General features: G+C 55.6%; 43 protein-coding genes across 45 annotated transcripts; 20 read left to right on the forward strand and 23 right to left on the reverse strand.

Annotated features, from left to right (window-relative positions):
• Positions 1-2,806: 2,806 nt before the first annotated feature.
• On the reverse strand, positions 2,807-4,648 carry KRP23_3080 (uncharacterized protein; the record flags this gene model as incomplete). The annotated part of the gene is made up of 1 exon (XM_067887889.1): positions 2,807-4,648. One exon carries the CDS (start codon positions 4,646-4,648, stop codon positions 2,807-2,809), a length of 1,842 nt encoding a protein of 613 aa, XP_067750438.1.
• An 18,945-nt stretch (positions 4,649-23,593) lies between these two features.
• KRP23_3081 (Potassium/sodium hyperpolarization-activated cyclic nucleotide-gated channel 1) lies at positions 23,594-26,177 on the reverse strand (the record flags this gene model as incomplete). Its single annotated transcript, XM_067887890.1, has 2 exons — positions 23,594-23,623; positions 24,579-26,177. 2 exons carry the CDS (start codon positions 26,175-26,177, stop codon positions 23,594-23,596), a joined length of 1,629 nt encoding a protein of 542 aa, XP_067750439.1.
• A 335-nt stretch (positions 26,178-26,512) lies between these two features.
• On the forward strand, positions 26,513-27,274 carry KRP23_3082 (Endo-1,3;1,4-beta-D-glucanase; the record flags this gene model as incomplete). Its single annotated transcript, XM_067887891.1, has 1 exon — positions 26,513-27,274. The coding sequence occupies one exon, from the start codon at positions 26,513-26,515 to the stop codon at positions 27,272-27,274; it is 762 nt and encodes a 253-aa protein (XP_067750440.1).
• A 71-nt stretch (positions 27,275-27,345) lies between these two features.
• Positions 27,346-28,158, reverse strand: KRP23_3083 (uncharacterized protein; the record flags this gene model as incomplete). The annotated part of the gene is made up of 1 exon (XM_067887892.1): positions 27,346-28,158. One exon carries the CDS (start codon positions 28,156-28,158, stop codon positions 27,346-27,348), a length of 813 nt encoding a protein of 270 aa, XP_067750441.1.
• A 229-nt stretch (positions 28,159-28,387) lies between these two features.
• KRP23_3084 (Folylpolyglutamate synthase, mitochondrial) lies at positions 28,388-30,082 on the reverse strand (the record flags this gene model as incomplete). Its single annotated transcript, XM_067887893.1, has 1 exon — positions 28,388-30,082. The coding sequence occupies one exon, from the start codon at positions 30,080-30,082 to the stop codon at positions 28,388-28,390; it is 1,695 nt and encodes a 564-aa protein (XP_067750442.1).
• A 262-nt stretch (positions 30,083-30,344) lies between these two features.
• On the forward strand, positions 30,345-30,848 carry KRP23_3085 (Nucleolar protein 16; the record flags this gene model as incomplete). Its single annotated transcript, XM_067887894.1, has 1 exon — positions 30,345-30,848. One exon carries the CDS (start codon positions 30,345-30,347, stop codon positions 30,846-30,848), a length of 504 nt encoding a protein of 167 aa, XP_067750443.1.
• Positions 30,849-31,160: 312 nt separating this feature from the next.
• On the reverse strand, positions 31,161-33,716 carry KRP23_3086 (uncharacterized protein; the record flags this gene model as incomplete). The annotated part of the gene is made up of 1 exon (XM_067887895.1): positions 31,161-33,716. The coding sequence occupies one exon, from the start codon at positions 33,714-33,716 to the stop codon at positions 31,161-31,163; it is 2,556 nt and encodes an 851-aa protein (XP_067750444.1).
• On the forward strand, positions 33,109-34,065 carry KRP23_3087 (uncharacterized protein; the record flags this gene model as incomplete). Its single annotated transcript, XM_067895825.1, has 1 exon — positions 33,109-34,065. One exon carries the CDS (start codon positions 33,109-33,111, stop codon positions 34,063-34,065), a length of 957 nt encoding a protein of 318 aa, XP_067750445.1.
• A 900-nt stretch (positions 34,066-34,965) lies between these two features.
• On the reverse strand, positions 34,966-35,450 carry KRP23_3088 (uncharacterized protein; the record flags this gene model as incomplete). The annotated part of the gene is made up of 2 exons (XM_067887896.1): positions 34,966-35,119; positions 35,176-35,450. The coding sequence occupies 2 exons, from the start codon at positions 35,448-35,450 to the stop codon at positions 34,966-34,968; spliced, it is 429 nt and encodes a 142-aa protein (XP_067750446.1).
• Positions 35,451-35,577: 127 nt separating this feature from the next.
• KRP23_3089 (tRNA (guanine(10)-N2)-methyltransferase-like protein) lies at positions 35,578-37,038 on the reverse strand (the record flags this gene model as incomplete). The annotated part of the gene is made up of 1 exon (XM_067887897.1): positions 35,578-37,038. The coding sequence occupies one exon, from the start codon at positions 37,036-37,038 to the stop codon at positions 35,578-35,580; it is 1,461 nt and encodes a 486-aa protein (XP_067750447.1).
• A 557-nt stretch (positions 37,039-37,595) lies between these two features.
• KRP23_3090 (putative AIM2 family protein C30D10.14) lies at positions 37,596-38,357 on the reverse strand (the record flags this gene model as incomplete). The annotated part of the gene is made up of 1 exon (XM_067887899.1): positions 37,596-38,357. The coding sequence occupies one exon, from the start codon at positions 38,355-38,357 to the stop codon at positions 37,596-37,598; it is 762 nt and encodes a 253-aa protein (XP_067750448.1).
• A 1,337-nt stretch (positions 38,358-39,694) lies between these two features.
• Positions 39,695-40,051, forward strand: KRP23_3091 (Secreted RxLR effector protein 55; the record flags this gene model as incomplete). Its single annotated transcript, XM_067887900.1, has 1 exon — positions 39,695-40,051. The coding sequence occupies one exon, from the start codon at positions 39,695-39,697 to the stop codon at positions 40,049-40,051; it is 357 nt and encodes a 118-aa protein (XP_067750449.1).
• Positions 40,052-40,170: 119 nt separating this feature from the next.
• Positions 40,171-41,871, reverse strand: KRP23_3092 (putative isoprenylcysteine alpha-carbonyl methylesterase ICMEL2; the record flags this gene model as incomplete). The annotated part of the gene is made up of 1 exon (XM_067887901.1): positions 40,171-41,871. One exon carries the CDS (start codon positions 41,869-41,871, stop codon positions 40,171-40,173), a length of 1,701 nt encoding a protein of 566 aa, XP_067750450.1.
• A 758-nt stretch (positions 41,872-42,629) lies between these two features.
• Positions 42,630-45,449, reverse strand: KRP23_3093 (uncharacterized protein; the record flags this gene model as incomplete). The annotated part of the gene is made up of 1 exon (XM_067887902.1): positions 42,630-45,449. The coding sequence occupies one exon, from the start codon at positions 45,447-45,449 to the stop codon at positions 42,630-42,632; it is 2,820 nt and encodes a 939-aa protein (XP_067750451.1).
• Positions 45,450-45,950: 501 nt separating this feature from the next.
• On the forward strand, positions 45,951-46,779 carry KRP23_3094 (G patch domain-containing protein 8; the record flags this gene model as incomplete). The annotated part of the gene is made up of 2 exons (XM_067887903.1): positions 45,951-46,130; positions 46,201-46,779. The coding sequence occupies 2 exons, from the start codon at positions 45,951-45,953 to the stop codon at positions 46,777-46,779; spliced, it is 759 nt and encodes a 252-aa protein (XP_067750452.1).
• A 1,697-nt stretch (positions 46,780-48,476) lies between these two features.
• KRP23_3095 (uncharacterized protein) lies at positions 48,477-50,492 on the forward strand (the record flags this gene model as incomplete). The annotated part of the gene is made up of 1 exon (XM_067887904.1): positions 48,477-50,492. The coding sequence occupies one exon, from the start codon at positions 48,477-48,479 to the stop codon at positions 50,490-50,492; it is 2,016 nt and encodes a 671-aa protein (XP_067750453.1).
• Positions 50,493-50,777: 285 nt separating this feature from the next.
• KRP23_3096 (uncharacterized protein) lies at positions 50,778-51,959 on the reverse strand (the record flags this gene model as incomplete). 2 transcript variants are annotated; one of them, XM_067887906.1, is made up of 2 exons in its annotated part: positions 50,778-51,814; positions 51,917-51,959. In XM_067887906.1, the coding sequence occupies 2 exons, from the start codon at positions 51,957-51,959 to the stop codon at positions 50,778-50,780; spliced, it is 1,080 nt and encodes a 359-aa protein (XP_067750455.1). The 2 variants fall into 2 exon arrangements, with proteins under 2 accessions (XP_067750455.1, XP_067750454.1); XM_067887905.1 differs by having other exon boundaries at positions 50,778-51,817.
• Positions 51,960-53,429: 1,470 nt separating this feature from the next.
• Positions 53,430-54,230, forward strand: KRP23_3097 (Outer spore wall protein RRT8; the record flags this gene model as incomplete). Its single annotated transcript, XM_067887907.1, has 1 exon — positions 53,430-54,230. One exon carries the CDS (start codon positions 53,430-53,432, stop codon positions 54,228-54,230), a length of 801 nt encoding a protein of 266 aa, XP_067750456.1.
• A 158-nt stretch (positions 54,231-54,388) lies between these two features.
• KRP23_3098 (uncharacterized protein) lies at positions 54,389-55,135 on the forward strand (the record flags this gene model as incomplete). The annotated part of the gene is made up of 1 exon (XM_067887908.1): positions 54,389-55,135. One exon carries the CDS (start codon positions 54,389-54,391, stop codon positions 55,133-55,135), a length of 747 nt encoding a protein of 248 aa, XP_067750457.1.
• A 127-nt stretch (positions 55,136-55,262) lies between these two features.
• On the forward strand, positions 55,263-56,102 carry KRP23_3099 (uncharacterized protein; the record flags this gene model as incomplete). The annotated part of the gene is made up of 1 exon (XM_067887909.1): positions 55,263-56,102. One exon carries the CDS (start codon positions 55,263-55,265, stop codon positions 56,100-56,102), a length of 840 nt encoding a protein of 279 aa, XP_067750458.1.
• A 573-nt stretch (positions 56,103-56,675) lies between these two features.
• KRP23_3100 (uncharacterized protein) lies at positions 56,676-57,440 on the forward strand (the record flags this gene model as incomplete). Its single annotated transcript, XM_067887911.1, has 1 exon — positions 56,676-57,440. One exon carries the CDS (start codon positions 56,676-56,678, stop codon positions 57,438-57,440), a length of 765 nt encoding a protein of 254 aa, XP_067750459.1.
• Positions 57,441-59,044: 1,604 nt separating this feature from the next.
• Positions 59,045-59,342, forward strand: KRP23_3101 (Protein Ric1; the record flags this gene model as incomplete). The annotated part of the gene is made up of 2 exons (XM_067887912.1): positions 59,045-59,238; positions 59,294-59,342. 2 exons carry the CDS (start codon positions 59,045-59,047, stop codon positions 59,340-59,342), a joined length of 243 nt encoding a protein of 80 aa, XP_067750460.1.
• Positions 59,343-59,430: 88 nt separating this feature from the next.
• On the reverse strand, positions 59,431-60,984 carry KRP23_3102 (putative metal chaperone YciC; the record flags this gene model as incomplete). Its single annotated transcript, XM_067887913.1, has 1 exon — positions 59,431-60,984. The coding sequence occupies one exon, from the start codon at positions 60,982-60,984 to the stop codon at positions 59,431-59,433; it is 1,554 nt and encodes a 517-aa protein (XP_067750461.1).
• A 699-nt stretch (positions 60,985-61,683) lies between these two features.
• KRP23_3103 (uncharacterized protein) lies at positions 61,684-62,613 on the forward strand (the record flags this gene model as incomplete). The annotated part of the gene is made up of 1 exon (XM_067887914.1): positions 61,684-62,613. The coding sequence occupies one exon, from the start codon at positions 61,684-61,686 to the stop codon at positions 62,611-62,613; it is 930 nt and encodes a 309-aa protein (XP_067750462.1).
• A 92-nt stretch (positions 62,614-62,705) lies between these two features.
• KRP23_3104 (Zinc finger A20 and AN1 domain-containing stress-associated protein 9) lies at positions 62,706-63,134 on the reverse strand (the record flags this gene model as incomplete). The annotated part of the gene is made up of 1 exon (XM_067887915.1): positions 62,706-63,134. One exon carries the CDS (start codon positions 63,132-63,134, stop codon positions 62,706-62,708), a length of 429 nt encoding a protein of 142 aa, XP_067750463.1.
• An 833-nt stretch (positions 63,135-63,967) lies between these two features.
• KRP23_3105 (uncharacterized protein) lies at positions 63,968-65,602 on the forward strand (the record flags this gene model as incomplete). The annotated part of the gene is made up of 1 exon (XM_067887916.1): positions 63,968-65,602. The coding sequence occupies one exon, from the start codon at positions 63,968-63,970 to the stop codon at positions 65,600-65,602; it is 1,635 nt and encodes a 544-aa protein (XP_067750464.1).
• An 850-nt stretch (positions 65,603-66,452) lies between these two features.
• Positions 66,453-68,760, forward strand: KRP23_3106 (uncharacterized protein; the record flags this gene model as incomplete). Its single annotated transcript, XM_067887917.1, has 2 exons — positions 66,453-66,699; positions 66,758-68,760. The coding sequence occupies 2 exons, from the start codon at positions 66,453-66,455 to the stop codon at positions 68,758-68,760; spliced, it is 2,250 nt and encodes a 749-aa protein (XP_067750465.1).
• A 374-nt stretch (positions 68,761-69,134) lies between these two features.
• On the reverse strand, positions 69,135-70,739 carry KRP23_3107 (putative serine/threonine-protein kinase; the record flags this gene model as incomplete). The annotated part of the gene is made up of 1 exon (XM_067887918.1): positions 69,135-70,739. The coding sequence occupies one exon, from the start codon at positions 70,737-70,739 to the stop codon at positions 69,135-69,137; it is 1,605 nt and encodes a 534-aa protein (XP_067750466.1).
• Positions 70,740-71,876: 1,137 nt separating this feature from the next.
• On the forward strand, positions 71,877-73,406 carry KRP23_3108 (uncharacterized protein; the record flags this gene model as incomplete). 2 transcript variants are annotated; one of them, XM_067887919.1, is made up of 1 exon in its annotated part: positions 71,877-73,406. In XM_067887919.1, one exon carries the CDS (start codon positions 71,877-71,879, stop codon positions 73,404-73,406), a length of 1,530 nt encoding a protein of 509 aa, XP_067750467.1. The 2 variants fall into 2 exon arrangements, with proteins under 2 accessions (XP_067750467.1, XP_067750468.1); XM_067887920.1 differs by having other exon boundaries at positions 73,080-73,406.
• Positions 73,407-73,615: 209 nt separating this feature from the next.
• KRP23_3109 (Elongation factor Tu) lies at positions 73,616-74,857 on the reverse strand (the record flags this gene model as incomplete). The annotated part of the gene is made up of 1 exon (XM_067887921.1): positions 73,616-74,857. The coding sequence occupies one exon, from the start codon at positions 74,855-74,857 to the stop codon at positions 73,616-73,618; it is 1,242 nt and encodes a 413-aa protein (XP_067750469.1).
• Positions 74,858-75,575: 718 nt separating this feature from the next.
• On the reverse strand, positions 75,576-77,168 carry KRP23_3110 (ABC transporter G family member 1; the record flags this gene model as incomplete). The annotated part of the gene is made up of 1 exon (XM_067887923.1): positions 75,576-77,168. One exon carries the CDS (start codon positions 77,166-77,168, stop codon positions 75,576-75,578), a length of 1,593 nt encoding a protein of 530 aa, XP_067750470.1.
• A 1,383-nt stretch (positions 77,169-78,551) lies between these two features.
• Positions 78,552-80,366, forward strand: KRP23_3111 (ABC transporter G family member 1; the record flags this gene model as incomplete). The annotated part of the gene is made up of 1 exon (XM_067887924.1): positions 78,552-80,366. One exon carries the CDS (start codon positions 78,552-78,554, stop codon positions 80,364-80,366), a length of 1,815 nt encoding a protein of 604 aa, XP_067750471.1.
• Positions 80,367-86,361: 5,995 nt separating this feature from the next.
• On the reverse strand, positions 86,362-86,961 carry KRP23_3112 (uncharacterized protein; the record flags this gene model as incomplete). Its single annotated transcript, XM_067887925.1, has 1 exon — positions 86,362-86,961. The coding sequence occupies one exon, from the start codon at positions 86,959-86,961 to the stop codon at positions 86,362-86,364; it is 600 nt and encodes a 199-aa protein (XP_067750472.1).
• Positions 86,962-87,769: 808 nt separating this feature from the next.
• On the reverse strand, positions 87,770-88,375 carry KRP23_3113 (uncharacterized protein; the record flags this gene model as incomplete). Its single annotated transcript, XM_067887926.1, has 1 exon — positions 87,770-88,375. One exon carries the CDS (start codon positions 88,373-88,375, stop codon positions 87,770-87,772), a length of 606 nt encoding a protein of 201 aa, XP_067750473.1.
• Positions 88,376-90,493: 2,118 nt separating this feature from the next.
• On the reverse strand, positions 90,494-91,111 carry KRP23_3114 (uncharacterized protein; the record flags this gene model as incomplete). The annotated part of the gene is made up of 1 exon (XM_067887927.1): positions 90,494-91,111. One exon carries the CDS (start codon positions 91,109-91,111, stop codon positions 90,494-90,496), a length of 618 nt encoding a protein of 205 aa, XP_067750474.1.
• Positions 91,112-91,906: 795 nt separating this feature from the next.
• Positions 91,907-94,655, reverse strand: KRP23_3115 (Serine/threonine-protein kinase ATG1c; the record flags this gene model as incomplete). The annotated part of the gene is made up of 3 exons (XM_067887928.1): positions 91,907-93,692; positions 94,059-94,110; positions 94,181-94,655. The coding sequence occupies 3 exons, from the start codon at positions 94,653-94,655 to the stop codon at positions 91,907-91,909; spliced, it is 2,313 nt and encodes a 770-aa protein (XP_067750475.1).
• Positions 94,656-97,779: 3,124 nt separating this feature from the next.
• Positions 97,780-103,485, reverse strand: KRP23_3116 (uncharacterized protein; the record flags this gene model as incomplete). The annotated part of the gene is made up of 1 exon (XM_067887929.1): positions 97,780-103,485. One exon carries the CDS (start codon positions 103,483-103,485, stop codon positions 97,780-97,782), a length of 5,706 nt encoding a protein of 1,901 aa, XP_067750476.1.
• Positions 103,486-104,725: 1,240 nt separating this feature from the next.
• On the reverse strand, positions 104,726-106,722 carry KRP23_3117 (Cleft lip and palate transmembrane protein 1-like protein; the record flags this gene model as incomplete). Its single annotated transcript, XM_067887930.1, has 3 exons — positions 104,726-106,414; positions 106,476-106,505; positions 106,660-106,722. 3 exons carry the CDS (start codon positions 106,720-106,722, stop codon positions 104,726-104,728), a joined length of 1,782 nt encoding a protein of 593 aa, XP_067750477.1.
• A 460-nt stretch (positions 106,723-107,182) lies between these two features.
• On the forward strand, positions 107,183-108,554 carry KRP23_3118 (uncharacterized protein; the record flags this gene model as incomplete). The annotated part of the gene is made up of 3 exons (XM_067887931.1): positions 107,183-107,380; positions 107,520-108,377; positions 108,444-108,554. The coding sequence occupies 3 exons, from the start codon at positions 107,183-107,185 to the stop codon at positions 108,552-108,554; spliced, it is 1,167 nt and encodes a 388-aa protein (XP_067750478.1).
• A 134-nt stretch (positions 108,555-108,688) lies between these two features.
• KRP23_3119 (uncharacterized protein) lies at positions 108,689-108,961 on the reverse strand (the record flags this gene model as incomplete). Its single annotated transcript, XM_067887932.1, has 2 exons — positions 108,689-108,800; positions 108,858-108,961. 2 exons carry the CDS (start codon positions 108,959-108,961, stop codon positions 108,689-108,691), a joined length of 216 nt encoding a protein of 71 aa, XP_067750479.1.
• Positions 108,962-113,325: 4,364 nt separating this feature from the next.
• Positions 113,326-113,586, forward strand: KRP23_3120 (2-oxoglutarate dehydrogenase, mitochondrial; the record flags this gene model as incomplete). The annotated part of the gene is made up of 1 exon (XM_067887934.1): positions 113,326-113,586. One exon carries the CDS (start codon positions 113,326-113,328, stop codon positions 113,584-113,586), a length of 261 nt encoding a protein of 86 aa, XP_067750480.1.
• Positions 113,587-115,007: 1,421 nt separating this feature from the next.
• Positions 115,008-115,521, forward strand: KRP23_3121 (uncharacterized protein; the record flags this gene model as incomplete). The annotated part of the gene is made up of 2 exons (XM_067887935.1): positions 115,008-115,022; positions 115,273-115,521. 2 exons carry the CDS (start codon positions 115,008-115,010, stop codon positions 115,519-115,521), a joined length of 264 nt encoding a protein of 87 aa, XP_067750481.1.
• A 4,899-nt stretch (positions 115,522-120,420) lies between these two features.
• KRP23_3122 (Retinol dehydrogenase 12) lies at positions 120,421-121,434 on the forward strand (the record flags this gene model as incomplete). The annotated part of the gene is made up of 1 exon (XM_067887936.1): positions 120,421-121,434. One exon carries the CDS (start codon positions 120,421-120,423, stop codon positions 121,432-121,434), a length of 1,014 nt encoding a protein of 337 aa, XP_067750482.1.
• Between the last annotated feature and the right edge of the window lie 13,094 nt (positions 121,435-134,528).

The following is a 134,528-nucleotide window of genomic DNA, read 5'->3' on the forward strand; positions in this document are numbered from 1 at the left end:
CTCCACACAAGGCGCAACACTCCCCAATAAATCGACAATCCAACACTGAACAGTACTAAATTACCAACTCACAGGTCACATCACTTTAAAGCTAAACGACGGACGGCCTCAAACTGGCCCACATTGCTCTGCAACCGTCATGTCACTTCACATATATAGGGGAACAGGGGGCGCAAGGCTACCGTGGCCAGCCCCGAACGTGTATATCGAGTAGTCAGTCTGCATTCGTAAAATATTATTCGTACCAAATAATAGTCACAAATAAGAAATGGCGACGGACGGTAGGCCGCTGGCGCCTTGTAACCGTAAAATAAGGTAACTTTCATTCTTATTTGTGACGGACGATCTTATTTGGTCAAGAGCCAGTACCCAAATTGATGCGCACTTTACTAAGTGCGCCCTTTAAGTGCGCACTTAGGCCCATATTGACCAAATTCCCAAAAGTGGCCATTTTGGGTCACATATGGGGTCCGCTCCGAGCCGCTAGAATAGTCTCACCTACAACACTTTCTGACGTCCTGGGGCCTACTAAGCGCCAGGACGTGTACTAAAGCAGTTCGGTCAACTCTTTCTAGAAGCTGAGAAATCGACCCATAAGTGACCCAAAATGGGCCCCTTTTCGGGGTCTTTTTGTCGAAAATCCCGAAAATCTAGCAAACACGGAATCGGCCTTTTGCGAAGTCCCTATCGACTTTTTGTATGCTAAGATCTTTTAGGCGATTGTAGAGCTCGGTGAGTACTACCTAGGCTTGATAGAACACTTTGTACGTTGTCTAAGCCAATTTTACTGTAGAGAGCCTGCAAGACCGGTGTCCCGGTTCTGTTCCAATCTTCGGTGGCCTATAACTTGGGAACGGCTACGAAGCAACCGTGGGGCCTCCGCTCAGCGTGAAGAGCGTCTCACGGCGGATTGGCATGCACGGCGATATATTAAAAAAAAAGTTTTTTGTAGCCGAGCCCCGCCAAAAACCACCTTTTCTAAATTTTTAGAAAAAGTATAGGCATCTGGCAAATCTTATTTGCATCCTCGGTATGGGAAAGGGACGGGCCACATGCCCCTATACTCAGCTTAAGTCAAATCGAAAAAAAGTTTTGGTAATTTATATGTTTGGACACTTGGGGTGGCAACCAGAAGTTAGTTGAGAGTTACGCGGCCATCCCGGAAAGACACCTTTTTGAACCCATCGATTTCCAGGGTCACCTGCAGTCTCGGGACTTGGTCGGAGGTTGTTAAGCATCACTTGGAGCCCCTGTTCCCAACTCAACTCGGTGGGAAACGTCCTGGAGGTCGCTCGGGAGGGTCGTCAAAATGGGTACAAAACGCGGTTCGCGCGTTTTGGGGGTGTTTTTGGGCGTTTGCGGGGCTTTGCACACGCCGCATGGGACGGGGCACCCCCGGATTTTAGCTGAGCGTGTAGTACTCGTTACGGGAATGTGTTTAGAGCTAAAGCCCACCTTCATACGATCTCTAGAAGCTCCGCTAGAAGAAAACCAGCTCCCTGGCAGAGCACTTAAAGTTGCCTTTTTGGCGTCTGAACTTGGGGAAAATGCGATATCTCGACAACTACTGGGAGGTAGCTGCCCAAACTTCGTGGGCACTTGGCGGGGAGATAGTCCCAGGGGACCATGTCAGTGCGCCAGCTGGCGTACCGCACATGGCACATAAAAGTGGTTTTTCGTGGTCTGAAACACGCATATTTAAGAATAAGCAATTTTCAGTATGCTATTTGAAGGTGTTCCAGAGGTCGCACACACTTGTCCATACGATATTCGGAATCGGGAGGCAATTGTACGTCTAGATGGACCATTCCCACCGGACAATTCCATTGGTCAAAAATAAGTGTATTCAGTTTGAGAGGGTCACAGAGAAGGTGCATATTTGGCAATACGATATTCGGACGTTGCGTACAAAAGAACGCCTAGATGGACCTTTTCCGACCACGTCAAGTTAATATTCTAAAATATTAAGTTTGCGGGGTTTGCAGAGCCGGGACGACCAATCCGAGTGCGCCAATGGACTCAGCGCATGAAACTACCCCTAGCCACATGGTCGGGTTGCGTGTAACGACCGTCTATATCATACTTTAGTTCGCTCGCATGTATTTCCTTAATAAAACTTATATTCAAGATCGGTCAACTGAGGTGGCCCACCTGTCGGAAGGTGTTCACGCACGTCCCCCGACACGTGTCTGACCCTCCGCGTCTGCCAACATTGCGTTCCAATCGCAGCCGTAGCGCCACAGCACCAACAGTTATAATAGAGAATGTATCGGGCCATACAAAAGTCCATATACTCTGGGCCGTCACCCACCCGGGTACTGCCCGAGAAGGAGGCTGCTTAACTTCGCAGAGCGAACTTAAGTAGCCTCCATTCGGGCAGCTTGTCGGAGTAATTCGGGCCGGCCACCGCTACAATTTATAATGCATTTCTACTATATTTCCTGATTCTATGGGTGGTGGTACATGGCCTGCTGAGTTTGCGGGGCCCACAGATGGACACAAAGCGTCCTCCGAGGCCTAAAAAAGGCGCCGCGTCTACTTACCAACCGTCATGGACCTGCCAAAAAGTAGACAGCACCCGGACTTCCCCGGTGGTCACCCACCCGAGTACTACCCGAGCTTGAGGCTGCTTAACTTCGCAGATCAACAAATTACATTACACTTAGGAGTTTGAGTGTGCAATGAGCACTGCTAACCCACCTATCAATAAACTAATTACTCACTTTGTAGGATGGTCGAGTTGCCGAAGTACTTCCGATGATAAGTCGGGCTTGACGTGAAGGCACATGGTCGAAGTGCCTTGATCCTAGTCGTGTGCTGGTGTCATGTTGCTTGAGTTGTCTTGTCCGTCGCCGCGTGGATGTTTGCGGTGGCGGTTGGCTTCATCATGGTCGAGATGGCGCTTGTGATGGCGTCCAATGGGGGGTTCAACACCGGTTTCACCCGTGAAGACGAAGCGGTAGACCCCTGTGACTTGAATCAGGAAGCTCTTGGCCTCAGTGGCGGGAATCCAAGCGCCTTCATCGAAGACTTGGTAGAACCCTCCTGCCATGACTTCCATGGCCATGCAATGGCGAGCGTGTCCGCTGATGAAGCAGTCCACGAAGTACTTACCGACACCAAGATGGAGTCGGAAGAGTCCGCTGACGCCTTTACCATTACCCTTGTAAAGATTGTTCCGCTTGGACACGTATCCGGCGTGCACATGCGGCTCCGGCATCCGTGATCGGATGTTTCGAAGTAGTGCACCGACCTTGGCCATGCTGATACCTGCGTTCTTGTCAAAGTGGTTCATGCTGAGGAAGTCCGTCCAGACTTCTTTCGTGATGGGGGCCGAGCGACCTGACGCCTCAAACAAGGCGTTGATCGCGGCCACCGCACCGTCGTTGTTCGGCGAGGCGCACATGAGGTTCCAGCCGGTCTGGGTGCATCGGTAGTACCGTTCAAAGGGTTGCGTCTCGCGCTTGTTGATGTCGATCCAGTCGTCCACGATCTTGCAGTTTTCTTCGAGGTTGTCTCGGATCATAGCTTCTCGCGGATTCCACCATTCCGAGCCGTCCATGTAGCGGATCTGGTACCAGTAGCCGAGACCGTCCAGATGCACGCGATCGTGTACGATTTCGATGGGGTAGCTCTCGTCCGACATCGTCTTGAGCCCTTTCTCGAAGTCGTGTACTTCTTCTTCCGTGTGTTGTCCAGCGGCGCGGAACGCAGCAATCTGTGCCTGCAATTCAGCACTGAAGGGTACATCTGCGTCTTCGCTGGCATCCGCAGTTGGTGAAGTCATGACGGCGTCAACGTCGGTGGCAGGTTGAGTCGACTTAGTTGCAGAGCGATGCAAGCGACGGCGTTCGCGATGCGTCTTACGCGCTGTTTGGTGATGACGGTGCTCACCCATCATCTTCTTGTTCTGTTTGCGTACTTGCCGAAGATGTTCGCGGCGGTGTTGCTCCTTCTCCTTCTTGCGGCGGAGTTCGGCTTCCTCCGCGTTGAGCTCTGCGGCAGCTTGAATGGATGCTTCGTCCTTCTTGGCCTGAGCCGCCATATATTCGTCGAATGTCATGTCTTCGGCTGGCTTCTCGGCTGTCTTGTCTTCGTCATTTTGTTGCGAAGCGGATGTACTGCTTGGATGGGAGTCGTCCGTCGCTCCTTGAGAGGGGGCGTCGTCGACCGCCTCCATGGCAGCGAGAGCGTCGACATGTTCGGTTTCAGCGTACTGTACCAGTGTCTCGAAAGCGGCAACTGGATCGGTAACGCTTGATGTCGAGGTCGACGGGTTCAGAATGTTGGCGAGGCCGGTGGCGATGCTGTCGATGTCCTCGTCAGCCATCTCCGCACAGCTGAAGGCGGGGGCTGTAGTCGAGTCCGGTTCGGGCGAGCCTGGAGTAGCTGGTGTAGCCATGTCCAGCGTAGGCGAGTCCGGGGTGGCGAGTGTAGCCATTTCCCCCCCCGGAGTGTGTGGAGCACTTGGAACAACTCCACCTAGGCCGCTAGTGTCCACAGCCTCCTTCTCAACCAGTGGGCTAGCGAATGAATTAACAGACGCAACGGCACTCGGACTGGTCGAGGGTTGGAGGGATGCGGGCGGTGCAGCGCTGGGCGGAGCCATGTCCGTGGGTGGGGCTCGCAGGGTGCTGGGTGTAGCCATGTCTGGCGTGGGGTGAGGTCTTGGTCTGGGAAGAGATGTGAGCTCGAGCTGGCAAATTGCCGAATGAGGCTCTGCCGGCTCAGGGACCGAATCGGGACATAAAAACGTCACCTTTGGGACATGAAAATGGGTCATCCGGGTGACCCATTTTGGGTCGATTGGGTTCTGGAACGTACCCATTTGTACATAAAAGGTACATTTGGGTACCCCACTGGACCCAAATTCTGGAACATTCGAGAACTCCTGCCGGATTCCCAGGCCCTTCTATCGGGTCGTTTGTCCGGCCACATCACGAGGCTGGGTGAGTGCCCATTTCTGGCTGGGACTCGGGACCACTCGTGTCTTCGGCTTCGAAGGGCGCGGTCACGGGCAGGCTGCCCAAAAGTGATCGTAGCTGCACCTGCTTACGCGAGGAGTGCCGGAGCGCTTGCATGGCAGTCGCGCGCCATAGGGAGGCTACATGGAGGTCCACTAGAGCATGGACGTGGGCTTGTACGGTGATCAAATTCGGTTCATGATCGTGGAAACGGATGTCGTTCTGATGAGTCCAAAGACTGCGGAGCATTACCGTTCGCACGATGTGGAAGACAACAAAGAGGCAGTAGCCATATTCCTTCGTGGCACCCGGTGTAGGCACGATGCCTTCGAAGAAGATTATAGTGGCCCACTCAATTGGTGAATCCAGCCACTGTTGGAAGGCGTCCAACCACTCCTTCCATACCTCAGTGGCGAATCCACAGATGCGATGTCGTCTCCAGAACGTTGCAGCCATGCATACAGGTCGTGGTTGCATTAGCGACATGCTGAAGGCGATGCCCGACGTATAAAGCGTTGTGCTGCAGCCGGTACACCAGATCTGCGTAGACTGGCAGCACATGCTTGTTCATCTTGAGGTCCCGGGCCCAAATATCAGTCGGAGGTTGCTTCTCGAGCCCTAGCGACTGAATTGGGAGTGGCAGGGGTTTGAAGCGAACCAAGAGCTTGCGAATCAGAGCCACCGTGAGGTCGGCCACCTCGTAACTCTCAAAACTCCATGTGTGCTGGGCACAGTGGAGGGTGGGTGCGGAGAGCGGGCCAGCGGGTAGCCTTCGTAGGGGTCGAAGAAGAGAGTCAATTCGAGTAAGGAAGACGCCCCATGCACGGTTGTCGGGGGCCGTTGCCGGCACACACATCCGTTTGAAAGCTTGGGTCAATGATGCTGATTGCACTGGCAGATCACTGAGTTCCAGTAGATCAGCTGGTCGAAAGACGCCGTGTTGCGCGAGCGGCTTGACTGTAACGAGTCCAGCTGAACGTAGCGTTTTTGGCGTCTTGGTTGCCGTTGTGACAAGAGTGTTGTCCAGAAAAGGCATCGTCACCTTGTCAAAAGCTGAAGCATTGCGAGTCACCTTCTGCGTCATTTTCGTGCTCCACAGGAACATAACTTGATGCCAGTACTTGCCCATTTGACTCCACCGAGAGTCGCGGCGCGACACTGCGTGATCCGGACTGCTCCTGACTGGAGCGTACAGGATGTCAAAGTCGCGGCCCCAAGGCTGCATGGCGCGGTTAAACAGTTCAATCACTGGCGCTGTCCACAACGGCACTTCCAGTGGTGTCTTCCGAACAGCGATGATAAGCTGGCAAAGTGTGTGTAGCTGGAGTCCTTGGATCATCGTTTCCACTGGCGTGAGTCCAAGACCTCCCAATGACTGCGGAAGGCTCCACCAGGTGCGCGGGACAATGTTGGATGCCATCGACGTCTTCATATAACGGACGATCATCTCCTCCAACTTGTCTTGGAAGCCGGACTTGGGCACGTAGCAAACGCTGGCCGAGTACCAGAGCACCGTCAGTATGATCTGCTGAAGGATGACGATCTGTCCGCGCAGCGTCCGGGCACGGTACTTCCAGATGGAGCAACGTGTCTGCTTGTCCGCAAGCAAATGCTCGAGACGCGCCGCGTCGGTCAACTTGGGGCCGTAGTAGATGCCTAGCAGCTTGGTCGAGTCATCGTTGTCGACGACCGAGAGACGAAGATCCTGTAACGACTCGCGGATGCTGTCGGTATCGCTGTCCCAGGGTCGGAACGGCAGCACCACGGTCTTGTTCTTGTTCAGCTCCATGCCAGACGCTTGGCAGAACTGGTCGACCAAGTTCAGCAGGCGTTGCGTGTCGCGGAGATCTCGAAGTAGCCCCGTGCAGTCGTCCGAAAAGCTAATGACAGCATGGGTTGCCGGGGAGTTGCCACAACGAAGTCCAACGCCCTTCATCCGTGCTCGAACCATGTTAAGCAGTGGTTCCACAAAAAGCACAAACAAGCCCGGGGAGAGAGGGTCTCCTTGTCGAACGCCTCTCCCGATCTCGAAGGGTGCCAATGGGCTGCCGTTGAACATCAGCGCTACAAGAGTGCCTGCAAACATCACCCGAACCCAGCGGCGAAAGACGCTGCCGAATCCAAAGTACATGAGGGTCATATCCAAGGCGTCCCACACGACACTGTCAAACGCCTTGGCAAAGTCCAGCAGCACTGCCCCAGCCATAGAGTCCATTTCATCCTCGTAAAGCTTCATCAGCGCTTGAAACCGGACGTGAGCGTGGTGAATGTCACGTCCTGGTACAAACCCGTACTGGTCGGACCCGAGAAGGGAGTCCAGCAGCTTACCCAATCGGAATGCCAGAATCTTCGGTCCGAACTTGGCATCCACATTAAGTAGTGTGATGGGTCGATAGTTACCAGGTTCCTTCCGGTTCCCTTTCTTGTAAAGCAAACACACTTGACCACGACGCTGGAGTTTGGACATTCGTCCGCATCCAACTGTGCCGCGTAGACGACCTCAAGAATGCAACACCACAGCGTGAGGTCTGTGAGGTAGTAGGCGAGCGGGAGCCCGTCAGGACCCGGTGCCTTCCCTGCCGTCGTATGCTTGATGGCCCAATAGAAGTCGTTAGCCGTCAGTGGGCTGTCCATGTACGCAGCTTGCTGCGGCGTGAGATGTGCAGTGGTGTGTTGCAGGATCTCTGCCATCTGAAGCCGATTCCATTTCGGTTTCGGGTGTGAGAACTCCTTGGACGGTGAACGGTAAACCCCGGACCAAAAGTGATTGAACTCGTCGCACATCATGTCCAGTTCTTCCGGCGAATCGACTGGAATCGGTGTGTTGTGAAGAATCTGAGGCGGGCGGAAGAAGAACTTGGACCCTTTCTCGGCGTCCTTAAGGTCCGCGGCGAACTTCTTCTGCGAGGCGTAGTGCTTACGTTCTTGGAGTTTCACGTCGAGCTGTGCTTTCTTTTCGCTCAGCTGGTTGGCTTGATCCGCCGAGGGGTTGGTTGCTTCAAGGTGTTTCAGCCGGTTGATTTTGAGATGAAGTTCTTCGATCTCTCTCTGGCGAGCGTTCTTCCGGGACTGGAAAAGCTCGCGTAAGAATATAGCGTCACGCCGTTTATGCTCGTCGAGAAGACAACCGGGATTGTACCGTTCGTCTCTCGGGGCGTGTAGTCGATTAGCCAACGCTTCCAGAGACTCTTGGAGGTGCTTTTGCGCTTCCGGTAGCTGGATGACCCACTCGGGGCAGCGCCACGGTGGGCGGGTGGCTGGTCGAAAAGTTGTGGAACCAAGGCGAAAGTCGATTCCGCTATGGTCACCGAGCTCTGCTTTCCGACGGAAGTCGTGCAGAATGTTCTGCATGGCTGAGCGGAAGAGGCGAGGGCTCATGAGGACGTAGTCGATCCTTGCTCGAGCGTTGGGGCCGGAGTATTCTACTAGCGTCGGGTGTTGCAGGCGCCATGCGTCCGCTACATCGATCGCTTGCATCCAGTCTAGCAGTTCGGTTTGTCCTTGTGTTCGATTCCGGTCGGTCTGATTAGCTTGATCCATCCGACTGTCCAGAACCGTGTTGAAGTCGCCCATCACAATGTGAAAAGCGGTTTCGTCTTCGTCTTCGTCGAAGTTGCGAGGAAGAAGATTGAAAAATGAGGGACGCTTGTTGGGCTTGACCGGTGCGTACACCACATGGATGTACGTGGTCGTCGAGTCCAGCGTGCCTCGTAGCAGTAAATACCTGTCCGTCAACGCCGGCGAGCTGGCGTGACGGAGGGTAACGTCTTGAATGTCCTTGATGGGGCACGTAGGTGTCAGCAATAGGCCAACACCAGCGCGCCCCGTGTATCCTGTCATGTGGTCTTGCGACCAGAAGTGAGTGTTAAAGCGTGAAGTCTCCTCCCACAGGTGCTTCACTCACTTGAAGTTTTCGAACGACTCAAACCTCGTCTCTTGCAGACCGACCATATGATAAGTCTGGGAGAGGTAGTTCAAGGAGCTCTTGGAGACTCGGTTCATGCCGTTGGCATTGAGCGAGAGTCCCCGGAGGGCCCAACTCTCATTAGAGAGAAGGGGCGTTGGGGCCGGCTGTCGTCACAGCCACCTGCTGGAGGGATCCAATACAAGATCGGAGCTCCTCAGGCAGGGACGATTGAAGTAGTCGGGCCATTAACGGCGATGTGACCAGTGCAGCGAGCGTGGCATCGTCCCAGAGATGCCATCTGGGATGCGGCAGCGCCGACGGGTTGCGTTGAGTGACCGCGCCCACCTTGAGTGGGTCCATGTAGATGCTTGGCGCAATGATCTGCAAGGCGAGGTCAAACTCAGCCAAGTGGAGTTGCAGCCAAAAGTCATTCGTTGTTCCACACAAGCCTTCCAGAACCGTTTGCGAACTGAGGTCAGTCGCATTCGGGAAGAGCTTGATGATCTCGTCGTTGAGCGAGTAGTCCTTGCTGTTCGGGTTCAGCTTCCTGGCGGCAATCCGAAGGACCGCGTGGTTCATCGCCTTGCTGCGCAGGTGTTGGAAGTTGCTCGGGGTCGAGGTGTCGAGCAGGAAGCGGTGGACACTGGGTTGCGCCTGTATCGAGTACAGGGCCTCGTCAGCGTCCTCGATGTCTGCAAATTCCTTCAAGTACGCCTCGATAATTTCACTGACTTGTTCCAGCGAAGCTTTCTCCGCCGAGTACGTCACGACCGCACTGTTCATGGCGCGCTCCGATTGCTTTGGTAGCTTGATGTATGAAGCCACCGCTTGCGGGGGATTGGATCCATCCCACAAAATCAGATCTTGGTCTGCCGGGGCCTTACCACCTTCACCTTCACTCAGCCACTCGAAAGGGTTGGTTGACGCAAAGATGGAGTAGTTTGACTGGGACGGCGGTAGTTCACGGATATCCGCGTTGGTAGGAGGAGCCACCGGGCCAAGAGCGAGTTGCTTGGCGCGAAGGATGCGAGTTGGCGCACGATCCGTTCGCTTGGCGGCTTGAATGGAGAAGGTTGGGGCGTCGGTGCCCTGCCAGACGGAGCTGGGTTTGACTCTGACCGTCGTGACATCTTCCATGTCGCTTCCATCAGACGCGTCCTTGAGGGACTCATCCGAGTGGTTGGATTCGGACGGGGCATAGTCCGAGTCGTTGTCAACGTCCATGGTAGCATCACCGTTCGGGGCTGCCATGGGCGGAGAATCTTCCTTCTTCGAGCGTGGCTTGGCAGCTGGCTGTTTTGCCGAGCGGGCTTTACGCTCCGCTTGGAGCGCTTGGAGGAAAGGCGGCTTGGTTCGGTTGAAGGCTGGGATGCGGTGGTTGACCACCACATAACCATGTCCACCAAAATCGATCTGGCGCAGAGGCGTCGTTGGGTCAATCATTAGCGAAGCCGGGGCGGTCTTTTGGTTGAAGTACACCCGGCGGTTGCGTGAGCGGAGACCTTGGACCGTACGGCTCGGGGAGATGTACACCGGGGGCGTACCATGCTCCGCGAACCAGTCGTAGATCTCACCGTCGGTTGTCTCATCCGGTAGACGTTGGAGGTCCACGTAGTACCAGTTCGAGTACTTGGAGTACGGCTGGATGCGAAACTTTTTGCCGCAAATGGTAAGTTGTTGCCCTCCGAGCTTGGAACACACGTCACGGTTGGTACAGACGAAGCTGATACCAGCGTTACGAACCGTCTTGAAATCGCGGAGGTGCAGGGTATTAGCCGACCAAATGGCTGGCTGCGGACCGGACCCGAGCGAGGTCATGATCTCCGTGTCCGTGAACGTGGAGGTCAGATCCTTGGCGGGGATCCACATGGAGAAAGTCACTTCACTAGCGACCTGTTGGGGGACACCAGCGAGCGCGGCGAACTTCTTGTCTTGCGTGGTACGATCCGGATCGAGCATGGCCTTCTCGGCCTTCTCGAGGGTGTCGTCGGTGGGTTGCGAGAACTCGGCCCTAGGGGCCTTGTTGCGCCACTCGACGAGCCATGCCTGGTCGCGATGAACGGCCACCATGGTGATCGATGAGGTCTTGCCAGTACCGGCGGAGCTTGTCCTCAAGTAGCTCTCTTTTCAGTCGTCACTTACCCTCCTTTACGGTAGGGCTAGGTCGCACTCCTATGATCTCCTAGGACCACAGGCGCAAACTCAGTAACAAACGTCAAGGGAGCGGCTCAATTCAAAGTCGAGGGCGACTGGGGTCTTGTCGGCAGGTGGGGTGGGCTTCAAGCGACGGGGTCGGGTGAAGGCACGGCACGAGTCGAAGGTACGAGGGGCAGCGGCGACACAACGGCTTAGAGTCGAGGTGGAGTCGATGCACGGAGGCGAGGAAGCGTGAAGACCAGTTGGCCAAAGGCGGCGGCAGCACGACGGCTAGAGGCTGAGGTGGTGTCGGGGCAGATGGCGGGGATCTCGGGGTCGCGGAAGGGGAGCGGTGGCTGCACGACAGCGGGGCTGAGGTGTAGATGGCATACGGACTCGACTTGGGGGACCGAAGCTTGAAAGCGCTTAGCAGGTGTGGGCCTGTCTTGGGCACTTGTGGGGTAGCCGGCAAATTGCAAACTGCTTAACTTCGCAGAGATTTAAGCCACCGGACCCGACAGCCCAACCCGGAGGTTGAGTTGCAAGCACAAGTGACTTTGTGACTTACCCAGCAAGGGCCGGGATCCGTACCCCTCATTACACTATGGGTTATTTTTCCGCAGTGGGGTTTCGTTGCGGCAAACGACCGACCTATGGGCCGGCTACTCGTCCACTTAGTTGCCTATCTCCGGCCTCCGTAGATCGACCGCACTCGACGGGTATCGATCCCGGTACCTCCCGGTCTCAGCGTCAGGGTTCTTAACTTCGCAGAGCGAACGGGATACGGTGATTTCAGCCTAAGATGGCCGTCTACGACAGATACTGTAAACCAACCGTACTTGTACCTGTCCGCCATACTTTACTAAAGCAACACGCACACCACATGTAGCGGGGCTACACATTCGGTTCACCTCCTACCTTAGTGCAACATGCACTAAGGAATACATTCAGGTGACCACCACAGGGTGGTCCACATTCATAGCAAAAGGCATATGACTGGTAGAAAGTAACACCTTTCTACCAATGAGAGTCATTCAATAGATAGGGGTTCTGCCATCCATCCAATGGCAGAACCTCTCATTAGAAATATCAGTTTTAGGAGGAAACCCCATTTTACAATCAATACAGTTCTCATTTACCACCAAAGCTTTCGTTCGGTTCATTTATCTAGGTTTAAGTATACTTGTGGATACAAGTATACTGAACTTAAGTAAATTACTCCTACGCTTCCTCCTACACGTGCGCACACGTGTAAGCTTAAGTAGTGAGTCTAAGCAGACCCATTACACCTGGTAGCACTTTGTAGTCCGTCCAACGACCGACTAACACGTTCGTATGGAATACGAACGCGGGGCTGAGAACCTGCCCTCGGACAGTAACATGTCCGTGGGTAGCCCAAACACGTCTGCAACGCATGTTGCGCGTGCAGACTGCCCCCACCTGTCGGAACCAGAGTGGGAGGCCCTCCAACGACTGTCAACAGTCATTGGGGAAGCGGCGGTAGCAACGATGTTGCGAACGCTATCGCCGACGGAGCAACACGGTGTTGCTCTGGGTTTCATCGTGAAGGAACAGCGTGAAACCGCTGCTCGAACTTCGGTGTCGCCATCGGCCACACCGCGCGTGGAGTCATTGAAACTCCACGTAAGCAGCTACGTTGGAAGAGAGGGCGAGCCTCTCCTCCGTTGGCTTGTCGAGGTCGACACTGCCATTACGGCTCGACGTATCGTCGACCCGTTGTCGAAGGTTGCGTTCGCCATGTCATGTCTTGGCGGACGAGCGAGGAGTTGGGCGTACGGACGCCGACTCACAGATCCTACGTGCTTTAGCACGTACGAGGATTTCAAGGAGGAGCTCAAACAAGCGTTTGAGCCCCCGCAGAACGAGTTCCGATCGAGGGCGGAGTTCCTCGATCTGCAACAGGGCAAGCATGACGTGCATGCTTACGCCCAAAGAGCACGGTACTTGGTCTCGAACATCGTGACCAACCCGATTGACGAGGCGACAAAGGTCGTCACGTTCATGAAGGGCCTTAGAGATGGGCCTGTGAAGACCTATCTCTTCCGAGAGTATCCAAATACTCTCGAGGCTGCAATTGCGCTTGCAATGCAAGAAGAGTTTAGCCTGCGGCAGGCTAAACTGCATGTGAACGCCCCACGGCTAATGCCACGACCGGTGGCAAGGCCGTCGGGAGGTCCCGAACCAATGGACCTCTCGAGTGCGACCGCTGCTGATTCCCAGCAGCGTCGTGGATCAACGAGTGTGCGTTGTTTCCGCTGCGGAAACATCGGTCACTATGCCCGCGAGTGCACAGCACCTGTGCACGCGGCGAGGAGCCGTCGTGGCGATACTGGGTATCGCCACGGGCAATAAAAAAACTAAAGGGACCAGCAGGCGCGGGGCGCCCTGCTGGTGATGCGATCGAGCGTGTCGACATCGGACACGCTGCAATGAAGATCGCTGCCCCCAGTGAGAGTCAATCTCACTGCAAGAAGCAAGATGACAAGCCGAACCTTGTCATCTTGAAGGTAAGCTCGAAGAGAGAGAAGTCTCTTCGTGCTCTAGTGGACTGTGGTGCGTCGAACAACTTTGTTCGACTGCAGAGCCTTCCAAGGCTTGACTTCGAGGAGGTGAAAACACCTCGAAGTCTATTGGAAGTGAGGCTAGCAACGGGTGTCGTTGTTAGAACCGAGAAGCGTATCGTACGCGTACGCTTCTCGTATCAAGAGAAGGAGTTCGTCGACGAGCTTATCGTCCTGGAACTGGACGATAAGTTCGATATGGTGTTGGGCATGCCGTGGCTTGCACGGCATGATCCGGTGATCGACTGGACGAAGCGCACGATCGTGCGCTTCGGGAGCAGCAGCAGCGCGACAGAGAGCGATGGCCCTGTCGGCGCAGCACATGCACCACATGGTGCATGCGGCCCTCCACTAGAGACAGCGCGGAATGCGGCTGTCTCCGGTCACCCCAAGCGAACGCCAACGACTGCGAGAGTCGTTGGGAGAAGATGTGAACCGAATCAGCAGGGCCTGATTCAATCCGATTCGAGAGGGTCTCGAAGCGTCCGGAGCGACGCGGTAGTGTCGACAGGTAATGTCGACACACAATTGGTCGAAAGCCACTCCGCCGTTAGGCGTAGAGGTAAAGAAGACGCGTCGGCTCTGAGAGCCGACGCTGCAAGCAGTGCGGACAGTTGCAAACGTCCCGCACCGGAAATGCTTGCGACCTCGCGTGCAGCCGGGCTGCACGACGAAGCGATGCGCGATCAAGCCGGGCTTGAACGCGTGCGCCCGCGGGTAAAACCCGCCGGCGAATACAAGGAACAACTGTCCACGGCCGGGCCTGGACAAGAAGAAACTCGCGGAGCCGGGCTCCGCACGAGAAGTGAACGGCGCAAGCGAGAAAAGCTGCGCAAGTCTCGGTCAGGGACCGAGACGCTACAAGCAGTGTCTGCCGGGCAGACACAGGAGTTGGAGACGACCGTCGAGACATTGAATGTCTTGACGCGTACGAGTATTGGTCTCCAATACAAGAAGATGAGGCTGAATAATCCTCCGACGTTAGCGTCGGAGTTGATGTCGCTCCCAGTCACAAGCTGGAAGCGTTTCGCTCGCGAACTGCACGATGGACGCATCGAGCAGATCTGCATCCTCTCGGACGTCGAGATGATCACGTGTGAAGCAGAAGAGCTGAATCAGCTCATCTCTGAGGGCGCGGACGCCCTCAGCGCGAAGTCGAAGAAGGAACGCTTCGACGAGCAAGGCTGGGACTCGCTCAAGGCGAGCCCCTTTTTCAAGGTCTTGCGTGAGTACAAGGATGTACTCCCGGACGACATTCCTGCGGAGTTACCGCAGGACAAGGGTGTTCAGCACGAGATTGATCTCGTGCCGGGAACGAAGTACTGCGTCACGCGACAGTGGCCACTGCCGCGTGAGCAAGTCAAGGCAATCGACGACTTCTTTGAAAGTCGTCGCAATGCAGGACAAGTGCGGGAATCGAAGTCCCCGCACAGCGCGCCTACGTTCTGTGTGAAGAAACCACAGGGCGGGTGGCGCATCGTTCATGCGTACAACAAGCTGAACGATGCGACGGTACCGGCACAGACGCCGATACCTCGAAAAGATGTGATCATCGATTCGATGACCTCGAGTACTGTCTTCAGTACTCTGGATCTGAGAGACGGGTTCTATCAGATCCTCATGCGTGAGAGTGATATCTCTCTCACAGCGGTAAGCACTCCGAGCGGCATGCTCTGGGAGTGGCTCGTGATGCCGCAGGGGCTGAAGAACGCCCCAGCGACGTTCAACAGGTGCGTCACGCACTTGTTGCGCTCGGTGCGCGACTTCGCACCGAGCTATTTCGACGACGTGTTCATTCACAGCCGGGCTGTGAATGGGAAATCGGACGTGGAGATGCATGCAGAGCATCTCCGCAAGTTGCTTGAGCTCATGCGAAAGCACAAGCTCTATGCGAACCTGAAGAAGTGTATCTTCGGGGCGACCCAGATACCCGTACTTGGGTGTCTCGTTGGGAAGAACGGCGTACGCCCTGACCCAGGAAAGGTCAGAGTGATCAATGAATGGCCAACGCCTTCAAATGTAAAGGAACTGCGGCAGTTCCTTGGACTCGCCACGTACTTGTGCAAGTACGTGAGCAACTACGCGGGCAACATTCGCCCGCTGTCGCAGCTCTTAAAGAAAGAGGCTGCATGGGAATGGACTGCTGATTGTCAGCAGGCCTTTGAAGCAGTCAAGCAGGGCTTGACTGAAGCGCCGATCTTGGCGGTGGCCTACCAAGATCGCCCATTCCACGTTGTGTGCGATGCATCCGATTTCGCGATCGGATGCGCACTGATGCAACTCGATCACGAAGGTCGTGATCGTGTGGTTTACTACCAATCGCGTCAGCTGAAGCCAGCTGAGCGCAATTACCCGGTACATGACAAGGAACTCCTTGCCATGAAGTATGCACTCGCAAAGTTTCGAGTGTATCTACTTGGGAGTAGACCATTCGTGGTCTACACCGACCACGCATCGTTGCGTACGGCGACTAAGTCGCCGCACATATCCCAAAGAATGGCACGGTGGCTGTCATTCTTTGCTGAATACAACTTCCAGGTTGAGTACAAACCTGGAAGGTTGAATGTCGTGGCCGACGCGCTTTCGCGTCGACCAGATTATGCGGCGCAAGAGGCCGACGTCAACGCAGTTGGCGTCGTCAGGACGACTACACCCTCATCATCCTTATTGGATGACGCGAAGGCCGCATACGCGCATGATGCGGATGCGAAGCAGTTGTTGGAGTATTTCTCCACACCTTCTGACAAGTCTCGTCAGAAGCTGGCCAAACACCTTCGTGCCCGTGTACACCGTTATCGTGTACACAATGGTCTGCTGCTTTACAGCGCAGTCGACGACAACGCAGATCGCATTGTCGTGCCGGATGATCATGAGCTGAAGCTCAAGATCACGTACGAGTATCACGATGCCCCGACATCGGGACATCCTGGCCGTGAGAAGACATACTTGCTTCTCACGCGTGACTTCTACTGGTGTCACCAGTACAAATGGGTACGCAAGCACGTTCGTGCTTGCGAGGTATGCCAGCGTGTGAAACCTGCGCCCAACTCGCAGGCTCCGCTTCAATCACTACCGACTCCGTCGGAGTGCTGGCAGTCCATTTCAATGGACTTTGTTTTTGGTCTTCCGCAAGACAACAAGAGGAGGACTGGTATTGTGGTCTTTGTTGACCGCTTCAGCAAGATGGTGCATCTTGCTGCAGTACCAGCCGAGGTGACAGCCAAACAGACGGCATGTCTGTTTGTCGACATGGTGTTTAGACACCATGGTATGCCACTCGACATCGTGTCGGATCGGGATCCGCGCTTTACAGCGCGATTCTGGCAAGAAGTGTTTACACTTCTTGGGACGCAGTTGTCCATGTCGACTGCGGATCACCCGCAGACCGACGGACAAACAGAGCGTGTCAACCGCGTGCTGGTTGACACCATGAAGAGCTACGCGCATTCGTTCCATCAATGGAGCGACAGCTTGCCGATGGCGGAGTTCGCCATCAACAACTTGGTGCATGTCTCGACTAGACACACACCGTTCTACGTGAATGCCATGAGGCACCCACGCGTACCAAGCGTACTCGGTGCGGTAGCTCCTTCCTTAAGTGGGGGGGGGGGGGGGTATCCGGTTAATTCAAAACAACCGGATAAGCACGCAGATACGAGCAATGTATCAGCTGTGACGACTCGCGCACGTACTGCGCGCAGTCATGGCGACGACAACACAGTGTCTGCGACGGGCGTAGACACTTCAAACGACAACGAACAACACGCGCAGGCCGGGCCTGCTGCGAACAAGGAGCACGAACTGAACCAGGGGTTCAGCTCGGATGCAATGGACTTTGTCCAGCGCCGACAAGCCGTAATTCGGTTTGTCCAAGATGCAATAGCAGCTTCTGTCGATCGACAGAAGCTGAATGCCGATAACACCGGCAGAGGAAACACAAATGAATTCAAAGTTGGTTCATTAGTTCTGTTAGCTACGCAGAACCTAGCTAAACATGCAGTTTCCGATTTCGGAGCAAGCAAGCTTGCTCCGCGCTTCATTGGGCCATTCACCGTGTTGGCGAAGCATGGCAACGCGTACACACTGGACATACCGTCCAGCATGCGCCTGTACCCATCGTTTTACGTTGGGCGACTGAAGCCGTACGTGCAGCACGAATTACGTACGTCTGGTGACCCGCCAAAGCGCTCTCGAGCGCGGCGACGCGCTTCAAGGCGCCAGAGAGCCTCGTCCCGACCTCGACCTTTACGTTCGAGGTCGTCTGCGCAACCTCCGCGAGCTGAGCCTTCAACAAGCTCAGCTCCTGACGCAGAGCAGCGAACTGCGACGCTTGGAGACGCTCAACAGCCTCCAAGCGAGACTCAAGGTTTGGTTGACCAAACCCGGGGCGTCTTCCCCCCCCCCACCCCCCCCCCCCCCCCCCACCCCACCCCCGTTGCGAGACGCACGCGGGGCAACTCGCTGGATCGTCCAGCGAATTGTTGGTCATCGGAACCAGACCCGAGGTCCGGTTCATTTTCGTATTCGTTGGAGAGGATTTCCTCCCCAACACGATACGTGGGAATCACGGAATGTCCTGATGGAGGACATTCCGGAAATGGTGACGGCGTACGAAGGCCGCCACCGCCACCTCCGCCGAAGGGCGTAAAACTTGGGCGAGTGCTGTAGTCGCCTACAGCACTCGGATAAGTGCTGCGATTATCCGCAGCACTAGAAGACGCCTGCGCCTGAAAACTGGCGCGCAGGGTCTTGAGGTCGTCAGGTACACACATGGACGTGTACCCGTTGACGTCCCGCTCGGTGATGCGTACTGCTCCAGGGTAGCAGTACTCACAAGCAGTGTCATAAGGCACTGCGCAAGGAAGTCCAATACCGACTGCACCATGGTGCAGTCGTTCAAGTTTACCACGCTTCGAGAACTTCTCGTAGCGCTCCCGCGCCTGGCTAATCCGGTCGCGATAGCCAGCGGGGTTCTTGTTGAAGTTTTCAACAAAGGCACTCCAACTTTGACAAAGTGCCTGCCACTCGGGCACTTTGCTTCTGCGAGAAGTCTTCTTGGTCGCAAACCATCGGAGCTCATGGAAGAGCCCGATGTAGTAGTCGCGCCTTTGATTCGTTAACGGATCAAAGTGTAATCGATTCGCGACGTCATCGTCAACGATGGCGTTGCACGAATACAGCGCGTATAGATTCGGTGGCGCGGTCGCACCGAATCGGCTGCCGATCTCAGACTGAGACGGCATCCACGGCTCACGCACTGGCTCAGTGTGCGAGGCCGCAACAACAGCGGATGGAGTGGAGTCATCTCCATCCCGCGGAGTCGTCAAGGCTCCAGCGGCAGCGAGCGGTGTTCCACTGCCGCTGCGCGAACGCTTCGAGCCCGAAGCGTTCGAGTCGTCCTCGCGTGGACGACGCAGACCCACATTGGGGTCAGTGTGGCCCGGAGACAAGATGTCCTTGTCTCCTTCGAGTTCCCCCTCCTCGACTTCACTTCCGTAGTCGAGGGGAACTCCCTCTCCACCTGGAGAGTAGATGCCAACTCCGGTTTCGACAGCAATGATCTTGCCTGTCTTGTTTCGGATGGCATGTTTCTCATGCCATCTCGAGTGGTATCCAGCAACAGAGAGGCGACTCTCTGTTGCCGCGCTTGTCGGCATCGCCTCGACGGCGATGCCAGTAGCGGTCGTGGCTGAGGCAGCGGCCGTCGTCGCCTTGGAGGCGACGACAGCACTTGCTGTTGCCGAAGCGGCCGGCGTCTTGGACGAAGACGTCGTTGGCGTGCTCATTGGGAATGAGCACGTGTTCTCCCGAAGAAAATACGGATTGACGTGTCGAGACCGGCACGTCAAATCCTAACGGGGGGATGGTGTAGCGGGGCTACACATTCGGTTCACCTCCTACCTTAGTGCAACATGCACTAAGGAACACATTCAGGTGACCACCACAGGGTGGTCCACATTCATAGCAAAAGGCATATGACTGGTAGAAAGTAACACCTTTCTACCAATGAGAGTCATTCAATAGATAGGGGTTCTGCCATCCATCCAATGGCAGAACCTCTCATTAGAAATATCAGTTTTAGGAGGAAACCCCATTTTACAATCAATACAGTTCTCATTTACCACCAAAGCTTTCGTTCGGTTCATTTATCTAGGTTTAAGTATACTTGCGGATACAAGTATACTGAACTTAAGTAAATTACTCCTACGCTTCCTCCTACACGTGCGCACACGTGTAAGCTTAAGTAGTGGGTCTAAGCAGACCCACTACACCACACTCTCGTACGACACCTTCACAGCCACGCCATGCAGATAGCTCCACATACCATATTCGGCGCCGCGCTTCCAGGCCCTACTATAAAATCCGATACATTAGCCAAACTGTCCATACTTGACAGACACGTAACGGACGCATGTACAGACACACCAGACTAGCGTCCATGCTCATATTCGACAGATACGCACGTACAGACACGCCAGGAAGCGGCGTCACTAGCGCCCATATGCATACACAGCGCCATATCCGCTTAATTACGAATTTATACCGCCATATCTGACGTCACCTCCATATTCACCGCCGCACGCCACCACTTCCTCGCCGCCGCCCACACTGCCCGCGATTCCTCGTCGCCTTCCGCGGACGCGTCCATATTGGCCGCGCTTCCTGCCTGTTATTAGCTCGAACCAACATGATGAACCGGGCTCGACAATGTCGTGGAACGGGTCCAGACCATAATTGGAAATCGCTTATAGTTTGGAATATCGCTCACGTAGACAGTATACTGAAACGATCAACGATATCTGGCAGCAAAGATATAGTCAGCTAGGCCACGCTCCAGTTGAGGATATCTGTATTTTAGCCAATGAAATCGCGTCATAATCACTGTCGTCAAAAGCTCGACAGAAATGAAAGATTTCACCCCTCGATTGAGGCAGCATTTATCTTTCTGTAGTGATGAAGCCATACAAATCACTCAATTTCACCAGGCATTATTTTAATTAAAATATCAACTCACTCCTCTCGTCATCTTTAGCCAATCAAAAGAACAAATGAGTAGTACAGTGGTAACCACAATTAATCTGAATTGCAAAATATTATCATTCAAAACGTATTCTCAGTACAATTTAATGAGACTTTTTAATGTGCTGATATTTTTACCATTGAAATTATTGCGAATTCCGAACTGCCTGCTCACTTCTTCTACGGGAGCGAATCTACGATACTGCAAGGCCATGGTAAAACAGAGTGATATCAGTCCTAGACTGGTTCACTGTCAACAAAAATCATCCATCAAAGATGGATGTAACATTGTTTCATTAATAGCACATCAAAACTCAAAGCAAATTATGATACGAATGATGTATTAGCAGGAGGATTTTCTGGATTTTGTCAGATTTATTACTGTATTAATATCGGAAATGCTACCATGGTACTACAAGTAGCATTCGGTATCAATCCGTAGATCACTTGGGCGAATGCGAATGACGCGCTTTGGGGCTATTAGCAAAACAAACTAATCCTCCAGTGACGCGTTATACGACCCAGCCTCAATCAACATGAATTCTTCTTCATCCAGGCAGATGTCCATCATCCCCCCAACAGGATAGCGACTTGATTTCCACAGCAAGAATGAGGACAACTTGTTGGCGAACGCCACTTTCGAGAAATCGACGCTTCCCGTTGTTAGAAAACTGGCAATCAGCAGGAAATCTCCCGTGCATTCACTTCCTTCGTAGAAGACGAAGCGAGTGCCCTTCGGCGCATCAATCCACGCAGCACTGACTGCGATGTTATCGTAGCAGGAGTCTAGGGAGTAGCATCTGAGAAAGTGAACTTCTTGTAGCGGGGGTTGGCGGTTGCGGGCTGAGATGGAAAGAGGCGGATCTCTATGGAAAGACACAGCGGCAGGAACGACGCTGCCATTGTCATGATGAATAGATTGGTTATAGGCGCTATCATGCTTCGCGAGCAGATTCAAGAGTGAGAGCTCGCGCGGTCGGATCAAACGGCATGGGTTATGCGATTTTCACAGGCTGAACCTACGGGGCGTATCGAGTGCTCACACACGCAGCGGTATCGAGCACTCCAGAATGTTGCCAGTTGAGTCAAAGCTGGACCTCGGATTTCAAGAGGCAACTCGAAGGAGTATTTGATCGAAAGCGCTATTTCAGCGTTTTCTTCCTGATAAAGACCACGCCAACTTGCCAACAATGCCTTCCAACTCAGCTAGCAGAGCACGGAGGGCTGCCATCGCTGTAGTTGCCAGCATACTCGTGTCGGGTGCCACTCATGCTGCTCACATATATCTGTACGATGGGCCGAACGTCAATGGCTACTACCTCGACTGGGCCATTTCGGAGACACAGTGCTGCTACTCGGTCCCTTGCTTCAACGACCGCACGCACTCGCTCAAGTTCAGGAAACTGCCCAATGACAGCCATTTGGCTCTGTACGAGAAGGCCGGGTGCCAGGGTAAACACTACAAGGTTCCAGCGACGCCGCACGGGACGATAAAATACGCTGATGGAGGGTTCAGCTTTGGAATCTCGTCCTTCATGATCTGGTCATCCGGAATATATGCAACAAACGGACTGGTCAACATTTGCGAGGAAAGCGCAAAATTGCTGGATGGAAACATTACGGGCAATGTTGAGAGCAGCATCTGAGAATGAGAAGATCAAACAAGAGAATTATTTTAAATTATGGTTTACAATCATCAGGCGCTCGAGTCCAATAGGCAAGACTTGCTGCATCGTGTCCTCGGGCGTGTTTGTGATTTGTGTTGGGCTTCCGAGCGTCAGGACTTAAGCGATGATACTTCGGCAGCCACGTCGATATTCTCGTAAAAGAAGTTGATATTCCCATTGCGAGCGGTGGGACCTGCCGGTGCATGAGCAGTCATCATAATTCACTAGTTGCTCACCGTTTGCAAGCTGCGTCCAAATCGCCCACTGCGCGCGATCGTTGAAGCAATTCTTGGTCGAGACGCACGCTCCCAGCTTCGTCGAGTTGAATTTCACATCGGAGTGAGGCGACACCGCGCCTTCAAACAGCCACAGCTCAGAACACTGTAAAGTAGATCTCTACACTACAAGTGTGGCGGTGCAGGTGAGACGCATTCAGATTATGTGCGAATTAGCAACTAGCTGCCGAAAGATTTCATGGTGGTGGCTTAAGAAGACGACATACTGGGTGGTCCGCGATGATAGACCAGTTTGAAGCTTGTGTCGCGCCACAAGTTGTACCAGGTAAAGACTTTCCTCAGCTGAGCAAGGATGTCTCCGCAGTAGAACCACCACAGCCGTCCTCCCAAGCAACATCGGGGTGTCCTGGAGACCTCGGCGGACCTTTACCATTATGCGGCGACTCGGGAAAACTTTGAAGGCAAGAATCGCGGCGTTTGTAACTCCTTGTTGACCCAGCCGATACCCCTTGGTGAATGGAATACTCTCTTTCGCGCGTTGTCATCGCAGTATCTTCATGGTTCTGCGTAATAGCATCAATTATTTTGTTCTCGCTGCTTTGCCGACTCCACAACTGGTCTGCCAACGTCAACTCAGTTCCACGAAATCGACCCGACAAAGAACCCGCACGGAGTAAATCGGGGGGCTGGATTAATCCTATCGCTTGCTTTGAAAAAGTCGTGGTGAGGAGACGGCGGATCGACTGTCGCTGCTTCGAAAGCCTATGGTTTCGAGGGGCTCCGTCCACAATCGGCATTCTGGAGCGTGGACGCAGTAACACACGCTGACTGGGATCCTTTTCAAAAATTCTGCTTTGAATTTCCGAGAATTCGTTCGTGGCGCTAACGCCAATGTTGGCAGGAGATTTACCTGTTGCGCCGGCAGTTTCTGAGCTCCCCGAGTAGCTCGAAGTATTAGTGTCTATCGCTGTTGGCTGAGACGGAGGCACTTCAACTTGGTCACCTTTGATGTCCACACTTTCAATTGTCGAGCTTCTGGGTATTATACGCTTGATCGGCTCTAGCGGACTTGTGTCAAGCTTTAAGCTGGGATCGCCATTTCTAATAGAAGCTACATCAAGCAAGCTCTTGACACGGTCCAATCGTTTCAGAGTTGAAGGTGGTCTGCCAGCCAAGCTAGCAGCCCTACGAGCGACGGAAGGAGGGCGACTCGCAGTTTTTACGCTGGCATCGTCCCCGTCAATCACTGTTGCAGCTGAAAGGTGATCCAGCCTGCTTTTCATCGATTTTAGATCGTTTTCCATACGACTAATAGCCCCCGTCATAGCACGCATCATTTCAAGCAACTCGCCATGATTTTCCTCGTCCTTGGACACCACAGCAGAGTTAAACACAGGGGACGACAGAGTCAAATTACGTGCTCCAATTCCTCCATTTTCACACACTGGAGAAGGTTGATCGAGCATGCCTCCTTCAATAGTTGGTAACTGTAGTTCCAGTGGCTTATCCGAGCCTTGCAAACCATACCTGATTGTTTTATCTGGAAGTTCGACGTCCAGCCGTTCCACAAGCGCTTGAGCCGCTTGTGCTGGAGTGAGAGTCATGTGTGCATTTCCTATATTGGCTCCAAGATCACCTCTTCGTTGTCGGTGATGCAGTACAACATCACTGAGCTCATCCCATGCGAATGGAAACTGTCCTTTCTCGATGCTATCGCGCAGCATATGGGTAAGCACTGTGCGTCGATCTACGGGGTAACGCGATATAAGACGCTGAAACGTAACTCGGTCAAGGATGCACATTTCCACGTACGTGACAGCTCGGATACTCCCTTCTTGCATGTGATTCATAATTAATCCCATTTCACCTGTGGTTTCTCCGGGATACATGAGCTGAGTCTCGCAATTCTCAGAGTCGTCTGTTGATCTGTCCATCACAGTTGCTGGTAGCGACTTTAATATATCTCCCGGAATTCGGTACTGTTGGGGGCGCACGTGTGAGCTAGATTCGTCCATGGATGTTGTTTTCGAATCCGAGGGGAGCTTGAACTTTGCGCTACCTCGTACCTGATTGTCAAAAGCCAAGCGAGAGGCCTCAAGACTGGCGACTCGAGTTGAACCAGCCATACTTCCAAGACCAGTGTCTCTGCCACCGTCGCCGTCGCTATCACTATCACTATCAGATTCCCACGTGTAGGAGCGCGCGCAAATGCCCCGATTGATCATGAACATCTCGTCGCAAGTTTCACCCTTACGGACCACATAGTCATCGGGTAGATACACTCTCACAGCGAGGTTGAGAATAATTTGCGTGGCAAAATCTGGTGAACAGTCCTTCCAAAAGGGAATCTCGGTGACTAGGTTCATGTACTTGTAAAGGCCAACCTCCAAACCCAACGTGTGCGTAAGTTCGCGCTGAAATTTGACAATGTCACCGTCCAGGGATTCGTACTCGGTCCACACGTGCGTGTAGTACTGATGAATGCGGTCGCGTAATTTGTCCGGGAGCTTCATTTTGTCCATCGTGGCGAACACTGCCTCCATTTTGCGATGGTAATTTGTGGAGCTGGCGTTGAAATTAGACACGAGCATGGCCACGTTACCGAACACGATGGCTAGCACAACAGAGCCTATCAGAATGGCAACTGTGCAATAGATATTTTCATCCCTGGTTCCTACGATGTTGCCTTGACCTTGAATGAGACTAACAGCGTAGTAGTAGTCGGCAATATATTTCTCCAGGACGTGTTCCGCCTGGTGTGCTTGCTTTTCGGATACCACGTGCCAAAGGCACGCCATGTAATGAGCGATCAGTAGCACTAGCCACATGAGCTGTGCGATGCCAAGCAGGTGCGAATACCGAGAGTAGCGAAGCCACGCCACCATGTGCTTACTAATTCGCACCACACGACTCACCAAGATAGTCCGCTCGATAAATGTGACGCGTAGCACGCGTAGCACCATCAACGCAGTCTCGGAGTGAATAATAACAGAGGTATTACCAGTCAGCGAACCAGTGATAAAAAATTGAAAGCCAACGCGCGGGATTGCAGAGAGAAAATCGACGATGAACCACTTGTTCAAATAATTGCTCGCGATGAGTTTCCGCGAGGTCACCAGCGTGTTCTGGTCGTGGTAGGCCGTGTTGAAATTCAGCAGGAGGTTTAAAACAAATATCACCTCCAGCGCAATGTTGATGCCGGTGACACCTGCAGACCCCTCGGGGTAGTAACTCGGTCCGAAGGGCAGATAGAAGAGCTGGAAATGGTAGGTGCACAACATGGCAATTCTATGTATCGTTGCAACTCTGCTGCTTGGGATGATCGGCGATGTTAGAGAGCGCAGAAGCTTTCTCCACGTCTTCCTTTTCGTGAGTGAGCGCATGAAGCGCTGCAGTGAGAACCGAGCTCTTTGATGTCGACTCTTTTTCTTGACGCTGCCGCTCTCCTTGTCGATCACCAGGTTCTTGGCCTGGAGTCTGGTGGACATGATCCCTGTGTCCGAGACCTTACGCAGCTGGAACCGCTGCATCATGGCCTCGTAGTTGGCGGTCTTGATCTGCATCTCGTAGATGTGGCGCGTGGACAGCCCCGTGTTGCGGATGGTGGCGCCCAAGCTGCTCTTGCGCATCTGCGGCCGCTTGTTAATCGGTGGGCGCTCCGTCATGACAACAAAAGTCGGCGGATGAAAATGGGAAGTGAAGGTTTGGTTGACAAGGCCAACGAGACTAAGTTCCATACGAAGCGACCGGGAATAGCTTTGTCTACATTTACATTTGGCGAAGACCACAAGTCCTGTTTTGTATGATACCGTAGTAACCAAAGCTTGGTGGCTTTCCGACAAATGCTCTTGCAGTTCTCCTTGCAGTCCTAACGACTTCGACGAAGCGGTGATGCTGAGCTGCCCGTCTCATTCCCGAGCCGGGAAGCGCCCGACTCGTTTCTGCCTTTCATTTCGCCATCTGCAGACCGCACCGCACAAGTCTGTACTGACATCCAAGAATGAGCTGCTGCCCTGTCGCCATGGAGCCCGCGAGGGCCACTGCCCCCGCCTCGGGCACCATCAAGACGTTCGGCAAGACCAAGTTGTTCGTGACGGGCCCTGCCAAGGCCAAGGCTGGTGTACTGTCGCTCCCGGACATTTTTGGCATCGACAGCGGCCGCATCCAGCAGGACGCCGAGGCGCTGGGCAAGTTGGGCTACGCTGTAGTGGTTGTAGATGCCGCTGACGGAGACTACAAGACACCTGAGAATAAGGGCGACATGCCGCTTTGGCTGAGCAAGTACAGCTTCGACAACTTTGCAGGGGACCGCATCGCCGACGCCATCGCATATCTGCAGAAGGAAGCGGGAGTGGAGACCATCAGCAGCTACGGCTACTGCTGGGGCGGTTACCTGGGCGCTGCTCAAAGCGCGAGCGCCAACCCGGTGATAAGGGGTCACGTGTCGTTCCACCCGAGCTGGGCTGCTGAGAACACATTGCATGGTCCGGGGTCGGTGGAGACGATGGCGGAGCGCATTTCCGTGCCTCAGTTGTTGCTGTCCGCCGGGAACGACCCCGACTTCGTGCGTGAAGGCGGCAGCGTCGAGAAAATCCTCAAGGCCAAGGCGGATATCGGCGCCCAGTGCGAGGTCGTGGACTTCCCCGACGTCATTCACGGGTGGGTGAACCGCGGCGACTTGGAAGACCCGACCGTGAAGGCAGCCGTGGCCAAGGCTTGGCATGCTGCAGTCAAGTTCACGCAAACTGTCAACCCCCTCTGAAATAGTGCGTCAAAGTAGTCTGCGGGTGGTTAGTTTAGCGTCCCCACCAGACAATCAATTACAACGTGCTCTTATTCCGATTTTGCTAGCAGCAGCGTCCACACGATTCCAGAGGAACTGCCACTACTGCCAGCTCTGTGTTCCCTGCATGAAGTGACTTTACGTTTGGCAAAGCCAACAGCGGCCATATCGTCCGAGAAGAAGGGCTTTGTCCCCGTCTTGGGGTCGACGCCACTGGTCCACCACTCGATTGCGTGCTTCACAGAACTGTCCGATGGAGCAGCGACCGACACAGCGTGAACTTCACCCGTAAAGCCTCGCGACTTCACGGACGCCGGCAGTGCAGGGTAGAGCTCATATCCATCGCCAGTCCGCATGCTGGCAGTGAGCGGTACGTCTCGACACGTAGTCGATAACTCGTGAGCCAACAGAATCAGTTGCGCGTCTAACGTGAGTTTGGTCTTCCCCCGTTTGGACCGGAAGGAGTTGAGTAGCTTTAGCGCCGTCTCCGCTTCGTTGTCCGTCATTGCGCCATCCTCTTTTTGCTCTTCCGAGAGTTGCAGCCCCAAGTCAAAAGCCTGTGACTCATCTGGAGCGAATCGTGTCGGCAAGAAGCCACACGAGTGAGAAGCGTGCAGCACTACAGCGTTGGTAGCTCCTTGCTTGAGATGGCAGCCCTCAGACGTCCACGTCCAGTGCGAACAGCTCGCATGCGCGAGACACAAATCAGCGCAGCGGGAGCCGGGCTCGGACCCCAGCGACACCAAGTCGAGGCCCTCAAACTGGCACTCGTAGTCCCATTGCGCGCGTCCGTCGCTGCCGCGCAGCCACGCTTGGGCGGGGCCGAATGATGCGACGAACCAGAGCAGCAGCAGCGGAGACATCTTTGTGCCAGCAATGGGTACAGTGCACTTTAATCCACGGTGACAAACTATCGAAAGGCACTTGTGATCTTTCAAGCTTTTACTTTTTTTTCACCTCATAGCATGACTGTTTTACTTGCTTCGTTTTGTCCGCAGAGTCAACTGCATGGAACCTCTCGTCTAAAGTGTAGCCGAGAGTTGCATGGAGTTCCTCACGCCGCACAAAGCGCTTGTTTACTCGCTGCGTCCCTTACTCCTGCCAGCCCAGGAAGTCCAGCGCCTCGCCGCCCAGGTATAATGACCCCGTCACCAGTACGCTCCAGTTCTCATCCCACTGCTCGCTCTTTGCCGCTTCTCCCTCAATCAGCGGCGCTCCTGCGTCCTCCGCGAGAGCACGCAGCTCGTGGATGCAATCCACCACCGAGTCCTTGACCGCGACAACGGACTCGCTCTGATCTTCCTTGATCACATGAGCCTTCAGTCCACTCCAGATACGGGAAAGCGTCGTTTGCCACGGGTGAGCCTCGCTGTCCACATCGTCCAACGCCGCCAGCTCATCTGAAGAGTACGCAGCCACCACATCGTGGAAACCCGCGATCTCGAGCGCCTCCGAGAACGTGTGTACCTTGGCCAGACTGGGGCGGGATGAGCTCGTAGGGCAAAAGTAGACGCGGTCAAAGTGCTGCTTCAACAGCGGCTCGAAGAGGTGTGCCACATTGCGCTCGTGGTGGATCGTAAATATGAGCACACGCTTGTCAGCCGGAGTCGTTCGCGTCGCCGCTTGGCGGAACCAGTCGGTGCAGCACTCGAGGCTGCGCTGCGTATGCGCGCCGTCAATGTAGAAACGCATCTTGTGCGCTTCGTCCTCCCACAGCTGCGCTCTGCCAGGCCAGAACGCGTACTTGAGCCCTTCCTTCACCACCGGTTCCAGCGACGCAGCAAAGTCCAGCGGAATGGTGGTGTCCTCGCCACGCTTGTGACGCAGCCAGGTCGAGGCCAGCGCGACTGCAAGGCCTGCATTCGTCCGTTGATAGTCTCCGTGCATCCCCAGTTGGCAGTTCGCTCCGTCGGGGCCAAATCCGTCCAACGTCGGCACACGAGTCAGGGGAGTGCCAGTCTCCGCGGCGCACTTCTCGACCATCTGCATCGCGAGCGGCTCTTGAGTCGTGGTGAAGGCCGGCACGCCGGACTTGAAGATGCCCGCCTTGGCGTAGGCAATCAGGTCCAATGTCTCACCCAGCACGCGGGTGTGGTCCAGGTCGAGGGTCGAGATGCCGCACACCACAGGCTTGCGAAACACGTTCGTCGCATCGAGACGCCCGCCCAGTCCGACCTCCAGCACGACCACGTCCACCTGCTCGTCGGCAAACACGTGCAGCGCCATGAGCGTGAGGAAGCGGAAGAACCAGGCCATAGGCGGGTACGGTCCGCTCAGGTCCTGCGTGCGCTCGAGGCCGTCCCACACGGCGTTGAAGTGCTTCAAGAAGACGTCGTCCGCGATGGGTTTCCCGTTGATACGGAAGCGCTCGCAGGGCGACACGAGGTGGGGCGACGTGAACAGGCCCGTCTTGTAGCCGGCCTGACGCAGGATGCGCTCCACCATTGCGCACGTCGAGCCTTTTCCCTTGGTGCCGGCCACGTGCACTACCGAGAGCGCTCGGGGGCTGCTGCTGTCCACGACGTCCTGCAGACCGAGACGCTTGAGGTAGTGCTGCATCATGGCGATCGTCTCCTCGCGGGTGGACACCTGCGTGTCTTTGCCCGGCTGCAGGTCCTTGAACGCGGAGCTCACGCCCAGCAGACGAGAGAGCGCCGCCTGCACCTGCTGACTCAAGTCGGCGCCGCTGCTGGCGCTGCTCGTGGGGCTGCTGGGAGCGGACGTGGCGCTGCTGGCGGTGGACGCCGCCTTCATGGGCGTGACGGCAGGGGCGGTCGTCAGCGTCATGTCCAACTCAAGTCGCGCAATGGCGGCTTCGCTTCGCCGTGTTCTTGGCGTTCTGTTCCATCCAATTATGGTCATTTCAGGAACGTGTCCTTTCTCGTGATTGGCTGTTCTGACCGTTAAACATGGCATTCTACCGAGGGATGACATTAAAGCGGACACGACCAATTGGCTGGTGCGGACGTCTCCACCACGTCACACATTGCCATTGTCCATTGCTTCGAGTGTCAACTAGCTGCCGTAGACAAACTATCTTCTGTAGACAATGGTGCGCCTGGGCGTGAAGATCAAGCAGCGCGGGAAGGTGCCGCAGACCCGCAAGCAGAAGCCGCTGCGCAAGTTCAAGACCAAGTTCGTGCGCGACCCCAAGGTGCAGGAGGTCTGGGACCACACGCTCACCACCCGCCAGAACTACGCCAACCTCGGCCTGCAGGCCAACCCGAACGACCACAAGGAGCTGCGCGAGAGCGTGGAGGCTGCCGACGGAACGCTCGCGGCGGCGGACGAGGCGCGGCTCTTCGAGGTGCCCGACAGCGACTTCCTGGGCGAGCGCAACCCCAAGCGCGTTGCCAACTACGTGTCCGAGGAGGAAGCCAAGTACCTGCGCAAGCTCATCGCCAAGCACGGCGAGGGCTACAAGAAGATGGAGCGCGATATCAAGACCAACAACATGCAGTGGACGGAGCAGAAGCTGCGGCGCCGTTGCGCGCGTCTGGCGCTGCTGGACGCCAACGTCATTAGCAAGCCGCAGCACGACGTACAGGACTGAGCGACTGTGATGGTACCAATAGATTTTCAACGTAATTTGCAACAAGCGGCGGGCGTCGGTGGAGGCTCTGGAAGCTGCGTGGGTTCTCTATTTTTGTGATCTTTATGCGCTGCTACGCTCCTTCGCACTCTACAGGAGACACGCAGCGGGGGGCCCGCGCCAGTCCCTCTCCAATTCCGTGCTATACAACTATCTGACGGCTTCCGGGCAACACAGGTCGCGCGTGGCGTATGATGGGAGCTCGGATACACTAATAAATACGCCGTGGTTCCGTCAGCCGAATGCTTGATCCTCGCCATGCTTCATGCCAATTTAGCCGGACGACACGGTCACATGCTGCAGCTGTGGCGACGCGGTCTCCGGTGACGATGGGTTGGACGTCGAAGCTGGAGACACCGACGCCGACGATGGCGACGAAAACGGCATGGCAGACGACGACGCATGTCCGCAGGGACCCCGAATTCGTGCCTGAATAGACGCTGCAGACGACGGCGGGGGCGGCGAAACACCTCCACATGAGGATGACGAAGACGAACCGCTCGTGGACCCCACCGTTGCAGTGGTTGCCACCGAGGAAGTCGAGCACAGCGAACCAGAAGGTGACGAAACCGAAGACGCCGCAGGACGCTGCACCTGCTTGAGCACTCCAGTAGCGAGGCTGGTCACTCCGGTCAGTACTGTCCTCGCCTTAGCACTCGAAGAGCCGTTGCTCGAAGCAGGAGCGGACGGGTTTGCCTTTCTCGACACTGCACCGGCGGCAGCCTTCATGGCCTGTGTGACACTACCAGCGAGCTCCAGCGTAGCAGCTGCTGCCGCCTGTGCATTGGCAGCCTCTTGCGCTTCATCGTTGACAGCGTTGACCACCACGTGCGGCAGCTTCTTGTGCGCCACGGCACGCTTGTGGTACGCACGCTTAGCAGCACGAAGCTGGTTCTGCACCTGGCAGCGCGGGCACGGGCCGCCCTTGCGGTGGCGATGCTTCGTACCCTCCACCTTGTGCTCAGTGGCCTCGATCTTGCGCTTGAGTTCACGCAGGTCTTGCGGGAGATTGGTCAAGTCCGGCAGCGGCAGGTTCTCCAGCTTCGACAGAGCCATCTTAGACAGCGAAGCGCCTGGGCCCACAATTCCCTTGACATCCAGATCTTGCTCCGTGAAAGTTCCTTCCAAGTCCGCGAATGTCTCCTGCATCTTGAGTGTCATGAGCCGCTTGCGCTCCTCGCGTTTCTTAGGCGTCTTTTTGTCGCCCTTGCCAGGAGACTTGCTGTTTTCATGTCCGGCCGCAAGAAGAGGCACAAACCCGCTAATTGCCGAGCCATCTGAGCCATCAAGTCCACCATGCTGCTGGCCACCAAAGGCAAGACTAGTCGCCAAGGACCCACCAAGCTGGTGGGCGTGCGGTCCGGCGCCACGAGCCGAAGTAGACTCACCACTGCCCGGAACACTGAAGTTCACAAGCTGTATCTGGTTCTTGTAGGGATGGTGCAGCTTCCTCTTGTGCAGGCACGAACTCAGAATGTGGCTCACGGTCCGATTCTGGAAAGTACCAAAGTCCAAACTGTTCCAGTCCTCGACAATGTCCACGTTCGACGGACTCTTGCTGCTGATGGGGCTTGATGCCATGACCTTGTCATGCTGGGCGGAACGGTGGGTTTGGATCGCAGGGAGGCCATTCAGTGCAGGGCTAGTAGAGACGTCCAGGCCGTTTGTTGGTCGACCAGCCCCGCCTGGAGGCGTAGACGCGTTCCTTGCCAGCCCGTTCGCCTGCAGCCGCCGCTGCTGCTCTTGCTGTTGAGCGGCCTCCAGATCCCACTGCAAAAATCGGTTCTCGCGATCGCACAGCACAGCATGATCAATTGAGGAGAGCAAATCGTGCTCGTAGCCGTCGTTCTCCATGCCCCATACATTGCCTTCCTCGTCTTCGTCCGCTTTGCTCATTTCATCATCCGTCTCAGCCTTGCTTTCCGAGTCCGGCAGCACTGACACGCGCAATGCCTGCGTGTTGGCAGGACGTGAGAGCTTCGCGCGCTTCAGCGGCGGGTCCGACGCCAGCGCGGCGCTGCCCAAGACCAGTTCAAGGTCCTCATCCTCGTCTTCAAATAGTGCAGCCGTGACAGACTTCTTGCTAAGCGGCGAGCACGAGTTCTTGGCAGTCTTTTGCGGCGCGTTCTGCCCTCGAAGATAGCCCGTTGTAGTCGTTGTAGCTTGTGCAGTAATAGCTTGGCTGGTCTTTTGCTGGAGGAATCCGTTGGTGCCGCGCTTCATGAACGGCGAAGCAGTGGGCGGCACCACTTGCGTCGCAGCAGCCGTAGAGGTTGTGCAAGTGGATGCATCCGACGCGGTGGTGATCTCATTGAGCGCGAGCGGCTGCGGCTGCGAGTGCTGGAAGTCGAACACGTCCATGTGGTGGTCGAGGTCGCCGAGGTCGAGATCCATCCAGCGCTGCAGCTCGTCCTGCGTGTCCATCTCCTTCTCGTTCTCTCTGGCTGCTATCCTGGCGATGGTCTCGTCATCCTCCTCCTCGAGCGCTCGCCGCAGTCTCCGCGCGGCCTCGTCCTCCTCCTGCGAGCGCGACAGCGGGAACAGTCGCAGCAGCTGTTCGTCTTGGCTCACCAGCGAGTCCACGCGCTGCACAGTCTCGCTGGCGTCGCACGAGCTCTCAGAGAACTCCTTCATGATGTGCAGGAACTCGACGCAACTCTGGCTGCGCATGTCGTCGTCGTCGGCGGCGGCTGTCGGCCCAGCGACGGCGGCGCCCGTGGACGCGGCCACTGCGCGGGACTCGGCGCCACCCGCCGCGAGGTGCAGGCGCAGCGGCGTGTCTGCGCGCGAGGACGCCGCGGCGGGCGCTTCTCGGGGCGACGTCATCATGTCGGCGTGGGTCGATCTGCTCTGCTCGCAAGCTCAGGCAATAATTATCTTTGCCTGCTGCGCCCAGCCATTACACGACGCAACAGTGCGACAACGAAACCAAGTGGTGTGGTCTGACCACACCAAAATCGGGTCTGGGAGGTTCAAACGTGTTTATACAGGTACCGAGCATAATTTTTCGCCCTTAAGGATTAGATTGAGGATGTTATTTTGCAGGTGTATGTGTTCTCAGAGCGACGGGCAACATCCAGTTCACTGCTTGCGTACATGGCTGCACCGACTGAGGTGGCACCGATACACCGGCAGTCAATCAAATCGCTCCAGCTCACGCGTCGGAGCTGGGGGCTGATTTTACTTGGCGTTTGTATGATCAACGCGTGGCGTGAAAGTCCAGCTGGTCCGAGTGGGTTCAGCCTGGACCTCCGAGTGTAGCCATCTACCGAGCCCTGCGCTGCAAGATGCGACTCGGCGCAAGACGCGCGGCGGCCTGCTGCTCGATCCAGGCAGTTGGTCTTCAGCGCTCCACGCCAGCGGCTTCCACGCGTGACGCAGACGCGCCCATTCGCGCTCTGTGCTGTCATTTTGCGCGTCTGGGACAGACAAGTCTCCTCAATCGACTCGGCAGCGGTCAATGGAGGACACTTGAAGTTGAAGGGGAGGAGCGAATTGCACCATTCTCTCCAGTCGCGCGTTGAGCGAATGGCGCTGCAACCCGCGCGAGCCGCTGCGTGCTGGCCGTTGCTTTCGTTGCTACTGTCTACTTCCGAGTATTTGTTTCTCCGCCACAGATTCGGTTGAGTTTTTGTTCGAGGTCATTCCTGACTGCATATAAGGAGCTGCCCAGTGCTCAGGTCTCGTCTAGTACCTAGCATTGCTACTGCTAAGCAATTGAAAGTCCGAGATTAACAGAACTCGCTGCGGTTAGAACTCTATGCCGTACTAAGTAGAGTCTATGGCGCCATTTGTTTTGCTCCCACTGGGGTTGTGCTTCGCTGCTCACGGTGGTGATTCACGCTGCAGATTCTACATGGACTTGGCAGCAAAGGATATCCTACCAGTAAGTATCGTATAATAGCTCGGTGTTGAGCGCTGATGCAGCCCTGCTTGAAGTTTTGTCCCTCTCCTCAAATCCTGTCCACGTCATCGGCTACTTGTGGAAACAAAGTGCATTTTGAGCTTCGTTCAAACTGCTTTTCTAGCTGGGTGGTATTCGTGTTGTTTGCATCGACGTAGGTGAGTATAACTACAGCTACGACTTGAAGTGCTGCAGGATGTCAGTTTCCAATGCTGCATTTTCCTGGTACAGTTCCTCGGCGGTGGTCTGCAGTGCCGATGCAGTTGACTTCTTGCGCTCTCGGTAGCGGCGCTGGCGCACATTTTGGAGCCGGCGCACGTGCTGCTGCCTAGATCGGACAAAAAAACACCGTGTCAATGCGAGGGAGTTTGAAAATGAGGTTACCAATCTACGTGCCTGTCGGGTTCCAGTGGCTTGTCACGACTGTCAGCTTTATCAGCTACGGCATTCTGGTCACTCGGTTCCGCTGACAAAGTACTCTCGCGATTGGTCGCATCCTTCTTCGTCTTCTTTCTGCGCTGTGTGCGAGTGCGAGGAGTTGAGGTCTCCAAAGACTCGCACAAGATGAAGTCCAGCGACATTGAGGCCATTTTGTCTGCCTTCTTGCCTGTTTCTCGTTCTTCTCGAAAGAAACGCCAATGAACTGTCGCCTGAAGCATTCGTAGCTCTTCGTCTCTGGGCACTACCTTTCTCGCAAGAGCCTGTCTTGTCAACTGTTTGTCTATTACAACCCAACTTGTAGTCACATCAAAGCAAGTGCAGATTCAAAACTCTATGTTGGTTTGTTTATTGGTCTTCCAGGCCTTCGACGGCGTCAGACTTGCGCTTGCGGATCTTCTCTCGCAGGTTCGCGAAACTTACATCACCAGGGTTGCTCTTAGCCACCGTCGCTGCACTCTCAACCGCAGCCATCTCGTCTGCAGACGGCGTACGCTTCACCATTGTGATGAGGCGTCTTGCGTACTTTTTGGTCAATTTCTGCTCCGAGTTAGCAAGCACCTGCAAGCTCGGGTGGCGCGGCAGGTCCGCGTCGGTGTACTCGTACGTCGTCGGCAGCAAGTACACTAGCCGCCCACCTTCGCGCAGTGTCTGCGCAGCAAACTCTAGCAGGTCCTTCATCACGTCCTCCGCCGCGTATGGTTGTGTCGGTGCGATGTAATTTGCCTGCTTCACCGCAGCACTCACGTCGCTCTTGATCTGGCGCTTACGTCCACTTTTGCGAGCACCCGCGCGAATTCCATACGGCGGATCGCATACCACCGCGTCGAAGAACCCCTTGCACTGCTGTACAAGAGGCGACATGGAGTTGTCTGCACGTACGAGCTCCGGCAGCGGGAGACCGTACTGCTTGAAGTTCGTGGTAACGTTAACGCGCTCCTTGCCATCAGACTTCTCCTCGCTGGGGACAACTCCCGCGCCTGTGACACCAACGCCAGTTCCTAGAAGGACGCGGATATCAATGTCCGTGCCGTAGCACATGGCGCCGTGCGTTCCACACGGGATCAGCACACTGCCGGTGCCCACGAAAGGGTCGATGACCAGGTCCCCAGGCTGTACCAGCGCCATGTTGCTCATCAGCAGTGCCATCTCCGACTCCATGGAGGTAGGACCAATGTACGCCCTACGCTTCAGTGTCTGCTGGTCCACGAGGTCCCGCGCGCCGCCGCGTCCTCGATTCTTCTCACTTCCAGCGAGTTCACGTAAGAAGAAAATCTGCTTGGGCTTCATGTCCGGGTGCAGATCCTGATCGAGTCCCAGCTCCTCCAGGACCAGAAACGTATCGTCCGGTTCTTTCATATGCACAGGTCCAGCGAACGGCATCACGTCACGGAACCGCTCGCGACGCTCCCGCTGTTCGTCCATGCTGAGCTTCTTGCCGAACACTGAGACGTTGATACGCCACGAGCGCTTGTCGTCCTGCAAAATCTGCTGCTTCTGTGGCCCCTGAAAGGCACCCACCGAGGCCACGAGCGCGTCGTAGCCGCCGTCATTGCCCGAGTGGCCCCACACCTCATACACGCCCTTGACTAGAATGCCACGCTCCGAGAGGAACTTGGCGTGCTCCAGGGATGGCAACTGCACGCGCACCAGCGGCGAGCTTTCGGGGTCGGGCAGATTTCCAGTCTCTGGGTCCTTCAGTACTGTCTCCGCCACACTGGGGAGCTGCTGCATGGTCAGTAGCGCCTCCAGTTCAGGGTAGCGGAAGTCGAAGTGCTGGTGCACGAAAAACACGAGGTACTCGGGCATTTTGGCGCGGATTTTGAGGCAATTTGGGCGATTCTGAGCGATGAGCGAAGGTGGAAGAGCAGCCAGGCGACTGGGCTGCTAGATCCGAGCCTGCGGGGCGAGTAGGACGAGCAAGAAGCGAGATGCACGGCGAGCACAGTTGGCCGGGACGCGTCTGATGACCAAGTGATGGCGCTGTTTTTGGGTGGGCGAGAGCACTGGTACAATGTACCACTTAAACCCTCCCAGACTCGATCAACTTCAACAACGGCAAGCAAATCTGCTGCCCTTGCCGGTTCCTAAAGTTTACGTCTGCACGTCGCCGTTGATGAGCTCCTCTACCACCCATCTCGGGGGCAAGGACGCATGACCACTGATCTCGGGTTTCGGGAGGGAAAACTGCTTAGGCTCTTCGCCGTGGTGGTTGGAACACGAGAGCTTCGCTCGTACATACCAACAGGAGCTACCTCAAAATCACAGCGGGCAGAATTCGCGTTTTACTTTTGTTTTTGGTGAAGAGTACGCTACCAGCGAGATCTATGAGATCTACCTGTGGTTTTGCCGTGGTCTCAGCTTCTTTACAGCGGGTTCACCTTCTGGATAAACTCCGAGGCCAAAAGCCAGGCCTTCTTCACAGCCTCCTTCGTTGCGGGGTCCTCGATGTCACCACGGCACACAAAACCGTGGATCATCTCCGGGAAGTCCACGACGTTGGACTGGTCAGCGATAGCCGGCTTGGCCTTCAGGATCCTCTCCACGGCACCGCCTTCACTCACGAGGGGCGGGTCGTTGCCTGCCGCACACAGCAACTGGGGTACCGAAATGCTCTCAGTCATTTTCTCCACGGCTCCTTCCCCGTTGACGCGTTGCTCGGCCATCCAACTCGGGTGGAAGGACACATGGCCTTTGACCTCAGGCGACGGAAGAGCCGACTGCTTCGCCCCGACGTACGCCCCCCAGCAGTAGCCGTAGCTGCAGATGGACTGCGCGCCGACCTCTTCCTGAAGGTAAGCGATGGCATTGGCAACGTGGGCACCCGAGACCTTTTCGAAGCTATTCTTCTGCAGCCACGCAGGGACATCCACACCGTCCACAGTCTTCGGGTAGTCGCCGTCAGCAGCGTCCACCAGCACAACAGCGTAGCCCAGCTTGGCCAAGGCTTCCGCGTCCTGCTTGATACGGCCGCTTTCCGGACCAAAAATGTCGGGGATAGCGATGAGACCAGCCTTCGCCTGGGCAGGTCCGGCGACGAAGAGCTTGGTGTTCTTGAAGGTCTTGGCGACAAGCGTGTTGCCAGCAGTTTCCTTCGCGGGCTCCATAATGACAGGGCAGCAGCTCATAGTGATTGAATTGGCGGGGTGGGGACAACTTGAGAGTACAAGACTGTCGAAGGAAGCAAAACGCGAAATGAGCCGATACCAAATGGAGTCGAATGCACAGCTACAAAAACTGATGTAATCGCTGGTGATTGCGATAGATCGCCCCGAATATCAGCTTTCTCTTGCACTTCTCCGAGTCCTCAGGATCTCATACAGGTGGCGGTAGAATGGTCGTTATCTGCCGACAGCAACGGCAGCGATCTCCGTACTGGAATGAGCCACGCTGAGGGCAGGAAAACTCACAAACTTGAATGTCTGTGATCCTTATTACACGAAGCGGACAAGTTGACAGGCAATGGCTGTGAGTGATCAATTTGGTTGCGAGTGACCAATTTGCCAAAGTTAAGTCTGCATAAGGCACGCGATGCTGTGAAAACACTTTAGTACGGGCTCGGATGATTCACGATTGCTTTTAAGATGATCTCATTTGCGCGAGTTAGTCTGTCAGCACCTACAATCACGCCCACCATAGATGGAAGGCCGAGGAGTTCGTACACGGAGATGGCGCTCTGAATATTTAGTGCGAGTCCCCAGTGGCACGTGAGGGTGGTGCAGTGGGGAGATCCTAAAGGCCAACAAGACCGCCGTGGTTGAGCGCAGCGACATCATGGACGTGATTCAAGACCGAGGGTGAACAAGGCGTAGTAATTGGCCATTTAAGGCCAAGTGTGGCTATATTAGCTATAGCTGTTGATCGTCTGCACTCCCACCGGTTCGCGACGGCATTGGCGATATGGCTTGCCAGCGACTCCACTTCGAAGTTCACGCTGGTAGGCGGCATGCTGCTTTTGAAGTCACTTTGTCTTCAGCTACAGGATAATATTGATTGGAGATTCTCTGCATCGGTCGGAAGTGATGCAATCGTGGTGATTGCGATAGATGAAGGCAAGCAACGCCTGATAAGCTTACAAATACAATTGTTTAGCTGCACGACGATTGCCATCGCTTCGTTCAAGCAGACTTGTTCAACGGAAATGCCGCCAGGCCGCTGTCGCGACAGCTCACGACGACTTCGGCGTGCATCGCAGCGAGTGTCCACATTGGACAGGCGCTTGCCACGCGCCGTCAAACGCTATGTCCATAATCGTTCAGGATGCAGGCTCTGCCTGCCAGGCTGACACTGTCAGTCAACGCCACAAACCACGACGGCTGCGGGCTGGTCCGCGCTTTATGGATATTCGCCCCATCTCGTTCCCATCTGGAATTAATCCACCGCGATTCCGCCTCTCTGCGGCGGGACCAGCCGTCTGGCCTTGTTCTCCGAGCTTCAGCACTCCCGAAAACACACGCGTTCTGACATGGTTGCCCGCATCGCGACGTTGCTCCTGCTCCTCGTGGCCATCGCCTGCAGCGCCAGCGTCAGCTCCGTGGCGGCCGAGGCGCCGCTCGCGCCCGCCGACGCGCGCCTGCTGCGCCAGCAGGTCGCCGAGTCTGTCACCACCGACTCCAGTTCCAGCCACTCCAGCAGCAGCAGCAGCTCCGGCTCGGGGTCTCTGAACGCCACCGCCACCATCAACACGGAGGCTTCGGCCGCTGAGACCACCCAGCACGAGGGTCCCACCACCATGTCCTTCGTGGGGCCCGCGCTCGCCGGCGTGCTGGCCATCGTGCTCATCGGTGCCGTCGTCACCTTCAAGAACCGCATGGGCAAGTGAGTCTGAGTCCACAACTACTCGTAGGCGAGCCGCCACCACCTCTCCTGCTTAATAAGAACAATATATAGTGCTTTCATATTCAAGCGCCAGTCCCTAGCTCTGTGCTCTACTGCACGCAGCTAGAACGGATTAATCTTGCGCGCGAGACGCACCAGCACCTTGGGGTAGTAGCGCTTCTCCTGCGCCCGCGCGCCCAGCTCGTAGCGCGGTTTGCCCGTGCTCGGGTCAACAGGAGCCTGTGCCTTGAGCGCTGCCATTACGTCGTCCAGCAAGAAGTCGTCGCCGATGATCGGGTCCTCGATGATCGGGTCTGTGTGTGTCTTGCCCTCGAAAAAGCGCGTGGAGACCGACACGTCGCAGGATTTGAGCGCCGCCGTGAGCTGCTCCGACGACCGATAGCTCACGGTCTTGTCTGCGGTGCCATGGAACAGGAAGCACGGCGGGAAGTCCTCCAGCAGCGCGTGCCGGGTGCGCGACGGCAGCTCACTCAGCGCTAGGAGCCGCAAGGCCGGCGAGTAGTACGCCAACCGGTGCGCCATGATGCGCTCCACCACCGCGCGGTCGAAGCCGTGGCGGTGGAAAGTGGCGATGCTGGCCTCCATGTTGTACGGCCCGGAGATGCCGATGTAGCTGCGGATCTGGCTCAGCTTCCACGTGATCGGCTGCGCCAGCGGTGACAGGCTCTCGGCGCTCTCGCAGTCCGACGTGTTGCCCATGCCGCCGACGCTGTTGCTCGGCGAAGATGCAGAAGCTGCTGCGGCTGCACGCTTCTTCTCGACCTGCTCCAGCAGTGTGCACATGGCGAGGTGAGCACCGGCAGACTGGCCGATGAGGTGCACGTTCTCGCGATCGCCGCCGAAGAGGTGAATGTTGTCAAAGACCCACTGCATTGCGCGCGTCACATCCTCGACCATGTCGGGCACCACTCCCTGCGGAAAGTTGCGGTAGTCAGGCATGACCACCACCACGCCCAGCGACGCCAGCACGCGGCCCATCAGCGCGCCCCACGCCTTGTAGCCGATGATCCACGCTCCCCCGGAGACAAACACCACAACTGGATACCTCGCCTCTGTGAAGCTCGCACTCGCTGCACTGGCAACGCTCGCGCTGCGTGGCTTGGACGACGCCTCCGCCTCCTTGGCCGTATCCGGCACCGTGTACACATCCAGCAGGTTGCGTCGGTTGAGTCCGTAGATGACGTTCTTGTGCACGTTCTCGTTCACGAACCAGTAGACGGCGACTTTCACGATCGGGAGCAGCAGCAGCATGACGAACGAGATGAGGCGCAGCGCGCACAGGATCCAGCGCTTGGACATGCGCAGCGCCCAGATGAGCTGCACCGCGAGCTTGGTCACGAGCCAGCTCTGCTCGGCCACGACCTCGACGGCCTCCGTGGCGGACGAGACACCCGCTTGCAGCACCGAGCCATTGGACTCCGGGTCCAGCACGAGGTTCTTGCTGTGCGGCGGTCGAGGTACCATTCCGCTGGAGCTCAGCAGCGACGCGTGCAGGGAGCTGCCGCTGCCGCTGGACTCGAGCGGCGGGTGGCGACCTTCCTCTTCCTCCAAGTACTTGCCCAGCTGCGACGTGGAGGCCGCGTCCAGCATGGAGAAGGTGCGGACCTTGGGGATCAGCAGCTTCTCCCCCGGAGCTTGGACGTCGTCTGCTGCTTGGTCGCCATTGGGCAATTGCTGCTGCATGCTAAGAAGTGGCTGCTGCGGCTCTGCGGCGTCCGCGAAGCTCACGACGCCGTCCGGTTGCTGCTTGTGCTGCACCTGTGGGGCCTCGCTCGGGACTGCCGGGCGCTTGCCAGTCGCCATGTCGGACTGGCCAATTCTGGAATGCGGAGAAGCTGCAGCTCGCGGCTGCGAATAGCGAGCAAAGTGCACAAATAGCACGTTGGTGAGCCGAAATCAACGGCGGCGAGACGCACGTACAGTACCTTGTGACTCTCCGCTGCAGTTTTGTGACTGAAAATGGCCAAAGTCAGATGGCAGACGCGTCGTACTTAGCGTTGGATACCAGGGATCCTTGCGACATATCCCGCTGCCGGACTCAGTTCAGCCGTGCGGACATTGCAGTGCAATTTGTCCAACTGATGGCTCCGCTGCTGTCGGCACCACATTATTGCTGTCTGCAATGCTCGACTCGCAAGTGACCAGCCAAAATGGCCGCTTTGCGCTGAGCAACGACCGCCGTACCACGCTCTACTATCGAAATGGCATCCGTCTACAATCGACTACCCAACGTGACCGGTTCGATCTGTTTCCGCGTTTGAGATTATGGAGTTGGAGGTGGGGCGCGCACGTGGCCTTCGGTGCCGGCAATGCTGTAGCATAGTGTTGGCAAAATGCCTTAAAAGCTTTTTCCACGAAAGTTTTCGTGAAAACTTCAACGTCAACCAGATGCATTGGCCCAGATGCGCAGTGCTGGCTGCCAATGTGCTGCTGCTAGCCAGCACCACCAGCACGATACAGCAGGTAGTTGATACCTGTACCAAAAAATAAATTCAAATACTTTACGCCGTAGCGACGAGGAATTTGTCTGCTGATCCGGAGGCCTCGTTGAAGTGCTTTTCCTACAGCCCCGTGGACTGGCCGCGGTGCAGCGTGACGTAACCGGTGCCCCCACCGACACTGCTGCCAGTCGAACCGAGACGGGATCGTCGTCGAGACAGCCGACCGGAGCGCCCACCAGCGCTGGAGCTCGGTGACGGCACCACGAACTGCTCCTCGAAGATCGACCGGTCGTCGGCGGCATCGTCAAATCCGTCGTCTTCCACCACGTAGTGCTCGTGCGCACCAAGGTTCCGCGAGCGCTTGGCAAACGGATCGTGCTCCACGGCCGACGTACCGAACATGGATACGCGCGACGGAGGAGGCGGCAGCGGCAGGTTCTCGGCTGCCAGCGCCTCGGCCAGACGGTCGTAGTCCACGGAGTGGTGGTTGATGACGCTGCGGCCGAGTGCCAGGCGACGAGCAGGTAGACGCAGCTCAGAGAGCGAAGTGATCGAGTCACGGTCGCCATCAACGAAGAACGCGGCGGTGGAGAAGTTGCTGGTTGAGCTCAGCTCCTTTGACAGGTTGGCGGCTAGTGGAGCGTCCAGTAGCGCAAGACGAGTGACGATGTTGCCGAGCGCGATGGACGGCTGCACGGTGAGAACGCCAAGCTCGCGCAGCTTCGCACCAGCAACACAGTCGTCCACCACGGCGATCAAACGCGGCCGCGCGTGCTCGCCCAGCATGGTCTGCATGACTCTCGCGTGCTCCAGTGACCGTTCTGGTGCGCCCGTGAAAATCAGCACGTCCGCATTCTGCATGCCCGAGTCTATAGGAGCCTCCCCGTGGCGATCTTGGATCGAGTTCTGGAATGAAATGAGCTCGCCCTTGGCAGTACGCTGCAGAATAGTCTCGTTCATTCGGCGCCACTTGTCGGCGCGGGCTTCGTCGAGTAGCGGCACATTCACGCGCGCACCATAGAGAGAAAGCTCGAGCGCGATCTCAAACGCCACCTCATCGTCTCCCAGCACCACGGCACTCTGCACGCGATAGAACGGTAGCAGAGGCCTTGGGTCCTTACCGCCACGCGCAGATAGCAGCGCCTTAGCACTGTTGTGGCGGGTGAGGCTGTGGGCGCTATGGTGACGACTGAAACTGCGGCTCGGAGGGGCCTCTCCTTTGCCAACTTCGATGTCTGAGTCTCTTCCGTCTTTTGCTGGATCAGCCTGCGTCTCCGCCGCCGCCACGGCTGCCTGGCGATCAACCATGCACTCGCCAGCTCCACGGAGACCGATAGAGCACAGCACAGGCCCGACGACCTGGTTGATAACCACAGCCGCAACGATCGTGGCCGAGAACTCGGCTCCCCAGTCGTCGGTGATCAGCTCCTTCACCTCCGCAGCCAGACCAAGCGAGACGCCAGCTTGCGGAGCCATGGTGAGCCACAAGTGCTTGTAGTGGCGCGGTGGGAGCTTGAGCAGGAATCGACCGCCTCCATACACCGCGAGGAAGATGGCTGTGTAGCGCAGCGCCAAGTACAAACTCATCATTGGGAGCACACTCACCACCTTGTCTAGCTGCAGCGACGCCCCCGTCATGACGAAGAAGGGCAAGAAGATGTACGGCGCCACGGTGTCGAGGATCACGTGCATCTGCGGGCGGATGGCAGCGTAGTGGCCAGCGGCACAGGACGCCAGCATCAGCACCAGCAACGCCTCGAACTTGACTTGCCACACGAGTCCGAAGTGCGCGGTGGTGAGGTCGCTCAGCGTGTTGGTGAAGAGGTAGAAAAGGTAGCCCATTAGCAGCCAGATGAAGCCCTTGAGGTACAGCGCCTTGCGTTCCGTCCACCATTGGGGCTTGCTCAGCAGTTTGTCCGTCTCCTCCACGTAGGCATTGTGCGGGTGCGGTGCCTGGTCGGGGTCTTCTATGGCCTGCTCCAGGTCGCTCATGTCCTGCCTGCTGTCTGTGCGTTGGCTCGCCTTCATGCGACGCTGGGAGCTGGAGACCCTCGAGTTTCTGCTTGACGAGACGGAGGCAGCATGGGCTGGAAGACCGGACGATGCGTGGCCCATATCTGCCTGGCCACTCGGCAGCTGGAAGATGAGGATCGTTACGAGTCCCAGCAGCGCGCCCAGCACAATGTTCATGAGCACGACGCCCATAGTGAACGCGATGCTGTCCGCCGACACGTCGAGTTTGGCGCAGTAGATGGACGCCACGACGCGCGACACGGAGAAGGACACGAGCACGATGAACTCGGCCGTCATGCACGTGCCGAGCGCCAGGTGCGTGAACGGCCCCACGCTGTTGAGCTCAATCTTGAGCGCCATGACCGTGGACGGGGACACGAGCACCGAGATGGACGCGAACATGAGCGCGATGCCCAATTGGCAGCTGTGCGCCAGGTCGGCGTAGAAGAAAGCGCCGGCCGCCAGCATGAACACGGCGGTGCCGAGTGCCATGGCCGTGCAGTAGTAGACACCCAGCAGCGCCAGGATGGCCTTGATCTGCGGTCGCAGCTCCGGCAGGTAGATCTCCTGGCCCGCCTGGAACGAGATGAAGCTGAGCGCGAAGGCGTTGACGTACGACCCGAGCATGTCCACGACGTCTTCGTTGAGCAGGTTGGCCAGGAAGGGTCCGGCCAGGATGCCGGCCACCAGGTACCCGGTGATGAGCGGCAAGCGGAAGTATGTGGGGAAGAAGAGGCCCAGTGGATGCGCCCCCAGCAGCACCAGCACGAAGGCCAGCAAGTGGCTCAGCGTGTCGGGAACGTTGCTCCACGAGTTAAAAGGCACCGAGTGGTCCGCGTCCGCGTCGTCGGCCAGCAGCCGTTCGGTGTTGGCGTTCACGGCTGCCAGCGCAGCCGCTGAGGCCGCCACGACCAGCCACAAGCGCATTGGATGAGTGGAGAACCCGGCGGAAGTCGATCTGGACGCACTCACTTGGGACAGCAACGTCAAATCGACCGAAGGTACAGTTGCGGTACCACCCGATTTGGAGTTTATCAAACCGCGCATTGTGCCGGGCGAATTCTGCACGAGATGGGCAACTTTGAGCTTCCTGCGGACGCTACACAGCACCCTAGAGGCCAAGGTCTCTACAACAGAGATCACTTTCTGGCAGGAACACTGACAAACTATGAAAGGCGGATTCGGTGACGCTACCACTGGCCTGTCTTACTCAAGATATGTCCATTTCCAGCTGCCATGGCACACGCAGCACCTACCGAAGGTGCTTCGGCCTCGCCTTCAAGTGCACAATGCGTTTGGTTCGGCCACCACGAGCAGTGATCGAGCTTCGATCATCGAAGGCAGCTTGAGAAACTTCCCAATTCCTGATTTCGATTCTTGCTCAAAAACGCGTCATAAAATACTTTTAAAACGAAACGATACGCAAAAATGGACCCAGCGCCGTTTGTCCCTGCGGCGCAGCGCGCGTTGGACGCGTCGAACCGCGGCTACCGTCTGCTGCTGAAGACGGGCTGGCACTCCGGATCGGGCCTAGGCAAACACGAGCAAGGCATCGTGGAGCCCGTCAAGATGAAGGAGAACCTCGTGTGTCTCGGCCTCGGCAAAGCGGTAAGTAGGTTTAATCGTCGCAACGACTAAAACAGTTTTATTAATTAAACGTTTTAATCCGTTTTTACAGGAGGAATATGACCAAGTGACGCAGTTGGCGACTAGCGAGCGGCGGAAACTCGACGCTGAAGTGGAAGAGAATGCAGAACAAATTGCTGCTCGGGAGGCCAAAGGTGCTCGGGAGGAGCAACTGAAGGCGGAAGTGAGGAATATGCAGGCGGCTTTTTACTGTGCCGACTGTCGCAAACAGTACAAAACGGTGACGGAGATGGAGAACCACTTGAGTTCGTACGACCACCACCACGCCAAGAGACTGAGGGACTTGCAGCAACAGAAACGACGGGTGGGGTCGGAAGAGCAAAGTGCCAAACGCAGAAAGGAGCAAGAGAAGGACGAACTTTTGCTGCAACGCAGAATCGCTGCACAGTCTCAAGCTGCACAAACCAAGCCACTGGTTAACGAAACTACTGCAACGAACATCCAGAAGCAGGAGAATGCGACGACGACGAACATCGGGTTTAGTTTTGAGGGTGGAGTGAAAATGGGCTTGAAGAAGCCGGCCAAGAAGACGTTGGCGGGTCGATCCGTTCCGTCAGCTTTTGCAAACCCGTTCATGCAACAGAACTCTACTGAGAAGGATTCTGCTTGAGGCGGTTAAAAAGCCCACATTTGGAGCATACTTATGATGATCATCGAGTGACGCGAACGATTGTGCAAGAACATTTGAAATTGGTTTTGTCATACCCTGTGGTGACAACTACGAATTCGATGGATGGAGCAGAAAGACCGTGGTGCAGCTGTGTGGAATGGTCGTGACCCGAGTATAGTTTGTCCCGAACTTCGTCTCCGCTGGAAGCGCGTTTTTGAATCTGACGTCGTAGTCTCGATGTAGCTCGCTCCTCTTCTCGTCATCGGCGAAACTCAGTCCCGTGACGACCCTGATAGTGTTACAGACAAATCAAACCTTCCAGCCCGGTACCAGTTTATCGGGACTGTCGAACCCTGATCCAAGGGTTGTGAATACTGTTGTCGCAATTTCGTCGTCGTGTCCCCTCTCCGCCTCTGTGAATCATTCTCAAGTGACAAGCCTACCGGTGCCGTATTGGCTATAGCGCCTTAGCGTCACTGAGACCAAGGAATACCAACAAGCTCGCGAAAGATTCGACAGATTGATGAACCAGAAACTACTACCACGAGCAAATGATGCAGCGATACCAACTACGAAAGATACCCTGGGACTTTGTCATTCGCAAATTCCAGATAGGAAGCACTGGATGGCAACATCACACACCACCAGAGTCCTCGAAGCAAAGACGACCGGGCAGTTATACCTGCAACTGAAAGGAAACACACGTCGCCAACTTACTCTAAACCTTTCCCCAAATCGAGGATTTCGGAATGCTTGACAAATACATCTCGATCACCGCTGAAAAACGAGCCGGTCACCAACATCACACACAGCCGGTACCCAGTCTCGCTTTCAAGTAGGAAAAAGGATAAATGACTGTCGATGCTCGCAGGTCTCTCTACAAACGGGGTAAATGCGGACGGGGAGTTGCCCAAATACACTTCTGAATAGCATAATGCAGCCAGCCGTCGTCGCCAGCTTCGATCACGCCGACGTTTCCTGCCTGGAGTTTCACCTGCTGTTGTACCTTGTGTCGATGGTAGAGTGATACCAGATTCAAATGACCGCAACCTTACTAGGAAAAACCCATGGAGCTCCGGTTGCTTCGAGTGACTTTTGAAAAGGAATCGCTCCATCACTAAATGAAAAGACATTTTCTTCATCGGACTCCAAGTTGAGGATCACAAGAATCACATTTCCTCATGGGTATCGTGACACCTTTTTAAACAACTGAGGGGGCTCTGTCACCGAAGCGATGCACACTTGGACTCTTTAAGCAGCCACCAGTTTCTGCCCCCAATACGCGTCATTTCGAAGACGATGATGAATTGGAGACTTACGAACTGCGCTATACGCGTCTTCTCTGATTGTCTGGGTCCATCCACCACAAAAGTAATCGAGAATGAGATCTCAAGGTAGCGTCTCGCTTTGGGCTAAATCGAGTCCCCCATCCTGCCGACAAGAACTTCCTGATCATGGCGTTGAAGCTATTGATACCATCCGTCCCCGAATTCGATCCGAGCCAGGAGCATGGGGTATGTGTCAAACGTTGCATGTGCTCACTGTCTTGCCGCCTCAGAACTCAAGGCCCAAAATGTATTGTTTTTCTGACCCAGCTTCTCTCAAACATGTTGCGGCCTGATGAGGGCTCTTCATAATTCAACAAACGCCTTCGACTCCCATCAAAACCTGCTTCTGCCGTCCAAGAACCTCGAGCCATGGTGAAAACGACCTCGGGTGGTGGGGGTCAACCCGTATTGAGACTTCCTCCCATCGTGTTTTACCTGACGTGGATAGTGATGATCGAGTTCCACGTGGCATGTGTCGTCTACCTCATCGTTATTGCCGGCGCCTACCTCGCGATGACGACGGATGAACACGCTGCGTACGCTCCATTGTGGTCCGACACGGGGTTCAAGCACTTCAAGGCCTTCGCTGCCATTTATTTTGCCATCGCCGCGCTGCACGTCATCCAAGTGCTCCGCGTCTTCTACCTATCGATCCGTAACAAGCGCCTCGTGCTTCACTGCGACCAATCCAAGGCGTGTTGCCAGAGCGAGTGCAAGGAGAGCAAGCTGGGCAACTGGTGCTTTGATGCCTTCTTCGCCGCTCGTGAAATGGTCGTGGTCGGGTGTCTGTCGTACCAAGCTTACCAGTCCAGCAAGTGGGTGCCACGCGTCGAGCTCAACAACCTCAATGCAGCCATCCTGATCATCGCCTGCTGGTTGACTCCAATGCTGCAAATACTCCTGCGCAAGTCGACTGGGCTCAGTCGCGCTGTATCGATCCTCAGCAGCTTCGTGTGCTGCACTTTCCTGGCCAAAGTAATGCAGTCGCTGCTGTTCATCGCGTACGCAGACGTCTTCAAGATGGACGACATGACCTTCGCAACCAAAATGATCTTCGACCCAACCTTCTTGGCGGTTCTTGCCCCGGAGAACCGCATGATGTTCGCCACGACGGTGGGAGATTTCATCTCCAGGTTCCTGCCGCTGTTGGGCAGCTTCGTGTCGCTGGTGATGTTGGCAGGCGTCATTTCTCGTCGGGACGAGAAGGTCACACCAACCTCATGCACCACAAATGGGAAGGTCGACCCGAGCCAAAACGTCACTGTGGAGACCCTGGATGCTCCTGATGGGGCCACGCCACCGGCGCACCTGGAAACTGGCACGTCCAACGTGTCCAAAGCGTCGGAAGAGTCCCGCACAGCCGAAAACACCTCGCAGACGTCAACGAAGAACCCTGGATGCGCCTTGCCGTTCATCGTGATCAAGTTCCTTTTCATCGTGTGGGGCATCCTCGTGCTTGCGTTCCACCTCAAGGCTCAGTCCCAGCACAAGACAAAGCCAACAGGCTGTTTCTCGGCGACTCGCCCGTGGTTCAGCTCCAAGGTTTCGTGCCTCGCTTTCTCGTTCGATTGCGCGGTTCAACGCGCAATGTCCCCCACCAACGAAGCAATTGAAGCCCTGAACCTCGATCCTGAGGCGCTGGGCAGCTTAAACTTCGTACGTTGCCCCGCTCTCAACGTGCCAAGTGTGATCCAGAGCTTCCCTCAGCTTCACAGCGTGCACATCTTCACCTCGGCCCTGTACTCCTGGGAAAGCGATGCCGCTCTTGTCCAAGAATTTCACCCCCGCCTCAAGAACGTCATGCTCGTTAGTGTCAAGCTCGCAGCCTTCCCTGAAGGCTTGATGGGCGTATTGCCCTACTCGATGGTGAACCTGCAGTTCTTCGCCACGACGCTACCGTCCGTCCCGAGTGACTTGGGCACGAAGTGGGGTGTCGGTCGAACCCCCATCGGTCGAGTCGGGTTCGAGTACGGAATGCTCGGCGCTGTCCCGCCTGAGATTTTCCAGCTACCGGTCAAGTCCTTGTCTCTCGCTGGCAACTTCTTCCTCGCCATGCTCCCGCAATTGGCCAAAGTACCGGCGAACACGTTCCTGCCCCAGCTCACGTTAGACGGCACCCCGTTAATGATGTTGCCAGCGGCCATCGACCCGACCTTCACGATCGGAGACTTGAGCATGGAAGGCACCAAGCTGACGGTGCTCCCAGACTGGACCAAGACCCAAGTCCTGAGCAAGATGCACATGTACGGATCAGCCTTCTGCCTCGCCTCGTCAGCAGACAAAATTGCTGCGAGCAACAGCATTTGCGCAACAAGTCGGTGGGGAACCACCATGCCAAAGTCTCCGATCGAGCTCCTGAACACTGCGTACGGGATCACGTCCTAGACGACAAGTAGAGCTAAGCGTATCTGAATTCTTCATCATAAACACAAATGCATACTTGTAATCCATGACCAAACCTTGTACGACAGCGACCACGCGAGTCCTCGCTGATAACCGCCGCTAGGGTGACACGAACCAAAGAACTACCACTCCTCCAAGCCACGAATGCGCCACAAGAAAACCGTATTGAATACACCTCGCTCTTTCGAGCCAAAAAGAGTGCTCTCACCTTCCTGCGCTCTGTGTCTGTACATGTGCCCGACCTCCTCTGTCCTTCGTGCTCACTTGTTAGAACTCGTACGACTCTCTCCGGGTGTGCGGAGACGGCGCCACGCCGCCCATCGGGATGTGCTGCACCGGCGTCGGCGGAGCGTGGTTCGTGCCGGAGGCGCCCAACTGACTAGTGACGCCGACGCCGGACGCTCCAAAGTTCTGGTTGCTCCCATAGGGCCGGCCCATGCCCGTGTTCTGGTTCATGCCCACGGGCTGCGACGGGATCGCTCGTCCGGCCACGCGGGGCGACGGCGCCGCCGAGTTGTGCGGCGGCTGCTGGTTGTAGTAGCTCACGGCGTTCATGGACACGCCCTTGGACGAGTCCAGGCCGATCTCTCCGACGCCGCCGGAGCCCATGCCGGGGCCGCGGTTGCTGCCGTTGTAGCTTGCGTACATGGCGGCGCCTGTGGTGCTGTGCGGGGCCTGCACCACCGGGTTCTTGGAAAAGGCCGGCGGCGTGTGGGCCATCTCGTCGTCGTCGTCCTCGCTCGCGGCCTTGGAGCGGCGCACGAGCGTGAGGAAGATGACGGCCACGGCGATGACGCCGATGGCGGCGCCGATGATGGCAAACACGACGCTCATGTCGGACCCGCCGCCACTCGAGTCTCCGGCGGTCGTGGCACTGCTGCCGGACGTGCTGGGCGATGCCGTGGAGCTGGAGGAGGACACTCCGGCCGTGCCGCTCGTGCTTGAGGAGGATGTTCCTGCCGTGGTGGACGTCGTCGAGTCGGTGGACGTGCTGGACGTCGTCGTCGTGGAGCTGCTCGTGCCAGTCGTGGAGCTAGCGGACGTCGTTGAGGACGTGCTGCCACTGGAGGTGGACGATCCCGTCCACATGGACGTGCAGTCCACACCGAAAGGACACGCACCGTCTACCATGACATAGCATCCGTCGTCCGCGAACGTCACGCAAGGAGGACACCCGCCGCTGGACACGGTGCAGGGCGTGGACTCGGCGCCGCCTTCGTAGCAGGTCGTGACGGACGAGCACTGCGATGTGCTGGCCGCGAAGGCTGCAAACGCCGCGTTATGGGCGTGGACGCCGTTCGTAGCTCCTGGTCACACAGCAAGAAAGTGAGCATCATCAAGTCGGATACGATGGCCGCATCCCTTTGACACGGTCTCCGATGCAGATAATGGGCATATAGACGTACCGAGGGCCGCAACGGCGACGAGAAGCCACGACGAGGAGTGCATCGCTGATTAAGCTTTAAGTTGGTTGTGTTGTTTGCCGACCTGTTCCTGTTGCCTGCTGCGGGTTCTCGAGGCGGCTGCTCCGTTCTGTGATTCTTGTACCAACGATAGCCGCTGCCGGCGCTCAGGTGGTGGGCTGCGGTTAGTGCACTGGCGACGGGCGACGGGAGCCCTGCGGAGCCCCGCTTGGCCAGCTTCTACCCACTCGCACGTCGTTCTCTGGCTCGAATCGCAGCGCCCCCATTGGCTGGAACGCCTGGTCGAGAGTCAGTTACAGCACCGGTTATGTCCGCCTTCTCTCAACAGTGCGCTGCGATTGGACCAAAAGCGACTCCAGTAGCGGTTACGGCAGAAGAGTTCAAACGCGGATTACCGTGGACAAGTTGCCACAACGTTTGCTACGCTTACCGATGGACTCGCAAATCGTTGTCCTTTGAAGCTGCGCCGAAGGTTATCCTTGCTTGAGCACACCGACGTTTATCCTCGTTTGAGCCGACTCCAGCGATGCGAGATTGTAGCCGCTCGTGTATTGCCGCCCAGAACAATGCGCGATGCACGACGAGCTTCCTTTGCTGTACCGGAATGTCCGTGCTTGCCTAAGACACGCTCAAGACAACCCCCCTCGCCTGTGAACAACCATGAGACCTGGTTCGAGCCCCGTGCTGTCGCTCGAAAAGCTGTCCGTCATGAGCGTGGCGAGCGGCGACGGCATCTCCTCCTTCTCCTCCTGGTCTCCTTTACTGGCTGAACGTGCATGGAGGAAGAGCTCCCGCAAGACGAATACCAAGACCGCGATGCCAAGACAGCGATGCCGAATGCGACAGCGAGGATGGCAACCACTAGCACCGTGTCCAAGTCACCACTCGCGACGACCGACTTGAACGACGTTGGCTCTGAGCAAAAGACGACGCCGTTTTCGAAGCGGAAGACGCTTTTGCTGTCTCGCTGGAGTTCGTCGTGCTTGCAACACTGCTGCTGCTATCGTTTGTGAAGCTTGCCCATGTGTCGAAGCAGTCGGGCACAAGCCGTCCACCTCGACGAACCACCAGTTGTCGTTCATGGAAATACAGGGCGGACACTCTCCGCTAGCCACACTGCAGGGCACAGACGACACGCCGCCCTCGTAGCAAGTCTCAACGGCGGCGCGCTGGGAATTGACGCTAACAGTGTCAGTCGGAGTGTCTGCCAACGTCTCATCAGGACGACTCGAGCTTGCAGCAGGTACTTCGCAGGCCACGCTTGGTGACATGATCCATAGGTTGTTGCCATTTGCGCTCATCACGATGTACGGCACACAACCGTACGTAAAGCCCACCAACATGCGATATTCTTTTTCCAGCCAATCGCCATCCGTCTCAGAAAGCCGTGATTGCCTCAATCGCCCCACCTTGACTCTCGCATCAACTCAGACGTCGAAGCTCCTCCTCAAGTGCATTCTTCCTTTTGCGTTGCTGCATCTCTAGACGTACGTCCATGTCTACATATGTGGTCCAGGGCCTGGCCTACTTCGTCACGCACCCGCGGCTGTGGCTCACGACGCTGTGTCCGCTGCTGCTGACGCTCGTGGTGGCCATCACGACCGTCGTGGTGCTTTTCTCCATGGCGCTCGTGCCTCAGGCCGAGTGGCTCGAGGACGCGGGCGCCGCCCAGTGGCTCTCGTGGCTGCTGGCCGTCATGCTCACGCTCGTGGAGATCTTCCTCGTCACGCTCATCTACAACCTCGTCATCATGGGCTGTTACCAGGACAAAATCTTCGAGCGGGTCATGGCGGCCCGCGGCTTCAAGGAGCTCGTGGAGGACGAGGAGCGCCACGCCGGCTGTGCGCGCGCGTGTCGCTCTTGCTGCCGCGTGAGTCTCTTCCTCAGGCTCGTGCTGCTCATCCTGACTCTGCCGCTCAACCTCATCCCCATCATCGGCTCCATCATCTACGCGTGGCTCAACGGCACCATCTTGGCCTGGGAGTACCATTTGCTCTACTTTGAGTTCAAGAACTTCTCGTACAGCCAGCAGAAGGCCTTCGTCAAGGAGCACAAGGCGCAGTACTCGAGCTTCGGCATGCAGGCGCTGCTCATGGAGATGATCCCCGGCGTCGGGTCGCTCTTCGTCTTCACGAACGCAGTGGGCGCCGCGCTCTTTGCGGCGCACTTGGAGGAAGAGGAGCGGGAGCGAACGACGCTGCAGGGAGGAGCAGTGCCGCCTAATTGGCAACAGACCAACAATAGCAACGCCAACGCGTACAACCACGGCTACGTGCCGTCTGGAGGCATCGTCTAGGCGAGCATGTAGACAACTATTGATCAATATGAGCTACCGATCTGCACACCGCAGTGGCGGTTCCCATGGAGGCAGCCACCGTTTGTGGCCTGTCTCGCTGTTCGCCCTCTCGCAAAGTATCTGCTGGCATTTTCTAGTTCGCCAGGCCTCGACGCAGCATGTCGACGTACGTGGCCCAGGGGCTGGCCTACTTCTTGGCGCACCCGTCGCTGTGGCGGATGACTATTTGCCCCGTGCTATTGACGGTCGTCGTGGGCATGACGACCGTCATCGTGCTGCTGGCTGCTGCCATGTACCCGCAGGAGCAAGGGCTGTACGACGCAGGGGTGCCGGAAGGACTGGCCTGGGTGCTGGCCATCATGCTGTGCCTCGTGGAGAGCTTCGTGGTCATCATGGTCTACAGCCTCATCTGCTTGGCCTGCTACCAGGACAAGGTGTTCGAGTACGTCCTGCGTCAAGAGGGCCACGAAGAGCTCGTGGACAACAAGCGCAGACACGCGTCCTGCGTCCGCATCTGTACTTCCTGCTGTCGCGTGAGCGTGCTGCTGCGTCTTGGTCTCCTGGTGGTCTCCGTGCCTCTCAACGTCGTGCCCGTAGTGGGCAACGCCATGTACGCGTGGATGAACGGCCAGATCGTGGCCTGGGAGTATCACTTCTTCTACTTCGAGCTCAAGAACCTGAGCTTCGAGCAGCAGCAAGCGCTCATCGACGAGCGCAGCACGCAGTACACGCTCTTCGGCATGCAGGCGCTGCTGCTCGAGATGGTCCCGGGCATCGGCGCCGTCTTCATGTTCACCAACACGGTCGGCGCTGCTCTCTTCGCCTGCAGCATCGAGCGAGAAGAGGCGACCAAGAACCCACCGGTGCAGCAGGAAGAGACCGACCCGTACCGCTCGCTCGTCTAACCTGCTTAATAAATCACGGCCTTATCCATGCAGGATGCCGGTGGCCAGCACCTCTGCACTCAGCATCATCCACTTAACGCAAATCTCAGTTTCCTCAGCCATTCGGGATCAGTCGCTACTGGCTGACATGTCGACGTATCCGCTGCGAGGCATCCTCTACTTCCTGGGGGACCAGCACCTCTGGCGCCTGAGCGTCTGCCCCGTGCTGCTCACGGTGGCCGTGGCGTTGGGCGTGGCCATCACGCTCTCCATCTTGACGCTGCACCGGCAGGAGGAGGCGCTCTACGCCGCCGGATTCTCGGCCTTGTTCGCGTGGCTCTTAGCCATCATTTTCGTGGTCATTGAGGTCTTCATCGTCACCGTCGTATTCGGTCTCGTTTGCCTCGAATGGTTCAAGGACAAGATCTTCGCGCACGTGTTGATCGAGCGTGGCTACCGGGAGCTGGTAGAGAACGAGGAGCGTCACTCGCCGTTCTTGAGGGTGCTCACGTCCTGCTGTCGCGTCAGCGTGCTGCTGCGTCTGGGACTGCTGGTGATCACGCTGCCGCTCAACATGGTCCCCGTGCTGGGCAACATCACGTACGCGTGGCTCAACGGCACGCTCATGGCCTGGGAGGCGCACCTGTACTACTTCGAGATGAAGGCCTTGGACTTCGAGCAGCAGAAGGAGATCGTCTCGCAGCGCAAACTGCAGTACTCGGCGTTCGGCATGCAGGCCATGCTGCTGGAGATGATCCCCATTGCCGGCGCCATCTTTATGTTCACGAATGCCGCGGCGGCAGCGCTGTTCGCGGCGAGCATTGAGAGGGAGCTGGAGAAGGAGGAGCGTCGGAAGACCAGCAAATGGCACTTTGGCGGCAAGGACAAGGACAGCAAGAAGAAGGAGAAGGCCGTCGATATGGACAAGGTGCCGCTGGTCAACAAGCTCGGCGCGTATGTGCCGCCGTATGGCAGCACCTCCAAGTGAGCTCGAAGGATGAGGCAGGAACCACGTTGCCTGGAGTCAATCGCACAATACTTGGATGGTAGCTAGCCATGACCACAACGGACAAGAACTTGACGCTTGCAATGTGAAAATGCTGTGTCATGCCCTACCATTTTGCTTCGCCTTGAGTTTTCAATTTCACGACGAAGACTTCGCGCTTTGATTGTCAGCATCGCACTGACGGTCCGGACAGCGCGTTGGTGACAAGATCGTTGCCTATACGCTGAGAGCGAGCGGCTCGAGCACCCTGCTAAAAGGTCGTGCTGCGTCTGCACTTGGTGCCGTCTTGGGAGACCCATTCGGCTCATACATATGTACGCTTCGACTGTGACAGCAGCAGCGATGGCTGTGGGAACGTTCAATGCACTTGCAATATGTGACGTGTGAGACCTCTATGCAGTCTGATTCTTGCGTCGGCTGCTGCAGATTGCGCCACGCATGGATACACGGCGCGTCAACGCAAAAGTATCCTGCAAATCGTCGATCACTTTGATCCCCCGGTCTCCACTCGTTCGGTCATTTCCCAATCGGACTCAAGCCTCCACGTCGATCGAGATGCCGTTTTACGCGCTCAAGGGCGTGACGTTCTTCATCGGCCACCCGCACCTGTGGAAGCAGGCGGCCTTCCCGCTGCTGCTGACGCTGGCCTTCAGCATCCTGTCGGTCTTCCTGCTCTTCGCCTGGACGCTGCGTCCGCAGGAGCAGTGGGTGGCTGACAAGGGCCTGCCGTCGGTTTTGTCCTGGATCTTCGCCGTCATCTTCGTGCTCGTGGAGATCTTCTTGCTCACGCTCGTGTACGCGTTCGTGGTGCTCGAGTTTTTCAAGGACAAGATCTTCGCCTACGTGCTGTGCGAAAAGGGCTACGAGGGACTCGTGGAGCGCAAGACGCAGGAGTCGGCCGTCGTGCGCGTGTGCACGTCCTTCTTCCGCCTGGACGCCATCTTCCACCTGATCCTGCTCATCGTGTCACTGCCGCTGCACCTGATCCCGGTCATCGGCAGCATCGTCTACGCGTGGCTGCACAGCACCTTCATGGCCTGGGAGTCGCACCTGTACTACTTCGACCTCAAGGGGCTGAGCTTCAAGCAGCAGCAGCGCTGGATCGGCCAGCGCAAGTTCCAGTACACGAGCTTCGGCTTCCAGATGCTGCTGCTGCAGATGATCCCGCTCATTGGCCCGCTCTTCATCTTCACCAACACGTGCGGCGCCGCGCTGCTGGCAATCAAGATGGAGCGCGAGGGCGGCGACAAGTGGGTCGACGACGAGGACGATGAGGCCCTGCTGGCCGGCAAGAAGACGGGCGTCTACGGCACGGTCTAAAAAACGAAGCAGTAGCTACAAAGAGAGAACGCAGAGTGGCAGGTAGGAAGGAGTAATTGCCACGAATATGATCTCGTTAGTCTTTATCACTGCGTATTGAACTCCATTATTGGTATCGGCGTGGCGGTGTCTTCAATTGCAGCAAGTTGCTGCAATTGAAGACACCGCATCTTGCTGCCAGCAAGATCGGATCAGCCCGCGATCTTTTGGCGAAGTGTATCCATATCTTATGTTTCGCCTTGGGATTGGCGGAAAAGATGGTGTAGCTGATTTTTGTCCGCCAATCACGGGTCGTGAATGTGTACCCACACTGGAATTTGTACCGATACACCAGGTCAGAAGCACCGCACGCCATGTGCTTGAAGAGCAGACACTCTGTTTTGGCCTGCGCTGTCCCACCGCAGAGCCACATCAGAATGTGCTTGCACCAGTGGCACGGGGAGAACACAATGATAGCTTATCACTCACCGCGAGATGCCATTGCCACAGGAAGCGGGCGCCATATCCAGGGCCACTGCGACACAGAAAGCGATGGATACTTTCTCGGCGCCTTGTATCGCGGCCGCGGATTGGCTCACAAGCATCGAAGCCAATCAAAATCGGCAGCTGGAGCGCCCATCCCCCTCCCCCTTTGAATGTGTCGCGTATATAGAGGTCCCTCTCAATAAGGGATCCGCGTTGTTTCGATACCCTTTATAAATGTTCATCGATGCAAATTTACTCAATACACATATTCATGCACATATCTAATCCCTCTGAAATCGATTCGGTAAGATCCTGAGCTTATTGAGAGGGATCTCTGTACTAAAACCAAGTCGGAGAGAAAAGATAGTCACCCACGGAGCCAGCGCTGCCGGACGGAAGCCGTGCACTTTCGAATTTGCCCAGCAAGTCCCAGTCTCGTTCTCCTTCTCCATTCCAAGCCAACATGCCGATTACCTGCGGAGACATCCCTCGCCTGATCTGCTCGGTCATCATCCCGCCCGTCGGCGTCTTCTTCCAGGTCGGCTGCACCAAGGACCTGGCCATCAACTGCCTGCTCACTGTGCTCGGGTGCGTCTTTCAGACAGATTCCTTCGCATTTGGTCGCTAGATCCTAACGTGTTGCGTGTCAATTTCCACAGTTACATCCCCGGCGTCATCCACGCAGTCTACATCCTAATCAAGGAATAGGCCGGCGCCGCATCGAACTGAAAAGATGTGGCGCGGCCGTCTCTGAGTCCGCGACGGCCGGCTGAGGCTCCTTCAGCGCAGCAGCGTCCTCCGCTTTCTCGTACAGTGGCGGCTCTCGGTTGTGGACCCTTTCGCACATTGAAGAGGAGTGCAAACTCTCGTACAATGGCGGAGGTTCTGAAGCCGTAGACGCACATTGAAGAGGAGGGCGGACAAGGGGAAACAAACTGTCGCTGCTTTTTGAAGTCTCAGCTGCCTGGCGAGGACCAAAAGTTAATATAACAGATCGATCTTATTCCTTCCGTTTCGTCTTTCGACAGTTGAGACGTGGTGTTGTCGCTTTACGTCAACGCTAACTGTCGGATCCGCGTCAACGAAGAGATCTTTTTGGCAAAGCTGAAGTTGCTGTGCAGAGCTCAAAAGTGAAGGCAATGGGCCACGCTGTGGACGATGCAGACACTTGGTACGAAGGAGACGAGGGTCGCTCCTCCTCGGACGCGTCGGCTTTCGACTGGGACAAGACGGCGCGCTTGATCTGCGCGGTGCTGCTGCCGCCGCTCGGAGTCTTCCTGCAGACGGGATGCAACAAGGACCTGGCGATCAACGGACTGCTGACGATTTTCGGGTGCGTTGTAGTATCTTGCGCTGTGCACGTTGACGACGCTGATTATGTATGCCAGCTACGTGCCCGGGATCATCCACGCCGTCTACATTATCTGCGTGAGTTAGCTGCGGCTTGATGAGTAGCCGAGCAATGCACGCATGAATAAACAGTAAACGAGAGATTGCAGTTTCCACTCATGTTGACGTGACTCATCTAAAAGCCACAGAGACAGCCGGCGAGTTTCTTCTTGACCTCGTTGATGATCGTCTCTGCGCGAGAGTCCAGCTCGCTCCACATGCTAAGAACGGATGCAGGTCCAACGATAGAGGCCACAGCGTACAGATGATCGCCCTCCACGGCTTCTGGGCTCAAATTTGAAGCGTGAAGCAACAATGACCCGCCTCCAGAGGCGTTCACCTCCCTCACAAGTCGCTTGGTCAGCTCGTTCATGTCCACGTGATGGTGGTGACGAAGCATCGCCTCATCTAGCGTCGAGGTGGGGCACGTAAGGCGAAATGCTACCGTCGTAGCTTGCTCAGACGCTGCCAGCGTTTCGAAGCGCTCGTCGGTCTGCAACTTCGCAAGACAAGCGGTACGGGTCAACTCGGTCTCAAACTCTTCTGTAGGTTTGGCCAAGCACGTCTCAAGACTCGCAAGAGCTTCCACCTCATTGAAATGCTCTCCGTTGCTGGTACTGCTGAAGCCGATCACGACAAACTGCGTCTTTGGGGTTGATTGCCAAACTCCAGCGTTCTCGACTTCCAGTCGCCGCTTGCCGCTGAGCTGCACCACGAACCGATATTTCGGCAGCTCGGCAATGTACATGACCCCCTTCGCACGGAGCGTTCCTGGAGGCAAATGATGCTGGATCCAATCGTGCACAGCTGCCAGTGGCGTGGGCGACGTTTGCTCATACGCCACCGATGCAAACGCCTGCCTCAAAGGCACGACATCCTCCTTCACCTCCGCTCTCTCCACTCTCAACCGACTGGGAGCTGGAGTGACGGCACTATTCAACGCACTCAGCCCCGTGTTCCACTGGACTTGCACGTTTTCATGACTCACGCCACCATTGAAAATATCTTCGGGCGGGGCGATGTCCAGCACATGGGGTAAGTACACTTGGCCATGGTCCGTCTCGTAGACTCTCGCACTAGGAGCGTACTTGGCAATCACGTCTCGTGCAGCTCTCAGCTTACTCTCGTCCAGTAGATCCACCTTGTTCAGCAGCACCACGTCGGCGCACTTTAACTGTCTCACAGCCACAGCACAAGGCTCGACGCCGTTCGAAGCGTCCTGCGCCACGGCGTCTCCGTCCACCACGGCCACCACCGAGTCCAGTCGGGCGCGTGTCATCTGGCCGAACTTCTCCTGCACCGCGGCCACCAGCTGCGTGGGGTCCGTCACGCCGCTCGTCTCCATGACGAGGTAGTCCACGTCGTCGCTCAGCACCTGCCACACGGCGTCCTTGAAGGCGGCCAGGCTGCTGTTGGGGTCGGCCCGCAGCTCCAAGAGCTTGTTACCCTGGCCAGCCACCAGGATCGCGTCCACGTTGATGGCCGCCAGGTCGCTCACGGCGCAGGCCACGCGCAGGTTCAGCTTGTGCTGCAGGACGTGCTGCAGCAGAGACGTCTTGCCCGCGCCCAGGAAGCCCGTCACGATGGTCACAGGCAGTCGCTTCTTCTGCGCGTTGCGGGCCAGCAGTTGGCGCTCGGCGCCCAGGCAGAGATTCACGCGCGTGGCCGCCAGCTCCAGCTCCGTCGTCATTATTGGGTGTTTTGAAACAGATTCAGAAGGGTTTAGAACGGACTAAATCGTTGCAGGGTGATGGCTCGTCCCGGAGGAATTCCTCCATTGAACTTGATGTCGTTGGACATTGGAGAGCAACGCTGAGCTGTTGCCTCACTGTGCAATTGACCTTCTGCCACGCTATAACTGAAGTTGTTGCTACGAAGCCATGGCCATCACGTGGGGAGATTGTCCGCGTCTGATCTGCTCCATTCTGCTGCCGCCACTCGGTGTGTTCTTCCAAGTGGGCTGCAACAAGGACTTTGCCATCAACTGTCTGCTCACGCTGCTCGGGTGCGTTGCAACAGCGCAGTCCCCGTGTTCAGGTTGTGCATGGCGGTCGCTAATTCTGCTGCCTGTGGTTGCAGATACATTCCTGGGATCATTCACGCGGTGTATATCATCGTCAAGGAGTGAGTTTTCAAGATGAACGCCGCCAAGTAGCGCCAGGCGGGCCCCAGGAATAGTTTTGGGCGAGCTCCACACTACACCGACAAGGGCGTCTCGAATGAATATCAAGCAGCGCCGCAACCTGCAGTTGGCTTGACCTCCGCCCGTTGTTGCCTTTTGACCAACATTCCTCTTCGTAATGCTTCGTTTGTGTTCCCTTCGCTGGTCGCGGCAACAGACTTCCTCTTCATTGTCCAATTCTCCTCGGACAGCAACTAAAAACTCGCAATGGGCGACCCTTTGGTCTCGGGCGGCTTTATGCTGCTCATCTATCTGGGCGTGACGGTCGTCATGCAGTGCAGCTTCTTTGTCGTGGCGTACACGTGCCAATTCGACAAGGTGACGGACTTGGCCGGTGCGCTCAACTTCATTGTGCTGGCGGTGCTGTCGCTGGTGCTGCAGGGCGTCTACGACACGCGGGCCATTGTGACCACGAGCCTGCAGGTGGCGTGGGCGCTGCGTCTCGGCTGCTTCCTGCTCGTACGCGTGCTCAAGCGCGGCAAAGACGCCCGCTTCGACGAGATGCGCGCCAACTGCACGGCGTTCTTCGGCTTCTGGGTGTTCCAGATCCTCTGGGTCTTCCTGGTCTCTCTACCGACGGTGTTGGCCAACTCAAGCGGTGAACGAGAAGACAGCAGCTTCGGAGAGCCGCGGGACATCGTAGGAGTCGTGCTGTGGGCCGTCGGACTGGCGGTGGAGGTCGCCGCCGACACGTCCAAGTCTGCGTTCAATGACGAGCTCGCGAACAAGGGCAAACTGCTGCGTTCGGGCGTATGGAAGTACTCGCGCCACCCAAACTACTTCGGTGAGATGCTGTGCTGGGTGGGGGTTACGATCGTTGCCAGTGCCAACTTCGGAGGCGAGACGTGGTTCTATTGCGTGAGCTGCATCAGCCCCATCTTCACCTTCCTGGTGCTCATGTTCCTCTCGGGCGTGCCACTGGCGGAGGACCGCTACGACGAGCGCTTTGGTTTGGACCCGGGCTACGTCGAGTATAAGCGCTCGACCAGTCCGCTGGTTCTGTTGCCTCCTGCCCTCTACCGCTCGATCCCTGACCCGATCAAGCGCTGGTGCTTCTTCGAGCTGGACAGATACTCGCGCAAACTGCGAGAGCTGCGCGACACCGAGCACAAGACAAACTACCAAGCCATCCCGTAGAGTTTCCTAGTAACAATTACATGCAACCTCAAAACTCCGGGATTCTAAAGAACAAAAGTCAATTTCTATAAGGAAAAGGGAATACCAAGAGTCTACACCTTCTCGAGCTTCTGGAACTGACCACCGCCAGGGTTGAGGCGCGCCAGTTCAGCGCGGTCCGAAGACTTAAAGTCGAACGTGCATTTGTGCTGGTCTGCGTACCGGTGCGCGCCGCAGAAGACGAAGCCGCAGCGGCAATCGATGGCCGTGAGCGTCACCTTCTTGCGGCACTCCCAGCAGCGTTTCTTGTTCTTCTGCACGGGCTTCTGCTCCTCCTGCTTCTCGTCCTCCTTCTGCACGGGCTTTGGCTGTTCTTCTACAGTCTCTAGCGGCTTGGGGGTCTCCGCCTTGTGCTCCGTGGCCGCCTGACGGTCCGACATGGTCTTCTTCCAACACACGGAGCACATGCCGCCGCTGCCGGGTGCGCCGAAGAAGCCGCAGCCGTTGAGGCAGAGCTTCGTGGTGGCTTGTTCTTGCTGCATCGCGGTCTGGACTGGAGGAGAGGGGCTTGAGGCGTACGCGGAGAAACGACGAATGTCCAGGGAGAGGAAGAGGCAAGTCCAGATGGCCTCGCGATCTGAGAAAATAGGAAACGACGCGGTCGGCCATTGGCTGAAATGCGCGGCCAATAGAAACTTCTAGAAAGCGAGATGGACAATGTTGTCCATCTCGTGTCGTGCTGCCATTTTCGCATCGGGTCATGATGGCAAGCATTCCCTAGCCACGAAGGATCTCTCGGCTGCGTACGGTGCCATTGCGCAATTTGCATGTTTAGAAGCCCCAGTTCTTTTTCTTGTGGCTCTCTAGCCATAAGAGTGTTTGGAGGTCCAAATGCTCTTGGAAACTCCTGATTGTAAAGGTTGGAATGGCTGGCACGGAATCTGAAAAGCCTCATTGTACGTCGCTGCCTGCTTCTGTTGTGGAGGGCCATGACTGCAATGCTACGAGAACGCACAGAAGGAGCAGCAATTGCAGCGTTGACAGCTTCAAACTGCAGTCAGTGAGCGACTAGCAAAACGCTGCCGACTCAGCCACGCATGCATTTTTGCAGTCCGGCCAAGCTGCTGCCTTTTCCTAGTCAGTGGAGTCTGCTGTCAGTGCCAGGCATCAACGTCTCCTCCATCATACAACTCACGACGTGTGACTTCCTTCCAGCTGTGTCTACTCGCTGCTTGGTGTACAGTCCACCGACCAGCTCAGCCTCGGTTTGATGACCTTCGCCTGCACACCAGATGACCCGAGCATACATACTCCAAGTCACTCGAACCCTCGCCGTGCCAATGTCAATCGACAAGCCATTTGACCTTCCTCCGCCATGGCGTCGAGTCTGTCGGCCGTGCAGTTCAGCGCCGCGCGCCGCGAGCAGCTCGACGACCAATGCGACCTGCTTCTCGAGCGCGCGCTGTCGGCCCACGACAAGTTCCACGCGGCTGCGCGGCTCGGTGGCTGGCAGCGCGTGCGGCGTCGCAACGCCATGAACGTGTACCGACCGCGGGTGTCGGACGGGCCGCGCGTGCTGCTGGGCAGCGGCATCGTGCCCGGAACGCTAAACGATGCACTTAATGGCGTGTACTGCGACTCGACCGAGAGCCTGCGCATCTGCAAGAGCCTCTTGAGCGACAAGTTCGTGGACGGCGCCGTGCTGCGCGTGTTCGAGGCGCACGAGCTGCATGCGCCCGTCGTGTTCGCAGGCCTCAAGTGGTTTGTTATGCGCGGCTTCGCGGGCTCCAGCGGCCTGCTGAGCGACAAGGACATGCTCACGTACGAGCGCATGGGACGCATCGTGGACCGCCACGGACAGATCTTCGCCTACCACGCGCTGCAGTCGGTCGAGCTGGCGGAGCGGCCGGCCAATCGAGAGCGCGGCGTGCAACGCGTGCACGTGTCGTGGTGCTATCTGTACCGCCAGCTGAGCGCCGACTGGCTCGGTGTCTTCATGCTGGGGGACATGAACCTGCCCACGATGATCCCCGAGAGCATCGCGAGCTTCATCGCAGCCGAACGAGTGCTCAGTGCAGGCAATTTCCTGCGTGTGGCGCGCGCCAAGCACTTTTCAGCGCTCATGGCGCAGAGTGCACAGCGGACAGTGGAGGACGGCGCCCCGCACTGTGTGGTGTGCATGAGCCCGCCCCCGAAGATGCTGGGCTTCGCACATAAGCTCTGTATGGGGTGCCGACAGCACGTGTGTCGGAAGTGTCGGCAGCGACGCTCCGTGTTCCGCCTGCAACTGCGGTCGGCCAAGCCGGCCACCGAGTACTTTTGCCTCTTGTGTGTGGACAAGGTGACTCGCCACGGAGGCGCCAAGAGCAGTGCGGGGATCGAGGAAGTGCACGGCGTGTTGCGCGGGTCTCGGTTGGGGTCCTCGCGGTCGGGCATCTCCGACAGTGGACGGCAGCAGACCGAGTGGTCCGGGTCCAGGTCGGGGCTCAACGAGTCCGTGCGACTCGACAAGCTGGCCGAGTTCACGCGGCGGTGCCACAACAGCATCGCCATGGACGAGGACACGATCAAGTGGAACCAGGAGGAGCTGCTGGAGATCACACACTTCCTCGAGAGCTCCAGCAGCCGGTCACGACGTCGAGAGCGACGGGGGTCGGGCCACCAGACGTCGATCCACTCGTCCGGAAGGAGAAGGCATTGGAGTGGGGACAACTCGAGCAGCTCGGCCACTTCAACTGGCCAACAGGAGTCGCCTCCGACACGGTACGACTACTCGAGCAGCCCCACGGTCGAGCTGTACAACGAGGAGGCCAGGTATTTCGAAGAGGAGGCGGTGGAGTCGGGTCCGTGGACCGAGTGTCTGCCGAACGACAGTGGCAAGTGGACCGTCGTGTTTGATGAGGACCGACAGGAGTACGTGCGTATTCGCGTGCCCGGTGCAGACGTGGACTCGGAATTGTCAACGTCTCGCGTGAAGCCTGCGGCCGTGTGCATCGACGAGTTGGATTGAGTTGGGAAAGTTGGTGGCTACAGGCAGTAGAGAAGTTGAATTGGAGAGTCATATCCTATACATTTGCACCTAAAGCAGGTGCGGGTACATGCAACGCATTGCTGTTGACGCGCACGATGACCAACCAAATGGGTTGCCGTTGACAGGTGATACGCCAGGTGACTTGTGTTCAGTATGGCGATCTGGCTTGTTCAGCTTCACAATGATTGGCGACCGTCGACTAACGGCGGATTTCGTGCGTGCAAAACTGTCAGGATACAGCAAAGGACACAGCAAAGGACACTTGCTCGGATTGCGGTCTCGAGCGCCCGAGTCTCATACTGGCACAGTAATCCCTTGTTCTGCTGCAAAAGGCTGCAGCTGATCCATGGTGCCCAAATCTCGAGTTCCTCCTTCGCGCAACTTGCCTTTGCCTGTTTCAACCCGACGACCACAGGCGATGGCTTCAAAAGGAGGGGTCACGCGCTTCTGGCTACAAGTCCCGCCCGTTTGCGCTCATGGGTGGGCCACGACTTCCCTCCCGCCGCACCACCGGCGCCAAAATCTTCTGCAAAAGTCAGCTCATTTCGGCTTTTGCATTCGCGACGACTCTTCCTCTGAGTGCAGGTTAGGTGTGTGCTGAAGCTCCGCCAGCCGGTTCGTGTCGTGCGCGACCCGTTTCAAGAGCGAATCGGGGAACCGACCCTCTCTGCCCACAGCTCGCTCCTCTCTCCGTCAGTTCCGCATTCGCACGGGACCGATCGAGCGGATTGCAACGCGTGCGTCTTCGCGTAGTGTTTTGCGCAAATAGTTGACGCATCTAACCCTTTGCCCTGTAACTTTGCAGGTCTTCTTGCAACAGTGCCCGTGAATGGCAACAGCAGCACAAGACCGCACTTATATTATGGAAGAGCGCACCAGTTCTTTCGTCGAGCTCAAGAACGACACGCCCAAGAGCAACAGCCGCATGTCTCGCAGTCGACAGAGCGCCAGCATGAGTCAGAGTCACGCCCGCAGCCGCGTGCTCTCGCACAGCACCAAGCCCTACACGGATGAAGACGCAAACGACACCATCTTGCGCGCAAATGCGCCGCCAAACTACACGGGCGGGTTCAACTGTACGTTGCAAAACTTTTTTGTGTAAAACGTTTGCGCTAACGTTTGCACTTTTTGCAGCCATCATGAAGCAGATCAAGGCCAAGAACTACTACACGCAGCAATTCCAGCGCATCCAGCAGCAGACCAACATGAGTCGCCTGCTCTTCTTCTCGGACGTGGCCCCCACGTTCTACGAGTCCAACTACGTGGCAATCGCGCAAGAAACGTCTCTTTTGCGCGTTCGCGCGTGCTTCTTCATCGGGTTTGTGGGTCTCCTCGCGCTCTATTTGAACGAGTGGCAGTCGGACAAATGGTCGGCAAGCGCAACAAATGGGCGCACAGATCAGGACGAAACGGCCATTATGGCCATGACGTTCGGCGTCATGCTGCCCACGTTGGCGCTCGGCATTTGCGCAACTTTCACGGGACTGGGGCGCAAATACCTGGAAAACGTCACTGCGGCCGTGTTCGTCATCGTTGCAGTGCTGATGATCGCGAAAAAGCCCGTGGAGAAGGCCAAGGGGCCCATCATCCCGCTGCTGATTATTCTGATCCCGATCTTCGGCATCACGAGGATGCGCTACGTCAAGTCGTGCTGCATCGGCTGGGGTATTTTTTTCAGCTACCTGATCGTCATGATGTCGGTGCGCAACTCTCTGCCGAATCCCTCCACGTTCGACTCGTTCACGGACATTTCGTACCAAGCCATTAACTACGGCATCACGGCCATTGGCGGAATGGTGTCGCAGTACCGACAGGAGCTTTTGCGGCGGCGCAACTTCTGTTTGCACCTGCCGTTTTCCGGGACCATGGACGCCGACGCAGTGGCCGAGATCAAGACGGACAAATTCAGCAAAAAGACGCTCATGCACCGCTGGTCGCTCAAGTTTCGCCACCCGGAGGTCGAGGAGTGCTTTTACCGGTACTGGTACCTCATCGACCCGTTCCCGTACGAGAACCCGAACTCGGGCTCGCTGCACCAGGGCGTGTTCCGAACGATTCGGTTCGCCATTTGGACGCTGCTGCTCAACCAACTGGTGCTGCTGCTGCAGGATATCAAGTTCCTCAAGGTCAAGAAGGACAGTCTGGTTGACGACAGCGACTTGACGTACGCTCTGGTGCTGCGCTTTGGAGTGACGGTGCCGCTCTACTTCTCGGCGGCCTTGTTCATGTACTTCCTGGGTAAAGCCTTCTACGCTCGATGGGTGAAAGAGGCCGAGGAAGCCAAGAACGCCGCGCTCACAAGAGACTCGATGGTCTCGGTCGGAGTCAAGCAGCCCAACGCTGACTTTGAGAGCAAGAGCAACGTTGCGACTGAAGGGCCCGAGGGATCCACGCAGGACGAGGCCCGCTTGAAGCTGGTGGTGGAGGCGGCGCAGATCAAGTACGCGACCAAAGACCGCGTGCTGGACGTGCTCATCAACAAGGGCGGATACGTGCGCTCGACGCAGATCTTCTCGTCTCTCGTGATTGCCAGCCACGTGTGCTGCATGGGCATTTTGCTGCTGGCTGTGTCGACGGGCAAGAACGTGGACGCGTACGAGAGGTCGCACAACACCGCCCCCGGTCAGCCCAAGCCCGTGTACTACATGGGCTTCCTGAACGCCGTGCTCTTCGCTCACCGCTCTGGTTTCCGCGTGCGCTTCATCTACGCGACGTACACGACGTTCGTGGTGGCTGTGGGCATCATCATCGCTGCCAGCAGCCTGTCGCCGACCTACTACCAGCAGTACGCCGGCTACGTCTGTGTCATCTTCCTCATGGGCATGATGATCTCGTACGAGGAGGAGAGTTTGCGCCGCACGTTCTTCGTGCTCAAGTCGATCCGCACGCTCGAGTTCGAGGAGTGGTTCAGCGTCGTGCTGCGGATCCAGGGCTGGGTCAAGGAGCGCTTCCGCAAGAAGCTGCAGGACGTGCGCTCCAAGGGCAGCAAGGACTTTGACAGCGTCAGGAAGGCCGAGCTGGCCGCGCCACTCATCAACACGTCGGCGCAGATGGCCTACGCCTCCAGACTCGGCATGTACTCGCAGATGTTCAACATCATCATCGCTATTGCCGATGTCATCACCAGCAGCTTGTAGACGGAGGGTGGAGCTGTGAGCGGAAGGCGGCCCACGTGCGTGTCGTGCGTATACATAAACTCAAATAAAGCCAAGCAAATGCGTCAAGCAAACTCCATGTCCTCACGTTGGTAAGTGTGCCGGTAGAGCACTACATTAAGACAACTTACTACTCACACACGGTAGTCTAACCAATGAGTCATCATGGTCTCAGATTAGTGTTGAACCAAGTAGAAAGTCAGGGAATACGCGTACATGAAACTACGTGCATCATCGTTTAGTGAGTCCCTTGTCTGCTTCTTCGTGTTACCCTTAGAAATCAAGTCTCTCTTGTATCGTCCTCAGCATTCCTCTTCAAGTCGAGTCAAGTGTACTGCAAGGCCGGCAGTGGCAGTCTACGACGCGGCCACCGACGCGGCCATGGCGGCCTTGGCGGACGCTGCAGCGCTGCTGGTCGCACGCGACTCGGAGATCGAGCTCTGGTACGTGCGGAAGGCGTTGACGATGTGCGGGAAGCTGGGTCGCAGCTCCGGCTGGCGGTTCCAGCAGGCCTTCATGAGTCGCGAGAAGAAGGGCGGACACTCTCGCGGGATGTTCGGCCGCAAGTTGCGGTTCAGCACGCCGAGCGCCGCCTGGATCTGGCTCATGCCGTCGTACGGACACTCGCCCGTGACGATCTCCCAGATGACGATCCCGAACGAGAAGACGTCGGCCTTCTCCGTGTACTTCTGGTTGCCCAGCACCTCGGGCGCCATCCACTGGACCGTGCCGCAGTTGCCCGTCATGGTCTGCACGTGAGCCTTGACGCGGGCCAGGCCAAAGTCCGACAACTTAATGTTAAAGTTTTTGTCCACCAACAAGTTGGGGCTCTTGAGGTCTCGGTGCAGAATCGGCCGCTCAAAGTGGTGCAGGTACGACATGCCCTTGGCCGTGTCGTAGATGAACCTGGAGCGCATCTCCTGGTCGATGGACTTGCGGTTCATCCGGAGCACGCCCCAGAGCGACCCGCGCTGCAGCAGCTCCACCACGAGCGCTCGGTGGGGCGGGTCCATGCACGCGCCCAGCAACCTGCAAATGTTAGGGTGGCGCAGCACGCTCATGATCTCGACCTCGGACTGGAACTCGTTCAGGATGTCGCTGCGCAGGTCCTGGCAGATGAGCAGCTTGACGGCCACGCTCTTGCCGCGCCATTTGCCCTCGTGCACTTTGCCAAACGCTCCTTCCCCGATCATGCGACCTAGAGTGATCTCATTGAAGTTGATGTTCTGACTGTAGCTGGTGGCCCGGTGTTTCACGGCCGACTTGTCCTTGGCCGCGTCCACCGGAGCCGGCGGCGGTTTGGCCGCGACGGCGGCCACGTCTGCCACCTGAATGATCGCCTTGGCCCGCGCTTCCTCTGCACTGATTATGGTGGCGTCGGTCTTGGCCGACTCGGCGTCGCTATTGTCCGTGTCGTTCGTGGCTTTGGTGTCGTGGCCGGCATTGAACCAGGCCGAGAGGAAGTGCGGGATCTTGGCCTTTTTGGCTCCGTCCAGCTTGAGCTGCTGCACGGGCTCCATGGTCTGGCCCAGGAACTCGGTCGAGTTGCGGCGGCCGCGGTTCTTGCGGCCGGCGTCGTTGCGCACCGTGGCCACGCCGGCCTCGTCCTCTTTGGGTTCGGGCTGCTCGGCCGGCGGCGTGGCCCGCTCAGCCCGCTGTTTGGCCTTCTGCTGGCGGCGCAGCTCCTCTCTGAAGGCCGCCTTCTGGTTGATGTCGAGCGTGGCGGCCTCCGAGTCCACGGGCGCGTCCGGCGTGGGCCGAGGCGGCAGTTTTGGCACGCGACGGGCCCCGGCCGCGCCGTGGGCTGGCCCCATTTTGATGGGCGAGCCCACCGTGCCGAAGAAGGTGCTCGTGCGCGTGGGCGCCGCATTGGGGTCGATCTGCAGCGCGCTGGGCTTCTTGCGGCGGTGGAACGTGAGCTTGCGCTGGTTGCCGCGCACCTTGGCGTTCTCCTTGTTCATGGCCTTTGGATTGAGCGGCCAAGCGAGAAGTGGCCGCGAACCGCCGCAGCAACCCGCGCCCCCTCGCTCTCTTCCTCACATTCTGAACTCTCTGCCTCTGCCGCAAGCGACAACCCAAAACAAACCACAGCCATCTGCAATTACTCACCTTCACTATTTGAATGTTGCAGCTATCTTGGCGTTCCCATCACTCGGTGGGCCGAGAATCTTTGCCAGCTTCAGTCGAATGCAAGAGAGGCCCATGGCCCATGGCGTCTCTGGCGTTGAAGCTGGCGCTCCAGCGCTTCAACTCGGCGATCGACCAGAGACCGCGGTGGTCGACAGATGGATATGCGATGCCAAGCCTCACAACGCCGAGATGCAAGCCACAAAGGCGCGAGAGACTCCGTTCGTCCACAGTGAAAGCATCCTTCCGCTTGCACTCGCGTTATCGGAGCTCCTCGACGCTCTTGCAGTCATCCCACGCTGCCAGACCGCCTGCAACTTGCCAAGGTTGCAGAGCGGTCGGCTGTTGTCCTTCACTGGTCGACGAGGAGGACATGTGGAGGACACATTGGTTGAAGTTGAGTAGCCGAAAATTCGAGAACAATTTTTTTTCCGGCTCAGTTTTTGTTTATGGGAAACAGATAGCTACACTTCCCTCTTGGCGGACCAAAGCCTCGATCCTTCCTCTCGGTTGGTGGTGATGACCCTCTCGCGAGCAACAACACGATGTGAACTCTTTTTCTGCAATCGTTAGCGCCGCAGATACGCGCGAGGCGCCTGGCTGCATCAAACACTTGAGCCACCTGTGAAAAGCGCAACTTGCGGCAACTAGCTGCTTTCGAAGCAGGCATCGCTTGATACGATGACGATTCCGACACATGCACACGGCAGTCCGAAACTTGTCTCCGGTCTCTTCGGGGTTCTGCTCGCTCTCTCAGATTTGCCTTTGCACTTGCTGACTCGCTGAGTCTCGAATTGAGAACCCTTTGCCCCTCGTCGTCCTGTCGCCGCTGCCATAGACCGGGGCCCGACGGAACAGGATGGAGATGCAGAAGCGAGTGTGCGGGATTTGAGGGGGCACTGGTGGCCGCCGAGTCTAGCGTTGCACAGCCACGAAAGTCCCCACTTTGCAGTTGTGAGACTTTGGACAGAATGGACCCGGGCAGCTCGACGCTAGGGGGGATCCCCAAGCTGCAGTTCTCCAAGGAGCGCCGCCAGCAGCTCGAGGCCACGAGCGACGACCTCGTGGACAAGGCGCTCCATGTGTACGACCAGTTCCACACCAACAAGAAGCACGTCCGGACGTCCAAGCACTGGAAGCTCGTCAAGCGCAAAAAGTCGCTCAACATTTACAGGGAACGCGGCAAGTCCAAGACGCAGGACTGCCGCGTCTACCTCTGCAGCGGCGTCATGCCCGGCACAGTCGAGGACATGCTCAGTGGCACGTACTCCGACGACACGGAGAGCATGCGGATCAGTCTCGGCATCACGACCGACAAGTTCCTGGACGCGCGCGTACTCCACGTGTTCGAGAAGAACCCGGCCACGAGTAGCGTCGTCTTCTCGGGCATCAAGTGGATGGCGCTCAAGACGCCCACGACCGCCTCGCTGATCCACGACCGCGATATGCTCATGTACCACCGCATCGGCCGCATTGTTGATCGTCAGGGGCGGTACTTCGTCTACTGCGTCACGGACTCGATCGACCTGGACGAGTTCCCGGCCAACGGACAGGCAAACTTGGAGCGCGCGACCATCTCGATGTGCTACTTGTTCCGACAGGTGCAGGAAGAATGGGTCGGCTGCTTCATCATGGGGAGCGCCTCCATGGGCGGCACTTTGCCGCGCAGCGTGAGCGAGCTCATCACGGCCGAGCGGATGCTGTCTGTAGGGAACCTCCTTGTTGTAGCGCGCGCCAAGGCGTATTCGGCCCGCCTGGCAAGCAGCGCTGAGCGCATCCCGTCCACAAGTAGCTCCTGTGACGTGTGCATGAAGAAGCCCAGTATGCTGAGCGGCTCGCTGAAATTGTGCATGGGCTGTCGTCGCAACACGTGCAGGAAGTGCCGCGAATCGTGCACCGTGTTCCGCCTCGAGCTTCGTACGCACAAGTCGGGCAAGGAGGTTTTCTGCTCGCAGTGTATCTCGGAGGTCACGCGGCCAACCATGTCAAATTTCTACATGTGCAGCCTCAACGAGTCGTCGAGCACCCAGCAGCAGAACTTCCAGAGCTCGAGCTCCGTGTCGTCCGGCTTTAAGCACAGCAGCAGCAGCCCGTCGTCGTCGCCGAACTCGCACGATTTCTCCGAGAGCGACTCGGACGCGTGGCTGCCGGCGCCGCCCGACTTCCCGGAGAACATGGAAGGCTTCGCCACGTTTGTGGGGCGAGCGAGCGTCGCGAACTCCAAGGAGCTGCAGTGGAACCAGGAAGAGCTCGACTACTTCTCCGGCATTTTGCGGGAGACCGGCCACCTCAACCCGCCGCAGTTTTCAGAGAACAGCGACTCGGCCGGCAGCAGCAACTCGCGACGAACGAATAGCTACACGAAAGGTTTCAACCCGGGCGGCTCGATGCCTCCTCCAAGTCAGGACAAACCCGATCGCCAGTTTTCGAGGAGCTACACTACCGATGACACCTCAGCACCACGGGATCAGAAATTCTTTAGCGTCGACGAGCTTGACTAAATGAGACGTCAGAGGACAGTTATTGGAAATATAGACAGCAACGGCATAACATTGGATGTATGAAGCTTTGAAATCATGGCACAAGAATCAAACGTTGACGCGGCACTGCGTGTTAGTGATTGTATGTATTGTTGGTATACGAAGCTCGACACGACGCCGACGTCTGCTTCGCTCCCACGCATCTACTGCAGTCGTTCTGCAGAAAATATCTACGACTCGACCTTGGACACGACGCCAGCGCCGATGGTGCGGCCGCCCTCGCGGATGCTGAACTTCATGCCGTTGTCCAGCGCGATGGGGTGGATGAGCTCAATGTCGATGGCCGTGTTGTCGCCAGGCATGACCATCTCCGTGCCGGCCTTGAGCTGGATGTCGCCCGTCACGTCGGCGGTACGGAAGAAGAACTGCGGCCGGTAGTTGCTGAAGAACGGCGTGTGGCGGCCACCCTCCTCCTTCTTGAGCACGTACACCTCAGCCTCGAACTTGGTGTGCGGGTTGATGGTGCCGGGCTTGCACAGCACCTGGCCACGCAGCACCTCGTCACGCTTGAGGCCGCGCAGCAGCAGGCCGACGTTGTCGCCGGCCTGGCCGCGGTCCAGCGACTTCTTGAACATCTCGACGCCCGTGCACGTGGTCTTGGAGCTAGCCTTGAGGCCCACGAGCTCCACCTCGTCGCCGGTGTTAATCACGCCCTGCTCGACGCGGCCCGACACGACGGTACCACGGCCCGAGATGGAGAACACGTCCTCCACGGGCATGAGGAAGGGCTTCTCGAAGTCACGGACCGGGTCCGGGATGTAAGCGTCCACCTCGTCCATGAGCTTAAGGACGGCGTCGCGGCCAATGGTATGGTCGCGGCCTTCCACGGCAGCCAGGGCCGAGCCCTGCACGACGGGGATGTCGTCGGCCGGGAAGTCGTAGGCCTCGAGCAGCTCGCGGATCTCCATCTCCACGAGCTCCAGCAGCTCCTCGTCGTCCACCTGGTCCACCTTGTTCATGAAGACCACGAGGGCCGGCACGCCCACCTGGCGGGCCAGCAGAATGTGCTCGCGGGTCTGCGGCATCGGGCCGTCGCCGGCCGAGACCACGAGGATGCCGCCGTCCATCTGGGCCGCGCCCGTGATCATGTTCTTGACGTAGTCGGCGTGGCCCGGGCAGTCCACGTGCGCGTAGTGGCGCTTGTCCGTCTCGTACTCTACGTGGGCCGTGGAGATGGTGATACCACGCGCGCGCTCCTCGGGAGCCTTGTCAATGTCGGCGTAGCTCGTGAACTCGGCGCCGCCAGTCTCGGACAGCACCTTGGTGATGGCGGCCGTGAGCGTCGTCTTGCCGTGGTCCACGTGCCCGATCGTGCCTACGTTCAGGTGGGGCTTGGTGCGGTCGAACGTGGCCATGGAGCGCGTGGCCGCACGGCGGCCCGTCGTGGCCAGGAGCTTGCGGAGGAACACCATGATCTGAGGAGGAGAGGGGCTCTTTGTGACTGGCTGCGGATTGTTGAGCGGAGTCGGAGGATAGAACGGATGGCATGTGATTTGTTACCAAAGAAATATATATGAATGAGGAGGGGTGTTTCAAATCGACTTTTGACCTATCCGGTGCATAGATCACGCCGACGAATTGTGGCCGCTCGTTTGGTGGTGCACTATCAGAGTATCTGCAGTGCTGCATGGCGGTGGCGGTGGCGATGGCGGTGAGCGTCTAGACCTGGTACCAAGCTGTGGGGGTTGAAGACAGCAGCGTTTGCAAGGGGCTTCTCAGAACTACTGAGCCAGCCGGCTGCAAAGGCGTCCACTTATACTGTTACGTCCAATGCTAATGGCACCTGGACTACCGGCATTGTGCTCCTAACGTTAGCCCTGTAAAGACAAGAACCTGCCGCTCAATCTCTCCTCGAGGCCTCAAGTGGGCCGTTAAGTCGATGGTGCAGTATGAAGGAATAGCAAAGCATATGAACGTGGATCAACCTGCATTACCACAATTTGTGAGCGCCACAAACAAAACCCAGATGTGGTTATAACCTGCCATTTCACGAAAGAATTGCGCTACATGCACAGAGCAAACAGCAGCCCGCTGCTGCAGTCATTCTCAGATCTTCACTGAGGTTCTCATTACACGTTGACACACTTTCATTATCTTACTTACATTTAGTTGGCTGTCGGCACCGCTTGCTCACCGGCGGCCTGTGTGGAACTTCCATAGGATAAACATGAAAATGATCTGGAAGCCCACGATGTAGGCTGCAAGATACAGCATGTCCTGCATGACGTCCACGTCCTCCATGCCGTACTTGACCAGAATGGCCTTCGCAGCGTCCGACGTCTCGTTCTCGAACTGCTTGAACACGAAAGACTCGAACGAGTACGAGTGGAACGCCAGGTAGTAGCCCCAGATCCAGTAGTCCGGGATGGAGGCGCGAGGCACCATGAAGCCCTCGCACAGCATGAACATGCCGAACACGCCCGCACCCAACGCGATGCCGATGATGTAGTGCGGCACCGCAGACCCGATCACGTGCATCATGGACTCGGACACGACGAGCGACAGGAAGAGGTTGAGCAGGAAGTACTCGAACGCGTTCAGTCCCGCCAGCAGCACCACCAGCGCCGTCGACATGACCGCGATCACGAAGATGCCCGGCAGCGTCGCCAGGAAGTTGGCGCACACGTAGCTCACGACGCTCAGCGAGCTGTTGGCGCGCTCGCGAGCGAACACGGCGCGCTGCTCGATGAAGAAGGGCAGCACGGCCACCGACATGAACACCAGGAACGCCTGCACGTAGAACAGCAGCGGCACCAGGTCCTCCTCCGTCAGCTCGTTGTTCGTGCTCAGGTACATGGTCCCCACCATGAAGCTCAGGCAGAAGTACATGAAGAGGCGGATCCAGTAGATGCCCGGGTTGCGGATGTTGTTGAGCGTGTTGCGGTACATGAGCACCTTGAACTGCCGCAGAGACGAGGGCGACGGCTGCTCGATGTCCGGCAGGTGCTGCAGCGTCTTGCGGTCGCTCTCGATGCGCGTGCTCAGCTCCTTGCGGGTCTCGCTCTGGGCGTAGTCCTGCACGAGCTTGGGCACGTCCGCGTGGTCGTCGAAGTCCGTGTTCACGAGGCTAATGAAGTACTCGGCCGGGTTCATGTAGTTGGGACAATCGTAGCCGGACGACGCAAAGTGCGGGATCATGTGGCCGCGCGGGCCGCAGTAGACGGTCTGCCCCGCCGACAGCACCACGACGTTGGTGAACATGTCGTAGACCAGCGACGAAGGCTGGTGGATGGTGCACACGACGGTTTTGCCCTCGGCGCAGAGCTTGACGATGAACTTCATGACGTTGTGCGTGGCGCTCGAGTCCAGGCCGCTCGTGGGCTCATCCAGGATGAGGATGCTCGGGTTCGACAGCAGCTCGATGGCGATGCTAAGACGGCGCTTCTGGCCGCCCGAGAGGCCCTTGCGGAAGATGTCGCCCACGAGTGTGTGGCGGCACGTGGCCAGCCCCATGGCCTCCACCACGTCGTCCACGCGGGCCTCGATCTGCCTCGTCGAGACGCTCGTGGGTAGACTGAGCTTGGCGGCCATGCGCATGGTCTCGAGCACCGTGAAGGACCCGAGCAGCGAGTCCTCCTGGGCCACGTAGCTCGTCACGGCGCGGAACGTCTTGGTCACGCGGGCCTCACCGTTGAGTTCGATGTCGCCCGTCACTTCTCCGGAGCTGATGCGGTCGGCCAGCAGGTCCACGAGTGTGGTCTTGCCCGAGCCGGACGGGCCCATGATGGCCGTGAGTTCTCCAGGTGCACAGCGGCCGCGGACGTTGTCCAGGATGACCTTCTTGCCTGTAGGAGTCTCAGGTGACTTGGGGCAGGCCACGAAGTAGCTAAGGTTGTTCCAGCTGAGCACGCTCGGGTTGGTGAGGTGCTGGTAGGACGGCTCTAGCTTCCCACCGATTTCAAGGGATTCCAACATGGCGTACGATACGCCTCTTGCTGAACGGGGTGACTCCATGACGAAGGTCATGAAGATGCAGGTTGTTTACTAGTTAATGGCTACTGGGACTTGTGGCTAATGGTAGAGTTTGGCGAATGGCGGCGACTGCGCTAATGTGATTGTGTTTGCTGGTGCCTGACCATTTCGGGGCGAAGGTATCCAGTAAACATGATCCTTTGAGCGAGTCTCGTTGCCTGACCGGATAGGCACATCGTGTCAGGCGTAGCGAATCTTTGGTTTACGGCAGGTGCAATATTTCCCTAAGCGGATGTGTCCGTAGCTCACGGAGGCACGATCGACCTGGATGCCCGTGGAGACCATAGCTATCGGGCGTTCAATTCTGTATCAATAGCCGATGATACCGCGAGTCGTAAGAGCTTTGGGCCACTACGTTTTCGTGAGCGTAATGCAGTTAATGCAGTCGGGACTCGACACTTGGTGCCAAGGGCATAAGGTGGACAAGGTCAAGTTGAAGGCGCTTATTAGCAAAACGCGCCGGCCATCTGATGGGTTGCTGTCGGCTCTGAGCTGCTCCAAGCGAATCTGTAGCGCAAAAGGTGAGGAGGCCCGCCACGCGTGACTAGCAGGGCAAGCCGCGGCTGCGGGTCAGGCACCACACGGGCATTGTCCGACAAGATAAGCACGCCATGCAGGATACCGTCGTCCAGCTGCAGCGTCCGTCAAATGGCAGCGGCTCCTCTGGTCACGATTTGCACCCCCTGTCGAGCTCCCCCTCCAACGGCGGCATGCATGATGACCTTTTCGCGCGCTGACGTCGCAACGCCTGACTCGGGCCCTGGGTCAGGCACACGGCATCCAATCGCACAAAATGACAGGACCCGTATGTTTTCGCGAATTGTGGGCGGTGCCTGACCCGCGTAGCGTCGTCCTCATCAGCGGCGGCGTTAGTGACGGTACCTCTCGGCCGTGTGTGTCCCTGTTGCAGTCCTGCGGTGTCGAGCCCCCACCTGGAAAGGCTCGGCCCAGGAGACGGCCCGGGATTTGCACACTTTGCAATTCGCGGCGCCACCTCGACGCAGCCAGCCGGTGTCGTTCACAATCGAACTCGCGCAGTGGGAACGAGACCGCCTCCGCTCCTCCACCGGCAGCACCGCGCTAAGCTTGTGCTTCTTCGTGTTGGACCCGGACCGAACTCCATCCATCTCTGTCATGGCGTCGCCGCACTCCACGCCCTACACGGCGCTCGACGCGCTCGAGACGGGAGGCAAGACCGAACCGTCCTACCAGCACCTCACCAACCCGTGCGTGCTCAGCTGGAACAACCTCAGCTACTCTGTCGCCTGTCGCTCGACGGCCGACGCGCCTGCAGGCAAGAAGGTCATCCTGGACAACGTCCGCGGCCGCTGCGCGCCTGGAGAACTCACGGCCATCATGGGCCCGTCCGGATCGGGCAAGACCACACTCGTGGACCTGCTGGCCGACCGCATCAGCTCCGGAGAAGTGACGGGCGACATCGAACTCAACGGTGAGGCCCGCGTGACCAAGACGTTCCGCGCCGTGACGAGCTACGTGGCCCAGGAGGACTCGCTGCTCGGGTCCTTCACGGTGCTCGAGACCATGCGCATGGCCGCCAAGCTCAGTCTGCCCACGAGCGTCTCGACGAGGCAGATCGAGGCCCGCGTGGACGACGTGGTGGAGGCCATGGGGCTGGCCACGTGCCGCCACACACTCGTGGGCGACATCTTCCGCAAGGGCCTCTCGGGCGGCCAGAAGCGCCGTCTTAGCATCGCCATCGAGCTGCTGTCGAACCCGAGCATCCTCATCCTGGATGAGCCCACGAGTGGCCTGGACTCGAGCGCCACGCACAACGTCATGAAGTTCATCGTCAAGCTCTGCGCCGAAGGCAAAACCGTCGTGTGCACCATCCACCAGCCTTCGTCGCTGGTCTACGACATGTTCACCAACGTCGTGGTGCTGTCGGCGGGGCAGACCGTCTACTGCGGCCCGCGCGGCCACATGATCCCGCACTTTGCGTCGTCCGGCTACGATTGTCCCAACTACATGAACCCGGCCGAGTACTTCATCAGCCTCGTGAACACGGACTTCGACGACCACGCGGACGTGCCCAAGCTCGTGCAGGCCTATGCTCAGAGCGAGACCCGCAAGGAGCTGAGCACGCGCATCGAGAGCGACCGCAAGACGCTGCAGCACCTGCCGGACATCGAGCAGCCGTCGCCCTCGTCTCTGCGGCAGTTCAAGGTGCTCATGTACCGCAACACGCTCAACAACATCCGCAACCCGGGCATCTACTGGATCCGCCTCTTCATGTACTTCTGCCTGAGCTTCATGGTGGGGACCATGTACCTGAGCACGAACAACGAGCTGACGGAGGAGGACCTGGTGCCGCTGCTGTTCTACGTGCAGGCGTTCCTGGTGTTCATGTCGGTGGCCGTGCTGCCCTTCTTCATCGAGCAGCGCGCCGTGTTCGCTCGCGAGCGCGCCAACAGCTCGCTGAGCGTCGTGAGCTACGTGTGCGCCAACTTCCTGGCGACGCTGCCGGGCATCTTCGTGATCGCGGTCATGTCGACGGCGCTGGTGGTGCTGCTGGCGGGACTGAACGCGTTCGAGTACTTCCTGCTCAACCTCTTCCTGTCGCTCGTCGTGTCCGAGTCCATGATGCACGTGATCGGGTCTGCGGTGCCGCACTACATCATCGGCATCGCGTTGGGCGCGGGCGTGTTCGGCATGTTCATGCTGTGCGAGGGCTTCATGGTGCCTCGCGCCTCCATCCCGGACTACTGGATCTGGGGCTACTACCTGGCGTTCCACTCGTACTCGTTCGAGTCGTTCGTGTTCAAGCAGTTCGAGAACGAGACGTCGGACGCTGCGAAGGCCATTCTGGCCAAGTACGGCATGGAGGACGTGGACGTTCCTCGCGACATGCTGTTGTTGGTCGTGTATATTGTTGCGTTCCAGGCCATCTTTGCCTTCATCCTGTGGAAGTTCCACACGGGACGCCGTTAAGCGAGATAGTTTAGGCAGACAGTATGACTTGGCATCAATAGTCAACCAATATACGTAAGATATACTCTAGCTAACGTGGATATTGTAAGATCAAAAATCATGAGTTTGCTAATGAAACTTTATCCTGAAAGGAAGCAAAGGGCGTCTACAGATGCCGACTCAGATGTCCGGTAGTTGATGTGATGTCTTTCATAGACGGGTGAGCATTCGCCTGGCCATTAGTGCGCTGATGGTGGCAGAGCGCTACACATGTAATGCCTGTGGGCAAAGGAGAATGAACTCGGTGAGCTCGATGAACTCATGGCAAGACTAGCGAACTTTGCCATTATGACAAGCCTACGACTACTATAATGTAAACTATTGGTCACAACACTAAAGCCAGTCGACTGTCGAGCCGGTGGTTTAGTCGTGGAGGAATGCCTTCAAGCCTTGAGGGGATCGACAGCAAGTTGCGGTCCGCAACCCAGCGACGATGACGGGCCCGCCACCTGAAAAGCACGATCGATTTGCACGTTTCCCAAACGAGGGAAAGGCTTGAACGTATCCCGGCACAAACCCAATTGAGCTCAAGTGAAGCACGGGTTCTCTCGTCCCACATCGAGAGAAGGTTTAGGGAGATCTTAGGATGAGGACGTAGAGGACAACCTCCTCACTTTCGCTGTGAAGCAAATGTATGCTTTCCGTCTAAGTTTTCAGACGCGCATACGGGTATTGTCACAACTTCAACTTGGCCAGCAATTGACTAAAGAGTTCGTATAACAATGCAGATAACCCCCACAAGCTACACTCGAAATCATTAATATTAAGCAGCAAATAGCAACTCGGTCTCCATACTATTGTAAGCTTAGGCTGTTAACGGCGGCCCGTGTGGAACTTCCACAGGATGAAGGCAAAGATGGCCTGGAACGCAACAATATACACGACCAACAACAGCATGTCGCGAGGAACGTCCACGTCCTCCATGCCGTACTTGGCCAGAATGGCCTTCGCAGCGTCCGACGTCTCGTTCTCGAACTGCTTGAACACGAACGACTCGAACGAGTACGAGTGGAACGCCAGGTAGTAGCCCCAGATCCAGTAGTCTGGGATGGAGGCGCGAGGCACCATGAAGCCCTCGCACAGCATGAACATGCCGAACACGCCCGCACCCAACGCGATGCCGATGATGTAGTGCGGCACCGCAGACCCGATCACGTGCATCATGGACTCGGACACCACAAGCGACAGGAAGAGGTTGAGCAGGAAGTACTCGAACGCGTTCAGTCCCGCCAGCAGCACCACCAGCGCCGTCGACATGACCGCGATCACGAAGATGCCCGGCAGCGTCGCCAGGAAGTTGGCGCACACGTAGCTCACGACGCTCAGCGAGCTGTTGGCGCGCTCGCGAGCGAACACGGCGCGCTGCTCGATGAAGAAGGGCAGCACGGCCACCGACATGAACACCAGGAACGCCTGCACGTAGAACAGCAGCGGCACCAGGTCCTCCTCCGTCAGCTCGTCGTTCGTGCTCAGGTACATGGTCCCCACCATGAAGCTCAGGCAGAAGTACATGAAGAGGCGGATCCAGTAGATGCCCGGGTTGCGGATGTTGTTGAGCATGTTGCGGTACATGAGCACGCCGAACTGGCGCAGCGCCGACGGCGGGCGTTTCCGAATATCCGGCAGGTGCTTGAGTGTCGTTCGGTCCCTGACGATCTGGGCTTGAATCTGCTTGTTCACGTCGCCCTTAGCGTAGGCGTAGATGAGCTTGGGCACCTCTGCATGATCTTCAAAGTCCGTGTTCACCAGACTGATGAAGAACTCGGCCGGGTTCATGTACTGTGGACATTCGTTACCAGCCGAAGCAAAGTGCGGGATCATCTTGGCTCGAGGGCCGCAGAACACCGTCTGCCCCGCCGACAGCACCACGACGTTGGTGAACATGTCGTAGACCAGCGACGAAGGCTGGTGGATGGTGCACACGACGGATTTTCCCTCGGCGCAGAGCTTGACGATGAACTTCATGACGTTGTGAGCAGCACTGGAGTCCAGGCCGCTCGTGGGCTCGTCCAGGATGAGGATGCTCGGGTTCGACAGCAACTCCATGGCGATGCTAAGACGGCGCTTCTGGCCGCCCGATAGGCCCTTGCGGAAAATGTCACCCACGAGAGTGTCGCGGGCCGTACCGAGGCCCATGGCGTCCATGACGTTCTCCACACGCACCTCGATCTCTTGAGACGTGACGGTGCTAGGGAGACTGAGCTTGGCGGCCATCCTCATAGTCTCCACTACCGTGAAAGAGCCCAGCAACGTGTCTTCTTGGGCCACGTAGCTGGTCACCGCTCGGAACGTCTTGGGGTCTCTCTCGGCGCCGTTCACTTCAATGGCTCCAGACACGTCGCCGGAGCTGATCCGATCGGCCAACAGGTCCACGAGGGTGGTTTTGCCCGATCCGGAAGGCCCCAGGATGGCCGTGAGCTCTCCGGGGGCACAGCGTCCACTGACTCGGTCCAGGATGGTCTTGGTGCCCCACGGCAGCTCCGGCGTCTTCTTGCCTTTGACCGTGTAGCTCAAGTCGCTCCAGCTCAGCACGCACGGGTTCCGGATGCGCTCGTACTTGATCTCGATTTCGCGGTCATAGATACTGGGGACTCGACCGCGAGGTTTCTCGGACGGAGTGGCCATCAATCCAGCGTGGCTGCTCTCCTGGCTGTGGTCGCTCTCGAGTATCGCGTACCCTCGCGGCGATATCGACGCCATTGCCGCAAACGTGGTAAATTCACGAATGAACTTGAGACCGGATGGGACGAGGGGGCTATCCAGGTTCGCAAGGGATTCTGCCGGCTTTGGGATACGCTTCATCGTCTCACACTGCTGCAGGAAACGCTAGGTGGAGTCATCGAGCGACGCCTTTTCTGGCAGAGATTGAAGCGGCCGAGCATTGACGAGACGTCCGAGTCACGTCGTGAGACTGACACAGGTGGGAGCGAGGCTATCGCGAAGATGTGACCGCCGTTCCGCTGCTAAAAGCTCAGAGGACAACGGTCAGGCGTAGCGAGTCCCGCGTGGGCTCGAGAGGAGCCTTACATGGCACTCGCACGCTCGTTCATAAGTTTGCTCGTGCATACGCCTTCTGTCAATTTATCAGGGCGATTGCGGGCTATGTTGACGAGCTGTACCAACAACAACGTGCGTGCCACAAGATGAATCACTTAGTTTTGTATGTAGCCTATTTGTCGATTTTTCTCTATCAACAATGTCAGGAGGGGGTGGACCCCAACACGCTCGGCAAGCCGAAACAACGTCTGCGGTTTAAGATCCGAGCATGGTCGCATTGATCGGCTTAGGGTTCTGTCACCGTGAGGGCCCGATATTTGTGCTTTGTAGCGAGATGCCATCCGTTTTTCATGTTGTGGCAGTATTCTCTGCCTTACAGAATTCGTTTATTGATACGTTTAGTTGCTTACATTTCAGCGACGACCGGTGTGGTATTTCCACAGGATAAACATGAAAATGATTTGGAAGCCCACGATGTAGGCTGCAAGATACAGCATGTCCTGCATGACGTCCACATTCTCCATGCCGTACTTGGCCAGAATGGCCTTCGCAGCGTCCGACGTCTCGTTCTCGAACTGCTTGAACACGAACGACTCGAACGAGTACGAGTGGAACGCCAGGTAGTAGCCCCAGATCCAGTAGTCTGGGATGGAGGCGCGAGGCACCATGAAACCCTCGCACAGCATGAACATGCCGAACACGCCCGCACCCAACGCGATGCCGATGATGTAGTGCGGCACCGCAGACCCGATCACGTGCATCATGGACTCGGACACCACAAGCGACAGGAAGAGGTTGAGCAGGAAGTACTCGAACGCGTTCAGTCCCGCCAGCAGCACCACCAGCGCCGTCGACATGACCGCGATCACGAAGATGCCCGGCAGCGTCGCCAGGAAGTTGGCGCACACGTAGCTCACGACGCTCAGCGAGCTGTTGGCGCGCTCGCGAGCGAACACGGCGCGCTGCTCGATGAAGAAGGGCAGCACGGCCACCGACATGAACACCAGGAACGCCTGCACGTAGAACAGCAGCGGCACCAGGTCCTCCTCCGTCAGCTCGTTGTTCGTGCTCAGGTACATGGTCCCCACCATGAAGCTCAGGCAGAAGTACATGAAGAGGCGGATCCAGTAGATGCCCGGGTTGCGGATGTTGTTGAGCGTGTTGCGGTACATGAGCACCTTGAACTGCCGCATAGCGGACGAAGGTCTGAGCTCGATGTCCGGCAGAGACTGCAGCGTGACTCGATCCGCCGAGAGCTGGTCCAGTAGCTGTTTCTTGACGTTGCTCTGGGCGTAGGCGTAGACCAACTTGGTGATGTCCACGTGGTCTTCAAAGTCCGTGTTCACGAGGTTCACAAAGTACTCGGCCGGGTTCATGTACTTGGGGCAGGAGAAGCCAATGGATGCAAAGTGCGGGATCATGTTGGGCCGCGAGCCGCAGTACACGGTCTGGCCTCCCGAGAGCACAATCACATTCGTGAACATGTCGTAGACCAACGACGAAGGCTGGTGGATCGTGCACATGACGTTCTTGCCTTCCCCGCATAATTTGAGGATATACTTCATGACATTGTGGGCGGAGCTGGAGTCGAGGCCGCTGGTAGGTTCGTCGAGGATCAGGATGCTGGGGTTCGACAGCAACTCGATGGCGATGCTAAGACGCCGCTTCTGGCCGCCCGATAGCCCCTTGCGGAAAATGTCGCCCACCAACGTATTCCGGCAGGCTGCGAGGCCCATTGCGTCCATGACGCTCTCCACGCGCGAGTGGATGTCTGTCATCACGACGCTGTTCGGCAGACTGAGCTTGGCCGCCATCTTCATGGTCTCCACAACGGTAAACGACCCGAGCAGCGTGTCTTCCTGGGCCACATAGCTCGTCACGGCGCGAAACGTCTTGGTCACGCGGTCGACGCCGTTCAGCTCGATCGTTCCTGTCACGAGGCCCGAGCTGATGCGATCGGCCAACAGGTCGACGAGTGTGGTCTTGCCCGAGCCGGAGGGTCCCATGATAGCGGTGAGCTCGCCGGGGGCGCTGCGTCCGCTCACGTTGTCGAGGATGAGCTTCTTGCCGTACGGGTTCTTGGCCGACTTCTGGCCTGGCACAGCGTAGCTCAGGTCGGTCCAGCTGAGCACGCACGGGTTGATGAACTCCTCGTACTTGGCGGCCACGGCCCGGCAGTGGAGGCTGTTGTCGGCGTTGCTGGAATAGTCCGACGTGCCGTTGGGGATGGTCCGACCGCTTTCGCGAGTGTATCCGCTCTTCTCGAGCATGGGCGGCGACAGTTCCGGCAACATGGCGCCGAAGGGTACCGCGGGTGAAGACGCCATTGGGGTCTTCGTTCGCGTCCTATTTCAAAGTGGCGGATTGACAGCGGCAGGGTCTCGACCGACTGCGCATTGGCATTGGCACCACCGCCTTTCCATCGGACTGTAGAGATGGAGCGTCGATCACCTGCCGAGGCAGGTCAGGCACACGGCGCAACGCGGCGACAGCGGGCGGACGAGCGACACGACAGACATGCCAGCTGAAAGCGCAAATCGGCCAGGAAATTCCTGCCACGCTGCTTGTTTTGTCATGTTTGAACTTGTCGGCGCCGTCGGCAGTAAACAGCCGCGTGCGCTTTGCAGGAGTGGACGCCCGTCGCTACGGCATCTAGCAGTCCTCCTCGAGGCTGGTTCCAGACATTCTCTTCTGGTATAGGACGGCTTGACCAATTATCACCCGAACGACCTGCATAAGAACACTCGCTTCGCAGTCTTGTGGAGTGACCTGGGGTGGTACACCGAAAGTGTTGTTAGGCAGCAAGTTATTATTTGCTCAGCCTGGTAGTTGCCAGCCTCCGTGTGATGATCCTGTTGTTCGCAATGGTTTCTGCTGAGTGGCTCGTAACAAACTACGTGTCTCCCCTACTGTTGCAAGTCTCTTGAACTACCGTTCAAATGGGGAGCTCGACAAGACTTTAGACGGTGAGCTCCTGGATCTTGGGCGTGTCGTCCTCGTCCTCCTCGAAGCGGCCGCGCTTGGCCATGTAGTCGTGGAAGGCCATGGAGCCCAGCAGTAGGACCACCACGGCGGCCTGGCCGTAGATGCGCGTGTGCATGATCTGCTGCGAGCGATTGATGCCGTGGTTCGTGGTCTGATAGGCGAAGATGCTGCCCACGAGAGGGACCCCCACGGTGGTCAAGCTGCGGTATGGATGATCGTACACGAAGTTGGCTGCTCGTTTGTGCAGGGGCAAGTGGCTCGTCACCCTGCGGACTTCGACGAAGCTCGGGTCGAGCGAGGCCATGTATTGCTCGGGGTTCCTGGCCCCAACCAGCAGGCGGTTCTCGGCCACGATGGCGAACCCGGCCAGGTAGGCCGAGACCACGAGCGCCCACTTGCCGCTGACGCCGAGGCGTGTGCGGAAGCCGCGGTGGTACGCGTTGGCGCCGTAGACGGCCGCGCCCATGGCCAGACTGGCCCAGGCGCCGGCCTTCAGGCCGCTGACGTAAGCGTCCCTGGAGATGGCATCTTTGTGGCGCTTGGCCTCGTCGAAGTCGTGTGCGGACTTGTGCATGGCTGGAGGGGGGAGTAGGCGACTTGGGTGGACGCTGGTCGATTGAGGAATGGCCCGAAGCTATGAGCGGAGACCACTGGAATCCTCTGTATAAAAACTGCAGACCAGTACGCTTCGCACTCTTGTTGTGGGGTCAGGCAGCGGTGGTGGGTATGCAAAACGTAAGGCTCACGTTGAAGCAGGTCAGGCATAGCGTTCCCTCCACCACCGGCATGATTTTTAGACTTTCGGGTTAAAGATTTGAAAACTCGCCGCTTCGAGATGACGTTCGTGACAGGCTTTGGCGTCTTGGCATACCCGCAAGGCGGCCATCTCATGGGAAGAGGACGCTCGCAGAGAAGGAGGCTCGGACAGTTCGGCAGGAGAGAACGTCCTGCACTCGATAATCTGCTGTCTGACTGTGCCGCGGGGTTTACTGATTTCTGTAGTATTACAAGAGGAAGCCCTGCTGCAAGAATGGAGTGCATCAGTGGCGGTCGTGAACACGCGAAGCTCAAGACGAAAGGTTTACACTCAAACGAAGCGCCAGCTTGTCCTGGCCAGGCGTGGGCGGCACAACAATGGGACATTGTGTGTGGAGCTTCTTGTTTCACGGCCGCTATGGAGGCGGTTGGCGCGCTCCTCCTATTTGACATTGGCACAGTTCGTTGGCCGCAACTCGGTCGTGTTTGTCGGTAATCTGCACTTTGGAGAATACCAAAGTAGCCCACAGTTCAAGGGGAACTCATTTGCCAGACGCCTCTGTACTGCATGTACTCCGCTCCTCACTAAAAACACCTAGACTATGCTAACTACAAGGTCAGATTCGCTACGCTCTTTCGCCACAATCACTGCCGTAGTCGCCAACTGCATCAGCAACGGAGCTGGAGCTGCTACTGGCTGTGTCATCGAACATCAGCATCTGCACGTCCAGCGCTTCTTGGAGATGGCTCACATACTCGAAGTTTGCCTTGCAGTCCAACGAACAGAATCTCCCTGCACTGCCGCTGACTGTCGACAAGAACGTGGGGAAGAGGCGCTCGCAATTGATGCAGTGCGCTTGTCGCCGTCGCCAGTTGACTTGACTATCGCTTCGATAGCGCTCCTGCCGAGCTCGAACGTGTCTTGAAGCCGGTAGAGTGGACGGCACCGACGAGGAGCCGAAGCTGTGCGGGATGCGGATGTTGGCGCTGGATGGGGGACTGGCGCTCGTTGGAACAGGCAGAGACTCTGTGCGTCCTGGCCACGACTTGGATCGATGGTCTGCGGTGCGTCGTCTTCTCTGGAAGACCAGTTGGAGCATCCGTGAGGCGAAGCTCGGACGGGATGCAGTCGCGTGCTCAGTACTGGGTGTCTTGGATGGCAACTCACTCGCACAGACATTTCGAGTGGCCGAGTTGGGCTGTTGGCGGTCCAGGCGCGAGGCGTACGTCATGATTCTGTGGTCGACTTGCACTTGTTCGCGTGAAGGCGAAACCCAAAGTGAGTGTGGAATTCGGGCGGTTCATGCTGCCGCTTTCTGTCGTGTTCTCTTGGTCGAATACACTTGTGATCCTGCTGACCTGTCGGGCCTCCTCGCAAGTCGCGACAGTCTGAGCAAAGAGACCGCGGAGCGAGACGAGGTCAGTGCCGCGAGAGAAATTACAAGTGCCGACGACGAACCAGCCACGCAAAGGCTCGACGTGGCTCTAGGAATTGTCGGCTGGCACCTGCAGCAGCAAGGTTGTTCTTGCGTGTTGCGCTAGGCGATGGGCTGATAACGAAAAGCTGGGGCTTCACTATGGGGCAGCCCCACGAAACAAGCAACGCACGTGGAAACGCAGCCGACCGATGACTCATAAAGGTACACTTGAAGCTGGATGGCCTTCGGACCGCCGCGTCGCAAGCGGCAACGCATGCCGCGTAGCTGTTGACTCAGCGTGGAGTTCCGCTCGGTGTCTTTGCGGCAAGGACTTGGGACCGAGTGTTGGTGTCGGAAGGATTAGCCCTGGCGAATGTGGTGGACTTCTGAGAACAAAGCCACCGACCGAGCCTGTGTATGGGAAGAGGAGTCGAATGAGGCGGTTCTTCAGGCAAGATGAGTCAAGTTGGCACTTGCACAACGTGCTGGCTGAAGACGTGAGCGGAATTCCGTCAGCAAGAACTGGGCCAGGAGAAAATGTTACTGAGGCCTGGTGATAGACAATCGGGACGGCTGCATGTACAGCAACAAGACTACGACACTGGCACATTTTCGAGACTTGCTTTGGAAAGCGCGCTACTGCAACGGACATTATGGACGTCACCTGTACTTTGAAGCACCTGGGCAAGAAACTGGAGTGTCTTGGGTACCGCTCACGCTCCCACACAAAACGCTAGCAACTGTACAAGCCTTCGCACTTCTCGGTGAGGTCTTTGCTGCGTACATCTCGATAATGGTCTATCGTGCGTGGCGGGCCGACGAAGGCTGAGGCAAGGTACACGAACAAGGACTCGAAAGCTACAGTGGCTTAGAAACTAATGCAATCATCTCCATTCAGATTCGATCCAGCGAACTGATGTTGCAGATAGCACCAATCTCCTCCTGGAAATGACTCACGTACTGGAAGTTGGTTCTGCCGTCCAACGAGCAGAATCACGAGGATCAACGAAGCGCAGGCGGTCAGAGTTTATACTGTGAATTGGCTGCTGTCGCCAGGGAGGTTCCTTACAGCAGTCGAGGCGCTACTACATCTAATATCTTCACGTGAACAGCGTACTTGTCGAGCTTGCATCTGCCTTGAAGTCGGCGAAAAGACCGTCACTGGAGACTCGTCGGTGCAGGATTGGGGGTTGACGGCCGTCGGAGAAAGAGCTTCCAAACTTCCTGGGGCTTCGGTTCTGGAGAATGGTCTCCTCTCTTGAAGACGATCTTCATCATGCGAGACGCAAAGCTTGGACGGGGTGGGCGTGCGTCTTCGTTATCATACCTCTTGGTTGAAGAGCGTGGGTTGCTGAATTCTGGAGAAGACGCGCTGGTTGCTTGTGAGGAATAGCGCGAAGCTGGCGGAGTACGAGTGCTCGCTTGAGGGTAAATTGGAGACTGGGCAGCGCATTCCTGTCATTGTCGCTCAATGACTCGACGAATACGTCTGCAACCTTGGTCGAAGGGAGACCACGGTGCGGTGTATCTCGGAGCGAGGCAAAGAGACCCGAACCATGACTACGGTAGGGCAACTCAGACCCTGGATGCTTGCGAGTCATTGTATGGGCGCGTGGATATGCAACCAACCCGATGACTCAATCGTTCTGCATTGGTTTGGGAAGAGGTTCGGCTGACTCAGATTGACGCTTGTCAATAGCCAAGAGGGAATTCCGGTGCCTTCTCCATGCGGGTTCGTCTCGAAGATCGGTTTCGAGTCTTACGTATCAAAGTCGTGCAGCCAAGAGCGATCGAGCAGCGTCGACAGCCCCAGTTTGACTGGGACTGTGTGCTGCGTTCGCCTTCATTATTTCTAAACTGCCAAGCGATTGAATTCTACCCGACGACACTATCCCGGTAGCTTATGCTAGCAACAACAGGCACCCTTCAAATTCATTGTGCTCCGTCATCGCACAAGCTGTCGTAGTCGTCATCCGAAGATGCACTGCCAGAAGCAGTTTGGAGCCCCAGCATCGTCACCTCCTGCAGATGACTCACGTACTCGAAGTTCGTCTTGCAATCCAGCGAGCAAAATCTCCCTGCACTGGTACTTAGCGACGCGAAGAAGAGGTGCTCGCAGTTGACGCAGTATGCTTGTCGTTGCCGCCAGCTCGGTTCACTGCTACAGTCGTCGTTATCCGGCTCATAGCGTACCCGCCGAGCGCTGGTGCGCTTTGCAGCTGCCCATGCCGACTGCAGTGACGACGTAGACTGCAGTGTCGAGGAGCTGAGGCTGTTCGGAATGCTGATGCTAGTGGTGGATTGGTATTTGACGACCGCCGGCACTGGTGCAGCCAGAGGCTTCGAGCACCCTGGCCACGACTGTGGCTTCTGCTCGGCGGTGCTTCGTCCTCTCTGGAATAGCAGCTGGACCACGCGCGAGGCGAGGCTCGGACGTGAAGCAATTACATGTTCGGCACTTCCAGGTTTGGTCGAGGAGCTTGGGCTGCTGACCTCTCGAGATGCAGCATTGGACTGGTTCTTGAGAAGGCGTACATTCATGAAAATCATTGCTTGTGGCGTAAAAGTCGAAGTCAGAAGTGAGGTGCTCTCCGTCGAGGTTTCCTGCCACGCTTCCACATTCCGACCGAATACGCTTGTGATCTTGGCGGCTTGCCTCGCCTACCGCAGCAGATCAACGGAGTCGACTGCGAAAGCGACAAGGTGTGTACCCTAGAGAAGGGGCGCTTGAAATCGTAAGTGAATCCGTTCAACACCAACGTGGGGCTTGACATTGTCTTCAAACAGCTGCAGTGGCGACGTTGTATTCCAGCTTTGTTGTTCGCAGTCTTGCGTACAGGTAGTAGTGACCTGATAATTAGCAGCGAAGCGAGAAGTCAGGACAACGCACGCGTGGAAACGCAGCCTGCTTGCCGATCCGCCGATCCAGGGAACACTCGAAACTGGGTTGCCTTCCGAAGAGCTGGTGATAACTCAGTTGTAAATATCGCTGGGACCAGGCAATGCTGTCGACCATCGCAGTCGATGGACCTGGCACGCGGAGCAAATGGCGTGAGAGAACGAGAAAATGCTTGCTACTCGTTCCCCTTCGCAAGACCTTCCTCCACGCGACATACACTTGAGTTTCCGTGCTACAACGAGAGCGCTCGAGTTGATTCCTGGATCTACATGTAGTGCAGAGATCGGAATGTCCGTCACTTGGGCATTAAGTGGGTCGTGTTATTTTGTTAGTTTACTCTTCCAACGGGGTTAGTTTGATATGCACCGATAAAAATGTACATGCAAATATTGATACGGAGGACGGAATCACGTACTCGTGGCGAGATTTCTGTGGGTGGGATTCCGTCACAGCACTGCTGCGGTAGCAGAATGGCGGTAGGTGAGTTGATGCGGAGGTCGAGGCGGGTGTTGCACGCGGCGGCGGTGGCTCGCACTCGTGTCGGCGTGTTCTTCATCCTCGAGCACCGAGCGAACATTCTTCAAGCGCTGTTCGAGCGCGCGCAGGAAAGTGTTCACATTCTTTTGGTCATCCACAGCTAGCGCACCAGCGCCAGCGCCTCCTTGTGCACCAGGTGTATCCATAAGTAAGCTCTCTAACAGGAGGAGGGCCTGCAGGTAGTGGTCGTGTGCAGCGCGGGTGTGGCCCAAGACTTCACGAATAGCACCCTGGCGACCAATTCGAAGAGCGTGAGCGTACAAAAGCTCTTCCTGCGACGCGATGGGTCGAGGCGAAGTTTGAAGGCGTGCAGCACGGGCCATGCGCGCCTTGCACTGCTCCGCACGATCCAAGAAATGTGTCAGTTGTTCCGACAGGAAAGCCATCGACACCTTCCGGTTTGTTTCACTCCAACCAGGCGCCACTCCTGATGATGATCCAGACGATGATCCCATAGAGCCTCGGGATTGGGCAAACGCCGGATCTTGGCGCAAATACAAAACAACATGCTGAACCAAGCGAAGACACTTCACGTATAGCGCCAGCGCCTCAGCAGCACACACATACTGCCGTTCGGCAGTGCGCTTGTCGTCACTGTCCTCGTCATCGTCTTCAAAATCGCCGTATTCGTCATCTCCAATCGTATTGCTCACACCAACCGATGACGCCAACGACGAACTCATCGAAAACACAGACGAGAAGTTCACGCCACTAGCTCGTTTGCCACCGGACGTTGACAGTGTTGAAGTTTCCACAACTGTTTGCTGTGGTGACCAGTCCTCCCGCGTTGGTTCGCCATTATTCTCAGTCTCAGAACCCGGCACTGCGTCACCAGCGGCGCTCAACGTCCAGAGCTGGTCGGCAATTGGAGCGATGGCTTGAGTACGGAGAACCACAATGTCGATCAGTTGTTGACCGTACTCACGAGAGAATGTTTCAACAGAATTTCCACTGTTGGAAGTCAACGCTCTCATCTTCATATCGTGGGTCGTCACCCCACTGGTCGGTTCGTGGGCTACGTCGGAGCGAGCAGTCAGAGGTGTAGGTTGTCTCTCCGGCAGGCCGTCTACCAGCACGTACTCGCCGCTGCTATCCAAAGCAGGGCCACCACCGCCAGAGATCTTCTGCCTCGTTGTCACGATTGCATCGCTGCTTCCCGATTGAGAAGTTGAAGGGTTCTTGATCCGAGATGATCCAGATAACGAATGCTGTTGAAGTGCAGCGGCGCCAGGGGGCGACTCTGACAGCTGCTTGAACGGGTTGATTCGTGGGCTGGGGCTGGGACTGGGTAGCACATGCGGGCTCATCTGAGGGCTGAGCTTCGGACTCGTTCCTGCAGCACCTAGTGCAAAGCCACTTCCACTCGACGTAGCACGCCGGCTTCGTGCCAGTCGTGACGACGACGACCGACGTAAAGCTCCTGAACCTGAGCTCGCGCTCGCAAAGGCAGTCTCCATCACCTCCAGGTTGCCGCTGCGCGAGTGGCGTAACATTCCCGATGGTGCCGTGCTTGCAAACCGCGAACTCGTTGAGTCATGAGAAACTGAGAACGCTCGAGACCGACGGTCTCCAGATCCGCGTCGTGGGCCCGGCGAAGCTGCTGCAGTTGCTGCTTCTACATCGTGTTCCGCACCTGCTCCTGTTCTGATGCTTCGTTGCAGGCCCTGTTCGTCCTCTTCCTCCTCTTCTCGGATACTAGCAGTCGTCGAGAGGGTCGATGAGCGGTGAGTAGCTTCTGCATCCTCCGCTTGCTCGGGTAACGGTTGCAGATCCACAAATTGATCGGCGAAAAATTCGGCAAATCCGAGACGAAGCGCCGGCTTCCGTTGCAGCAAAGCCACCAGCAGGTGTCGGCAGGGTCTCGAGAGCTGCAGTGTCGGCGGGAATCGCAGCGGCTGGCGTTCAATGTTCGCCAGCAACTGCACGTGGTTGGCTCCGCCGTAGGGCGGGCGTCCTGCCAGCATCTCGAAGAGGATCGTGCCCACGGACCAAAGGTCGGCCTTGGCGTCGTACTTCTGGAACCTTAGAATCTCCGGTGCCATATACAGCGGCGAACCGCACAGGGTCTCGGCCATGGACGTCGAGGCCAAATGCCTGGCAAAGCCAAAGTCGGCTGTCAAAGCATCCAATAATTGTCAACCCACGGAATACGATAATTGTCAAAAACAAATAATTGCGCGTACCGATTTTTAGCGCGGAAGTGGGTGAGTCCTCTACAAGCAGCAGGTTCTGCGGCTTGAGGTCTCTGTGGATGAGGTTGTGCTGCCAGAGACACTGCATGCCCTTGGCCAGCTCGCGCAGGAAGTGCCTGGCGACGTCCTCGCGCAGCAAGCGGCTCTTGTCGCCGCTCTCCTGCTGGCGACGACGCATAAACTGCTGCAAGTCTCCGCCGGCGCAGTACTCTAGGATGAGGTACATGTGCTTGTCCGTCTTCTTGATCTCGTAGAGCTTGACTACGTTCGGGTGGTCGATCTGGCGCATGATGGCGATCTCCATCTCGAGGTTCTCCAGCAGCTTGCGGTTCAGCTTGTGCAGCGACAGCGCCTTGATGGCCACGGGCGTCTTGCTCGTCTTGTGGTAGCCCTTGTACACCACGGCGAACGAGCCGCTGCCCAGCTTGCTGGTCACCACGTAGTCGCCGATGGACGCGCGCGACATGGCGCCACTAGGATGCGGGATGCGGAATGCGGAGACGCCCACGTGGATGCGGAATACGCGGCACAGTGAAGGTCCTCGGGGCGCGTGAGTGCGGAATCGGGAATGCCGACGACGGCGCGGGTTTCTCAGATCGTGTGGGCCACACCGGTACCAATCTTTCTGGTTCGGATTCGCCAGGCTTTTGCTGTTGCATATTGGCTGCGGACCATATCAATTGTTTCGAAAAGGGGGGCGGTGTGGCCCACATGGCGGAGAACGGTGAGTCACCGATGGCGCATTGCGCATCCAGCCAATGGGAGACCGCCATCGGCCACGCGCGACCTTTGGCCGCGCGACGTCATCGGAGCTTTTTCCTGTGGCGCAAGTCGCAGTTGAGACGTAGGTTGAAGGCGCATGTTGAAGCCGATGGATTGTACAGTGCGTTTCGGTCGGCTCAGGCGTTTTCGGCGGTTGCTGGGGGATTGTCGAGGGTAACGAGCGACCATGGCGGCGGCGGCGGCCTGGGCAACGCGGTGCGTGCATGTTGCTCTAGCCTCTCGACGTCAAATCTAGAACTACCAAGCGGCATTTCGCTGGACTACACCATACAAACGTCAAGTGAGCGGGATAGACACGGCGCGATGCTTCTGAAGATGGTCACATTGAAGTCGGTTTAACAGGCACTCTTCAGGCACCTGTTTCCAGGAGAACCATTCGCGGTGGGACTCCGATACCGTCCGAGTCGCAGTTGCTCATGGTTCCCGCAAAGTTGGCCGCCATTCTCGAGAACTTGATGCAGCTGAGCCAAATATTCGCTCTCTCTTGGAGGTGACGGATTCAAAGTTGGTGATGTGGATGTTCTGGATGGAGATCGTGAAGGGGTTCCTTCGCAGACCTCCGTCTTGGCGTTCGAAGCGTTAGCGGACGCCGCGTCCTCTGACCTGCCAGTGGGTTTCGGGGCAGTCTCCTGGCCGCCGTGCTCAGCGAGGCATTCGCGGTCGACAGATTAAGTGGTGCTTCCTTCACTGCCGAGGACAATGTTGTCGCTGGGATAGGCTTCCTAGTTCTTAGTCGCTGAGCGTCATCCGCACAGTAAAAAACGAGATGAACTGCTCTAGCTGAAACCTGCCAGTAGACTGCTGCGATGGAATTGTCAAAAATGAGAATTCACCGTCTGAGGGTCTAGTTGAATACGTCATGGCCACTCATGCATGGCTTGTCAATTGTCGACCAATTACACTCCGTGGCTACTGAAATTGGCATTGAGGCAAACTTCTTCGGCATCAGTAATGTCACCTTATGCACTTATCCGATTTTGTGCACACGCTACCCCAAAACGCATGATCTGGCTGGTCCTTCGTCGGACGCTGTAAGTAAGATAAAGGTGTGACCCGGTATAAAACAAGGACTGTTTTCCAATTCTGTGTTCGTTGCCTTTCACTCGAGCTCGTGAGCGACCTGACATCGAGTCGATGTAGTTATCGCGCCATACAGCAAGAACCTCGCCGTAGTACGACCGTCACACGATGTCGAGGATTTGGTGTCGCCTTCGACGCTACTGCTGGTGCCCACCAATTTAATGACAACCATTTGACCCGATACTAGGGCCTTGACGTGATCGACCCGGACGCTTCACCCTGGTCTTGAATCGTGACGGCATCACACGAAGCTGTTCAGGTCAACCACTCAAAATATGCGGCCAAGGATAAAATACAACGTAGTGCTGCTAGAACCGAGTTCGGTGCACATTTGGTAGTGTGAACATACTTCGTAATTTAATGTTCGAGAGTTCTGGAGCATCCGCTTGCGAGGAGCCATAGATCTGCTTCGTCTCCTTACTCACGTCCCAGTGCTGTCCACAAAGAGCCGACCTCACACGTTGAGTCAGCTCGGTCGGAATCTATCTCTAGCACCGGAGAGCCGACAGCGATGGTTGCCTCTGAGTCATCGAGCTGCATTTCCACGCAAATCCACCGCGTTCATTTCGGGGAACTGCTCCTGGTTCGTTGACACACTAGACCTTAAAGTCTATGAGGGTCTAGGCACGTGACCAACAGCTCTAAATTCCAGCCAACACTGATGTGGGGAATGTGCTGCCTGCACGTGCACGTGTGTTATCAATTGCTGTGTGTGTCGTTATGGGTCTGTCTTATACTTGAGCTCTGGATGTCAATCCTCGCTTCGTCGCATTTTGATGGTTTCCTCGCACGAACTGGCAAGATTTACCAGCGAGAACTCTGGCGTATTCGTCCGAGACGAGGACAAATCGCGTCAGCAGAGAAGCTCTCAGCAATTCGTTGCTCCCACTCCAATATCTACCCCGCGAGACATCATCACCACTAAAGACATGCCCCACACGCCACCTCTTGACAAGAAACAGTGCAACAATAGCGTCCCGACCAAGGCTGATAGCCCCGCGATTACCCGCCGTCCAAGCTTCACAGCTCGCGGACTAGAGTTAGTTTTCATGCGGGAACCCTCCACCGATGAAAACCGACCAAAGTCTTGGTCTGGATGCCCAGAGTCTGCACTAGCAGTGACGTCCGATACTCTGAGTCGCCACGCCAGCACCAATATCATCATCCCGAGCAAGCCCAGCTCCTTGACACGGCCGAGTTCAAGATTCACAAGTACTCGCCCAAGAATTCCTGAGGAACATACTGAAGGCGGCGATGACGATGAGAACAGAGACTCGAGCTGGTGGCAACGACAGACGTACTGCGTGAACTGCGGAGGTCTGTTTTTCATATCGCAGTCCATGTTGAGCTGCACCACCGGCCGATTCTGCTCGTTGGACTGCAAAGCCACCTTCCAGTACGTGGGCCACTTCCAGCAAGTGATGGCGATGCGGATGCTGGGAGCAAGCGACGCCACGAGCGCCTCGGCGGATTCAAGTTCGAATGAAAAGGATTACGAAGTTGAGGACGTCGACTTAGTTAGGGAAGTGCCGTGCCGTGTTGTCATTAACTGTGGAATCAAACCAAGAAACGATAACGAACAAAGCTTGGAATGCTAAATTGAATGAGATGTTGCAAAACTACAGCTGCTCTTTCACCACCCACGCAGTGTTGCCAAACGAGTGGCGCTACTCACAGCTCTTGAACTCCATTTGATCGTGACGCAAGAGTAAAGCGGGGTGCGATGCTCAGTTCTGGTTGGGGGTTAGCCACACAATCCATGGGCTGAATACGGACAGCATATCGGACACCGAAGATACAAACTGGAACTGAATTGCAGACGAACTGGTTTGGGACTCGATAGTTGGAGCCGATTCGGTCGTAAGCCCGTCATAAATGACAGTGTAAGTCCCCAAGTTGAGATCCGCTGTAACCTGTGTCCTCACCCCCGAGGAAGTGTAGCCGCCAAAGACTTGATTGTCCATGAAAGCGACCAGCTCGGCGGCGATGCCATTGTCGGTGTAGTATAGAGTGGTACCCGTCGGCGTATCAACCTTTGTTTGTTGTCCAATGTTGATGGGGAAGACGCTCATAGCTCGTGTGATCTCCAGATTCGCGGTCACGCCTGGGCTATCCGTGTCGACCAACTGCTGAACACAAGATGCCCCTTCTTGACCTGTTGTCGACGTGATCCACTTGGTTGCACTGCACGTTAGCAACTGAAGCAGCTTCTGCTTGGCTCCCAGAGATGGTATTTCGTAAAAGGCACCTAGCACCTTTGTTGACATATCCGAATACCAGCCCGCGGTGCCTTCCATAGAGCTCATGTACTTGAGGTTGGGGATCAATCGGTTGCTTACAGCAGACTGACACTCTGTGTCGTCAAAACAATCTTGCCGCAGACCTTCACACTTGGTGCACTCATCTCCGGTCGACGACGAAGTACCAGACGACGAAGTATCAGACGACGAAGTACCTGGCGACGGAGTTTCGTCAGACACTGCCCCATACTCCAGCAAATCGAGAAGTCTGTCGAACGGCGGATAGCGGCCAACAGACTGGAGCGTCACCTTCCAGGGCGTGACAACTGCTTCAGCAGGCGGGTCAGCAGACACATCGTCTGTGGTAATGCTGAATGTAGGTATCCAATTGGGGTTTACAAGAGGCTGGTTGTTGCTGGCTTCGTCATACATTTCGTACAGCTTCATGCGCAGTATAGTGGCTCCCGACAATGCGTCAGTTTCTTGGAACCAGGGCTCAACAACCACGTAAAACGGCTCCGAGTTCGCAATTGGTGTAAACCAGCGTATGAAGTCATTTGTGGTATCCGACCCCTGGCCCGTTGTCGGTGGCGAGTACGAGTAGCGGTTTCCGTCGAACCACACATCGAGTTTTGTGTTCGCGTAAAGGCGGACGCTTACCTCGACGGGTTCTGAATCAATATGAACTTGTGTGGGCTCCAGATACGTGCCGTTCGAAGTCGATTGCCCAAAGCCCACCTCGCAAGCACACAAAGATAATGCATAAATCAAGTGAGAGAAAGCGTGCCAACCCTCTTGGGACTGGAACGCCTCGTCCTTGAGCGACAAGAGCGTCGGAGTCAAGGTGATATTCACAAGGGTCTGTCCGTCATCGTCTGTACCCGTCCATAATGGAAACGTCGCGCTGCGCAACCGCGGAATTAACACCTCTCGCGCCGAAATAGTGCAGTCCATATTGTTTTGACATCGTGTCACGGCCTCCCAACATTCCGGGCAGCCGTGGCACACAGGAGTTCCGCTAAAAATGTCGCCCGAGTACGAAAATATGTTGGTGCTACCCGAGTACAGATTAGTCCAGTAATAGAGCAGTTCCGCAGAGACGGTTTGGCCATATTGGACTAGGTTGGAGCTTAGCTGGAAAGACATCAACACTGTTGGGGCTTGAGGTTCAAACGGAGATCCATCCTCAGTCAAGAAGAACGTTGGAATCACCGCTACAGCCGGGTAGTAAGTGATGTCATAGCGTACCCAGTCGCCACCCGTCGATGCCTCAATCTCCACCTTGGATTCATAATTCGTGGTCGCATACAGCCAATTCTCGAGACCACTCGTCGCCGGAGCTTGAGGTTCAAATTCAAACGAGTAGCCCTCCACGTTTGCTGAAACTTTCTTACCCAAAGGTAATTTCAGCACAAAATGACTGACGAGTTTCGTGGTAACTGGCACCAGTGGTGCCGCGGGATCGGGAGACATAGCGTACCCAACTGGGCAGGACTCTCTGTCCAAGCACGAAAAAAACTGTAACACCTTGGCGTACACGTGAGGATCGGCGGACTCCCGCCAAGCAGCAAATTGTGCAGAAACGTCAATTGACGATCTCGTGTTGTAATGATGCAGATCATTCCAAAGCGGCGCTAGAATACCCTGGCGCATCTCGTAAGCACAGGAATCATCCGAGAAACATTGCGTCCAGCTGTCCATGCACTGGTGGCAAATGGGAATGTCTTCGGCGGTTAAGTTGCCACTGCCATAGTTTCGATCCCAGCCTAACTCATACAGCCAATTCATAAGTTTTCGCCAGGTTACTACAGGATAACTATCCGATAACGTCTCATCGACATCGTTGCGATATGCAGTGATCAACGCCTTCCAGTGACTCGACTCGATCTCGTCGTACGTGTCATTCGAAACGGGCCTGAGGCGTGGCATATCGGCTTCGGTAAAATAGTCGTTCCCAAACTCTACGCCAAGCACACGATAGCCAGCCACGTAATAGCGACTCATTTCTTCCACCTTAAGCGAGGAATTCTGAGAAAGACTTCGGGTCCACAAGCTCTCGTCAGCGTTGTACTCATTCATCACGTCTGCAATAAAAGATTGCAGGGCGTCGAAATAGTTTGTCATCTTATCCCACTCAAACAGAGATTCTTTGCCACGATACTTCATGACAATGTTCTCACCGCCATCCATCCTACTTGGCACAGCAAATACACTTCGTGCGGGCTCAATCTCCAAGCGCGTTGGCTGCGCGGAAACGTATTCCCCACTGGAATAGCTGTATGCTTGGCGTGGCAGGTCCAAGTTGCAAGCGTAGTTAAATACACACACCATGAGATTCACAAAGAGTTCGTAGCCTTCTACAGTGAAGAATGACGCAGACTGTCGTAATCTGGGTGCGATGTCCACGTCCCACTGTCGCCTGTCGTTAATTTGCACCTTACTCAAGCTTTCGTTGACACCAAAGCGACTCGGAGACAGAGCCTCCTGTAGGAAAGAACGGACTCCAATACTGCAGGAAGTGCTGTTATCGCACGCGTTATACGCGTCGGTACAGTCGGTGCAAATACTCCAAAAGCCATCGCCCCAGTCTGAGGCATTCCGGTATGGGTCAGGATACTCTGGAATGTCTTCGTTCCACGTCAAATTAACGTACGACGGAGGTGGCACGTACTCGAACGTGCTCAAATTTAGCGGGGACAGTTGAAAGCGAAGCTCACTGCCTCGAGCGTCCCAAGACATATTTGCCGGCGTGCTGCCCATCGACTCGTCACTGACCATATACACGTCTAGGATGTTTGGCACGACACTCACGTTCCGGAGGGAGATCTCCACGGTGAATTGTGGCTCTGGTACAGGGATCATATGGGTGAACGACCAGTCAGATCCATCACTGCCTTCGCCAACATTTGGAGAGGAGCCATCCAAACTCGCACTGTTGGACTCAGCGTTCGGGTAGAAGCCATTCATCGAATCTTCACCTGCAGGCGGGAACTGGAGGGAGCTGCCAGCCGAAGCGGAGGCAGAGTAAGACGACCACGCGGCCGACGCCTCGGATGCTGATCCACCCGAGTTGTGATAGTCCTTCATCCACTCGTTAAACGTGTTCACCCAGTCGATTACGTCTGAATTGTTGAAGATGCGAACATCAACGGCTAGGTTGTAGTCACTTGCGTTGGGCACAGCGCCTGCCACCAAGTCAGCTATCTCCTCGGGGGAATGGTCGCTCGACAGCTCAGGGGTTGTAAACTGCCCCTCCGACCCGAGGCCCTCCAGCTCCATCCACATGTAAAACCGGTAGCTCGGGTCTGTGAAATTCACGCGAACTAAAGCGTGTTCATGCTCCAAAACCACCATTCGCCCAGCGGCCTCTGCGAAATTGCGGTTGCCAACAGGGCACCGAGACTCGACGAAGCATTGGATGCCACTGTCCGTCTCGCGAGCGATAGACAACGCCGCAAACAAGTCCCTGACGGAAGGCCAGTCTCCAGCATTTGGGTCACCTGCTGATCCAGCCGACGACCAGCGTGAACCCGCATCGGCATACTTGGAGGCTGACCCTGTATCTCTGTACCCCCACGACGACCAACGAGACCCCGAGTCATCGTATCGGTAGACTGGTTCGCGGAAACTAGAGCCATCGTTGTACTTGTTGTAGTCTCCATTAGATCCCGACCCGGGCTCACTTCCTCTGTAGCCTGCATCGCCAAAGCCAGAGCGTACATCGCCAGAGCCTGACGATGATCTTCGGTCACCATCACCTGGGAAACCTGCCCAGTCCGAGGACCACGAGCCGCCATCAGCCTTCCCATTTAGCAGCCAGCGCAGACCAAAGCAGGCATCGACGACGTCGTTCAAGTAGTAACTCAAGTGCGATGGAGCTCCCGTTTCGCCTACGCTCCACTCTCCTCCATCCCAACTCATCTGCTCATTCGCGGCCTGCTCGTAAATGTCTTGGAAAATACTTTCAGGCACGCGGCCATGTAGACACCTTGCCAGCATGGGATGGTTCATGACCTGCTGGTTACATGCATCGCAGGCGTCACTAGGGCGCGCTGGGTTCCACGGGAGTCCGCTGCCATAGCGACGGCGACCAAAAACCACATCCAGCGTCATCCCATTGGCCGCAGCAGTCAAATTGCCATCCTCTTGCGAGTACTCAATCGACGAGTAGGAGTCAACGTGGAAAAGCTGGGAGCCGGTGAAGTTGAGCACCCGCGGCATCACAGCCGACGTGGCTCCGCCCCCTCCGCGCTTCGCTATCACGCGCAGCAACACTTGGTCGCCCGCCCCCCATTCCGAGATGACCTCGCTGTTCAAAGCGTGTTGCGTCATGTTGCCATCCGGATACCCAGGTAGCAGCGTGTAGAGCTGCTTGAAGCTCAGAATCACGTCCATCTCGTCCGAGTCGGGGTACAGCGTCCAAGTTGTTGTACGCGTGTCGTTGAACCGCCTCGCCATCTCCTCGACCCTCCAGCTCGAGATGTTCCCCATCACTGCCTTCTCCTCCGGTGAAAAGCCACCGAGCACCAGCGGAGCAAACACTTTTGGCGGTCCTTCCTTGCCCTCCCGAGCGTACCAGAACCCGTCACCGTAGAGGCGCTCGGCGCTGTCGTACCGGTCGAGCACGAAGGCGTCAAAGTCCGACAGCACGCCGTACGACGAGTGGAACGTCAGGTGGACACACCAGTCGCGCCCACCGCAGTCGGCACGTCCACCTTCAGCGGTCGCCCCCACAAGGGAGACACCTTTGTCTGCTCCGAAGTTGAACGACTGGCGAGACGGAATTTCAGGCGTCGGCGGGTTGCCCCAGTTCTCGACGTACATGGTGCCTTCAGGTGGAGACGGCGAGTCCCAATTCCACGACGGTCGGAAGTGCCAGAGCTCAGTGCTGGGGTCCCATCCATTGCTGCCGTCCCAGTCCACCCAGCCACTGCCGCTTCCCCCGACGTTAGACCCCCCAGAGTACCCTGCATCCCCGTAGCTGCCAGACCCCGAAGGCCGCCCAGGTGTCGTCCATGGGTTTTCACTCCAAGAGCCTGCCGACACGGAAGAGCCCGACGAAGAGCTTGACGCTGAGTTTGATGCTGAGTTTGGCTTGGAACCGGATGCGCTCGATGGGATCGAGTCCCCCGAATCCGGTGGTAGCTGAGCCACGACGCCTCCGAGAGCGAGGAGCCATAGCACCACTTTCATTGCCGCCGTGACGGTGCGGTCGACTCGATTTTCGGTTCTCTTGCCGTCGTGCTTCCACTTGCTGCGGACCTGGCGACTTGGAGACTGGGAGGTCCACAAGATATCCAAACCAGTGTCCAAGTCTCCTGCGGCAAACCCAAGAAAGATCGCGTCTGCTCGGGATTCTGTGGTCGAGAGGTCACCGCAATGGGAGTGAACAGACGCCCACACGGAAATGCGCTCTGCTCTGGTTGTGTCGTGACGGACAGGGGCGCTGAGTGATTTGCGTTCGTCAGGGTGGAGACTGCAGTGACCGCGGATGCAATACAGCCCCAAACGCAGTGTTCGTGTACACGTCCGCGATACAGGACGACCTCGTTTCCATCGGTACCGAAAAGAGCACCACGCAACCGCGAATACCTCGCCAAACACGACGACAGGATGTGATCCTTCACCTTGAAATTCACCGAGGGGTGCGATGCCGGTGGCGTCGCGGAGGGCCAACAGGAGGGCGAGGGCACCAAGGGCGAACTCAGCGGTAAGAGAGTATCCATCCCAGAAACAGCATGACCATCCAGAACTCTGTCACGGGTATCGGCATTAACGGCGTCAAAGAGAGCGTTACCACGAATAGTTGGCTCAACCACATCAGCTTCTTGAGCATCGGACGCTCGTGACCAACTTCGCTGGACGGCACCACCAGCGGGTGATTGTATGATGACCATTGGGTCCGACTGCGAGCTCAACGTGCTACCGATGAAGCAGCAGACGGGTTCGTACATGACGCACACCGGAGGTGGCTCCGTTCACGGCTGGTACGGGCAACTTTGGTCTTGGTGAGTTAGCGATGGTGTCGCTACTCAGCGGGTGGCACACTGGCGAGCAGCACTGATGGGTCTTCTTCCGCTGCTGCAGACACAGGAGCCTCACAACTGCGACAGCATTAAGTGGTCCTTCATCCGTCCGTGAGCTAAGCGACTGCTACAAACAGTGACAACAGCCTCACTTCACCCTCGATTTCCGCTAAGGCACCTGTTGCCTAGCTAACGACGGCTCCGGCACAACAGCCTTAGTGATCAGTTGTTGAGCTGTACTATCGTCAACAAGAGTGCGTCGGGCGGCGCTACATGTTGTACGTGCATTGAGCTCAGTTTCGAGAATTCTCCCCAGCGTGCGCCGCTTTTTATTGAGGTGGTTGGTAGTTTGAGAATCATCCGTCGTGAAGTCCTCTAGACCGAACGGCGTTATGAGGGTGCAGACTTTATTCAGCGTGGGGCTTGCTAGACGATTGGTCTGTCGTGGGGGCGCCATCGGCGACGTCTCCAAGCCGCTGGACATCCACGGGGTAGATCCACCGCTGGTACAGATAGATGACGAAGACAATATCGTCGCGGAAGCACGAGATGCGGTGGAGCGTCGGCATCTTAATGACGAACGCGAACAAGTCGTCGATGAAAGTGTTGAGTGCGCGGTAGATCAGCAGCCGCCACTGCAGATGTGCCACGGACTTGAGCCTGTAGTTGATGACCAGCTGCGGGAGCATGAACACAAAACCCAGCGCATAGACCGTTGTAGTGAGAGACTCGAGCAGCCAGGCGTACCACCCGGCGTGTGCAACATACAGCAGCGAGTACGCAGCGTAGCCAGCAGCTAGTGGGGCAAGCACGAACAACATGTGCGACGTTGCCAGCGAGTCAGCACGCTGAGTCTCCTCCAGTAGACGCAAACTGTGTTTGTCCATCGCTTTCTCCTTGTCAGAGGCCGCATCAGTACCAACGTTGGACTTGATTGCGAGATGGCGACGCTGGGCCCGCCAGACCTTGGTCACCTTCCACACAAGCAGCACGACACTGATGAACTGCGGGCCTGTGACGAGAAGCGTCGAATCTTGGTCGACCAGGTACAACAGAACCACCGCCTGTGAGCCCAACTCAGCTGCCATTGCACGCAGCGATACGCCAACAACATTATCGCCCTTAGACCGCCAGTACGACACGTCATGACGGAACGCCAGCCAGTCAAACAGCAAATGCAGGAGCGACACGCTCATGGTCACCGCCAGCAGCACTGGGTGCGTGTCGGTCACCATGGAGCGGAGGGCATCCAAGTCGCTGGAAGGCACACCCATCTGCTCCTGTGATGTGAACACCGTCGCAAACGTGAGCTGCATCTGCCAGCGAGCGAAGGATAGCGGAGACCACGACAGCTGCAGCGGAAGCACGACTTCCCCTCCGTTGCCATTGTCCAGCGTCGCGTTCAAGGGCACGAGTTTATCTTGCGTCTGTGACAAGTCGTCGACGTATAGCGCTGGCAGGTAGCGCCAACGTTTATCCATCGGGTGCTGCACGTAGCGCAAATTCTGGTACACCATCACTGGCAACTCCTCCACAGGGTAGCGCGTGAAGTCCGTCACGAGTCTCACGCTCGCCGCTGGTTTCCAGTAGGAAATCGTCGCTGTTTCTTGCCAGGACTTAGCTCCACTCTGAGGCTCGGCATGAGCCAGCAACAAACTAGTGTTCTTCGCATTGGGTCTCGGTGCGTATTTCACAAGACTAGAGGACTGGTGGATCGTCCTGTACTGGTCATAGTGCTCTGCATCCTTCGGGTCTGGCGAGAAGCCTGCGTGCGTCACGTGGACATGCAGATACACGGAGGCGTTGCTCTTTAGAGCGCCCCACACCTGGCCCCCCGCCCCAGAGTCGTCTGCGAGCTCTGCCAGCGTCTGCTGAGAGACATTGAGGTCCAAGTGTCTGGAATTTGAGTCTGTCCAGTCGAAAGTGAGCGATCTGAAGACCCCCACGTGCACGGCGCCAGCGCTGAAGTCCTCGAGCATGTCCCATTCAGCACGAGGCGATACGTAGCACGTCACGTCGAGCGGCTGTCCCTCCCCCCACAGCGGGTCCAGCGTGTTCGGGCTGTCGGAGAACGTCGGATACATGATCCGGTATACCTGTCAAGTTTCCACTGTCAATAGGTATACTTCCTTCAAGTGACCACGTCTTCTAACGCACCTGGCGACCCACGAACGCCATGTACGCCGACTACAGACGTCATATAGCACCGCAACAACATCATAACATCCATATACAGCAGCAGAGGGCGAGATAAACAGCAACATTCCACGTTAGACCGCATCCCCGCATTTCTGATGCTGCAGATCGCTCTAGACGTCCGCTGACGCAGCAAAACACTCACAAAGATGGCGCAAGAGACGGTGGTGAAGGTGATCCACGTCCACAGCGTCCGGAAAATCCCCATGTCGCCTCAACGTGCGCTCCGCCCTCGCAGCTCGTGGCAGATTCCGCACTGGGGAGGAAACGTGCGTTGCATCTTGTTCGTTTTTTACCAAGACGAAGTGTCTACTGCCACGGATGTGTTTGGGTGATCCACACATATTGAAGTGACAGCCGCCTACATGCATAAAAGAGACAAAACCTTGCTGGGAGTCCGGTGCGAGCGGGAGCGAAGCAGAGCCAGAGTGAAAGCCGCACGGGGTGAATCATTCCTGGTGGAGTTAGTTTTGTGTTTGGGGAGAGAAGCGGCGCCAACCCACGTGAACTTCACGGTGAAGAGCGTGCTTTAGGGTTTAATGTGGACCACATACGCACCGGTGGCAGCAGCAACGTCCGTTTAAAATCGTCGAGATTGGTTGGATTGGTTAAAAACCGCCAACGGGCTGTGCGCCAGTCAACGTGGGCATCATTAAGACTTTGGCTGGATGGCGAGTATGTTGCTGGGTCGGAGGCTGCTGCAGACGACGCCGCAGGACGCACAGGACGGCGACGAGACGCTGCTTGCGCTGCAGGCGCATGACCGCTTCTTCTGCGACACGATGGAGAACATCCCGGCGGCCTTCTACTTCCCCACGGACGCTGAGGCTAACTGGAAGAAGTCGGCACCCAAGAAGTACCACAAGGTGCGGCTCGTAGACCGTTTCTCGCGTTGTTTTCACGTGGACGAGATGCGCGCGTATCTTGCACGGAGATTACGCGTGTTGTGAGCTGTATACGAGGCCTGGAACAGCGCTGACCGCTGGATTTGCTTTGCTACTACAGAACGTGCAGGCGCTCAAGCAGCAGGAGCCGACCAAGAAGAACCTTCTGAAGCGCGCCAAGTTCTCACCGGCTTCGCAGCAGAGCAACGAGGAACGGCAGCAAGTCACGGCCGCCGTCGAGCAGCAGGAGAAGGAGCAGACCAATGTGAAGCCCGTGAAGCCCAGCGCGGCCAAGGAGGAGGGCGGCCTGGACGGGCTCCGTGCCCGTCTCGCAGTCAAAATCCAGGCCATGCGCGAGCAGCGCAAGGCGGAGGAGAAGACGGGCAAGAAGCGCCCGTCTCGCGCCGAGGCGGCGGCCGAGCAGCGCGCGCTCAAGAAGCGCAAGACGGCGGCCAGCAAGAGCAAGGCCAAGGCTGACAAGCGCGAGAAGGAGGCGGCGGAGAAGGCCGAAAGCGAAGCACAGGCTAAGGAGAAGGCGGAGACGACGGTAGATGCCGCGTCCATTTCGTACGGTAGTTTGCTGCTTGACGACGGTAGCGCCAAGGACGACAAGCCCAAGACTCGTAATGGACAGGGCGTCCGTGGCATTCAGAATCTGCTTAAGAAGGCCGAGCGCAATGCTCAGCGGCTTGAGGAGTTGAAGAAGACGGAGGAGGGATCGGAGAAGGTGAAGGCCAAGGGCTGGGACACGGCCCTCCAGCAGGCTGCAGGCCAGGTCGTGATGGACGACCCGAAGCTGCTTCGTGCCAAGCTCAAGAAGAAGGAGAAGTCCAAGGCCAAGAGCACCAAGGAGTGGAAGGAGCGAACCGCAAAGCTGGAGGTGTCTAAGAAGGAGCGACAGAAGAAGAAGGTGGCGAACAGTCTTGGCCGTGGCAAGGAGGCTGCCAAGCCCGCCGAGAAGAAGGGCCGAAAAGGACCGGTACGTGGTCGTGGAGGTCAATCGTTGTGTGGAATTGTCAACTGACATTGCTATGTGTGTGTCCAGCGCGCTGGTTTCGAAGGCAAGAAGGGCGAGGGATTCCTCAACGCCGACAAGAAGGGCGGCAAGCCTGCCGGCAAGCCCACTGGCAAGAAGTCGGCAGCACCTCGGAAGTAGCTCGGAGCAGAAGCCGAGAGGCTCCCAGGTATATAATATAGACTGCCAGTTTGCACCCAGAAGAGAGTGTATTTGTCATATAGATAGACGAGAGCGCTGGGAGGGAAGCTGCAGTACCGAGCTGGATCCACGGACTAGAGGATGCTGCAGCTGCCACCGCCCTGGCCGCTCTGCTGCCACGGGTTTGGACCGCCGTCGTTCTCTCCGAGGAACGGGTCGGCCGTGGTCTGGCAGTACTCGGCGACTCTGGACAGCAACAAGTGAGTCTTCTCTCGGTTATTGTGATACATTTAATGACCTCACTTTTTGGCCGCTTCGGACGTGGTGCACGAGGCTTCGAGCGTCTTGAGGTCCAACTCGAGCCGCGCGATCTCCTCCGCGAGTTTCTTGGTGGCTGCGTCTGACATGGCTGGAGCAAAGAGTCGTGTGGAGCAGCGAGAGAAGTGAAGAAATGGCGTCGACTCTTGTGGAGCGCCGCTTGTTATTTCGATCTTTTCGTGGCGGTTCGTAGAAAAAAACTGCTAGCGGGGAAGTTTGCGGGTGCTGCCCTACGAAAGTTTGTGGGTGTCATCATAAGTTGCATTAAGCGCGATTTACGTTGCGTCAACCTTATTTATAGGAATGGCAATATCTACCTCGCGCTTCACTGTGTGCGCGCGGCCAGCAATACGATGAAGGCAATTGCGTAGGTGGCATACAATAAGTCGGTGGTGCGCTAAATAGCAACCTGTAAATGCTGATCTGTGCGCCTGCAGCATGCTGAGGCCACCTTTTGATGAGAGAGATCTGGAAAGACAAGTTTGTCAGGAAGCTGCCAAGGTTCTTCACCGTCCCCAGTGCCGCTTTCAGAACATCCTGCTCCATCATTTCGGCTTCGAGAGATCATCTTCAGCATCGTCTGTCGGTGGTTGTTGCGCTGTCGACAGCTTGTCTGTCTATATAGATTGTGAGGACGGAGCTCCAAGTGCAACCTTCATTACCTTCACTGGGAAGTGAACTCGACAGTGCTGGATTCGGTCTTCCAAGACTTTGGCAACCACAACAGCACCGATGGGGGCATCGGCACAAAAGTGGATTCCCCACAGCTGACTGCAGCCATACGTCTGCAGTATTTACGCACAGGCAAGTTCTGCCCGTGTACCTAGTGTCGGAGATGGTACGACGACGCAATCGCCCCGATGGCCATCCTCACGACCTCACCAGGAAGACGGCTCGGATGATGCACCGTACAAGTTCAGGAAGATGTTGGAGAAGGAGATGGACAGGACCGGTGGCCTACTGATTGTGTGCACGGAGCCGTTCACTAGCAAGACCTGCTCACTCTGCGGGAGGCTCAGGACGGGGCAGAGCCTACGCCGGAAGCGGTGGCCCCCACGGGCCTATTCTACTGTCTTTTATTCGCCTCTTTGAAATGGTCTTTGTCATCAGCGAGGGCAGAGAGGAGCTGGTGCACTTTGACGGGACTGCGTGGGTCTCGCTGGAAGCCATAGCTTTTATGCCGCAGCGGCGCTCTCACACGTACGCGCAGCAAGAAGTGCTCTCGAAGTGGTTTGACAACGAATTGCTCGTCCACGCTTCCAATGGAAACTACGAGATCGTGCATCGCTTCGTTTCGGGGGGTTATGTCCAATCGTCACGCGGATTATTCAAGAGCGTCACGCGGATTATTCAAGGACGGGAAGACACATATTTTTGACGCGGTTGCGGCCCACCTTATGAAATTGATTCTGGAGCAAATGGACCGGCCTGTGAACGAGGATTGTCCGATCCGGACGAAAATACGGGAGATATGGGGCACTTCGTATGTGGCAAAGTTGGATTGAACACGGCGGATATGGGCGAGCGTATCTATGACGAATCCACGGATTTGGGGGATTTTGGCAAAATGGTTTGCAGATTCTACGTGGCTTTCAAGGATTCTACTCCTAAGCACATTCTCGAGCTCGCGGAGGATAGGTTGCTGCTTTACCTTTCTCGCAAGGTGCTCTCGTTTCCATTTCGGAGAAGTTAATTTCTACCAAGAGCTGTTGCTGCTGCGTCCGAACCATTTTGGAATGGTGCAAGAGTGTTTTTACCAACTCGTCGATGAGTTCAAGGATTATCTGTTGGGCCCATTTCAACGGACGTCTTACGTTGTCCAGACGACCGAATTGGCGACGCCGTGGATTATTTTTCTCCTCTCAGTTGAACAGTATGCCACACGGAGTCGAGTGACGTCATTCACACCAAGGGTGAAAACCCAGGTTTTGAAACGGATGAGGTGGTGTTGTTCATTCTGTGTATGGCCGTTGACTTTTATTGTGACTGCATCGTAATCGGCACAAAAGTATTGAGATATTTTGGAGTGACTTGGGAAATACAGATGCACGTCGGCTGCTCTCATTCTCCACACAACCGTACGGAAGGAGCTCATGGAGAAAAAGTTGTTTCTTGCTAGCACCAGAGGAACGAGAGAGTAATCTATATAATACCGTTAACATTTGAATGCGTACTCCCATGTGTCTCCCGTACTTCATCATTGACGCAAGTGAGCTCACTCGAGAAATGCAGACACGCACTTCGTGTCGGACTCAAGACCCCTCCCCCCCCCCGGCTCGATACAACCAAACAGTGGCGTTACTTGTTCGTATGACTACGTTGGAAAGAATCGTGCCTTTCTGAGTTCATACTTACGGAAGTCCCGCTGCCACGTAGTGCATTAATTAAACGCTTAGCACGTACTAAACAAGTCGATTGGCAAAAGTACTCGCTGAAGAGGGCCACGAGCATTCATTCTCCCCATTTATGACCTCTCCTCGCAGCTTTAACTGCATAATGTAGTCATGCCCACCAGCGTGGATCATTGTCCCCAGTCTGGATCAACGGATTGATCCTCACTTCGCAACTTGCATCTTTCCCAACAAGCCAACTTCCCCACTTCCACTCCAAGACATCATGGCCTGCTACAAATCGTTCGCTGTTGTTGGTGCTGGTTCGCTCGGCTCAATCGTCGTGAGCGAAGTCCTGCAGCGAGGTGCCGCAGTCAAGCTTCGTACTCGCGACGCCAACAAATTCTGCTTAACAACATTGGTCTTTCAAATGTACACTTTGACCTTTAACTAACGGACTTGTGATCGCTTTGCGTTACAATACGCAGGACACGCTGCAAACCTTCAAAGATCAAGGCGTGACACTGGCTCTTGTTGACTACGCCAACAACGACAGTGTCGAAGCGGCTTTCGCCAATGCTGACGTTGTGTACGTCGCTTTTCTCATTGTTGCTTAAGTGGGCAAGCTTGTCCATCGTTAAATATCCAATGCCATTGTTTACAGTGTTAGCACGGTGGTTGCTAGAGCGGCCAAGGCGGCTGGCGCCAAGCTCTTCGTACCGGCAGAGGGGAGTTCTGAGGTCCAATTGTTGTAGTTCTAACCAGTTTTACCACATTCTTTCATGTAATGTAGTACGGCGTTGAAACGACTACGGGTTCCGCCATCGTGAAGGAAATTGTGCACGATGAACTGAAGACGTCCAACCTTCCTTACGCACTCTTCTCTTATCGGTTTCTTCGCTGATTTCAACCATCGCCAAGTATTTCCCGGACTGGAACCTGGCCAACTACATCTGAGGATAAAAAGTGAATTCGTCGTGGTGCATGAAGACCACCCATTGAATGTCAGTCTGAAGCCTGCTGTGTTCATTTCTGAGCAAGACAAGCATAATAAAAAGATTCTAGTGCTTTCAGGTTTAAAACCCATTTTTTCTTTCTGATCAATTGCGAAATATCAGCTAAGTATCCACATTTCTCGTCAAGTTTGGAGTTTGCGCTGTACCAGTCGCAACGATGTACGAGGTGAGAAAACGTTCATCGCCTTTGGCCAATTCACTGGTCGAAAACTGTTGATCCTATACTGTGGCTGAATGGAAATTCGATCGTTCGCTTCCAGTGTAACTTCATCCAACGTCGTGATGTCCACTGGCCAAATCGACCAAAACATTGTTTTCGCTTACTTGGCCATATCAAGTTGGTTTGGGTTGACTGCACTTACGACCTTCGCTCACGGACACTGGTTCAGACGCGTGGTATGCTTTCTTGGCATTTATCTGCGCCGTATCCATTTGCCAAAATGTTTCTCTAATGCGAAGCAAAGTAGAATGAGCATAGCACCATGTTTTGGGCCTAGTCTGATCTAAAATCCAACGAATTGGCACTACTAGGGTCCATGGACAAACAAGAGACGCTCCTCTGCGGATCGGTCATCCTAAGCTTCTTCTTCCTGGACAAGCGCTCAGTGTGGGGTCCAGTGGCCGTCGACAAGGACTACTACCAGGCTGCTTAAGTACCAAGGCACGGAGGGCATGGTGACCCCTTCTGTGATCAAGATTTCCCACCACATCGCGACAGACCTGGTGCCACGGCGCGATTCCGATCCAGCACCAAACCACAGAGGACGTGGTGACCCTCAAGTGTTCAGGTCTGCCTACCAAAACGCATAGGCCTTGGTGGAGCCTTCGTGTTGCACGATTATCGTGATCCACTGTGGCGGGAGTTCTTGGAGACCCTTCTGCTTCCGTAAAGTTCATCTGCCGTTCACCACGGCCTCGATACATCAACATTGGGTTAAAATCCCACAGAGATACTGGGCTTCGACGCCCCAGCGACTTTCAGGGCTCTATCGTTTCTAGGTAAACACAAATAGAGGACCTCATTAAATGGTTATTATGCTGTTTGAGAGGGTCCTGAAGGTGGTGCTAATGTTTTTGATACTTGTGGGTCGTGACTTGCAGCAATACATGCACATGCTGGGCCGTGAGCAGTGCAACTGGATCCGCGCCAAGATGGAGCACCTCGTGAAGGACGAGGAGTCCAAGGAGAAGAAGATGCACATTCTGGAGCGTTTGGCCTTCTCGGTCGTCTTCGAGCGCTTCCTGGGCAACAAGTATAACACGACCGAGCGTTTCGGGCTGGACGGCACCGAGAGTCTGATTCCTGGACTCAAGATACGAAATCAAGCTCAACACTTCTCTAACGATTTTGCGCTGGTCTCGCGCTGAATCGTGACCTACAGTAGATTGGTTGCCCAATTCACAGCAGCTCGGAGAAGATGCTACAAAATCAGAGATGCGAAAGTCATACAGAACAGTTCTTTCCTTGTTTGGTCGAAACTACATGTAGAACGTTTATTAAGCTGAGCGAATGCCCTTGAGATCGATGCCTGCTTCACTCACAGTTTCCAGACGAAATCCGGAGAGATGAGAGACTTGTCAAATACACGAGACACGTCCTCCAAACCACCAACCAGTCGAAATACAGGCGTCAGAAAATCGGATTGAGCCATCACGCTGGTCACGTAGCCGCCTACACCGTCCCACTCGAAGCGCGTCTGGCCACGCATCACGATGTTCTGGCCCACCAGTTTGTCCAACAACGCTACGTTTCCGTCTTCCGTATCGAAATTCCACAGGTGGGGGAATATTTTTCGCACTGTTGACCCCGTGAGTGTGAATGAGGTCGTGGTGGTGGCGACCACAGCATGCGAATTCTCCTTCTGCAAGCCTTCCAGTTCCACCTTGATGTTTTGGAACGAGATCGAAAAGCACCTCCATCTATGAAGCAGTACTCCAGCACCACATCCTCCATGGGACACCACGTTTGGAGACAACGCGGCCTGTACGAAGTCGAGTTGGTCTCTGGACGGCAGTGCGTCGGATGCTCCAAAACTGTCAAAGGAAAGTCCGTCACGAAACACTCGAAAGTACGCGACTGCCACGCTCCAAATGCTTGTTTCGAGCGGGATAACGGAAGGCAGGTCAGGCTGTCGTTGCTCGCGTTGCTTGATTTCTTTTCGTAGTTGTTGAGTGTCTTCCTCAAGACTTTTAATGCGATCGCTCTGCTTCTTTCTGTATCGCCTCTCGTTGACGCGCCGACGTTCACGCTCGCTCTCTTTGGTCATGACTAGCAACTCAGTAATAGATGCATCTGGCGCTTGAAGTCGTCTCAGCTCGTTCAGTATCATATTCTTGTCAGTCGGGGGGATTCTGCCGACTTGTGGAGTGCTGGTTTCTGGGTGCGAATTGCTTGTCCTCGCAGTTGGTCGACTTGAAAACACGCGGCCGTGATGTAGATTCTGTTGCTGATTCATTCTGTTAGCGCTAATAGCAACCGGAAGCGAGGCGTGTTGCCTGGCTCGAGTCTTGACGTTGATGACATCGTCACTCAGAATTCGGTTGTTGAGTGGGTTGAGAACGGAGAAGTCCATTGTGCAGGATTTTGCGGAGCCTTGTGCTCTCGACACTGCAAAAGACGAAGTAGCGCTTGGTTTAGAACGCTCAGACAGTACCTGCTGATACAGCGTAATTGCGTGGGACCCGTAATCAAAGATTTGACCTATTTGGCGTCGCAATAATCTCGATTTTAGGGGTATTAATACAAGGTTATTGTGCTTTTCAACCTTTTTGCCGCACCCGAAACTCACATGGACCGGCGACAGGTTCAAGCGCGACGTGCAGATAGTCGTAGGCGCCGACAGCCTCATCCAACCCGTGCAACGCGCCGCCGACGCCGCCGCGTCCGTCCACGACCTCCCGGGCTGCTCGCTGCTGCCCGGCATGGTGAACACGCGTTCCAGCGCTGACTGCGCGGCCTGGGCGAGACGTACCCCCAAGAACTCGGCGCAGATCAGCTTCTGGACGTGGCGCTAGGAGATTTACAAACTCGTGGGCTGCGTGAGCAAACTGCAGATCTACGACTTGATAGGCCAGTGCTTTTCGGAGGTGCTCGACGCCGGCGAGTTCCGCTACTTCCACCACGGCCGGCCGGATGAGGGCAAGAACGGACTTGTGTTCGTGTACGATGAGACGGTGCTGCGCGTAACCAAGGACGTGGGCATCCGCATCGCGCTGCTGAACGCCTACTACGAGCATGGTTGCTTCCAGCGTTCGCCCATGGTGGAGTCCCAGATCTTCAATGGAGAAGCAACATCAGTGTAAGCAAACAAGCAGCAGTCCAAGCAGCTGGAGCCTACCAAGTCATGGCAATAACCAGCGCGTGGAAACGGAAGCACACAAGCAGAACCCAAGGACACTGCCTTAGCACATGCCACAGCATCATGATGACGATCGACGCAAGCACTAGCGAAATGGATGGTGCAGTATCACTTCAGCACAACAACAAAGGAACAAGTACGGGATCAAGACACAGCAATGCGATGGCTATACTGGACAAAGGGTTCCAAGCATTCAAGCAACATGAGGATGCAGCAAAAACGTACCTCAGAATTGACAGTGTGGACAAAACAGTTCAAAAGCACCTCAGAGCCTAGACGGAACACAAGGAAGACAACAGCCCAGAACAACAAATGGACCAAGAACTACATCAGTTTTTTGTCGTCCAATGGGGAACTCCACCAAAAGCAAGCCTCGAAGCAGTACGTCTATTGGCGAAAGCGCAGACAGCAAAAAAGTACAACCTACGAGACCCACCAGGAACGTCACAAGTCCCGCTACCCGCATATCTCCGCCGATTCGAATGCCACGACCAAAAGCAAAGCGCTCCAAGACAGACGAAAGACATCAAGTCGCATCTTACATATTACAAGGCTTCTATAGGAAATTAACATAACACCAAATAGAAGGCCAATTATCATCAGGGTGTCGGGTGGGATTGCACGTAGCCTTCTACTACGGCTAAAACGTCAGGTGGTCAGCGCGTGCTTGGTTGTCGTAGCTGGTGCTCATTGACGATGCCCTTCTTGAGAAACAGCGCATACCAGCGGAGAAGCGTGCGCTGCTTTGGGCCGAACAGCTCGGACATATACACACTTGAGACGTCGTATACGTGCATAAGGGCCACAGCCCACCATCTAAAGTCGTCCGCGTAGGTCATGGTACAGCGACAATTGTGTGAATGGTTCTGGGCGGGCTGAAGCAGGTATGTCACTCATTTATACCGTTCAAAAGCGGCAAAAGGGAAGGTTGTCTCTATTACAGGGATGCAGTAGCAGAACAAACCTACCCGTTGATACATTTCGGACTTGGTCGTTTGCTATCTCGGAGCTTATCTCTATTTCGGACCCCTATCTCGGGATACGAGACCTCAAGTTTGCTAAAATGGATGAAAAGCACAATAAAAGTGAGGTACTATATCCCCTAGTCGTTAACTTGATGCATGCTGTGAAAAGTTTTGAGTACAGTCGTCTCAGGAATGGGAACACATTCCAAATGGCCCTGACCCATATGAATCGGTTTCCGATCCAGCACCACTCCTAATGGAGAGTAGAGATATGGGATCCATATGGTGTTTTCTAGCGACAGTGTGTAGAGTTTAACTGGGCAGTGCAATTGCGCGGTATCGAGAATGGAAGCGTGAAGTAACTTCAGCTTCGCCCAAGGGTGTGCTTGCTCTCCGAATACTTCGAAGGAAGTCGCTAGGCTTGAGTGGGAACGTTGTAGTCCAAGGAAATGACATAGTACTTGCCGTTGATATGTAATGCCAACTCGTTGGTTGATAGTACTCGGTCCTCACGACGTCGAGCGGAGCGCTGAAGTCGGAATTCAAAGGACGCAACTTTCATTCAGCCAGCCATGATATAGGATCAATAGTTCTAGCGCCAGTGGATTGGCCAAAGGCGATGAAACTTTTACACTAGCGTATTCCTATTTGGCCACCAGTACTTCGTTGAGACTTGTACTTCGAAGTATAAATCAAACCCCACGAGAAATGTTGGGGAATACCTCGAAGTACTGTACTGTATGTACTTACACGAAAGCAATTTTTAATCTGAAAGCGCTAGTCTTTTATTTTCTTTATCTAGCTCCTAAATTAACACAGCAGACTTCAGATTGAAATCCCACGGACGGTCTTCATGCACCACGACGAATTCATCTCTTTACGCTCCGACGTAGTCGGCCACCGAGTGCGGGTTCTAGTCCGGGAAATACTTGGCGAGGGTTCCCTGGATTTGCTCCGGGGTTCATGGTCTTGCTCATGATCGTCGTGAACACCTTCGTGGCAAGGGCGACATTCGTCTGCGGATCGATGAAGTTCACTTGAATCGCCTTCTGGAGCTTCTTTTCGGCCACCTCCTTGATCTCTAGAGGAGTCTAGCGGTCGACCTCAAGGCAGACATTCTTCCATGCGAGATCGGCAGGAGAATAGCTGGTTAAGACGCGACCCATGGAGTGCTCAGTGCCTTGGCGAGATGTAAGACTCATCGCAGTATTACCTTCACCAGCAAACCTTCCTCGCAGTTTCTCTGAGTGCTTCTACCTTTCAAGCATTAGAAGCACGTACAGCTTCTAACATCGGCGTTGCGTTTGTCTCGTCATTGTCTGTAACCGTAACTCATGCAGGACTATCAGTAAACTGACATCGGAACTATTAGAGAGGCTCAAATTGAGCGATTCTCCTCGAGATATCCACTCATACTTTCCAGACGAAATCCGGAGAGATGAGAGACTTGTCAAATACACGAGACACGTCCTCCAAACCACCAATCAGTCGAAATACAGGCGTCAGAAAATCGGATTGAGCCATCACGCTGGTCACGTAGCCGCCCACACCATCCCACTCGAAGCGCGTCTGGCCACGCATCACGATGTTCTGGCCCACCAGTTTGTCCAACAACGCCAAGTTTCCGTCTTCCGTATCGAAATTCCACAGGTGGGGGAATATTTTTCGCACTGTTGACCCCGTGAGTGTGAATGAGGTCGTGGTGGTGGCGACCACAGCATGCGAATTCTCCTTCTGCAAGCCTTCCAGTTCCACCTTGATATTTTGGAACGAGATCGAAAAGCACCTCCATCTATGAAGCAGTACTCCAGCACCACATCCTCCATGGGACACCACGTTTGGAGACAACGCGGCCTGTACGAAGTCGAGTTGGTCTCTGGACGGCAGAGCGTCGGATGCTCCAAAACTGTCAAAGGAAAGTCCGTTGCGAAACACTCGAAAGTACGCGACTGCCACGCTCCAAATGCTGGGTTTCAACGGGATCGCCGGACGCAGCTCAGATTGCCGTTGCTTGAGTTGCTTGATCTCTTGTCGCAGCTGGTGAGTGTCTCCCTCAAGGCTTTTCATGTGGTCACGCTGCTTCTTTCTGTATCGCTTCTCGTTGACGCGCTGACGCTCACGTTCGCTCTCTTTGGTCATGACCAGCAACCCAGTAATAGATACATCTTGCGCTTGAAGTCGTCTCAGCTCGTTCAGTACCATATTCTTGTCAGTCGGGGGGATTTTGTTGACTTGTGGGGTGCTGGTTTCTGAGTGAGAATATCTTGTCATTGTACTTTGTTGACTCGAAAACCCGCGTAGACTTCTTTGCTGTTCCATTCTGCTAGCGTTGATAGCAACCGAATACAAGGCATGTTGCCTGGTTCGAGTTTTGACGTTGATGACATCGTCACTCAAAAGTCGGCAGTTGGGCGGTTGAAAGGTGCTTGAATTCATGGTAGCAGTCGTAACCTTACTCTTGACGTGGTGGAATTGGAAATGGGAATTTTTCCGCCGAAGGATTTATGCAGTTCTGCTAAGATTCGTTGCCCGTGGTGGCGTGAAAAGTTCGTCCTTCTATGAAAGTGTCAACAATGATTGCGAACTACATGTAGTAGTAATACAGTACATCTGGTGGACTTTGCGATGGGTAGCGCTTGTCTGGGGTAAAGAACGCGTCAATTTCCAGAAACATTTTTTTCTGTGGCAAGTACAGGCGCTGACAGACCCTGAGAGGCACAAGACTCTTGTCTGACCCACTTATCTCTGTGTGGAAGTTCTGGATATAGCTGAAAGAGCCTGAGCTAAAAGCACTTCAACTATCATAATTCGTATGTGGTATCCGGTGCATGCTGCGTCAGCACCAGCACGAACCCACCCTTCCCGTGCTACTCCTGTTAATAACGGAAGCTTTCACTGCCGCGTAGCGCATACATTAAATGATTTGCTAACAGCGCGGGACTAATCATACGTTTTAAACAGGTCGACCGCAATCGCTCGATAAAAACTCATTCTTACCATTGTGACCTCGCCGAGCAGCTTTATCTACGTAATGTGGATTATCGCCGCAAGTCTGAGTCAGTGGACTGGGCATGAAGACGAACTGTTGAATTGAATTTGAAGCCTGCTGCGTTGATTTCTGAATAAAACAAAGAAGTTAAAGCCTCACGTACTTTTAAGTTCAAACTGTTGTTTACTAAGACAACTTAATACCAACTGCAATATTCTACTATTAAGCACATTCCTCTTTTTATATTATTCATCTAGGATACTCAAGGTTTAGGGGCGTTCTCAAACACGCAATGCCTACAAAGTGGAGCATCGGTCAGTCATGTCGGAGAGTTTTTTTGCGCCCTGACGAGTAAATTGGGATAATTTTGTAGAAAGAGTCTTTCTGCTTCAACTACCAGTACTGTAGTGTTCGCAAAAGCACACGTATTGTTGCTTTTCAAAACTGTTTATTATTATAGTGTACTTACAGCAAATCCGATGCGCTATCGCCACGCAGCGTGCGGCCACAACTTTAACTGAGAATGTGTCTACGTGGTCCGTATGGTGGTATTAATATGTTCTGTATGTATTATTCATATTAATAATAACAGTACACGAGCAGAGTTCAAACTATCATTTTACTGTTTTCAGGTGATTAGAACGATACCAGGAGGGTCCGGTAACGTGCTACGAGTATTGCATTCACCCAAGTGTCGTTCAGATTCGCATTTCATCCCCTCCTCCTCTGCCTCATACTGTGCTACTAACAATAGTCTTTTATTATTATTAGATACTTTCGAGTGCCCAACATCGCACTCATTCCAGGATTACTTGCCCTATTCAGGACCATCGCCGTTGACTTGTCTCGCCACTTATCAACTCGCTGCTGAAGCAGATAAGCGACGACCATGGGCAACCGCAGCAGCGCTATTAACACGACCGACACTCGTCCTCAGACTCCTGCCAACTGGAATGCCTCGGACATCTCGTCCCAGAAGGACAAGGTCGCCATCGTCACGGGCGCCAACTCGGGTATCGGGTACGAGACAGCACTCGAACTCGCTCGCACAGGAGCCACCGTCGTTCTCGCCTGCCGCAACGAAACGAGAGGCAAGGAGGCCGAGGCCAAGCTGCGTCAAGCGCTGGCCTCGACTGTCGACGCTGGCGTTGTTGAGTTCAAGATCCTGGACGTCAGTGACCTCGGCAGTGTGAGCAAGTTCGTGGACGAGTTCAAGGCCACCCACAGTCGATTGGATCTGTTGGTCAACAATGCCGGCGTCATGGCGGTGCCCTACAGCAAGACGGTGGACGGTTATGAGCGTCAGTTCGCCACCAATCACTTGGGCCACTTCGCTCTGACGGCGCAGCTTTTTCCTCTTCTGAAGCAGAGCACGTCGTCTCGAATCGTGAACGTGAGCAGTCTGGCCCACGCTGGTGCCAAGCTTGAGCGGTTCACGTCCGGATCGGAGATCATGCGCTCGAGCGATGAAGGCTACAGGCAGATGGAGGTGTATTCCGAGTCGAAGATTTGCAATTTGCTCTTCACGTTCGAGTTAGACCGACGCCTCCGGGCTCGCAAGTTGTCGGGCGTGACTGCAGTGAGCTGCCATCCAGGCTTCACGGACAGCAATCTGGGAGTGGCACCCGCAGTTGAAAACACGGGCTTGACGGGGTTCCTGTGGCGCATCGGAGCGTACTTGCCGCTTGTTCAGAGCGCTTCCAAGGGCGCCTTGCCCACACTGTACGCTGCCACAGCAGTGGACGTCGAGGGTGGAGACTACTACGGTCCCAATAACCGGTTTGAGATCTGGGGCCCGCCGAAACGCGTTAATGCTAAGGATACTGCGCACGACAAGACTGCGGCGCAAAACCTGTGGAAAGAGAGCGAGCGCCTCGCCAAGCTCAATTTTGACGTAGAGTGATCCTACTCGGATACCTGCTAGGTTTCACCTGAGATAGTGAACCTCCTAGCGTGGTATTTGTACAAACTAGAGGCACACGCAAGACAGAAGCAGGCAACAAATCTACTTGCGGCCGCGATGTCGTTGGCTTTCTAACTGCTTCGGGATAATCTGCATTCATCCGACTTTATATTTCCCTCCTTTTGAAGAACGCAAGCGCCGATCATGGGCAACACCAATAAGTTCTGACCAATACTCGTCCTCAAGTACCTGGCAAGTGTGAGACCTCGTCGAAGGACGCCATCACCAGTACTAAACCACTCTTAAGTTGGCTGGTCTACTCAGACGAACTGTCGTGACGATGTCACCAACGTCAAGACTCGAGCCAGACAACACGCGCAGAGCGCAGTTTTACTTACTTTTGCTGTTTTTACGCATGCCTACCCACGTACGAACGCAAACTCATTACCAAAGAGAAACTATCGATTCTCTTGGATGGCTCAAAGCAGCACATTCGCTGCACCAATTTCCACTCGTCATCAGCAAACTAAACTGGGCGTTGCGGCAGCTCATGTTGTAGCACGTGCTTTTTAATTGCACCGTTGTCACGAATACTGGACCCGGCCTCGCTAAGAAATTGCTGCTTGTCTGCCTGAAACAATCGCTTGACAGCTACAACTGCCTCAAACCACTTGGCTCGGTGCACCGAACCAAATGAACCCTCGTCGATGTAATCACCCACCTCGATCTCGTACCACGGGACAAACCATCTTGGAACATTGAGCATTTCTTTAGTGTCCCAGCCAATTGCCAAACTGGTACATCAAATCGCGCCAACAAATGATCGATCCTGTGATGGAACGCTAAACTGTTGTGTTCAATACCACGCGACGCGATCGTTCTGGAAGCAAGACTTCTTGCCTTTACACGGTCAGCAAGAGACCACGTGAAATCCTTTGCAAGGTCTATAACAGCCTTGAGCAGTTCTAGTGGACACTCTCGAAGGCTGCGAAGGTAACTTTGTAGACACTCGAGGCGCTCAAACACGTGGCGCTCCATTGGGCTAGGGTCACTCTCAATATCGTCCAGCTGGTCCTGAACAGTCTCAAAAATGGATTCAATTGAAGTGTCGTAGTTCGCAAGCACGTATTCACTAATGCATTCCACAACACGGGGCTCGGAATTGTCATCTCCATTTGCTTTCCCGAGCACACCGAGCTTATTCAATTCGTGAAGGCGACTGGATACGCTTACCTTCACGTTCGAGGAACGGTTACTGGGAGAATCAGTGTTGGATTTGACTACTCTCGCAGAATCTTGGTTGAAACTAAAACCATTTTCTGATGAAGCAGAACTTGAGCTATCATGAACCATGTTTTGGAGAGACTGGACCACATACTCCATACTCGCACGTTCTGCAGGGTTTGCAGAGCACATTTTGAGCAGGAGGCTCCACAGAGAATTGTCATTCACGTAGCTTGGTCGTTTTGGGAGAACTGTAATTTCCTTAGGTTCACCGATTTGCCATGACCAAGTATCATAGTCTTTCGTGATAATATCGTTCAAAGTTCTCTCAATGCACTAGCCAAACTCCGATACATTCGCTGTCGGTGAGGGGGTTCTCACAACACTTTTACTCCGTTCTAACCAGGATGTTGCGGCTGAAGAAGCATCGATGAGCGTCATGATGTCCCCACCGAAGATCATTCCTCGGTTACTAGACGCACTTATGAGCAGATTATCGGGTGAAAGACTGGTGTACACCATTCCACGGTCATGCAAATACGACAAACCTTGAGCGTTTTCAAGGATCAACTCCTATAGAGACCGGTCCGCCAAATTCCTATAAGCTCCAGGCAGAGACAAATTCTACAGAATAGTGTCGGTGATACTATTCGCCTCCTCGTAGACGAAAAACGTTGGGAATCCAACATGGCACGCTCCCAGGAGACGAGCAACGTTTGGATGGTTAAGATCTGACCAAATTGCTGTCTGGCAAACACACATTTCATCGCTTCCTCCAGGTACTTGCATAACGCTTACATTAACGTTTTGCCACAGGAGATCACCATTCCGCTCGGTGACTTCATGACGCGGAATGAACCACTTGGGTACCGAGACCACTGTGGAGAACAATGTCATCGTAAACTTTGGTGACGACCACGGTCTCCATCGGGGTGTAGACATTCTCGGCGTATTTCTGATAATCATACGCCAGTAACGAGAGCAGTTCTAATGCGTCGCATCGATGCTGTTTGAACAACGCATCTAGCCCACCTGGAACCACCAAGCTCTTATCAAACACTTCCATGCGCCAGTTTCGTTCTCCCAGCAGTATTGGACGCCAATTCTTCAGAACTGAGGTTTCGTGAATACCGTACGTTGCAGTAGCTTCGTCCACCAGAATAATGCAGGCCCATAATTCGCTTCATGACAAATCCCGTTCGAGCCAAGCGACGGAGCGGGTTACTTTCGTGATTGTACGACTCGCAGAGATCGTCAATCTGCCAGTCGAGGGTTGTCCGTAGTGTCTCCCAGACGTTTTGTCAGAAATCTCGTCGTATAAATTGCTCAGACGCAACTTGCTATCGTATAATACAGCTCCATCCTGCCGAGCAGCTCGATGACGTGGAATTACCAGGAGATGGTCCAAAGTCACAATGGGCGCGGAGGAGGGAATGGGCTCACCCCCATCAGGGCCCCACCGGTATTACATATTATGTAGTACCGGTTGTAGTGTTTCCTTCCAGGCTTCATTGCTTCTGCCAGGAACTTGCTGGCAAGTCATTGTCAGTCCTAGTGCGGGACTCCAGTAGCTGGAGTGCCTTGCTCCCGGAAAATACATATACTACGTTTATAATAATAACCATTAATCTGCCGTTCAAAGAACTACCAACATTGTTTGGGCCCACCGCGCTACGTGCCTTGAGACGATGCTTTCGAGTTCAATGTGGTGTATATTGCCGGGGGGCGAAGCTATCGACAGCAGACGTGGAAACCGGGTGAAGTACATTCGAGGAGAGGCCACTTCTTTGTATAGCCTCTTAGACAATTTAGTGCACGGCTCACTGGGAGCAGTGCTGTTTCAATTGTGCAACGCTCCGATACCGAGCAGACTCAACTGCAGGAGCATCAAACGTGTCAGCCAATTATCCAGTGCTTCGTGGGGATTCATTCGGGGAAAACGGATAAAACCCAAATGCAACCGTGTGAACTGTCAAAGGTTGTCGCCTCTAAACTCGTGCAGCTCCAACAGCTACCCCTACACCAGTCAATTATTGGTAGCATGTACACTACAACGAGTTCAGACCTTCACCTCGAGAGCAGCCACCGCACCTTTGATCTAGCGAAACCAATCGATCTACCGCGCAGAAACCGTGGTTGTACCGGCCGTGACGCTACTGGCGGGTGGCCAGCGAAAATATGGCTCTCGACGACGTTATGATAGTGTTTCGTCGACCATTGCAGCAATTGCAGCGAAGATCGAGCTCTCTTTGCGGGACTGAGTCCGAAACAAATTGACGACGAAAGCGACCCCTTGAAAACTCTTTATTCTCAGGTGTTGTCGGCCGCATGCGGGTTCCAGTCCGGGAAGTACTTGGCGATAGTTTCCTTTTAGCTCCGCGGTTCCGGACAGTCGTCCACGGTCTTGCTCATGATGGCCGCAATATTCATCGTGGCAAGGGCGGCATTCTCCTAGGGATCGATAAAATCCACTTGAATCGCCTTCTTTTCGACCACCTCCTTGATCAGAGGGGTTTGGCGGCCGCCCTCAAAGTGAATGGATTCCCATGCGAGATTGGCATGAGAGGCGCTAGTTAGGACATGACCCATGAGGCGTGCAGTGTCCTAGCGAGATGTGGGACTCATCGCAGTATTGTCTCCACCCGCGACCCGCACGGCGCCTTCCGCGAAGTTGAAGCGCAGAGAGCTGTCTAGTTAGGAAGTGGCGTAAAATCTTGTTATCTACCCACACGCAGACGTTTCAACGCCATACTACATAAAAGAATGTGGTAAAACTGGTTAGAACTACAAGACTTGGACGGCATCGATGTGTATAGGAACTCACCTCTGCCGGTACGAAGTGCTTGACACCAGCCGCCTTGGCCGCTCTAGCAATTTCCGCTTGGCCCATCAAAGCGAGTCCAGCCATCGTTCTTATGCCCGCTGTCAGCTAAAGGTGTTAAATAGACCTCGCTGATCACCATTATCGTATAAGCCGTATTACGTTGAACTCTCCGATTTCTTGTCTGAGAGCCACCGCTCGAGTGATTTCCCCGCCGCTGTTCTCCGCTGTCGTCTTCTCCTCGTCGATAAACTTTTCTCTCACTGAATCTACAGCGCCGTACAGCACACTGTCGGTAGAATGCGCCATGTGCGTCCTTGGACTGCTTCGTGCCGAACGTGCACCAGTAATGATCTTGACTCGCACCAAGCAAAGAGTGACGACTAATGGTACAGGACCATCAGACGTTCGGAACGCCAAAATAGTTCCATACCATCCAGCACAAACCTTTGATTACAAGCTATTACCTGTATTTTTTTTATTGATTGTTGCATGTACCTGTGATTCACGACCATCGCAATCATAGACTATGATTGCGATGGTCGTCCCTGAGTGTTCTAAACCGAGCGCTACTTCGTCTTTGCCAGTGTCGAGAGCACAAGGCTCCGCAAAATCCTGCACGATGGACATCAACCCGCCCAACAACCGAATTTTGAGTGGCGATGTCATTAACATCAGGCAACACGTCTCCTTTTCGGTTGCTATTAGCGCTAACAGAATGAATCAGCAACAGAATCTACATCACAGCCGCGTGTTTTCAAGTCGACCAACTGCGAGGACAAGCAATTCGCACCCAGAAACCAACACTCCACAAGTCAACAAAATCCCCCCGACTGACAAGAATATGGTACTGAACGAGCTGAGACGACTTCAAGCGCAAGATGTATCTATTACTGGGTTGCTAGTCATGACCTAAGAGAGCGAACGTGAGCGTCAGCGCGTCAACGAGAAGCGATACAGAAAGAAGCAGCGTGACCACATGAAAAGCCTTGAGGGAGACACTCACCAGCTGCGACAAGAGATCAAGCAACTCAAGCAACGGCAATCTGAGCTGCGTTCGGCGATCCCGTTGAAACCCAGCATTTGGAGCGTGGCAGTCGCGTACTTTCGAGTGTTTCGCACCGGGCTTTCCTTTGACAGTTTTGGAGCATCCGACGCACTACCGTCCAGAGACCAACTCGACTTCGTACAGGCCGCGTTGTCTCCAAACGTGGTGTCCCATGGAGGATGTGGTGCTGGAGTACTGCTTCATAGATGGAGGTGCTTTTCGATCTCGTTCCAAAACATCAAGGTGGAACTGGAAGGCTTGCAGAAGGAGAATTCGCATGCTGTGGTCGCCACCACCACGACCTCATTCACACTCACGGGGTCAACAGTGCGAAAAATATTCCCCCACCTGTGGAATTTCGATACGGAAGACGGAAACGTAGCGTTGTTGGACAAACTGGTGGGCCAGAACATCGTGATGCGTGGCCAGACGCGCTTCGAGTGGGACGGTGTAGGCGGCTACGTGACCAGCGTGATGGCTCAATCCGATTTTCTGACGCCTGTATTTCGACTGATTGGTGGTTTGGAGGACGTGTCTCGTGTATTTGACAAGTCTCTCATCTCTCCGGATTTCGTCTGGAAAGTATGAGTGGATATCTCGAGGAGAATCGCTCAATTTGAGCCTCTCTAATAGTTCCGATGTCAGTTTACTGATAGTCCTGCATGAGTTACAGTCACAGACAATGACGAGACAAACGCAACGCCGATGTTAGAAGGTGTACTTGGTTCTAATGCTTGAAAGGTGGGAGCACTCGGAGAAACTATGAGGTACCGAGAATGAAGTAATTTCAGCTGCATCCAAGTGCTTGCTCTCCAAATGCTTCGAAGAGGTTGTTAGACGTATTGTAGCCGCATTTTTCCTGAAGGAAATGAGTGGTTGAATTTTAGACCGTTCACTTGCTTTGATCACTTGCTCACTTTCAACAAAGTACTTCGAAAATTCTGTGTTCGTGGCTCGGAAGCAGACAACAATCAATACTCCGGGTCCAATTGTGCATTTCTGCATCACTCATTGGGTAGATGAGATCACAGCTACAAGCTTCCTAGTAGGTGTAGCATCGATGTTAGCATATCTGACTGACCCGGCCGGAGAGTTCAAGCGTTGCACAGGAACCCGTGATTCGCAAACACTTCAGTGTCATCTCCTGCAGGGATACACAAAGTCTGAAACCGTGATGCGGTCACAAGTACAGACCCACAAGACTCCTTCTCCCAGCGATAAGCTTAAGAAGCACACACCTAACTCCTCAACGGCGTTTTGGTCCGAATGTAGCATTAACCGATATGCTCGACGCCATTCACGAGCTCATGAAGCACCAGTGAAAGCTGGAATTTCTTGATGCATTTGAGCGAGGGCATTGCAGGGGGCCGAAAGCGTAGCAGAAGAGTCGAACGTATCCCGCTGCAACACTCGTTCGGAGATACAGTTATACAGAGGCAGCTTGTCATTGTGAGAGCTTCTCGACCTCTTCACGAAATCGTCGACTTTCCTTTCCAAGACGCAGCGCGCAGTTTTCTTTTTTCATGCAGTATCGTGTTTGCCTCGGTCTCCTAGCCGCTACGTTGTGTCGAGTTGCGTAGTCCTCCCGCAAGGTATTGGGATCCTGACCGATGAACGAGTTGTGAGGCCGCTCGACACGCTGAGTGGCGCCAGCACTGACTGAATTGCTGGCTGGTGGACGCCGAAGAATGCAGGTGTCCATCGAGAAGGGTTGCAAATACTGAAATAGGACGCCGTTAGGAAGGACTAAGTGACTCCAATGTAAACAAGAAAACGAGGATTGCGGAGAGAAAGCTGAAGACCGGTCGCTTGAAGTCAATTGGGCAGAATAATAGACCTACATATACCAGCGAAGCGATGCTCTTTACATCTTATTGACGTAGATTAGTACAGGTAGTGGCTACACAAAACTGCCTAAAGGCGTCTATAGACAAACATAAACATCAAATAGACGGCCGATTAACATCGAGGTAGTGGCTACACTGTAGGAATGTTTTCCAGATAGGTGAACCCTCGTCTGGCTGTAGGGCGGCTGCGGCGCAGCTCAAACGAACTGCAATCGACTCTAATAGCAATCCAGTACAGGTACCGTATCCAGGGATTGCCAGCCTCAACGTGGGTACATTGTAAAGAGCCTAATCACCTTCTTTTTGAGTTCGCTCCAGCCATTCTGGACAAAGAAATTGTTGTATCCATGGATGTATCACGCTGCAAACACGCTGCAAACACGCTGCATAAGATCGGTACACGTACGCAATTTGCAAAGCCCAAAGCAGCTCTTACGTCGCGACAGCAGCGTCCTCGTCCAAATTGGCAAGTTGAACTGGTCCATATTAGTTAAGAGCAATACACGTGCACGTACCGGTAGTATTATATTTAATAATGCAAACCACTAGACCGGGATAGTCTCCTAGGTGCAGTGAATTGCCTGGCCCTGCAGAGCTGCACCGTGTATAGATAGTGTGTACACTGCATGCTAACCTGAATCCACGCCGGCTGTCAATATGGAGATCTGGCCTGCAGGCTGTGCAATGAATGCGTAAACTTCACGGTACAGTGTACTATTATAGTATTTACGCAGGGGCATCTTTACTCAGATGACTTGACCTGTTTCCACTGTGATTGTAGGGTACAGCTTCGCAACAGGAGACCTTAGGTACACGTAGGCTCGTCGAAAGCTGGGCACACCGGAAGATACATATCGATCGACCCACCGACGTCGGTGATACGCTCCTCTATCCAAGCGAACAACTAAAGTAGCCAAGAGCTTGATGAGATACGGTTTAGGGGATTAGTGTGATTTCTCTGTGGTCGATATAACATTGAGCAACCGCGACCAACAAGTCAAGGGTTCCACTGGAAATCCAGAGTGACGAGAGCTCCTTCAAACACGACGGACACGTCCTCCAAGTTCCCAAGGAGACGTACCATCGGTGTCAACATATCTGACTGTCCCATGACCCGCTCCACTCGTCTGGATTCGCGATCCCAGAAGAAACGCGTCGAGCCACGCATGGCAATCCGCTGACCAAGAAGTTTGTCCGCTAGCCGCGACCTCGCAGAAGCTCCCGTTGTATCAGCGCGCAAGTGTGGAAACACACACTGCAGTGTTTGCTGTGTGATCGTGGCGCTGGTAATTGTTGTGGCGACAACCGAGTCAAGACCGGCCTTCTCCAAGCCTTCAAGCTCCAGTTCGACGTCTTTGAACCAGAGCGATAAGCTCCTCCAGCTCGTCAGCATTGCCTCTTGCCCGCTCTCTGAGTTGAAGACGACGTCTGGAGCCACCGTCGATCTCAAGAACCTACCGTACACGCTGAATTGAGCTCCTTGGTCTGCTTGTAGAGTGGATGTGTGCTGACGAATGCCGTACTGGAAGAGTCGAAAGTATTCCGCTGCAACGCTCCAGACAGACTCGCCCGCAGACACAGCAACATACGCAGCCCGTCGCTCTTGCGCGAGTTTCTCGATCTCTTCGCGCAATCGTCGAGCTTCCTCTTCAAGACTCAGCGCGTAGTTGTCTTTCTTCTTGCGGTATCGTATCTGCCGCATCCGACGGAGCCCACGAATCCGCTGCTTCTCGGAGATGACTAGTCTGGCCATGACTGCAAGCTGGCCTTCGTGTTTCACCAGGACACTCTTCTCGGCGATGCCACCGCCAGCAGTAGGAGATGCCATCGAGACGGAGCTCTGCAAGTGTTCCCTCTTTCTTTTCTGGTCTGTGAACGCCATGCATGTAGAGTTGTTCTGAGGCGAGGTGGCCCGCCAACGTCCTGGAGGAGCATTCAGCGGAGAGGCTCCCGTCTCTTCATGTTCACGTGTCGGGTACGAATTTTTGTCGGGTGTGTGCGCGTCCGAGTGTTGCGCTGGGTGGTATTCAGCGTCCGGACTCAAGACGTTGGCGACGGCGACGAGCGAGTTGCGAATGCTCCGGGAGCGCTGGACGACACTGGTAATGACATCGTCGCTGAATTGCTGACTGTTGGGTGGGCGGAGAACACACATGTCCATGGAGACTGTCACTTGATGGAGGGGGGGGGGGGGGGCTGAAGGCTGGTGAAAGACTGAATGTGGCCTTCTAAATCCAAAGGGAACAAGGTTTGATAGTAGTGGGTTTTTCTTGGATTTAGTACTATTATTGTAAAATTAATATGAATTCAGTTTTTATTTGGAATTAGCCTTAGTTCCACTTAACTGAGAATTCTTCTTATTACTAAGATTAATTTGCCTACTAATATGACTACTAAGACCACTAAAACCCGCACTACCCACAACGCGCTGGATTTCTGCTGCAGCACTAAATGTAGCTGACATTGCGCTCGTTCTTCGTCGGAACGATGTCACAGCGGAAATACCCCGTTGAAATCGCGCGGTCTTGGAACGCAGTTCGACGAGCTTGGGCCCATCCAAACTCTTACTAACTGTAACTTTGTAAACGTTGGGTTTTACACACCAAACTACATCAATTGCTAAAGCATAAATAACTGACGACAAGGTCAGGCCATAGAGCAAAAGAAGTTAAGTGACAGCAATGCACATCAATGCGAAACGAAACGAATGCGCTCACACAGCTGATCAAAGTTCCATACGCTACTTTCCCCTGTTTGGTGCAACTTTTCACCAACTCGCCGGGTCCAAGGCATCCATGATTGGGAGCTGCGAAAGTGTACCACAGCATACGAGCTCCAATTCACTGCCAGACGGTGATATACTCTCATGGTTAGGCGAGCTGCAAGTAGTAGCCGCTAAATTACGTCCTGTGTGCAGTTTGAAAACAGTGCCCTGTAGAACATCCGGTGTTCTTTTGCGTGAGACTTTTCATTTCTATATGGTTCGTGATGGACTCGTCTTTCAGCCATGTCCGGGAATGATATGTTTAGTCTTAGTACAAAGCATATTAGTACTAACGGTTACTACTGTAGTATCAAACCCTGGACGGGAAGAAAGCTGATGACATATAGCAGGGGATAACGTCGAGATAATGAAACCATCTGTTTGATCTGCTAGAAGATGGTGCGAATGCAAATGTCAAGTAAACCAGCACAACTGTTTATGGGGCCTGCACAAACAAACAGTAATACTGAGTGCCATAGTGCTGGATAGCCTCGCCCAGCAGCCCGGCTTATATTTCGTGGAATATGTATAGGATCAGCTCATCCTCATCGCCTGCATGTGAACCGCTTGCAAGCGAGCATGTACTGCAACCCCTGCGTAGTGATCTACAGGCCTATAATACGCTCTCAACAGGAATATGAAGCACACTACAAGCGCGACAGCATTGTAATGACACGTTCAGCAAACCGACAGTTGGGACCTTTAATGTGACCTTAAACGTAATGGTAGCATGGTGATTGTCGAATTATGGCTCATACTGTGCCCTGCGATAGGAATACCCTTAGACAGGGTTCTATCACTACCATGGAGTTTGTCTGTTCTGTACATGACTGCGACTGTCTACTCGTGAGACACCGCTAGCAGTGTGCCATCGTGACTACATCTGCCATCGTTACATTTTATTGTACATGGTGGGCTCCTGGCTGGGCTTGCCGAGAATATGTAGGACAAGTGAAGCTGGAAGAGTTGTAAGGCAAGATTGCTCTCTGAATTCAAGCCACGAAGACCGAAGCTGCATACATGTGCATGTATCACCCTGCTTGCCACCAGCCAGTCCTTTGCCAGCGTGGGTGATGCGGCGAAGGCACTGACTCGATTTCCTACAGATAACGCGGTAGCGATTACGATAGCATCCAGCCGACATTAGCAGCGGGGCTCTGGGACAAAGTAAGCAGCACTTGCTGTTACTGTGCCTGTAGAACCGTGACAGTTTTTAACGGCGGAGAGAAACGTATGCAGGTACCACAACCGCACTGCTGTTCATAAAGAATTGTGTTGGTGCCGAATAGAGTTGCCCGACAGCTTCAATCTGCATCGGCGATATACAGTAGTCTCGGAACCTGCTCGCTCGCACACGTATACAATCCAGGCCTTGACAATTATGTGCTGTCCATTCGGGAGTTGCTCTGGTCAGTTTGTAGAATGTCACAGCATTGGATACGATGTATAAGCCTTGGAAGCGGTCTCTATAGTTTCTTAACTAAACACAAATAGAGGACCTCTTAACCCCCCCCCAAAAAAAAAAAAAAAGCCTTGGAAGTGGTCCCAGTGAAACCTCCCAGGCGAAAGCATGTCGCTCACAAATTGCGACTGCAAGACAAATGATGTTCAGCGCTTACTGTACGAGACTGCGCTGCCCATCCGACTTGGACACCGAGGCTGTGCAGCACACTCAGACGGCATGACGTTTACGTTGGTGGCTACGGAAGCGCAATCCGAGCTTGGTTAAAGTCGCTCCTGCAGTACGACGGAGAGGTTCAAAGTGCTGACGGTACTTCGTTAGCAGAGCGGATTGGTCAGTTTGAAATGGTAAAAAAAAAACATTAGAAATTCGCAGCCAGTTCCAGCATCTTCAGTGCACAAAGCTGTAGGGTCATTCTTGTCGATCATCGACCGACTCTCGCATCTAGGAAGTCCATGCAACGAAAAGGCTCGGCAAGCGCATGTCAAACAATGCTATGTGTACGCTTTGCTAGGAACCAAATGAATTGCGAGAGTCGGTCAATAGTCGACAAGAGTGGCTCTACAGCTTTGTGCACTGAAGATGTCGGACTGTTCGAATGCAATTGGCTCTCCGAGCTAGCCAGAACGCTGGTCCAGCTGACCGAATGCCACCGGAAAAAGCGAATACTAGTCCACCGAAAGAGCTGTGATTCATATCAATATGTCTACCTAACTTTGCTCTGCTACTCTCCTCACTGGCGGCCGACTCCTTGACGCGCAGCAGTGTTTTGACTCCGATACGGAGCTAGCGAGATCAGAGACTTCTCAAACACTCGGGACACGCCTTCCAAGCTTCCTAGCAGCCGCAGCATGGGCGTGAGCATGTCAGACTCACTAATCACACTCGTCACGCGACCGTAGCCGCTGTCCCACTCGAACCGCGTCGAACCACGCATAGTGATGGTCTTTCCGTAGAGCTTCTTGACCAGCTCAAGTCCAGTCGCCCCCGAGTCTTTACTGCACAGGTGCGGGAACACGGTGACAAGCGCCCGCTTGTTAATGGTGAGTTTGGTTGTCGTCTTGGCGATCAGCGCGTCGACGCCGCACTTTTTTAAGCCGTCCAGCTCGACCTCGACGTCCTGAAACCACAGCGACAAGTACTTCCAGTTCGTCATGATCGAGTCGATGCCGCGTCCAGCGTTATACATGACGTCTGGGGCCATGGCCGCTCGCAGGAAGTCCAATTGAGCGCACGGCTGAGGCTCTGACGAGTTGGCCGCTTGCTCCGACAAGTCCGAGGCGCGCAGACCGTAGCGAAACAGGCGGAAGTACTCGACCGCCACGTTCCAGAGCGTCTTCTCGCTTGGGACAGCAGCGGAGACCGATCGTCGACGCTGCTCCAGCTTGTCAATCTCCTGTCGCAGCTGGTGGGTCTCCTCCTCAAGGGTGTTCGCGTAGTTCTCTTTCTTCTTCCTGTACCGAATTTGGCGCAGTCGACGGATCTCCCGTTGATGTTCCTGCTGCGCCATGAGCCACTCCGTGCTGACGTGTTGGTTGTTACTTGTACCGGGACCACCTTCCGCCGCGCCACTGGAAACTGCCAAGAGCATCAGCGTGGAGTCGGTGGACTCCTGCCGTTTCCTCTTCCTGTCCATGGGTCCTTCTGCCGAGTTGTGTTCCGGTGTTGTGTAGTACGCGTGAGTCGGGTGGGGGTACCCCATCGCCACGTGCTCGGTGGGATACGTTGGTCGACTGGGCTGCTCGACATGAGCGTACGACCGAAAGCCGCGGGGGCGCTGCGCCGCACCGCTGATAATGTCGTCACTTAGGACCTTGCGGGTAGGCGGGCGGAGAAGGCACGTGTCCATTTCCGGGCTCTTAGTACAACTGAGTGGTGATGCCGAGGCGAGTTGAGGAATGAGAAGTCCAGTCCAGAACGCTTGCTCT

This window comes from Phytophthora ramorum, assembly GCF_020800215.1.
Source record: "Phytophthora ramorum isolate Pr-102 chromosome Unknown Phyram_PR-102_s0002, whole genome shotgun sequence".
Taxonomy (NCBI): Eukaryota; Oomycota; class Peronosporomycetes; order Peronosporales; family Peronosporaceae; genus Phytophthora; species Phytophthora ramorum.